This window comes from Bos taurus, chromosome 6, assembly GCF_002263795.3.
Source record: "Bos taurus isolate L1 Dominette 01449 registration number 42190680 breed Hereford chromosome 6, ARS-UCD2.0, whole genome shotgun sequence".
Lineage (NCBI taxonomy): Eukaryota > Metazoa > Chordata > Mammalia > Artiodactyla > Bovidae > Bos > Bos taurus.
The window spans coordinates 35,453,536-35,587,881 of record NC_037333.1 but is presented as its reverse complement, the minus strand read 5'-3'; the positions used below and the strand labels follow the sequence as shown (position 1 = coordinate 35,587,881).

The following is a 134,346-nucleotide window of genomic DNA, read 5'->3' as shown; positions in this document are numbered from 1 at the left end:
ACTCTGTATTTATTAACAGGAAAATGAAATGCTATTCCATTCTTACTAATAACCAAGTCTTAGATCATTATGTGGTACAAATGTTTTAAATTAATTGCTCTTTTTTTGAGTTTGGGATTCAAAGGGTGTTTTAGCCAAATTATCCACGCTGTTTTTCTGTCCCTACAGGGAAGTTGTTGCAAGAGACTTAACTTTCCAATAAACTGCTGAGTATTTTTTCTAATAAACTTTTACCTACTGCATTCTTTTTGTAAATTGAAGTATAGTTGATTTACAATATTGTGTTACCTTTATTATAAAAAATATAAAAATTATTTTTAAAATGCTTTATAAAGCATTCTTTATTATGTACTTTTTGGACATATTTTCATGATGGATATAAAGCTACTAGTTACTGATATTATAACAAGTAAAGTACTCTTTGGTTCTAAATTGTTCTCAAAGATTCATCATCCAATTTTAGTGTGTATGTGTATCAGGGGTGGGGGATGTTTCCTCAAATTACCAAACAATTCTGGTGACCTACAATTCAACTCAATTCTGACACTCTCTACCTGGAGACAGTCCAAGTCCAGGCTGCCACCTGTCTTTCTGACCAACAAGCTATAGGTCAGAGGTTCCAATGTCCACCTCCTTGAGCTTGATTAATTTGCTAGAGCAGCTCACAGAACTCAGAGAAACATTTTACTTACTAGATTACTGGTTTATCATAAAAAGATACAACTCAGGAATAGCCAAATGGAAGAGATACGTAAGGCAAGGCAATGCGGAAGGGCACAAAGCTCCCATGTGCATTCCATTTCACCAATCTCCTTGAAACTTCATATGTTACCAACCTGGAAGCTCTTTGATTCCCATCCTTTCTGGATTTTCTGGAGGCTTCATTACATAGACCAGAGAAGGCAATGGCACCCCACTCCAGTACTCTTGCCTGGAAGATCCCATGGATGGAGGAGCCTGGTAGGCTGCAGTCCATGGGGTCGCTAAGAGTCGGCAACGACTGAGCGACTTCACTTTCACTTTTCACTTTCCTGCATTGGAGAAGGAAATGGCAACCCACTCCAGTGTTCTTGCCTGGAGAATCCCAGGGACAGGGAAGCCTGGTGGGCTGCCGTCTATGGGGTCGCACAGAGTTGGACACGACTGAAGTGACTTAGCAGTAGCAGCATTACATAGACATGATTAAATCACTGGCCGTTGGTGATTGAACTAGCTTCCAGCCCCTCTTCTCTGTTGTTCATTTGCTAAGTCGTGTCTGACTCTTTGCAACCCCATGGACTGCAGCATGCGAGGCTTCCCTGTCCTTCATTATCTCTTTGCTCAAACTCATATCCATTGAGTTGGTTTTGCTATCCAACCATCTTTGTCCTCTGTCACCCACTTCTTCTCCTGCCCTCAATCTTTCCCAGCATCAGGGTCTTTTCTAATGAGTTGGCTCTTCGCATCAGGTGGTCAAAGTATTGGAGCTTCAGCTTCAGCACAAGTCCTTCCAATGAATATTCAGGGTTGATTTCCTTTAGGATTGACTGGTTTGAATTCCTTGCTGTCCATGGGACTCTCATGGGAAGCCTTTCCTTCTCTGTGTGTGCATGCTAAGTTGTCACTTCAGTTGTGTCTGACTCTTAGCTACCTCATGGACTGTAGCCTGGCAGTCTTCTCTGTCCATGGGATTGTCCAGGCAAGAATCCTTCTCTGAGTGAACCTCTAATCACATGATTAGTTTCCCCCGCAACTAGCCCCCATCCTTAGGTTTTGGTCCAAAACCCATCTAAGTTACAGAACAAAAGACACCTTTAAAGCTCTCATCATTTAGGAAATTCCAACAGGGTTAGCTCTGTGCCGGAAACAGGATGAAGATAAAATATTTACTTCTTACAGACTACAGCAACCTAATCAGAAATTTGAGTCCACAATCTCCCTCCTAATTCTGCCAATTCCTACACGAACCTTGGTTTAATTATTCCCACTGATGGATTCATTTGGCAGAAGCAAGTTTATATACTTCCAATTGGATATGAATATATTTAATGCAATTTTCATTTAAGAGGAAACATTTTGTCCATCCTTGTAAGAGAATAAATAAAATTATTTTCCCTACCCTGAGAAGAAGAAGAGAACAGCCATTATATCTCTAAGGACTGGGCCCTTCTTACTCAGATAGAGGGTGTGACAGACTGAAGATTATATGCTCTAAAGATGGTTGCATCAGTCTGTTTATTCAATTTCACATACTTTTCTTACAAGGTGATTGACACTCCTCTCAGTGGGATTTATGTTCTCTTGCTCCCTCTCTCCCTGGAGTCTGGTCCTTGACTAATGGATATCTCAGTAGCAATGGTATGAGATATCCAATGCTAAATCCTAAAAAGGACTGAGTTTCTGCCTCTCCCTCTCATCGTAAAGGAATATAGGATTGTGTGCCCAGATGGAGGGGCATTGAAGGAGGAGTGGGGCTGATAGCTACAAATTCTTAACATTTTTGAGATACCAGTTTCTACTATAGGCAATGATGTGGGCTCAGAGGACTCAGATTTGAATCCTATTCATACTATGGGAGGAGAAACTGAAATCTGCAGACGGAATAGCCAGTAGTGAAAAGAGGAGGTTTGCTTCTCTCTGACCCTTTTACATTAAACTGAGAGAATTTTCATTTTGAAGACTCTCCAATATCCCAAGAGTGGAAGTAGAGACAGAAAGAAAACCCAGGCCACGCTAACCTGCCTTTCTCTGTGATGAAGACAGGCTTCACACATGAGATAAGCATCATGAGGTAGAACTGGGCAACCTCTAACCCTTGAGTTCCAGGCTGGAAAATAACCGTTTCTTTTAACATGGAAGGACATGATAGAGAGTTTTTGATTAATGGCATAATTTCTGATTGACTTCTGTTGCTTCTTGGCATTTCATTTTGAGGTTCATCACAACAGGCAAGATGTGGACAGTGAGGGGCCTGGTGGTCCGAACCGACTTCTTAGAGGCACCAGTGCGGTCTTACCACAGGTGGGCGCCATTACCCTGCGTCCACCTCAAACCCTTACATACCGGACCCTGATGGCTGTGTGAGGCACCCCCCCTCATGCTGTAAGTCCTGGGGGGCAGTCTGAGCACCTCAGGGTGGACTTTATCAGAGGCCCAAGGAGAATACAATGAGCAACTGACATTCTAGTTCTCACCTGTTTTGACCCACATGTCATCTCCACTCAAGAATGCCATGTGACTTACTGTTTTGTGTTAACAAACCCTGGACGCCTTTTTAATCCTACTCTGACATATGGTATTCTTTGTCATGCTCATGTTTCAGAGATCATGAACTCAATAGTGTCAAGGTGAAAGGAAACAATGGCCTCACTTTTTTTTCTATAACAAAGTACACTCTAAAACATTATATTAGGTCATGATGTACTGCCCTCAACTGCTGGTTCCAAACATGATTTAGGGGTTTTGGATAAAGAGGGCTCATTTCTACACATCATACCTCACCACATGTTACCTCATATCTTACTAATACATGTTTTATATAGTAAATATACTATCTGTAAGTGTTCACTCACTCAATTATTTTTCATGGTTCAGTTCAGTTCAGTTCAGTCTCAGTCGTGTCCTACTCTTTGCAACCTCATGAATTGCAGCACGCCAGGCCTCCCTGTCCATCACCAACTCCCGGAATTCACCCAAACTCATGTGCATCGAGTCGGTGATGCCATCCAGCCGTCTCATCCTCCATTGTTCTCCTCCTGTCCCCAACCCTTCCCAGCATCAGAGTCTTTTCCAATGAGTCAACTCTTTGCATGAGGTGGCCAAAGTACTGGAGTTTCAGCTTTAGCATCAGTCCTTCCAAAGAACACCCAGGACTGATCTCCTTCAGAATGGACTGGTTGGATCTCCTTGCAGTCCAAGGGACTCTCAAGAGTCTTCTCCAAGACCACAGTTCAAAAGCATCAATTCTTCGGGGCTCATTTCATGGTACTACCCACTTAAAATGATCACAGCTCACTGATAAATGTGTGAATGTGTGAGAATATACATTAAACTTTACCAGTATTATGATATAATATATCCACTGACAAATAATTTGTGACATTACAAGTTCAGTCATGTCCGACTGTTTGCAACCCCATGGACTATACAGTCCATGGAATTCACCAGGCCAGAATACTGGAATGAATAGCCTTTCCCTTCTCAAGGGGATCTTCCCAACCCAGGGATCGAATCCAGGTCTCCCGCATTGCAGGTGGATTCTTCACCAGCTGAACCACAAGGGAAGCCCATGGTGGCTGAGACAGTAAAGAGTCTGCCTGAAGTGTGGGAGACTTGGGTTCCATCCCTGTGTCAGGAAGGTCCTCTAGAGAAGGAAATGGCAACCCACTCCAGTATTCTGGCCTGGAGAATCCCATGGACATGGGATCACAAAGAGTCGGACACAACTGAGTGACTTCACTTTCATTTTCAGTACAAGTTACTACAACTACACAGGCGTGCAAATGCACAGTGTGACACGCTACGCACTGTGTTCTCCTGTTCCCATCCTCTAACTTCTGGCTTGAACTCCAGAGAGGGAGTCAGAGCTTCACCTTCTGGGCTCCTGTGGTAACTGATAAGAGTTCCACTGCGGCCTTTCTGATACTGCTGTGCTTCGTGGTTTACATATCTGGGAAGCTATTAGAGTGTGGGTAATTCACATTTTCAACACACCTGTTTGTCAATGTCACACATGTGCTTGGTGGAGGTATCTAATTTATGTTTACTGAATGAAACAATGGCTCTTTTGATGTCATTTTGTTTAAGTCTATAATAGGTTCTTGGATTAAGATTCTGGTTGACATTTGACCTACTGTAGAAAAATTCCCCCAGTTAAAGGCAAAACTGGTTATAATGACCTGGAAAGTTCTCAGAAGGAGAAATGATTTGTTTTCACTTTTTAAAGATTGAGAATATTTCTTCCAAGTCATCCAACGCCTTGGGAAAAAAAGAAAGTAAAGTCACTCAGTCATGTCCGACTGTGACCCCATGGACTGTAGCCTACCAGGTTCCTCCACCTATGGGATTTTCCAGGCAAGAGTACTGGAGTGGGTTGCCATTTCCTTCTCCAGAGGATCTTCCCGACCCAGGGATTGAACCTGGGTCTCCTGTATTGTAGGCAGACGCTTTACCATCTGAGCCACCAGGGAAGTTCAAAAGCCTTAGAAGATTAAGTAAAAAAATCTTCTCAAAATGAAATTATTACATCACTTACAAATTCATAATTACTTTAAATGTCTCAGTCCGTACATTTGGCCAATGTTATTAGAATTAGTATCTTTAAATGAGGATTTCACCTTCAAGGGAAAAATGAGGTTGTACTGGGCCTTGTTTTTTTCACAAAGGCAACTATAATTAAAAATTTATACCTTCTAATAATTGTATCAATTATTTTAAAATATGCTCAAGGCTTGTTCATATATTTTGAGTTACATTTCTAAAGTTCATAAAAATTTAACTTAATAATTAATTATTAAAACACTTGTGAGGGTAGAAAGCAATCTCATTTGCTATGAAACAAGAAATAACTTTCAATCAATTTGTGTTAACTGTACTTCAGATTGCACATAAAATAATGACTTCATACACCTGGATCCTTTTTTTTTTCTTTTTCCAGATAAGGGCATGTAATTTTATACAATTTCAGTAAGCATTCTCCTGTTTTTTGCAGTCTTAGCATAGTTACGTGTTGTGATTGTGACTATGAGGTTCACATAGAGTATGAATGGATATTTTGACACCTAAACATGTTTTTTTTTTAATTCCCTCCCATTTCCACACTAATTAGAGGAAATACATTTGAGAAAACTTCATTTTCTCCTAGAAGTAATTGTTCTGTTTTCTTAATACTCCTCCCCTGGTTAGAGAAGGTTTGTTCCTTTGAGAGAGGCATTACATAACACTTTGGAAGCCTGAGTTAATACAACTTTGTAAGGGCCAATAGATAGATCTTGAGAAAACCCCTAGATTTTGTTGAAGTAGTATCTAACATCCTGATATTGCCCCCCCCCTTTTTTTTTGGTCATCAGCATTTTGTGTACAGTAAGGCAGCCTTAGTGAACTCGTGAGATGTAAGTCAATAACACTGCTTGAGTAGGTTTGAATCTTGGTGTCACCATCCACTAGCTATATGCACTGAATCTCTTTGCATTTCATTTCATCTACAAATTTCATTTTATCATTCATATGTACAATGGGCAGGACTATAATATTTCCATCACAGAGTTATTGTGAAGAGTAGTAGGAAATGTCTACTTCTGCTTTATTGACTATGCCAAAGCCTTTGACTGTGTGGATCACAATAAACTCTGGGAAATTCTTCAAGAGATGGGAATACCAGACCACCTGACCTGCCTCTTGAGAAATCTGTATGGAGGTCAGGAAGCAACAGTTAGAACTGGACATGGAACAACAGACTGATTCCAGATAAGGAAAGGAGTACGTCAAGGCTGTATATTGTCACCCTGCTTATTTAACTTATATGCAGAGTACATCATGAGAAATGCTGGGCTGGATAAAGCACAAACTGGAATCAAGATTGCCGGGAGAAATATCAATAACCTCAGATATGCAGATGACATCACCCTTATGGCAGAAAGTGAAGAAGAACTAAAGAGCCTTTTGATGAAAGGGAAACAGGAGAGTGAAAAAGTTGGCTTAAAACTCAACATTCAGAAAACTAAGATCATGGAATCTGGTCCCATCACTTCATGGCAAATAGATGGGAAAACAATGGAAACAGTGAAAGACTTTATTTTTGGGGGCTCCAAAATCACTGGAGATGGTAACTGCAACCATGACATTAAAAGATGCTTGCTCCTTGGAAGGAAAGTTATGACCAACCTAGACAACATATTCAAAAGCAGAGACATTGCCAAGAAAGGTCGGTCTAGTCAAAGCTATGGTTTTTCCAGTAGTCGAGTATGGATGTGGGAGTTGGACTATAAAGAAAGCTGAGCACTGAAGAATTGATGCTTTTGAACTCTGGTGTTGCAGAAGACTCTTGAGAGTCCCTTGGACTGCAAGGAGATCCAACCAGTCCATCCTAAAGGAAATCAGTCCTGAATATTCATTGGAAAGACTGATGCTGAAGGTGAAATGCCAATACTTTGGCCACCTGATGCGAAGAGCTGACTCATTTGAAAAGACCCTGATGCTGGGAAAGATTGAAGGCAGGAGGAGAAGGGGATGACAGAGGATGAGATGGTTGGATGGCGTCAACGACTCAATGGACATGAGTTTGAGTAAACTCCGGGAGTTGGTGATAGACAGGGAGGCCTGGCATGCTGCAGTCCATGGGGTCACAGAGTCAGACACGACTGAGCGACTGAACTGACTGAATAGGAAATGTATCTAAGAAACTTAGAAGACTAGTATGTAGTCAACCGTCAATACACCTTAGTTATTATTATTAATAGCAATAATACGAAAAAAATTACTAAAGTATAATCTTTTATATATGAAATTTAATTTAATTTGTGAGTAGGGGACAAATAATACTAATTGTCCTGTTTTGCAAATGGGGAAGATGAGGCAGATCATTTCATTAAGCTTTTTTTTTTTTTTAATTTTATAAGCTTTTGTCTTAAAAGCCCTGCCACGCACTGGTATCTGAGGCATCTTGTAACACTCTGGTACCTGTTTCACACCAGGAGGCTTCTCCTTTACTGAAAATGACATTTCCTGGTGGCTCAGACTGTAAAGAATCCACCTGCAATATGGAAGACCAGGGTTGGGAAGATCCCCTGGAGGAGGGCATGGCAACCCACTCCAGTATTCTTGCCTGGGGAATCCCCATGGACAGAGGAGCCTGGGGGGCTATAGGCCGGGGTCACAAAGAGTCAGACACAAACTGAGTGACAAAGCATACACATCATACAGTAAAGAAAATCTTATATTCATAGGATCTACATTATTTATACCAACAAATGGTTTTCCAATTTTATGCAGTATTCTAACAGGGAGGTGGGAATAAGAAGATAATAATACTTTAAGGTGAAGGGGCACAGCTGGACATAGCCAGCCAAAAGATACAGAAAGGTATCTTAAGTCCCACATTTTATCATTTAAAAATGGACACTTTGAGTACTCTAACAGTCAAATTCTGTTAAGAAACTGTTGGCATTTTAAAATAGCATAACTGAAGAGAATTCTACAAAGAGATTTATGCAAATATAGGTAGGTTTTAGGGCAATCACTAAATAGTAGTGGAGGACCAGGGGGCTAGTGACTGGGTGGGGGTCCCCAGCACATGAGTCCTAGGCTTGAGAAGTCAAAGGCAGGAGAAGTAACCAGGAGTCACCTAATGGAGAGGTCTGTCGGCAGGGGTTCTGGCTTGGTCAAGCATAACACAACGCATGGGGCCAATCCGGGAAATAAATGTCCCAGCCTTCCTCTCTCTTCTCCCTGCCACCCGTCTGCAGCCAGCACATGGGTGTTGTGGGGAGCAGCATGGCACAGGGGCTGAGGTACCCATCTGTCCAGGTCAGCCTCCAAGTGCACAGAGCAGGATGAGTCAGGGTGAAGAGCACAGGAGAGATAACCAGCACAACTAAAAACATCCAGGATCGCTTCATTGGTAAAGTGACTCAGGTACTTACATTAAAGCTCCCATCAGATGTTTCAGGAAAATGGATACTCCAGAATGGAAGGCTTCCTGTGTCTTGATTTGGGTGGCAAAGATAGAAACAAGTTCTTGACTTAGCAACTGGTCTTTGGCAATTTCAAATCCTTAATTGAGAGTTGTATCAGTTTTCCATTGCTATGTAACAAGTTACCAGAGATTCAGAAACTTAAAACAGTATACACTTGTTATCTTAACAATTTCTGTTGTTGTGCTGGTGCTCGGTCACTCATTCCCGTCTGATTCTTTGCAACCCTACAGGACTGTAGCCCGCCAAGCTCTTCCACCCTTGGAATTTTTCAGGCAAGAATTCTGGAGTGGGGTGCCATTTCCTCCTCCAGGGGATCTTCTTGACCCAGGGATCGAACCAGCATATCTTGCCTCCCTTACATTGGCAGGTGGATTCTTTACCACTGCGCCACTGTCAGAAGTACAGGTCCGGCATGTCTGGAGTCTCTTCCAGGTCCTGCCTGCCTGAAATCAAGGTGTTGGTCTGGGCTGCAATTCACACCTGAGTTTAGGAGTCCTCTGCCAAGCTCATTGGCTGTTGGCAGAATTCATTTCCTTGTGGCTGTAGGGCTGAGTTGCTGTTTTTACTTCTCCTAGTCAGATGGCGAGGAGACCCCCAGCCCCTCGAAGGTGTCCCAATTCCTTGCCACTTGGCCTCCTCTCTACCAGCCAAATGGGATGCTTGTTTTCCCCCAGGCCAGACAGAATGTGTCTCCTTGACTTCTGGTACTAGCTGGAAAAAATACTATCTTTTAAAGGACTCATGTGATTAGGTCTGGCCCACTCAGATAATCTTTCTATTTTAAGGTCAGCTGACCTGGGACTTTAATTACAAAATCACCCCCACAGCTGTGCTTGACTGAATAACTGAGGGAAGATATGTGCTTATTAGAGGCAGGGAATCTCCAGGGCCCTCTTAGAATTCTGCCTACCTCAGTGCATCTGGTGGAGAAGGCAATGGCAACCCACTCCAGTACTCTTGCCTGGAAAATCCCATGGACGGAGGAGCCTGGTGGGCTGCAGTCAATGGGGTCTCGAAGAGTTGGACACGACTGAGCGACTTCACTTTCACTTTTCACTTTCATGCATTGGAGAAGGAAATGGCAACCCACTCCAGTGTTCTTGCCTGGAGAATCCCAGGGATGGGGGAGCCTGGTGGGCTGCCGTCTATGGGGTCGCACAGAGTCGGACAAGACTGAAGCGACTTAGCAGCAGCAGCAGCAGCAGCAGCAGTGGGTCTGGATAAGTGGAAGAGGAATCACCTGGGAATCACCTGCCTCCACAACCCATGCAAAGTTTGATGTGGCCAATTTCTAAAATCAGGGGTAGATTTGGAGCCTCTGGACTAGTGGCAGTTGCAAATGCAATTGTTTTCAGGGGCCAAGCAGGTAGCAGGGCTCAGTCACATGAACTTCCAGTATTTTCTATCCACACAAAGCTTTCCATCAGGTGGCAAGATCATCATTAGTGACATCATCTGTTTCAGCTTTGGGGACCCTCCCCGATTCAGCAGGCACAGTTCATTCAAATTGCAAATGCAGTCTCAACGCAAATTTTAAATGCCCAGTCTCATGGAATAATCATTTTTCTGTTTACAACTGGAAGTTCCTTCCTTATCAGCCTCACAGACCCACACAAAGAAGGGGGTTGTGATTTGGCTTTTTGTTTCTACACCCCTTAAAGATTCTATTTCTGCCAGATAATCTGGATGAAGACCAGGGAGAGGTAGGAACAAAGGGGATCTGGAAAGTTCATACTTTGCTGAGTGTTGCACTCTCTGGCAAGGGCTTATTTGAACCTACGCTGGTGGGCATTCTGCGGATTCTTTTAAGAGTTCTCCCCGTGCCCCTGCCTCCCTTACATGCAAACATGTGCTGTTTCTGGGTGCATGCACGCACACACTGATTCTCTCTCCCTCCCTCTCATGCACACATCTCCAGGGTTCTCCAACTTGCAGGTTTTTTTTTTTTTTTTTAATACAGGTGAAGCACTCTCTTCCTACTCTTGCATGTAAAGCTCCTAACTCAGCCTTTGTAAATCTGGATGGTCTCCTCCAAAAGCATTCAGCTGTGGGGGGTAGAGATTTGTTAGTGGAGTTGAGCATATTTTCACAAGTTCATGATGCTTGCTTGTGCAGTTTGATGAATCTCTGTGTTGTATTCATCTTTTTGTAACTGGTTTGTAGGTGTTCTTCCTATTTTTCTAGATTCCAATATTTTGTCAGTTATATCACCTCTCTTAATTTGCATATGGAATCTTTTTTATCATATCTAAGTTTCAAATATTCATGTAAAGTTACCAATTGTTTTTCCCTTTTGCTCCTTTTTTGAATTGGTAATATTTTAATTAGCATTTAACTTTATATTTTAAAAATCATATTTGATGTGACAAAGTTAAACTAATCAAAATCTTTTACTAATTCTTAAGGATCTGATAACTCTAAACATTGGAATAGTGTTACCCTTATGTTTTGAACAAAAAGGGAAATATACTTAAAGTGACAATTTAGGTATGTCATAGTCATATTTAAACCAGTCTTAGTGCTTTTCTAGATTTATTAAAAAGTTTACTAAATAGAAGAAAGTGGCAAAATGCCAGCCTTTTTATAATCTAATGGTAAAGTTCATGCAAAGAATACAAAACTCAAAGGAGTAGCCAGAGGAACTAACATTTGTTCTCCCTGTGTCATTTAATCCTCATAATATTGCAGAGTAAGTATTGTTATCTCCATTTCACAGGTGAGCTCACTGAAGCTCAAAATGATTAAGTGACTGGGCCAAGAAATTTAGTTTTAAAGCTGAAATTTGAACCCAGGATTCTTTGGTTCTAAACCTGGGTAATTACCATGATATCTTTTTGAACATCCATTTTTTGAACATCCATTTCAAGTATCCAACCCTGAAAAAATGTGCAATTTTATACAATACTTCCCAAGGTGGAGATATATGTAGAAGTGCCCAGAAGAATATTTAGCCCTTGATCATTACTCTTTGTATTGACTTTAGGAAAAAAGAACACAGAAAATAATCAAATACTTTCAGCCTTTTAAGAAGTCTTACCTTGCTTCTAAACACTTAGAATATCTTTGACAGTGACATTCTGTTTAGGTCTTTTTTTTCTTGTTTTGAATGACAGGCCAAGGTCCTTGTGTAGTTTGATTGAGAGGTGTCAAGTGGGAATAAAAAAAAAAAAGGCGTAGGAAAATATCATCCCTGGGAAGCCAGTACTCCCACCAGAAATTTCTTTGAGCACTTGCAGCTTCTATCCTGATAATATGAATTTCTACTATGTTAGTCCTGTATGATATTTTTAGAAAAACTGGCTATAGGACATTAAGATGATTCAAAGAGTCTAAAGAATTTAGAACTCCGTAACTTAGCTTACTGATAGTCTAGAATGGTGTTAAGGGAAATTAAACAATATTGGTATTCATGAGTTCATTAAGAATATATGTTAGACTTAAAGAGTTCCTGTATGGTCTACAAAAGGTGTACTCTTTACAAGAAATAAGTATTTTGAATTCACAGTCAGTCCAGTGAAGCCAGATTATGCTAAGGCTGTTTTGTGTTTACTACTTAACATTAAAGATGTGGGTGTGTGAGAACAGTTGGCTGTAAATGGCACCTAATGATAGGAATGCCTGCTGGTGGCACATAAACAGCTACAGGCACAAGATAAAACATCTCAGCCCTCCTGAGGATCCTTGCACCATCTAACTTCTCCACAAATAGCATTTATATCTTTGGAAATGTATGAAGTTTCATTTGCCAAAATGAATGTCTCAGTGTTCAAGAGTTAGGTAATGGCAGCCCAGGACATCAATTAAGGCTGGAATACTGTGTATTTATACATACAATCATTGGATGGAGAGCAAGGCCCTTGGAAGTTTTGAAACAATCACTGTTTAAGGTTCATGGAAAGTTCACTAAATCATTTTTTAAGATTGAAAGAAAGTGAAAGTGCTAGTTGTGTCTGACACTTTGTGACTCCACGGACTATGGTCTGCCAGGCTCCTCTGTCCATGGGATTCTCCAGGCAAGGATACTGGAGTGGTTGCTATTCCCTTCTCCAGGGGATCTTCCTAACCCAGGGATCAAACCTGGGTCTCCCACATTGCAGGCAGGTTCTTTCCCATCTGAGCCTTAGAGTTCATAAATGTTTTATCTATCCAACTCACCAGTTCTCACAGATTCAAGGAGGCAAAAAGGGATCTAACTATAGTGTTAGTTTTATTCATGGTTAAACTGGATTTAAGGCCATAGCTGGGTTTTCTGTCTCCTTCTGGAAACATAAACTGCAGGATGCTGATTTATTTACCAAGGAGCAGGCAGAAAAGCTGAAACCCCACAGCAACACACCTAGTGGCCATGGGCAGAGGCATGAGACAATATAAGCTTGAATATAGGTTTCTATGCTTCCATAAGAGTAGATGTACCCGGCACCCTACCTCCTCCTATATTTCCATGAACATCAACCTCTCATCACCTCTCACTGAGCAAAAGTTCATACATGGACAGCCACATGGACACGTATACACATACCACTGTGCCGTGCTGAGTAGGAAAAACCACTGTTTCAGATGAGCTGCAGGCATGGGAATTCTATTTTAATGAATGGAATTGATACTTTCAGTGTAAATACTTTCAGCTTCACTGCAGAATTGTGTCACACTGAAAATCAGTTGATTCTAAACATCCTAGGGCTAAGGAACAACTTTGCCAGCAATGGCAGAAACAATAATAACAAAAAACAAAGACTGTATCTCTTAATCTATATTACGTTTATTATGGAAAGTGGAAAAAAGCAACAAAATCATATTTGACATTTTTTAAGGATAAAATTAAGTCATCAGTTGAATTTCATTCATTCATCCATTCAAAACTCAAATCCAAAATGAGGGTGGATGTGTAGGTAATTTCAAAATCTTGATCTATCCTCATGTAAATCATAATATTCCATCTTTTCTCCTAGGTAATGAAATTTTATTGATAGGTCAATTTACAGAGGATGGGAACTTTCTTAAGTAAGCAATTTAATGACCTTTGTCTATAGGGATCATGAAAAGACATAACTTTAGATTCATAAATGGAATTTCACTTTATTACTGTTTCTTCAGTGATTTAACATCATACTACACTTTTGGTCTTTATCCACTGAGTACACACATAAATGATTCTTATATTGATGTCTATAATTTTTCTGGTTGGCACTTAAATTAATACATGACTTCCAAAATAATTACATAAATTTAAATTTATCTTTTAAGCAACAGTAAATATTGACATGAAGATTTCATGTATGCTTTTCTAACATCCATTTTTGGTAGTTAAAAAACACAGCTAGGTGTAGTTGTAATTGTAGTATTTTTATGGTGTTTAACCTTTTTTAATCTAAGATATAAAGATGGCACATTCAGTCTTTAAAATATGAGTACCTATGAAATGGTATAATTGACTTTCTATTGAGAAGTGGTTATATTTGTACTTTGCCATACAGAAGTTTCTGTTGATGGCAATTCTGGTATTTCTTTTCATAACTTCAACCTAATATCCAGCCAATATAATTATTAGTGTCAAAATATCAGGATCAACTCATATTAGGTTTTAAGGACCAGATTAGACTTTTCGATGTCTAACAGAGTACTTCCTTTTGAAGAAATGAGAGAAACTAAAACAACATCGATTCACTGACTGGAACTGTGATAAATTGACTACTGTCCAGTACTGACATGTGCTGGCTAATGACTCTAATCTTGTTATCTAGTCCACACAGTGTCACCAACTGTCAGTAACAATCATTTATTTGAGTCCATTTTAAGGAAATCCCAATTGCTAACATCCTGTTATTCTACCAGTGTCATTTGTAACTTCTAAAAATAAAATCTTTACTCTTTGACTTGTCTTTGGTGTTGCTAAACATTGTTTTGCCAATCTCAAGAGAAGAATGCCTGCAATCATGTTTCACCTTGAGTGATTATATACCCTTTTGAAATCTAGAGATACAGCTCTACAATACAGAGCTTTTCTGAGCCTGTGCACATAAAGACGCCACCGAACGCACAAAAGGAGTCTATGAAGCACAACTGGTTTCCCCCGGTGTTTGTCATTTCCAGATAAAACATTAGGTACTTAAAGAACAGCACTAAACCTTTGCAGCTGCTCAAGTACCTGTCTGTGTCTCAAGTAATATCACCTAGATTTTCGTGACTCGGTGGGGCTGGGCTTTCTTGGCGCTTAGGAAATGTGCTACGAGGGAGTAACACCGTTAAATGAGGAGCATATAATCTGATATCAATCTGCGTGAAACCAAACAGTCATGAAAAGATGCAATTTTCAATTAGTTGTTTTAATTTGTGATCGATTTAAATGTACCAGTATGAATAAAATGCATTTACGTGTGCATACATATGTGGGTAATCTATTTACAGTTATGTTATGTATACATTTTTATGTGTAGAAAACGAAAATTCACATTGATTAGCCTTTTTGAGGCTTTTGAACAACTGTTTCTTCTTCCTGTTTTCCACTGCTTTGAGAATTTAGATAATTCATACAAGGTATGTACACAATCACACCCATAGTATGTACATCCTAATCACACAACACAGAGAAGATGTGTGAGGAATGTAAATCAACCCAGTGGTCAAAGAACTGACCTTACCTGTGACTAATGGCATGGGGAATTAGCCCTGGCATATTTGGTAACAGGCCAATCTACTGATGACTGCATTCAGCCTTTGTGATAATTATGTTATCTACTCTGGGAGATGATTAAGAGAAGAAAACAACAGCCCTTTCTGACCTTCAAAAACGAAAGGACAAATTCTGTCACTTAACACACATGCACACTTCTGTTGGTTTTATTCACTTTCGGCCATGTGCCTACCTGATGACAGAACTTGGCCTTAAAATGGGATGCAGCGTTTTTTTTGTTTTTTGTTTTTTCCTACACATAAAAATAGAAAACCAACTGCTCACAGTCTGTACATACTTACAAAATGTACTGATGTACCACAACCAGCTACAGGGTAATGCACAATATAGTGTTTACATGTTAGTACAGCAGAGATAAATACATTTAGAAGTTTAGTAATTCTTAGTATATTTCCTTCTTGGGTTTACAGGCCCTGAAGACCTTTCTCAAATACCTGGGAAAGGTATTTCCAGATGCCCTTAAAAACAAGACTTAGTCTCTCCAACCCTTTAGGGAATGGGGACTGTGAGAATAATACTGTAATCTTCCAAGTTACCAACATCAGAAATGATGGAAAACATTTTACAAAATGATTTACTCAAAGATGTGGTTAAATAAATGCTACGAAGTCTAAATGGGTAAGCCCCTTCTGCTCATTTCATAGTTTGCTCTATACATAACACAAAAACAATATGAACCATAAAAAAATGTTTAACTTCTCAAAAGTTTTGCTTAAAAATAATTTAATTTTTAAAGGAACAAAGAGTAATGCTAGCAGCAAGGTCAAAAAGCAAGCTATCCTTTTCACTCCAAAATAAACGGATGGCCTCCCATATCTTAAAAGATCGAGAAAGAAGTTAGTGTTTCTTCCCCACTCAATTCTCTTTAACACACTTAAATCATTAGGGTATTTGTCATCACAACTATCATCATGCTGGTTGATCATGAGTACCTTTTTCTAAAGTGTAAAATGCTGCTGCTGCTAAGTCGCTTGAGTCGGAAACACGTGATCTTTACTCCAGCCAGTTGATTTCGAGCTTGAACCCAAAAGAATACTTGGTGAAGAATTAGTATTTAGAAACGCCCATCTACAACATCATATTCACGTTTTAGCTAGTCCTCATTTGAGAACCCATTTATTTCATAGCTAAATCTGGTAATCTCCAGGCAGAGTTAACTGAATTGCTTTCTTATAGGCTAGTATCCAGGGAGAGTAATTACTATACATTTAACCTTCCATTTCAACGGTGTTTCTGGATGAAGCTGTCTTGAATTTTAAGCTAGCAAGACTCTTGGTGATTCCTTTGGTCTTGACTAATGTTAAAACAGAGCTGTTAACCATCAGGTCTAATGGTCACTAGTGTTGTGCCTCTCTATGGAGCTCTTACGTAAGTTTTTCCAGCAAGAAAGCAGAAATTATGCCTTTGCTACTTTTATCCCATGGGTTATGGTCAGTCTTCATGGAGCAAACCATAAATATATAATGGTGTGCCCATAATAGATGCACTTGGTGATATAACTGCCTCTTTTTGGCACATTATTGCTTGACTTTAATTTCATTATCAACAGTCTTTATTCTCAGGATGAGTAGCTGAGATATCTGGGTCTTAGAAAAACACACCAAACTTGGGAATAACACCTTGTTGCACCATTCTGGCCCTCACAGTCATTTCACCAAGGCTTGCCGTTATTCAAATGTCCTTTTGATTATCACCTTGATTTACCTAACAGCCAACAGTAATTTTTCAGGGTTTTTTTGTTTTGTTTGTTTCTATCTACACATATATGCCAATGTACTGGATTTGCTTTGAGAGAGGTTATTTGGTTGTGGCAAGTGAGTAGTTTAGCTGGTGAATGTTCACAGTTAAAAGTAGCTGTAATGAACTCTGGTAGATGTCACTGATTTGTGAGACAGAATTTTTCCACTTCAATCCATCTTCATTTATGTCCTTGGTCATTGCAAATCAAGTTTATTTTATTTCTGTAGCCAAGGAGAATTCATTTTTTTCCAACAGTAGGGTAAAGGTCATGGAAATATGTTTCAGTCTTTCCAAGATTAATTTTTCCCCTTTTGCAAAAAAATGTCTAAAACTTTGTAGATATCCTTCAGCCCATGTGTCTACACAATGACATTTATAAATTACTCAGCTGGCTGCAGAATTTCATTAAGAAGGATAAAGTTACAAAGTTGGACAGGAGATCTGGCACGTTACCTGTTATTTGCCAGGTGGCAGCAGCTGACCCACCTTTGGAGATTCAACCCAAAGGGCCACACATGGAACCAAGAACATTGCTAACAGAAAAGAAAATGCTCAGATGGGAATATAAAACAGCAAGCACTGAGGCAGAGGAGGGCAAGACTTCTGGTTCACTGTGTAGACAGAACAGGGATAGAGACAAGATGGTCAGTTTATTTATCCAAGATACTGCTGAGTTCACTGCATTATTATCACAAAGGGAAGTTCATAGGCTCTGTTTCTCAAATACCGCTTAGAACAAAGCTGGAGAGAGTAAACAGCGTCATCTCCATGGCAGCATTGGAGATGATTAGTAAATCAGACACGTAGAGGCCTACACAAGGCTACAAGTGACATTTGTGATATTCAGTAAACACACACACACATATATATATGCAAACCTTATCCTAATGTATTGTTTTCCTTTATACTGATTCTTAAAAAGTAGACAAGGGCTGTGGTAAATTATGCGGTACTAGAAATGGACAAATTGTTAAACACTTGCACAATATGTAGGAGGAAGAAAAGACAGTTTCTCACATTTTGGAAGCAAAACAGTAACAAAGAGGATACAACAGAGGCCAAACAATTCACATTAACAGCCTATTCATATAGGTCCTCTGTAAACAAATCTTAAAGTCACATCATATCCTAGTCTTCATGTGGTATATACAGATATTTCCCAAATGATAGGAAATCCCAGAGATGAGAGGAAGACTATCAGAATAAGCTAGAACAATAAAAACCTTAATACTCTTAGATACAACCCAAAGCAGTTTTCCTTTTCTGCTTTCTTAAGATGACAAGCTCTTGTTAAGAACTTGGTTCCAAAATTCAACCTCTAGGGTATATGGTACACATGCATATTCAGTCCCATTTATTCCAGTTATGATATTTAACCTATAACATGGAGAACACTGATATCCAAAGTAATAAATATTCGACCATTCTAAAGATTAAAGATCATCAGAAATCAAATTATATTCAATAGAGCTGACTTGTCAAGGTAGGAAAACACAGTAATATTTTTTTATAAATATTTCATTTTGGATGCAAACAAAAAAGGTTTCTGGTCCACTTTGGCCTAACAAAACGTTTAACACGTGCCATGGATCCAAAACACAAAGCTTAATTAGGATTTCAGTGTATGTAAAGTAGTTGGTCTGTGGCATCAAGGGTAATACTCCAAAAAGACATAATTAGAAAATCACTGAAGATAAGTAGATACATGACAGTTGAAATGGTCACATTTTTCTTGTAGTCATAAAATAGAAAAATCGGTATTTAAACGAAAAATTTTCACTGGGTATACATCTTCCCATGTTAAACATATGGATGGCCTAAGTCATCCCTTTTTTCCTGCTGGTTTAAAAAATATCTTATACTGATCTACTTAATAAAGTATTCCCTCCATTTATTTCAACAACTAAAATACATTTAAAAGGACCAAAAGATAACTAAAAGAAATAAGGACAAAAACAGCTTTCAACACTGTGTGTGTCATGCAGGTAACGAATAAGCAGAGCAAGTTCAAAGAGTCTGCCATGAAAATTGTTTTGCAACTTCATTTGCTGGGTGAACCTAAGGAATCACAAATGATGTCCTGAATGTGTATGTGTCATAGATCCAAGTGAAAGAGCGTTTTCAAAACAAGGTTTTATCCTGAGAATCTTTGGGGGATCATAATGCAGAAACACCACTGTTTTGAACAGGCTCCTGTCTTATTTATCTATTTGATGAGCTATGTCTGTGACAATTTTTTTCAGGACTTTTCCTTCTATAAGATTCAGTAAGTGAGAAGAAAGCTTTTGTAACATTTTGTGACAATCTTTAGAGTGTGGTAAAGATTGAAAGTAAAAAATTGAAGATTAAGAAGTAAAGGTTAGTTTCAGTCCCCAGAAAAACCAAAGTGACTCTAGCACACTTTAAGTTTTAATTGATTGAATTTTATTAATTTGCTTCTAATGTGTGACAACAACAATGTCTACAACTCTCTTTGGCCTCTGTTTCCTTTCACTATTTATAAATCACATGGTTACTCCAACCTCATGAAAACTAATATTATTACCAGATGCTAAATTCTTCCTTTTTTCCCATTTTAATGCAGGGACAGCCTGTTCTAGCCAGTTCAGAGCAGAGGGTGACCTGGGCCCACCCATCTGGAGTGGGTACTGTTGACAGCTGCCACTGTGTACAGAGGGTGTTCTCTATGTGTACACAGCACGTGGGAGGGAGACAGCCAGTGAGCGAGACAGGAGGGAGGTTAAACTCTGGCAAAGGCATCTCCTACAGAAGTGACATGAACACTGCAGCCAATGGGTATTTAAGGCCCAAAGAGAGAGTTTTAGACGCAATTCATTATTAATAATTTTGGCTGCTAATTTGATGGTAATTTCTACTTAGATAGCCTTCTTAGTAGAGGCCAACTGGTAAGAAACAAACATGTGCTTTATTTAAAAATTCATTGTAAGTTTCAATTCTAACACCTGTAATTGCCATTCTCTGGCTCTGACTCTGAGAATGGCTCTGTGGTCTGCTTATGTACGCTTCATAGACAGTCCAATTACTTTGAAAGAAATTGATGACTATTGACTAATTTATGTCTGATGTAGCTTGTGGTGTTAAAGTTGAGGTATGATATCCTCCTGCAATATGTTCAGAATCTGCAAAAGAGAATCCAAATTAAAAAAAAAAAAAATAGAAACTTTGCATTGACTACACAAATGGCATTTATGAATCTCTGGAGAGATAGTATACAGCTGGACAATTCTTTCCTGGCTCATCAGGGCAGTGAGTTTAGAGAAAGCAGCCAACGCCCCTTCATCACTAACAGTGATTCTCTAAATGCAAGGTGGAAACCAACAACCTCCAGGGCTCACTCCTCTCTTCCCCACGAGCCCCACTCAAGCCCTGTTGGTCACCCAGCCAGTGCCCTGCACAACACTCATGGGCCCCAAGGACACGCTTCCATTATGGAGACAGGTGAGGGCTCAGCTCAAACAGGTGCCTATATTCTCAAGGACTAAGCTCACCCAAAGCTTAGTTTTAGTAAAGGCAGCTTTACTAAAGCTGTTTTAGTAAATGATGTTTTAGTAAAGGCAGCTTCTTTTAATGGGTTGGAAGGATGAGATATGATGGTATTTCTCTTAAAATTAATAGGCTTGAAGAGATTACCTTTTTACCACAGATTAGTCTTAAGCAATTATTAAGATGATATTAGTCTGCATACAAAAGCAGCGAGGGAGCTCATTTTTTTGACTACATTTTCTATTAGAAGCTACCGAACCAAACCAAAACAAAAATACAAACTGCATCCTGTTCACAGGAGCCACAATTAAACCTGTTGTTTTTGTTACTCAGGAGACTTTCCTTTTTTCAACATAAGAAAAGGAGTGTTGGGTAATTGGCTATTTATAATTCCTTACCAGAACCTTAACATTCTCAGCAGAATGTTATTGGAGACAGCTGAACAACATAAAACTCAGTATTATCAATAATATGATAATTCTCTTCAAGAATTCAGTCACATGTATTTCCTCTTGGGCAAGGAAATATGAATTTAATCTAAGCACAATCACAGAGATGACCCTTGCCCTTAGTGTAGGAAAATGTATATACATAAATTCATGTTTTATGTGGGCAGTATTCAAATGGTTTGCTAACTTTTTTCCTAATATAACTTTCTTATGTTTATTAACAGGTATAACAAGGTTTATAAAAAGGATTATATGCAGATGTTTACAAATATTATTTCATATTTGGCATTTTATGCATGTAAGTACTTTATTTATATCCTCTAGCCGAGGAATGAGTCAAATTTGTTTCCATTTTTTTTCCATGATATTTCTCATCACCTACTTAAATTTTGTGTGGTATCAGCATTCTTATTGCATTGGACTACAAAGTATAACTGTATTTGCTAACAGTGTCTTTGCTACTTTTAATATAAAGCAGGGGTTTTAATGGAAATACCATAGTGTGATAAATTGAGGCAGTAATATAAAATGACACATGTGTAATGAGCATGTTATTCTAAAAACATATTTAAAAAAAGTGTTATTTCCTCTTAATTAAGGTTGTAAGCCTTCAGTGAAGCTTACTTCTTCACTTCCTTTCAAATTGAAACAATATTTTTTATTTATGGAGCCCCAAGCAAAGGACCCAGCAATTCTTAGTAGCAATTTCTGTGAGTTAATGCTTTCTCTTCCTGGTCCCTCAGAAAAAAAATTAAGTAAGCTCTGACATAGACAGATGGACACCTCTGAAGCTTGTAGCAGTATCCAAGGGCTTCTGGACATGTTCCTTTTCAATCTAACACAGAAGAAGGAGCAGGACGAATGCAGCAGGTGGGGCGTCGAAAGTTCTGCAGCATGGACTGGAAAACGCTGTGCTGCCTGCCTTTGAGCTTTTTATTAGAAGAAGTATCTGAGGAGATGGACCTCCGGCTCTGGCCGCTTTGAGCTTTGATTAACTTCTCGTGTTCTCTGATTTGTCTTTGTAAATGGTTCTGTATGGCGATGCCCAGGGACTCCGGGTCCAGGGAAGCGCCATACACCTCCCAGGTCATGCCCTGCTCGTCCCACACCACGTCCCGGACACGCTTGGACTGTTTCAACTGGAGCTTGGAGTCGGCACTCAGCTGCTTCTTCTTCTCTCCTGGAGTGAGTCCCACCTGGGCGGCAGCAGCTGTCACGTTTAACTTCTGCTCCTTGAGGAACTCGCTGACTCGGCTGGCCCGGCGGGGGCTGGCTTTGACGGAGCGAGAAGGGGTCCTTTTGCCAGAGCCAGGACTAGAGTCCCCAATGGCATCCGACGGCAGGCTTAGGCTGGCAGCTGTCTTGGTCTGTCTGTTTTCTTCCCCGGTGCCCTCCTGGCTCCTTCTAACTGGGGAGGGTGTAGGGCTGGCACCTGATGCCACGCCTCCACTTTCTTGAGATTTAGGATTGAGCAGTAGGCTTTTGGCCTCTGCCCTTGCCCTCACCTCCAGGATATCGATGCCAGGAGATTCTTGTTCTTTCATTATCTGAGGAGACGCAAGCTTCTTCTCTCTTGCATCCCCTTGATTCGTGAGATCCAAGCTCCTGGACTGGTCGGCTCTGCTGGCAGGGCCACAGTAGTCGGAGAGTTTGCAGTCGGGGTCTGGTTTGTGGCCACTGGTGGTTGCCACTGCAAACTCAGATGGCTTCGTTTCACATTTCCCTAATCCGTGACCTGTTTCAACTTGACGTCCTGCGCTAAGAGAAGTCTGGTCACTGGGGCTAGCTTTCAGGGAGGTAGAAGTAGTACCCGAAAGCTGTCTAAAGGTAAGCTCTTGCCCCGCTAGGGTCATTCCCGCTGATTTCCCGTCTTGTTTACACGTCTCCTGAGCATCACTGGATGACACGTTGATGGCTGAGGTTTTAAGAACCTCCCCCGGTAGGCTCCCTGACTTATTTTCTCCTTGGAAAGCTGCAGAAACAGCTGTAGCTGTCTGGATGTGCACCGCTGGCATAAGGTCACGGCACTGACCCGCCTCCCTGGGGTCTAGGGTGTTCTCAGACAGCTCCAACGTGTGGTTCGCGCTGCCGTGGCAAATGACACGCAGCTGTTCTTGTTCGAACCGCTCTGGAGCAGGGGTTTCCTTTAAGAATGCAGCGAGGATGCTGGGGCTGGTGGACGCCGATCTGCTCTGGACACTCGCCACTGCCTGCACCTCGGCATCTTGCTGAGCCCTGGGCGGGGTTTTCTTGATCTCATTTTCAGCTTGGCTGGTCATCGTACTTGCTTCTTTAAACCTTGACACTTGAGGCTGTGCTGCCAGCGGCACCTTCTCTGGATCTGGAGGAAACATGGATCCGTTGCTAGGGAGGTGGGATGGTTGAGGAATCACCGAAGTCATGGCCTGGGTGTCTGAGGTGGCGGCAGAGGGTGGTTTGTTCCCCGAACATCCATCTTCTCCTGTTGGAGAGCCACAGGACCTTGTCTGGGAAGTGCAAACAGCTTGCTGCCTTTCTGCTTCGGGTCCACCTACAGTAGCGGAAGTAGGACTGAACGACCTGGCTGCTGTATCTTCAGTTTGCACTATTCCCTGCATTGTTTCTTGAGAAGGAAAATCACAGGGCATTTGATCTTTGCCACAGATGACCACCACCGGACAACTTGACTTCTCAGGTTGCCCTCCATCTGCAGTTCTCTGTGATTTCACCAGGGTATCTTCAGGCCCTGACTGGGGGCTGGCATGGGGCTGGTTGCCTGGGACAACTGGGTGGATGTGCTGATTGGCTGGCATTGTAAATGTTGCAGGTATTAGATCCTTGCCTGCTGCAGAACACAGGGCTGGTGCTGTGGGCTCTCTGCCCCCTGACAGCTGAGTATTGCCAGGAGAGTTGAGTGTGGGAGATGCCTTCCCCACCTCACTGACAATGTCAGGAGAGGACATGGCTGCCTGCGTGGGCACATGCTCACTGGCCTGCATCAGGGCCTTGGCAGCTGTTCTGGGGCTGAGGTCTGGCTCTGCAGGAGTGCTGGAAAGGCCATTGGTGTTCTCACTCAGGACTTCTGGTCGAGGCTGGGGCGAGGCAACCTGCACCTCTCCCAGGCCCTCTTCTTCTCCAGAAGCTGCAATCAGGGATGTTTTGGCTGATCTCAGAGGGTCAGGTACAGTCCCCATGGAATCTCTCTCCGGGAAAAAGCTTGGAGCTTGCACCTGGACAGCACTCCTTTAGGGAAGCAGCCGAAGCTCAAAGTGAAGATGCAATCAGGGGTGATTCCTCTGAAGGACCAATCTGTGAATCAAGGAAACAGTACCATTAATATAGTACAGTATCTGAGGGTTGAAACTATACCAATTTGTCACTTGTATAGGATCTCACAAGCACATGAAATCTTTTCTTTCCACAACTGTTGATATAAATGCAGATCTTGGGAAGAAAGATTATGGGAAAATTATTTTAATTATACAAGTATTATCTTGATATGTTAGTTTCTGCTTCATCCCATTGCTGTCTAGAAAATAGGCTTTTAACATATTAATACTTACATATGCACTTACTAACAACTTCAAGTCATTTGTGTAATCTGATTTACCAGATATCAGAAAATCCTATAAAGCAACTGTAATCAAATGAATAAGTATTAAAATAAGAAATAAGCCCAAACAGATATGTAGACTAGATTATCTTGAAATAGATCCAGATATAAAATGAGGATTTAATATATGACAAAAGAGGCATTTCAATCTAGTGACAAAAGGATGGATTATTTAATATAAGGGGCTGGCAAACTCATTAGTCATCTTAAATAAAAGAAAACTCTCTCTTATACCAAAAATAAATCTTAGATAGACTTAGAGAGATTAAAGGTTAAAATATAAATATTTAAATAAAAAACTCTGTTAAGAAAATATAAGCTCATAAATATATCTAGGAGCATGGTAGATAGGTTTCTTTGGCAAGGCAGAAAATATACCCAGAATTATGAGAGAAAACATCAGCACAGATGACTAAAAAAAATGACAAAACTTTTGCATGGCAAAAGATGACACAAACAGGTACAACAGGTTTAAAAAAGTGTTTTCAACCCTAGAGGACAGGCAAAAATATCTGAAATATAGTAGAAGTTCTTAAAAACTTATAAGGAGACAAAATAATCCATTGGAAAAATGGATATGGAAGCACAGTTTATAAGGTAGGAAATCCAATAGCCAACAACTTGATGAAAAGATGATCAAATTCATTTGTGATCAAAGAAATGCAAATAAAGAAACAATGAGATTTTACTCTATACCAACTGCACTTGCAAAAACTTTTAAAAAATGTTGTAACACCATGGCCTGGGAAGACCTTGTGAAAGGAAGTATTTCTATTAATTGTACGTGCAAATGTGTATTGTTGCAGCTTTCTTAGGGAAGTAGTTTAGCTTTTAAAACTAAAAATACACATGTCCTTCACTCAGTGATCCTATCAATAGAAATAAAATACCAGCATATGTAGATAAATATACAAGTATGTTTATTAAAAATGCTTTCCCTGGTAGCTCAGATGGTAAAGAATCCACCTGCAGTGGAGGAGACCTGGGTTCAATCTCTGGGTTGGGAAGATCCCCTGGACAAGGAAATGGCAACCCACTCTAGTATTCTTCCCTGTAAAATTCTGTGGAGAGAGGAGACTGGTGGGCTACAACCCATGAGATCACAGAGTTAGACACCACTGAGTGACTAACACGTGCACACATGTCTATTGGAGAACTATTTGTAGAGGCAAAAAACTCAAACTGGTTTCCTTAAAAGGCGGAGAGGCAGAATAAATCATGATATAGCTCTACAGTAGAGCATTTTACAACCATTAAAATAAATAGCTAATGAGGTTATAACTTTTCACTTGGGAGAAATTTCACCAAGGTATGGTTGAATGAGAAAAGCAAGGTACATAAAAGAATATATGTTTTCATTTCTGTAAAACAATGACCAAAAACTCTACATACATATGTGTTATGTGTGTGTTTATGTGTAGTTATATAAGTCCCAAAAGGAGTTTTCTGACTTAGAAATAGGGAAAAAGAGATGTAGGTATCCAAAAGTGGGAAAATTTTGGATGTTAACAAGTATATCTGAGTCTTTAAAAGTATATATGAAAATTTATTCATGTGTGTTTATGCATAAACATTTTTTTAGAAAGAATAACCAGACTATGTGATGAAGACACAGCAATGGTTCAGAAATTAGCAGATAACTGTTTTGATATTACTTCTATCACTCACAGGTTCTATGACCTCATGGCAATCACTTAATCTTTCTGCACCCCAAATTAACTCATTGGCAAAATGAATTATATGATTTCTAAGGGCTCTTCCAGCTCCAAATTTCAAAGATTCTACTTTTTGCATGTGATAGATAATAAATCAAACATCACAATCATAACTCCAGCTTTAGCGTCAAAGTAAGGCAAAGGTCAATCTGGTTGGGCCCAGATTTTGAAAATAAATACTTTTGTGTTTTGGTTTAATGGTATTTGATTGCTCAATCATATGGCATTTAACAATAAATCCAATTTATCTTCTTTCCCAAACAGCTCTTCTTCTAACTTCATTATTCATATTGATGGGTTAAAGATTTTCCCTTCCTTGGTCTTGACTGCTTTCTGCTCATTCAAATCACTTCCCCAGGTTTATGTTCCATTTCTTCCTTTCTAGAATTTTCTGTTGCAGTCACTTGTTGTGCCCCAAGCTTATTTTCCCTCTGCCTCTTTGGCATCTGTCTTTATTATACCTTTAGTACTACTATCTGACCTCATCTTCAAAAAGCAGACTCGTTCTTCAAAACCCCACTTAAACCCCATCCTTTCTGAAGGCTCCTAAGGCCTTTTAAGTCATAAAATCTCTCTCTCTTTTCAAAATTCTACAGCTATGGCCATCTGTGTTCTTTGTATTGTGCTTTTCATGTACTGTTTTTGTACTGTTGTTGCTTGTATAAATGTCTCATTTCTCCAGAAGTCCTTCAAGTCCCAGGAGGGAAGGGGACAATCTTATTGATTCTTTTCTGTTCACTCCTCAGGACACAGTGCAGAACCTTGTGCACAAAAAGGTGTTAATTGATCCCATTTCCCTCCAAAATGGCCATTATTAAGCCCTGCCAAATTTCAAAATAATAAGCAAATTTAAGCCATGACATGAAATAGTAATGAAAACACTATTTAAAAGAGTGCTGTTTTTTGGAAATAAAATAGTTGTATCTTATTTATGAGACTTTAAATAATTAAAAACAAGTCCATTGGCCACCTCCTATAAAAAGCTGGAAGGTCAGAACATCTGGTTGGGGGACATCTCCTTGTTATATGGCTAGAGCCAAGAAGCCTGGCTTGCCAGAGAGGACTGTAAACTATGAACACCTCAGAGTCCAGCAACTGAAGGCTGGAAGACTTAGAAAAGATGAGGGACTTCACTGAAATCTCATAAGTCACCGAGTTGATCCCCATTTCCCACAGAGAGCTGATTATACTAGTTTTCATTTAAAAGAACATTTTCTTTTTGTTTGCTTTGTTAGTAGCAGTTAAATTATCCATCATTTCAAGAAGAAAAGCCCAGATTGCTTGGTTAACACACGTAATTTGAAATCTCTTGATTCATGAGTAGATAGGAAATCAACACTACTTGAAACATATTTGCTATTGTAATTGTCACTGCATCTCCACGAGCCCTGGACAGACTGCTTAACCTCAAGAAACAATTCTCCTCCTTTTGCTCCTTTCCTCTCCAACTAAGTAGCAGAAATCTACAGTCTCTAATCGGAGAAGGCAATGGCACCCCACTCCAGTACTCTTGCCTGGAAAATCCCGTGGACGGAGGAGCCTGGTGGGCTGCAGTCCATGGGGTCGCTAACAGTCGGACACGACTGAGTGACTTCATTTTCACTTTTCACTTTCATGCATTGGAGAAGGAAATGGCAACCCACTGCAGTGTTCTTGCCTGGAGAATCCCAGGGATGGGGGAGCCTGGTGGGCTGCTGTCAATGGGGTCGTACAGAGTCGGACACGACTGAAGCGACTTAGCAGTAGCAGCAGCACAGTCTCTAATAGGTTACACAGATAGGTTATTTAAAAAATGTAATGACTTGGTGGTTTAGAGTGAGGAGTAAGTCTTTAAAATCAGTAGGATTACACTGTGATAAGATTTAATAACCTTTAAAATTGAGGTTATTAAATGAGGTGGCCCACAGACTGAATAAATTCCTTCCGCAGGTCTGTCTGTGTGTTTCTTGCGCAACTTTCCCTTCCATTTCCTTTCTCTTCCCCTCTCTCTCCTTTCCCTTTTTCTCTTCTCTTTGTCTATTGAAGATATCATTCATAAAAATCCATATTTCTCTCTTCTCTTTCTCTGCCTTCCCCCGCCCTCCCGCCCACCTCAGAAGACAACACAAGGTGGCGATGTGAAGGTCAGTCTTTCTAGAGGGCAGGGGCATTCCAGACTCCACACAACCCTTCCTCACCTAGCCTGCTTCACTCCTTTGCATAATTTACCCTGGCTCCTATGGACGGGTAAGTTTGAGAGCTTTGTTTTGAGAGCACTGACACAGTAGACTTCCCAACCTAATTTTCAGTCTTCTGAGGACAGGCGGGCATTGTGTTTAAGAACATGAACCCTGGGGCCAGGCCCCCGGGTTCCACCACATATCAGTTCCACCACATAGCTCTAGCTTTGTGTGCTTGGGCAAGTAATTTAACATCTCAGGGCCCCAGTGTAATCCATAAATTGAGGCTAATAATAATAATACAGCCTCACTGAGCTGTTGTGAGGAATAGACTTAGCTCTTAAAACAAGTTATGTCTTGGCTCATGTTAAGCACCAAAGAAGTGTTAGCCTCTTTAAAAAACCTCATATTTATACTTTGATCTGGGGCTTCCCAGGTGGCACTAGTGGTTAGGAACCCGTCTGCCAATGCAGGAGACATAAGAGACACGGGTTCGGGAAGATGCCCTGGAGGAGGGCATGGCAACCCACTCCAATATTCTTGCCCGGAGAATCCCATAGAAAGAGGAGCCTGGTGGGCTACAGTCCATTGGGTCACATAGAGTTGGACACAATGGACACGATGAAGTACGAGTGCAAACTTTGGTCTGTGTTAAAGAGAAATTTATTCTGACACTTGTTAAAATGATAAGAAAGACTTCATTTAGGCTATTGCATTAGGGGTAAAGCCCATGGCAGGAGGAAAGAAAGACTGTGTTCAACTCCAAATACACAAAAATGTGTAGGGATTTATGACCAAGGAGTAGGTTTGTATGTGAATGGGGGTGGGGTGGGGGCAGGTCAGTGTATGGAAAATGATTAAGAAGAGACATCAAGGGTAGGGGGACTGTTGCTGAAGGCAACAATCTTAAAATTCAGCATTCAAAAAACTAAGATCATGGCATCTGGTCCCATTACTTCATGGAAAATAGGTGGGGAAACAACGGAAACAGTGACAGACTTTATTTTCTTGGGCTCCAAAATCAATGTGGACAGTAACTGCAGTCATGAAATTAAAAGACACTTGCTCCTTGGAAGAAAAGCTATGACAGACTTAGACAGCATATAAAAAAGCAGAGACATCACTTTGCTGACAAAGGTCCATATAGTCAAAGCTGTGGTTTTTCCAGTAGTCATGTATGGATGTGAAAGATAGACCATAAAGAAAGCTGATCAGTCCTGAGTGTTCATTGGAAGGGCCGATGTTGAAGCTGAAACTCCAATACTTTGGCCACCTGATGCGAAGAGCTGACTCATTTGAAAAGACCCCAATGCTGGGGAAGATTGAAGGCAGGAGGAGAAGGGGACGACAGAGGATGAGACGGTTGGATGGCATCAATGACTCAATGGACATGAGTTTGAGTAAGCTCCAGGAGTTGGTGATGGACAGGGAGGCCTGGTGTGCTGCAGTCCATGAGGTCGCAAAGAGTCAGACACGACTGAGCGACTGAACTGAACTGAAAGAAAGCTGAGTGCCGAAGAATTGATACTTTTGAACTGTAGTGCTGGCAGACTCTTGAGTGTCCCTTGGATAGCAAGGAAATCAAACCAGTCAATCCTAAAGGAAATCAACTCTGAATATTCATTGGAAGGACTGATGCTGGAGCTAAGCTCCAATACTTAGCCCACCTGATGCACAGAGATGACTCACTGGAAAAGACCCTGATGCTGGGAAAGACTGAGTGTAGGAGGAGAAGGGGGTGACAGAGGATGAGATGGTTGGATGGCATCACCGACTCAATGCACATGAGTCTGAGTGAACTTCCGGGAGATAGTGAAGGACAGGGAAGCCTGGCGTGCTGCAGTTCATAGGGTCCACAAAGAGTCAGACACGACTTAGCAACTGAACAACAACAAATTGAGAACAACCAAGACTGAGATCTAATTAAGAAATGGGCTCACAGGAGCCCAACTTGAGGTGAGTAAAGGAAGGAGTCCTTATCATCTCATCTCATTAGCAGCAGCAAATAAGAATTTTCTTACAAGACTCTCTGGGGCATTATGACTTCTTTCTGAATTGGGCATGAATTCCACAGAAGCTGATGGTATCATTAAGTCAGTTTGTTTTTAAGTCTGTTGGAGAACTGAACTTTTGACAGCAGGTCCCTTTGGCGCTTTTGCCTTTAAAATTGTGAACAAAGGCTTAAGCCTTGTTCCAGCAATGCAGCAAGCCTGCAGGGTAAACACTACTGACTTTTTACAGGGAAGGTAACTGAGGCCCAGAGACTGACTCGAGGCCAATCTAATTCCTGTTATAACTGAATTCTTATGAATGGTAATGCCTGGGCCCCTTCTATGCTGCTTCCTTATTATCTCTAACTCTGGAAAGAAAATGTAAAAAAAGAGGGGAAAGAAAAGTATCTTCAGAGGAGAGGGAAGTTTCTTTCTGTAAGTGGTTTGCAACTTAGCAGCAGCTTGGACGGTACTAACACCGACTACAATGGCATTCATCACTGGTCACATTATGAAAAGCTCGACTTGTTGAAAGCTGACACCGCCACTGCTCATTCTGAAAATAGTGGGTTCCACTACTCAGCCGCGCTGCCTATTTTCATAACAGACACCCACGCTTAATAAGACGGGCAGCAGGGAATTGCAGCCCTTTGTGACTTGCTCCAAAGCTGCTCTGGCGGGAAGAGCATTGCTGCTGCTGCTGCAGATGCAAACAAAGAATGGGGAGAGGCTTGGCAGTCCTGGGCCAGCAAGATACCAATATGCTGCAGATCATGGTGACAATCCTGTGGTAGCAATGACCTTTGCCTACTTAACGACGTCTGCGCTGCTAGAACAAGGGCTCCAGGATGTCATCAGATCTCTTTAGTGACATTAGGAAAGCGTTACAGGGACCCTGGTGTCCCTGCTTACACTCATCTGACTGCAGCCATCATTTGGATGTTCACAAAGACCCTTGGAGAACAGTGGGGTGAGAGATAAGAGACTGTTAATCCTCAAAATAAGGATAAAGAAAAAATATCATCTGGTTTCCTATTCAATCCGATTTGATTTGCTCCCTTTACTTGGAACCTTTGCCTAGATCATTTGCATTCTGAACCCAGCAGATCCTGCCAATGCACAGCTTTAGGGGGAGGTGATTCAGTCCCAGGAAAACACCCACAGGCTAGGAAAAGCAGTTGCTGCTTCTTTCTTTAAAAAATCATACCCTCACACTAATAGCTGCCTCAAATGCACTCTTCAAAGATATCAGCTGAAAAACTGGTTCTTCCCTTCGAACTGCATCTAAAGTCAATCAGAAGGCTCAAGAGACAGGCAGTCTCTGCTGTGCGCCAAGACTTTTGTGTCCCAGACTTTTGGTTATAATGGTCATTTTAATAAAGGCACATGAGACACAGGCTGCATCCCTTCCCCATTCAGCTTTTCTTTTGTTCCACAGTTTTTCAGAAAAACAAATGCATGGCTTGTGAGCTCATTGAATTCCATGGTAAGCAGGGCTGGACAAAAACAAAGATGTAAAAATGAGCTTTGAAAAGCATGAAGACCACAAATATATCCTTCCTTTTTGTCAAATATGATTTGAAAAGATGACTTCTAAGTTCACAACTGATTAGAAGCACACAGTACAGCAAGCACTCCCTTACTGTTCTCTATATTCCAAACATTGTTCTTTATGTGAATTTATTTGACTCAGAACAACTCCAGGTGGATGGTCCTACTCTGAGTTCCATGTTGCAGAACTGAAAGCTGAGGCAAGGTCATGCAAGCGAGCAGTAAGAGAGAACAGATTTAAATCCAGACCATATGGCTCCAGAGTCCAAGTTGTTAACGAATTTTACACAGGAGAGAGATGGGCATTTCTTCTAGAGGCAAGCTCAATGACCTGGGCAAGAAAGAAGCGTAGCCCGACAATGAAAGAAACAAGAGAAAACTCAGAAAACATAGCCTTGAAACCATTTACTAGCTCAGGCTAATAGAGGTAGACGAGGCAACACAGAAATTCCTGCTCTTCATGATGATTTATCCAATTTGAATGCATTAAGGGTCACAGAGTTTTCTCAGAAGCTGATGAAAACTATGTACTCTTTCTAGAAAAACATATGTGTACACATACATACATGTATGTACATAATTTTAGGAAATTCATGTCTGGAAAACTTTCTAAGACTGCACATGAATATTCTTTTGTCTGAAGCCTTGGAAGAATGTTACAAAATGGAATTTACCTGCCCCAGGGTTGTTATAGAGCTTAAATAAGTTAAACACTCTGCTGGTTCTTGGAAAATAACAGACACAATCAGAAATTATTATCATTTAAAAATATTATTTTGGAGTCATTTACCTAAGAAGGTAGAAACCATGCAATCTATTTCTAGAAAGCCAACTTAAACGTCCCAATACTTAAATAAGTTTACAATATGTTCTCCCAAACCCCTGACCAAACACCATCATTTGAAGAGGAAAGTTTTAGCTAACTTAAAAATAAACACAACAGTGAGCTCTATTCTTTTTAGATCATGTAGGAAATGTGACCTTTTCGGGTTTTTTCTCAGCAAAGTCAAGACTCAAGCTTTAGTAACCTTCAAAAATTAACCCCTCAGTAGCTCAACTGTCCTACCTGTGAAGATAACTATCTAAAGTTACCTAAGATCATTTCTATAAATATCCAAGATACTTAAGTATCTAAGGTATCAAATATCAAAGTTGCTGTTTCAAAACCGTCTTAAAAATATTTAAACTTGAACTATTCCAGGGAAGAGTGACTAAACATTTGTTTTGCTTTTTTTTTTTTAACCTTTTCCTAATCAAGCTGTCTCGTATCATTTACTCGGCTTTTGCTTTCTAGATATTTGAATCTGAATGTTTTCTCCCGCAACTCAGCTTTGAAGATCTTCAGCTGCAAGCTTGTCTTAATTGGAAAGAAGGCAACAGGATCTCAGGGCTAAAGGTAGATAAACAACAAGCGGTTGAAATAAACCCAGCAGTCAATATTTGCATATTTTTTTTGCATTTGCATTTTAAACTGCTGTGATAGACAGGATCAAAGCTGCCCTCAGCCCAGTTTTCTCCAAGATCCATTAGCGCCAGGGAGAGTTACAAACCAGGATTCTCGTCTTTGCTTCGTTTGACCTTGCAGGCCTGTTGCCACCCTTCCCCCACCCACACTGGTGCGTCTCATTAAAACCTGGCCTCTGGCTCCACCCACTTCCCTTCTGGCCACGTGCCTCCCCACGTGTGGCAGCCCTGGAGGGGGCTGCTGGGCGGAGACCGCAGCTAGCAGCCAGCGGTAGGAAAGCTTACTAGTGATTTTGGCCATTTAGTTCAAGTCACACTGGTGCCTTGAATCGGACAATGAAGTGTCTGATGGCAGGATTTGTGGTGACCAGACACACATGTGAAAAGAGAGCTCTTCCCCAACTGTCAGTCAGGGCTCTTCTTAAGGCCAGTGGATTTGAGGTTCCTGCTTATCTGGGAAAGAATTCTGAGAGGAACTTATAGGTACGAAGTGGATTTATTTATCCGCCCACACACATGCGGAGTGTGGGCCTCAGAAGGCCCACTTCAGAAGGAGAGAGAATGCGAGAGTGTGCGAGAGTGCAAGAGAAGGACAGAGAGAGAGAGACAGAGAAAGAGAGAAATTAAAAATATAGCGTGGTTAGTTTTTATGGGCTGAGTAATTTCCTAGGCTAAGAAGTGGGAGGACTGTACTAATTATTTTGGGGAAGGGGCAGGGATTTCTAGGAACTGGGCCACCGCCCACTTCTTGGCCTTTTCTCTTCCGCCTCAGAACTGTCATGGCGCTGGTGGGTATGGCATTTACATGCTAATATATTACAGTGAGCCTGTCATGAAACTCAAGGTTTACTGCAAGTTGAATCTTGGACCTAGTTGGTTCTAACCTGTCTTTGTCATGTCTCTATGGCCATGTCATTCTTTCAAAGGTCATGCCCTGCTCCCTTTCCTCTTGTTTCATCCTCTCCTAGAGAACAAGGTGGGGAGGAGGGAGAAAGCCAAGTGAGGAAGCTGATGGATCCCTCGCAGCACAGACCTTCTGCTGTTGACCTGCATGTCTGGGACAGTCTGGGATACTCTGCTCTTTTTTTTTTTCTTCAAATGGTTAGTCTTTATTTATTTTTGGCTGCACTGCACTGCAAGGTCTTAGTTCCCTAACCAAGGACGGAACCTGTGCCCCCTTCAGTGGAAGCATGGAGCCCTAACCACAGGACTTCAAGAGAATTCCCATGGGTGTTCTGCTTTTGAGAAGGAGTAGTTTCCTTGTTGGGAGAAGGCAATGGCAACCCACTCCAGTACTCTTGCCTGGCAAATCCCATGGACAGAGGAGCCTGGTAGGCTGCAGTCTATGGAGTCTCTAGGAGTCGGACACGACTGAGCAACTTCACTTTCACTTTCATGCATTGGAGAAGGAAATGGCAACCTACTCCAGTGTTCTTGCCTGGAGAATCCCAGGGACGGGGAAGCCTGGTGGGATGCCATCTCTGGGGTCGAACAGAGTCAGACATGACTGAAGCGACTTAGCAGTAGCAGCAGCAGCAGTTTCCTTGTTGAGTTCAGAATCTGCTTTGGGTGAAGTCTGAGTTGTGATTAGCGAAAAAGATGAACCAACCTGTCACTCTCCTGCGTTATAGTCTGTAAAGTCCTAAGTCAGGCCTCACTGAGGTCCTTAAAATTTTTGATTTTGCCCTTCAGAAGATTTCAGTCCATTTGAGGAGACAAGACAAATTCAATCCAGAGCTATAAATGAGCAAGCTAGTCTATAATTAAGTGATTAATGATATAGTAATAAACCAGAGTTTATAGAAGTTTAAGTCAGGGGAGGGGCCCATACTTCTTCAGCTGACACTTCCTGGTACAATTCCTCTGTCTGCTAGAAAAAATTACTTGTGTAAGTCTGAAGAAAACAAAGTAAGAGAAAGTGAGCAAGTAAGAGTAAAAAAATAAATATATAAAATAAGTCACACTTTAAGTCACAATGAGACAACTAGAAAGTATTTTTATATCCATTCACTCATTTAATAAGCTGAGTACCTTCTTGATGCTGGATATTCAGATATAAATAAGATACATTGATCTTTTTTGAGGAGCTCACAGTTCCTGTAAATCGTTAATTTCAATACAACATAAATGTTGGGGAAAAAACAAAAGCAAATGTACTGTGAAAGCACAGAGGTCTCATTATTTCATTTGGTTACAGAGTCGAGGAGCTGCAGTTTTGTAAGATATATTTAATACAATCAGGAGGATGTAGACATTGATCTATGGTAGGTGTTCTTACTTTGCACTACTGATGTTTTGGACCAGATAACCCTTTGTGGGGAGGGACAGAGGAATGACGGTCCTGTGCCTGTACCCTAATGGCACCTCCACCTCCTTTTAGTGATAATAAAAAATGTCTCCAGACATTGCCAAATGTCTCCTGGGAGGCAAAACTGTCCCCAGTTGAGAACCTCTGATCTAGGAGACAAATGTATCCACTTGGATAGAAAGCAGCATCTTCAGAATGAATACCATGAGTAGATGTGACAGCCTTTGAATTTACTCCAGGTACATATGAATTAATGATAGAGTTTTCTGCTTTCAGGTCAAACATAGTGTTCTTCATATTCTACCTGTGAGAATGCAAATTTTTTTGAGAATGCAAATTAATACAACATTTTTGGCACTATTTATCAAAGATACAAGGTCAAATACACTTTGACTCAACAATTTCACCTTAGGTACTTATGAGTAAAATACATGTACTAATTGATACATGTACAAGGTTATTCACTGCATGAAATAACAAAAGATTAGAAGCAATCTAAATATCCATTAATAGGGAGCAGGTTAGTTACAAAATTTATGGCACGTCCATCTAAGTTCAACTAGGTGAAAGTTGCTCAGTTGTGTCTGACTCTTTGTGACCCCATGGACTATATAGTCCATGGATTTCTCCAGGCCAGAATACTGGAGTGGGTGGCCTTTCCCTTCTCCAGAGAATCTTCCCAACCCAGGGATCGAACTGAGGTCTCCCGCACTGCGGAAGGATTCTTTACTAGCTGAGCCACAAGGGAAACCCAAGAATACTGGAGTGGGTAGCCTATCCCTTCTCCAGAGGATCTTCCAACGTAGGAATCGAATTGGGGTCTCCTGCATTGCAGGCAGATTCTTTGCTATATAAGCAGTCAGATTTAATAATGAGGAAACTTTTATATATTGATATGGAATGCTGCTGCTGCTAAGTCGCTTCAGTTGTGTCTGACTCTGTGCGATCCCATAGATGGCAGCCCACCAGGCTCCCCCGTCTCTGGGATTCTCCAGGCAAGAACACTGGAGTGGGTTGCCACTTCCTTCTCCAATGCATGAAAGTGAAAAGTGAAAGTGAAGTCGCTCAGTAGTGTCCGACTCTTATCGACCCCATGGACTGCAGCCTACCAGGCTCCACCGTCCATGGGATTTTCCAGGCAAGAGTACTGGAGTAGGGTGCCATTGCCTTCTCCAATGATATGGAATAGTCCAAAACATATTGTTAGGAAAAACAACAAGTAAGACAAAAACATAATGATAGTTAAAAAAAAAAATCCCTAAGATACAGAGCAGTATGTTTCCAATGCTACTAACTATATTAGAAAGGGAAAAATGAGTAGCTTTTGCTTGTGTATACATAAAATATTTCTGCAAGGATAAATAAGAAATTGTTTTCAGAGGAGGGGAACTGGGTGTCTAGGGGAATAGGATGGGTGGAAGACTTCATTCATATTCTTTGGTACTTTTAAAATTTTAAGTTATATGAATGTACACATATTAAAAAATAATTAAAAATTTAAAAGCTCGTGCTCCCCTCCTAGGCAAAACTGAGAAAAATCTGCACCCTGAATCTTTTCTATCAGTGTTGATGGATTTGTGCTGATCTATCCTTTCACACTCTTTCCATCTACTCTTTGTTCTGTAAGGAGATCAGTCTGGAATGCAACCAGTTAAAAAGAAGCCATAATTTCCGTATCCATCTTGGTTATCTACAAGCTCCAAGCTAGGCGATATAATTATTTTTCAAAGTCAACAGCTGAGAAATGCTTTTTAAAGCGATGTCTGTTGGGCCACAAAATAAAGTTTACTTAAGATTCTTTTCCCAGACTCTCTGACTCCTGTTTATCAGTTGATTTCCTTTTTTTCCCTCCCTCCTTTCCTATTCCTGGTAGCTTGAGCAGTTGGTCCTCAAGTCATATATACTTCAAACAATAAATCCAAGAATGGCCTAAAGCCAGACTCTGGGAAACTGGGTCAAAACATCAATGAGAATGATTAAAAAAAATTATTTTGTTTATATTTTGAGAATTGACTAAATATTAAGATATACAGTTTAGAAAACATATTTTAATTGCCAGTTATCAAATCCACCTCTTGTGTCTCTACCAGGCTTAACTGAATTTATCATGTCTCACAACAGTGCAGTACCATACTACTTGGTCTCATTTAGCCAATTCTGAAAACGTACTCTCCACTTGCTGCCCGTGTTATCTTCCTAAAACAAACATACACTATGTCACTTCTCTGTTCAAAACAATTTTAATGGTTCTCCATTGCCTATAAAATAAGATACATGCTCCTTAACACAGTTTAAAAAATGTCCTTCACTATCTGATCCGGTTGTCTTTTAATAGTGACATCCTCTCTCATCATCTGTCAGACCTTGTATGTTGCTTACTCTTCTTTCAACAAGCTTCAGAGAGGGTTATTATCTTTATTTTACAGATGAGAAAACTGGCTCAGAGAAATCCAGCTCACCAAAGTTGCAAATTCAGTAAGTGGCATAGTTGGAATTCTAATCCTGGTGAGTCTGAACCCACACTCTAGGGCTTCCAAAAGCACAAAATGAGGTAAAAATGAATTCATGATGTATGCATATTAAAGACAGCAAGAAGGGTAAATATGCATAGCTTTTTGGAATTATAATGTCTCCCTGGGACCTTTTCTGATTGTCCTGTCTCTCATCTCCTGTAGTTAACTGTTGTACCAATGGCACTTCTTACCTCACCCTTTTGCTCCAGGCAGAGGGCACAACTAGTACAAAGGTGGGAACTTGCGGGTAAGGGTGAAGAGCTCAGCGTGGCAGCTGGAGCTGAACAGGAGGGCAAGGGAGTGAAAGCAGGTGAAGGGACAGCACAGGGCTTCTGAATGCCTTTGCTCAGGTATTGGCTTCCCAATGAGGTCCTCCAGACCAGCCCATTATTAAATCGCCAATCTCTGGTTTCCACTCTCTGTTACTTCTGAAGTCCTACTAAGCTTATGTATAATTCTACTTCTGAGAAGTGAGCCTAAAGAAGTAAACAAAACAACGTGCAAGTGTTGGTGAACAATGACATTCATTGGAGGGTTACACAGCAGGAGCCCTCTAAATAACCTCCATCCAGCTAAAGAGCTTTCCATTCTCTATGTAGGCTTTACTGGTGAGAATCGTGACTCACGGAACCTTCACAGAAGGTAGCCCCTTCTCTGGTGGTCCTGCCCAATCCTGTTTCTATCACTTACATTGTATCAAAACCAAGAGTCAGGGGCTCTTCCTAAACTTGCTCATGTCAATTGCTTGTGTTTTCACCACCACATCATTTGACTACTGTATTGCATAAAAAAGGATAAAACTTGATGACAAAAGTGTTTTTGCTTCTTGGAAACCAAGGTGAATGCTTTGGTAAGACTTGACAAAGGTAGGTCACTAAAAAAAAAAAAAAAAAAAGGAGCGATCAAATTAGGAATGGGTAAGATGGCTATAAAAGGGGAAAATAACAACATTTAGTATTAGTATTCTTATTCTTAATTAGAAATTCTTTGCTTTACTCTAATAAAACTGAAGTAGAAAAGTATCAGAGTCCATTATGAGTTTATATAAGAAAAAGGATACAAAACTCCAACTAGTGGTTCCATCTGCCCTGTGTCAAACGGCTAGTGAATGATGAAAATTGAAATGTTTTATGTTGGAAGGAAAATAATAAGAATATACATATCATTTCATAATTTCTTATGTTCTCTAGTTTTGATCAATTATATCAGTAAGCTGTGATGCTATAGGCTATAAGAAATTTATATCTAATGTAATATGTAGAGAAAACACATACAGAAAAAATATAGAAGGAAATATAGAAAATGTTAGTGTGTGATATATGGTAGTTTTATGGATGACTTAAAAAATTTTATTCTTTTGTACTTTTAAAACCTTGTAGTCTTATTTCCACTGTGTAAAACTTCGTAAAAAATGTAAAGAATGGAAAAATATTATTACTGCCAAATCAAACTCCAGAACCCTGAGGTTTCCTATTTTATAACCCAGGTGAAAACTCTGGGTTCCCCATTGCTAAAAGTATCAGTAAGAAGGATGTTTTTTCTAACATTGCACTTTCAGATCTTATTTTCTCTCGATTCACTTTGGATTTTCAGATGTTACACCAGCTCTTTACTTTGTCTAACTAAATCAGTTCTGCCCTGTAGTCCTAAGTATACAATGAGACTCCACTGGATACCTGAGAAGAAATCTGGGGTTAAACCTGCCTCATTGAGGTAGTTGCTGCCTTAAAGGTTTACAATCACCCTGATGTTTCTGGTTCAACAGCATTAACATGCCTTTTCTAGGAGTTATCACTGCTCCTCATCAGCCCTTGGCATTCTTTCCATTCTGGCCTGCAGTCAGTCTGTAGCTTCTGGTTTAAGCCATTGAAAAGGCACAGCCATTTCTCTCTCTTACTGCTTGTTTTAAGACATATTACATATCCTCTTTTTGTTTGTTAATATCTTTAAGTTCTACATGAATTTGACTCTGCCCTTGAATGATAAGAGAAGATTTCAACTGTAGTGGGGAGGAATTCAGAAGAATCCACAAAAAGAAGACATAGACATGGGGAAAATATACTAGTTGTTCAAGGAAGAGTAGGTTGTCCTGAAAATTCAAATATAGTGTACTCATAAACAGGAGTATCACTAAACATGTTTACCAGTTAATACATGCCTACGTGTGCCTGACTTATCGGATGCAAGGCTATGTATAAAACAACCAATACTGGTATGTAGTTACATAAAAATGGCTATGGGGAGCCAAAAGCTGATACCATATATCAGGTGAGACTGGAAAGCCTTTATTGGCTTTGTTAACAAATTTGGGTTTCTTCAGTGGGCAGTAGAAAGCTACTAGAGCTTTTCCAACAGGCCAGTGAGACAATTAGAAAGTTTACAAATGAAGCGGATTTCAAATTACACTGACTAGTAGAAAAGAATCCAGTGAGGGAGATCAGTTACAAGGCTACTGCCACCTAAAAAGATAGGGAGAGTCCATCAATGTTGTTAATATAAAGAATATAAAAAGAAAAGAGATAAGAAAACTAGGGCAGAGGTGCCATGTGGGAGGGAAGCAAGGCTAGGGAGGAATCAAAGATGATTCCAAGATTTCAAATCAGAGTGACTGGGAGGATGTTGGGAAGGTTGACAAGATGATTAAAGAACAGGGAAGCACATGTACACATAGCTATATTTAAAATGGATAACCAACAAGAACCTACTGTATAACACAGGGAACTCCGCTCAGTATTATGTAACAACCTAAATGCGAAAAGAATTGGAAAAAGAATAGATACATGTAAATGTATAACTGAGTCACTTTGCTGTACATCTGAAACCATGACAGCACTGTTAATCAACTACATTCCAGTATAAAATAAAAACTTTTTAAAAAATAAAGAAGCTCTAACCTTAAGAAAAAAAAAGAAACTGAACAAGGACCAAAGCTGGACTGGAAGACTTTTAATGGGTGTCTGTGTGAAAGCTGGCAAATGGCATGAATGGGGTTACTCCTCTTCGCTGCTCTTCCACTGCTCTCTCTGTCTGTGCCTCTTAACTCCAAATAAACATATAACCCAATAAAAACAGTGCACTTAATATGCAGCTTCTCTTTCCAATGACATTGGTCCTGTGTATTCCTTTTTATATAGAAATTATGGAGCCACTACTAAGATACCTAAGTGATGAATGATGGGAATAGCAGGCCTACAAGCAGTGCTGGGCTGGATCTCCATAATCAGCAGCTCTATCAGTAACATCATGTAGCTTGAAACTGGCCATGGTGGGAGTATTTACAGAATACTGTAATACTGGCAACACAGAAACTGCCAAACTATAAACGAAGGGCTGTTTTTCTCCTAGAGAGCCAGTTATTAAATATGTATACCTGTCTTGAGAAATTGGCTATGAAAGCAAGAAAAATAGTGAAATTTTATATATGCTCTTGAATGATTTTAAGGCAACATTTAAGAATATCAGTTGGAGAAAAGGGAGAAGCATATAGTGTTGAGGTATGCTTGATATACCTGCTATCAAGGTTCAGGCAAGGTGGGATGGCAGAATTTATTCCCACTTAGAAGGAATTTCTAAATATTTCTAAGTTAGCTATTGTTTCCTTGAAGGAAAAACTTTTGATTTTTAAGACAATATTTAATACTCTGGCATAAATATATTTTTCAAAGATGACCACTGTAGGCAATTCCTGCTTCTTATCCTTCCTGTAGCAGTTATCCTGCTGGATTTCCTCTACAAGTCTGGTGAATTATTCAACTGTGCAATAATGACTTTTCTTCAGCAGGCTAGCATGCTTAATATGTGAGTGTTAGTCACTCAGTCATGTCTGATTCTTTGTGACCCCATGGAATATAGCCTGCTGGGCGCCTCTGTCCATAGAATTCTCCAGGCAAGAATTGGTAGCCATTTCCTTCTCCAGGGGATCTTCCTGACCCAGGGATTGAACCTGAGTTTCCTGCATTACAGGCAGATTCTTTACTGTCTGAGCCACCAGGGAAGCCCAATATGTAAAACAGTTATTTAAAAAGATAGTAATTTATCTCAAAGGTATATTACTAAACTCTTTTAGAGCACCTTTCTGGAACTAGGTCTGTGTTAAAACATCTACCCCATCCCTCTACAACCCCATCTGCTTGGTCTTTCTCCTCCCTCCTACAAAAAGCTAATGTAGTTTGTATTCACTCATTTCATAATTATTTCTAAGGCTTAATCCCTCAACTGTGAAATTTATTACAGAAATTATTAACCAGAGCAGACAGGATACAATAGGTTATTATGCCTAAATGACATTTTGTTTGGATTAAGGTTAAGATCTATGGTCCATGGCTGCTGCTGTTGCTGCTAAGTCGCTTCAGTCGTGTCCGACTCTGTGTGACCCCATAGATGGCAGCCCACCAGGCTTCCCTGTCCCTGGGATTCTCCAGGCAAGAACACTGGAGTGGGTTGCCATTTCCTTCTCCAATGCATGAAAGTGAAAAGTGAAAGTGAAGTTACTCAGTCGTGGTCCATGGTTAAGATCCCCATTATTTAGAACCATATTTTCCCATACAGGACAAAATACAGTTCTTCAAGCCTCCATAAGTATTAGAAAAAACTATAGATTGAGTGACAGAGATTCCCATGTAATTTTCAAGACAATGATGGCTGTGCTGTGCTGTGCTTAGTCACTCAGCCATGTTTGACTCTTTGCGACCCTATGGACTGTAGCCCACCAGGGCTTCTGTCCATGGGATTCTCCAGGCAAGAATACTAGAGTGGGTTGCCATGCCCTCCCCCAGGGGATCTTCCCAAACCAGGAATCGAACCTAGGACTCCTGTATTACAGGTGGATTCTTTACCATCTGAGCCACCAGGGAAGCCCAAGAATACTGGAGTGGGTAGCCTGTCCCTTCTCCAGGGGATCTTCCCGACCTAGGAATTGAAACGGGGGCTCCTGCATTGCAGGCGGATTCTTTACCAGCTGAGCTACCTGGGAAGCCCTAAGGAAATGATTAGGCATTATCAAAGAATCCAATCTCTTGTTCTGTGGTTTAATACATAATTGGTGCTCAAAAATATTTGTGGAGTGACAGGAGTATTTTTCTGTAGCAGTAGAGTTCTCATTGCACTAAGTTTTAAATCAAATATTTGAGGAACTTAGGCAATACATGTCCCTTTCATTTAAAATTCTATTTTATAACTGTCAGCCTAATTTAACCAACTAATACCATGTAAAGCTTGAGTATTTATTCTTAGCTTGAGTATTTTTACTTCTCTGGGGGGAAAATATTATGAGACCTATTGATTAATTACTATTTTAAAATTACCAAAGCAGAATACATAGTGACATGAAAAAGTATAAAGGAAGTGAGGAAAGGGATGTGGTAAATTGATGTACAAAAGGACAACAGGAGTGGGGAAAAAAGAGAGATAAAAGGCTTCACTTTATCTGCTGGTCTTAGTATAGTTTCTCAGGGGTGAAGACAGTGGCTTCACATTGATACCCTCTGGGGCCTATATCAAATCTGGTGACTAAGTCATTCTCCCTGCAATTTGCTTTGATACTGAGAAAACAAAGTTCAGTTAACTAGAATCAAATTAGCTTATCAAAGTTGCCAGACAAATGTAGACCCCACTGTGTTTGGAAATACAAATGGTTCATCTATTTGTTACTCTTTCAAACATATTTTTTCTTATATGTAATTCATCATATCTGGCATTTTAACCTTTTCATTTGCTATGGCACCTCTCCTATAAATCTCATGCTTAGAGATACACATAGAAGAAACAATACCTCATCACACATATTGCTAAAAGCCAAACGATGGCAGAAAACAAGGTGTAAAATGATGCAGAAGTTGGAATGTGGCACAGCAGAGAAGGATTAGAGTGCATGGGAAAGGCAGCAATTGAGGGAGAAGGCAAACATCTCAGGCTGCCATGTTCAAGGACAGCTACAGTGGCAAGTCTGTGAATCAGGAGGATTTGATAATACAAATTCAGCATGTCACACTAAGGGAAGATGAGTATTGTTTGGAAGCATGTACACTCCATCATATAGGTTAGCGATGTGTTACGATATGGAAACGTATTTATTGAGCACGTACTATGCTCCAGGTGTTCTCGTGTCCTAAAGACTTCATAAGCTTTATCTCATTTAAAACCCACAGTAACCCTTTTTGTTGTTATTTAGTGGCTAAGTTATGTCCGACTGTTTGTGACCCCATGGACTGTAGCCTGTCAGGCTCCTCTGTCCATGGGATTCTTCAGGCGAGAATACTGGAGTGGTTTGCCATTTCCTACTCGAGAGGATCTTCCCTATCCAGAGATTATTAAACCCCTGACTCTTGAGTCTCCTGCATTGGCAGACGGATTATTTACCACTGCACCACCTGGGAAGCAAGGCAATGGACAGGTGGTTAAAACAGCAGTCTGGACTAATAGTGAGAAGGGGAGTGGAAAGACGAAGGACATGGATGTGATACACCTTTTCAAGGAGGAATGACCAGGACTTGAATTCTAACTGGTTAGAGAGAATAATGGAAAAACTGGAAACTGGGCCTACATGTTGGTGAGAAGGCTGTAAAAATTAGGTTTTTAATATAAGACTGCAGGGAGTGGATAGAGAGGGGAAGGCAATAGAGTCACAAAATGGGACTGCTGATGTTGAGTACTGAGACAGGTCACACTGTACCACACCACACAGTTCAGTTCTGTTCAGTCGCTCAGTCGTGTCCAACTCTTTGCGACCCCATGAATCAAAACACGCCAGGCCTCCCTGTCCATCACCAATTCCTGAAGTTCACCCAGATTCACGTCCATTGAGTCAGTGATGCCATCCAGCCATCTCATCCTCTGTCATCCCCTTCTCCTCCTGCCCCCAATCCCTTCCAGCATCAGAGTCTTTTCTAATGAGTCAACTCTTTGCATGAGGTGGCCAAAGTAATGGAGTTTCAGCTTTAGCATCATTCCTTCCAAAGAAATCCCAGGGCTGATCTCCTTCAGAATGGACTGGTTGGATCTCCTTGCAGTCCAAGGGACTCTAAAGAGTCTTCTCCAACACCACAGTTCAAAGGCATCAATTCTTCGGCGCTCAGCCTTCTTCACGGTCCAACTCTCATATCCATACATGACCACAGGAAAAACCATAGCCTTGACTAGACGGACCTTTGTTGCCAAAGTAATGTCTCTGCTTTTGAATATGCTATCTAGGTTGGTCATAACTTTCCTTCCAAGGAGTAAGCGTCTTTTAATTTCATGGCTGCAGTCACCATCTGCAGTGATTTTGGAGCCCCAAAAAAATAAAGTCTGACACTGTTTCCACTGTTTCCCCATCTATTTCCCATGAAGTGATGGGACCAGATGCCATGATCTTCGTTTTCTGAATGTTGAGCTTTAAGCCAACTTTTTCACTCTCCTCTTTCACTTTCATCAAGAGGCTTTTTAGTTCCTTTTCACTTTCTGCCATAAGGGTGGTGTCATCTGCATATCTGAGGTTATTGATATTTCTCCCGGCAATCTTGATTCCAGCTTGTGTTTCTTCCAGTCCAGCGTTTCTCATGATGTACTCTGCATATAAGTTAAACACATGTATACCTGTGGTGGGTTCATTTTGATATTTGGCAAAACTAATACAATTATGTAAAGTTTAAAAAAATAATAATAAGCAGGGTGACAATATACAGCCTTGATGAACTCCTTTTCCTATTTGGAACCAGTCTGTTGTTCTATGTCCAGTTCTAACTGTTGCTTCCTGACCTGCATACAGATGTCTCAAGAGGCAGATCAGGTGGTCTGGTATTCCCATCTCTTTCAGAATTTTCCAGTTTATTGTGATCCACACAGTCAAAGGCTTTGGCATAGTCAATAAAGCAGAAATAGATGTTTTTCTGGAACTCTCTTGCTTTTTCCATGATCCAGTGGATGTTGGCAATTTGATCTCTGGTTCCTCTGCCTTTTCTAAAACCAGCTTGAACATCAGGAAGTTCACGGTTCACATATTGCTGAAGCTTAGCTTGGAGAATTTTGAGCATTACTTTACTAGTGTGTGAGATGAGTGCAATTGTGCGGTAGTTTGAACATTCTTTGGCATTGCCTTTCTTTGGGATTGGAATGAAAACTGACCTTTTCCAGTCCTGTGGCCACTGCTGAGTTTTCCAAATTTGCTGGCATATTGAGTGCAGCACTTTCACAGCATCATCTTTCAGGATTTGAAATAGCTCCACTGGAATTCCATCATCTCCACTAGCTTTGTTTGTAGTGATGCTTTCTAAGGCCCACTTGACTTCACATTCCAGGATGTCTGGCTCTAGGTCAGTGATCACACACACCATCCGGATTATCTGGGTCATGAAGATCTTTTTTGTACAGTTCTTCTGTGTATTCTTGCCATCTCTTCTTAATATCGTCTGCTTCTGTTAGGTCCATACCATTTCTGTCCTTTATCGTGCCCATCTTTGCATGAAATGTTCCCTTGGTATCTCTGATTTTCTTGAAGAGATCTCTAGTCTTTCCCATTCTGTTGTTTCCCTCCTTTTCTTTGCATTGATCATTGAAGAAGGCTTTCTTATCTCTTCTTGCTATTCTTTGGAACTCTGCATTCAGATGCTTATATCTTTCCTTTTCTCCTTTGCTTTTCGCTTCTCTTCTTTTCATAGCTATTTGTAAGGCCTCCCCAGATAGCCATTTTGCTTTTTTGCATTTCTTTTCCACGGGAATGGTCTTGATCCCTGTCTCCTGTACAGTGTCACAAACCTCATTCCATAGTTCATCAGGCACTCTATCAGATCTAGGCCCTTAAATCTATTTCTCACTTCCACTGTATAATCATAAGGGATTTGATTTAGGTCATACCTGTATGGTCTAGTGGTTTTCCCTACTTTCTTCAATTTCAGTCTGAATTTGGCAATAAGGAGTTCATGATCTGAGCCACAGTCAGCTCCTGGTCTTGTTTTTGCTGACTGTATAGAGCTTCTCCATCTTTGGTTGCAAAGAATATAATCAATCTGATTTCGGTGTTGACCATCTGGTGATGTCCATGTGTAGAGTCTTCTCTTATGTTGTTGGAAGAGGGTGTTTATTATGATCAATGCATTTTCTTGACTCTGCTAATTCCATAAGGAATCTCCTTTCAGAGCTTTATGGTGGGTCATATCACTATGGCAGTGATATCTTAGCACTTACTATTTTATGATTTATAAAAATATTTTCTTTTCTTTTCATGTTTTTAATCACTCTTTGGCCATTCAATTCAAACTTTCATTCCCACTGATTTCCTGATGGCATGTTTCCAACTGTTTGAAAACAACTGCAATTAATGGGATTTTTGCTTCAATGGAATACTTAGGCTATCACAAATTTTTCTGTCAATATATTAGCTATACTAGTGGATTTCGAGCTTTTTTTTTTTTTGACACAATGTATCTTTAAAAAATTACCTCACAATCCAGTACACACATTTTTATACAATTGTTTAGCCCACTAAAATAAAATGGTACTAAAAACAATACTTCTGATATTTCAATTCCATCCCATTTAAAAATGCTGACTAGATGCAGACTTACATATAGATTGGATAAACAAGAAGAACATACTGTATAGCACAGGAACTATTTCAATATCCTATAATAAACCATAATGGAAAAGGATATGAAAAAGAATATGTGTGTGTGTGTGTGTGTGTATTCTTATATTGTTGTTGTTCAGTTGCTAAGTTGTGTCCAACTCTGCGACTCCGTGAACTGCAGCACACCAGGCAGGCTTCTCTGTCCATCACTATCTCCTGGAGTTTCCTCAAACCCATGTCCATTGAATGGGTGATGTCATCCAACTATCTCATCCTCTGTTGCCCTCTTCTCTTCTTGCCCTCAATTTTTTCCAGCATCAGGGTCTTTTCCAATGAGTCAACTCTTCTCATCAGGTGGCCAAAGTATTGGAGCTTCAGCTTCACATCAATCCTTCCAATGAATATTCAGGGTTGATTTCCTTTAGGGTTGACTGGTTTGATCTTGCTGTCCAAGGGACTCTCAAGAGTCTTCTCCAACATCACAGTGTGAAAGTGTCAGTTCTTTGGTGCTCAGCCTTCTTTATGGTGCAACTCTCACATCCATACATGACTACTGAAAAAAATATAGCTTTTACTATATGGATCTTTGTTGGTAAAGTGATGTCTCTGCTTTTTAAAACACCGTCTAGGTTTGACATAGCTATTCTTCCAAGGGGCAAGCATCTTTTACTTTTGTGGCTGTAGTCACCATTTGCATTGATTTTGGAGCTCAGGAAAATGAAATCTGACACTGTTTCCACATTTTCCCCATCTATTTTCCATGAAGTGATAGGACTGGATGCCATGATCTTAGTTTTTTGAATATTTAATTTTAAGCCAATATATATATATTATTCGGAGAAGGCAATGGCACTCCACTCTGGTACTTTTGCCTGGAAAATCCCATGGATGGAGGAGCCTGGTGGGCTGCAGTCCATGGGGTTGCTAAGAATCGGACACAACTGAGTGACTTTGCTTTCACTTTTCACTTTCATGCATTGGAGAAGGAAATGGCAACCCACTCCAGTGTTCCTGCCTGGAGAGTCCCAGGGACGGGGGAGCCTGGTGGGCTGCCGTCTCTGGGGTCGCACAGAGTCGGACACGACTGAAACGACTTAGGATAGCATAGCATAGCATATATATTATTATATATATATATGAAGTATTATATACATAAAACTAAATCATACACCAAAAACACAATGTTGTAAAGCAACTATGTGTCAATAAAATACATTTTTAAAAAGTGTTGACTAAAATCCATCAAATTTATATCTATAGTGACCCAAAGATTGAAAAACAGACAGCTTAACTGAGAGCTTCAAATAACAGGTAACCAGGTGGTCATCTTGGGCCTCTGGTGCCCACACAGAATCTAACATGTAAAGCTTTAGAAATGTTGCAAATAGGAAAGAGGGAAGGAATCACATCTTTTGGGTAGATCCTCCATTTTTCTTAAAAAAGATTTGGTAAATTCATTGCATGACTATCTCGGTTTATGCCATCTGTAAACTTAGTAAATTTGTCCCCAAGTCCCAGACAATCCCAACTGTAGCATTAAATCCAACAGCCACAACAAATAGGAGTTTAAAATCATCTGAACTTCATGGACAGGCAATAGGAGCTATAGATGTAGCCAGAGGAGCTTCAGTTGCTATGGCAAGCACTGTGTCATGGTGACTTCTACATTTTCCAGGATGGGGACAGGCAACCTCTGTGTATGTATGTATGTATGTGTGTGTGTGTGTGTGTGCACGCTCAGTGTGTACAATCACACATGGGTATGGGGGGGATGGAAGCAACTTTAGAGTAAAGCAGTGCCTTTGTCTGAGAAGAGAACTCAAATAGAAGACAGGTTTGGCCCTGTGACTTGAATAATAGAACAAATGCTGGATCTCTAATTTTAAAGCTTTACCAAGGATGTCTACATTTTATTATTCAAGATATTCTAATCAATAATAAAATAGTAGCATCCTGCCTAGAGCCAGCAGCCACTCAATGCCAGGCTGAGTCAGCACATTCTTGATCCTGATTGTATTTGAGTAATTTTGGTATCAGGAAAAAAGGAATCAAATCAGAGATAAAAGACAATAGGATAGCTTTCTTATTCCTTCTTGAGAACAGATTTGGATTCCCCGACAGTTGTACTAGATCTGCTCTGGCAGTCCTGTGCTCCTGCTGACATTTGAGAACTGTGTCCATCCTTGGAGGAGGAGCAGAAAGTAGCCCTCCTTCCTCCTCACTCATTTCCTGCCAGCCCTGCAAAGAGCTCTAGGAAAAGTAATTGTGCAATCCCTTACTCGGCTGTTTATTTCTTCCTTAGTGAAATAGACCTTTGTCTGTCTCCCTGTCCACGTCAACAGGAATAACAAACTGTAATGTTGTCACCGTAATGCAATCTGGGTCCTAATCAGACTAGTTAATATTTGCCAACACATTTCATTAAAAAAAAAAAGGGAAAATCAAAACCCCAACCTGCTTAACTGATCTTAACAGTGGGTCAGTTTCATGTGGAGCTCTCAGTTCCATAATGTCTACAATTAACCTAGGCCAGGCAGACTTAATTTTAAGGGAAGGTTCTCTGAGCCTTACCTGTCTCAAGGGGCTTGAATCCAGGAAATTCTTGCTTAAAAAAAGAATTACCTGTCTCAGAGCTCAGAGCTATTTTATCCCTCTGCCATATAGCAAATAATAGAGTATTTTTGATACTAACAATGAATTTAGTAACCATTCTCTCATATTTATTGATCACCTACTATATATTAGGTACAATCATGTATAATTATACTTTAAACAATTCTTACGCCTTGTATTTATTCTACCGTCTATGTACTGATTTTTTAAAAATTGATTTAAAACATTTTATTCAAGTGTGATTGACTTACAACATTTTATTAGATTCAAGTATATGATATAGTGATTCAATTATTTTTATAGCTTATACACCATACAATGTTATTGTGATATTACTGACTATATCTCCCGTGCAGTACATTACATCCCCATGACTTTTTTATTTTAGAACTGGTAGTTTGTACCTCTTAATTCCCTTCGCCTATTTTGCCCATCCTCTGAACCCCTTAGCCTCAGAGAGCAACCCATCAGTTTGTTCTATTTGTCTGTTTCCGTTTTCTTACATTTGTTTAATCTTTTAGATTCCACATATAAATTAAAATATACAGTGATCTTTAGGTTCCTTTCAGAATATTTATTTTAATTAAATTATTATAGGTTTGCTAATGATATTCTGGAGAAGGCAATGGCAACCCACTCCAGTACTCTTGCCTGGAAAATCCCATGGATGGAGGGGCCTGGTGGGCTGCAGTCCCTGGGGTCGCTAAGTCGGACACAACTGAGCAACTTCACTTTCACTTTTCACTTTCATGCATTGGAGAAGGAAATGGCAACCCACTCCAGTGTTCTTGCCTGGAGAATCCCAGGGACGGGGGAGCCTGGTGGGCTGTCGTCTATGGGGTCGCACAGAGTCGGACACGACTGAAGCGACTTAGCAGCAGCAGCAGCAATGATATTCTAATTCACATTTTAATGCAACCTGTCCTGCCCTGTCTTAATTAGAGATTCATTTCATTAATTACTGTTGCACTTACATTTCTGTTATTGCTTAGAATTTGGATTTTCCTTTTCCTAATTATTTATACATGAAGAAAGACTAGCTGAAAACGATACCCTTAGTAGGTAGTTTCTTTTTAAAAAACTTTATGCAATAGAAAGAGATATATTGATATAATATCCTTCTTATAAAAACATGTAAAAATGGCATGATGGGCTATGGGTGAATGATGAGGAAAAGGATAGAAGTGGGGTAAAAGGAAAAAGAGAAATTAATTATTTGATTAACTAACAAGACAGAGTCCTTTAAAGACCAATGCTCATAAATTAAAATGAGTTGAGAGCTAAGATTAATTCAACTATCACTAATAACTGTAACTAAATTTTAGAATATATAATATTTAAAGGATAAATTTTTCTAATCTTCAGAAATACTATTAAAATTTTTAAAATTCAGATTTTATTTTTTTAGAGTAGTTTAAGGTTTATAGCAGACTGAGAAGAAGATATAGAGATTTGTTTTATATACCTCTGTCCCCATGCATTCGTAAAGTCCCCCACCATCAACATTCCCCGACAGAGTGGAGTGGCATGTTTGTTATAATCAGTGAACCTTCATGTGCATATCATCCAATGTCTCTAGTTTACATTAGGGCTCATTCTTGGTGTTGTATATTCTGTGGGTTTGTACAAATGTATAATGACATGTTTCTATCATAAGGGGAACCACACAGAGTTGTTTCAGTGTTCTGTTTCACTCTGTGCTCCATCTATTCATTCCTCCCTTCCCAGCCCTTCTTTTTTAGTATATGTGCTGCAGAAGCAAGCACCCTCCCTGTCCTTCTAACCCCTGGAAAACACTCATCTTTTTATTGTCTCCACAGTTTTGCCTTTTCCAGAATGTCATATAGTTGGAATTTTAAAGTATGTAGACTTTTCAGATTGGCTTCTTTCATTTAGCAATATGTATTTAAGGTTCTTCCAAGTATTTTCATTTCTTCTTAGCACTGAATAATATTCCATTGTCCAGATAAACCATTACATTCACCTACTGAAAGATGTGCTGGTTGCTTCCAAGTTTGGGTAATTATGAATAAAGCTGCTATAAGCATCCATGTGGAGGTGTGTTTTCAACTTATTTGAGTAAATACCAAAGAGTGCAACTGCTGGATTGTATGTTAGGAGTATGTTTAATTTTGTTAAGAAATTGCCCAAACTATCTTCCAAAGTGGTTGTACCTTTTTGCATTCCACCAACAACTGAGTGACTTCCCTTTCACTTTTCACTTTCATGCATTGGAGAAGGAAATGGCAACCCACTCCAGTGTTCTTGCCTGGAGAATCCCAGGGGCAGGGGAGAGTGGTGGGCTGCCATCTATGGAGTCACACAGAGTTGGACATGATTGAAGTGACTTAGCAGCAGCAGTGGCAGCAGCAATGAATGAGAGTTCTTATTCTACATCCTCACCAGCCAAGTGTGTTATTTTGATTTTTTGGATTTTAGTAATTCTAAATGATGTGTAATGGCATCTGGTTGTTGTTTTAATTTGCTTTTCTCTAATGAAGTATGATGTGGAGCAGCTTCTCATACGCTTATCTGCTCTTTGTATATTTTCTTTGGTGAAGTGTCTCTTAAAGATTTTTGGCCCATTTTAAAATCAGATTGTTTGTTTCCTCATTGAATTTTAAGAGTTCTTTGTATATTTTGAGTTAACAGTCATTTTCCAGATATGTCTTTTAAAAATATTTTCTCCCAGTCTATAGTTGGTCTTCTCATTCTCTTGGCATCATCTTTCGTAGAGCATAAGTTTTTAATTTAAATGAAGTTCAGTTTATCAATTCTTTCTTTCATGGATTGTGCCTGTAGTGTCGTATCTAAAAGGTCATCACCATACCCAAGGTCATCTGAGTTTTCTCCTCTGTGATTTTCTAGTTTAATAGTTTCACATTTTGCATTTAGGTTTAGGATCCACCATTTTGAATTAGTTTTTGTGAAGGGTGCAAGGTCTGTTTCTGGACTAATTTTTTGCTTCAGTTCAGTTCAGTTCAGTCGCTCAGTCATGTCTGACTCTTTGTGACCCATGAATCGCAGCACGCCAGGCCTCCCTGTCCATCACCAATTCCCGGAGTTCACCCAGACTCATGTCCATCGAGTCAGTGATGCCATCCAGCCATCTCATCTTCTGTCGTCCCCATCTTCTCCTGTCCCAATCCCTCCCGGCATCAGAGTCTTTTCCAATGAGTCAACTCTTCGAATGAGGTGGCCAAAGTAATGGAGTTTCAGCTTTAGCATCATTCCTTCCAAAGAAATCCCAGGGCTGATCTCCTTCAGAATGGACTGGTTGGATCTCCTTGCAGTCCAAGGGACTCTCAAGAGTCTTCTCCAACACCACAGTTCAAAAGCATCAATTCTTCGGCACTCAGCCTTCTTCACAGTCCAACTCTCACATCCATATATGACCACTGGAAAAACCGTAGCCTTGACTAGACAGACCTTTGTTGGCAAAGTACTGTCTCTGCTTTTGAATATGCTATCTAGGTTGGTCATAACTTTCCTTCCAAGGAGTAAGCGTCTTTTAATTTCATGGCTGCAGTCACCATCTGCAGTGATTTTGGATTACCTTTGCTCTTTTCTTGATGATCAGTTGACTATATTTATATGGGCCAAAATCTGAACTCTGATGACATTTTATTACTCTATTGATTTATTTGTCTGTTCTTTAACCAAGATCAGACTGCCTTGATTATTGTACCTTTATAGGAAGCCATGAAGTTTGGTAGCATCAGTCCTTCAATTTTGTTCTTCTTTAATATTGTGTTGGCTATTCTAGGTATTTTGCCTCTCCACATAAACTTTAGAATCAGTTTGGCAAGATCACAAAATAACTTGCTGAGATTTCAATTGGTGTTGCATTAAATTTATAAATCAAGTTGGGAAGAACTCGCATTTTGCCATTTTTGAATCTTCCTATCCTAGAACATGGAAATATCTCTTCATTTGATTTCATTCACCAGAGTCTTATAGCTTTCCTCATAAAGTTTCTACCTATTTTGTTAAATTTATACTCAAGTATTTCATTTGGGGGAGGCTAATATAAATGGTGGTTAGTTTCCTTTGATAAACTAGACATTGCTGTTATGTTTCTCTATAGAAATAACAAGTAATCTGGTACACATGAGAAGTACATCCTCCCCTCACTCACCCCAAAGCCTCTGAAAGTAAAAGAGAAGAAACATAAATGTACTAGAAAATAATGTGAATTCTTCATAATATGCAAAGAAATGGGGAAAGACCAGTCACAGATTATTATTATTATTGTTGTCAGGCGAATTGTCATTGTTTCCTAGCCTCTTCTCTGCGATCCCTATGATAGGAAGTCAAAGGGATCTTTGATGGATCATTTCTCCCACCTTCATTTGTCGAGTGGATATGTTAGCTGGGAGATGCTCTGCCTGCCAAGAATCCAGCAGCAGGAGTTGTGCTCCTGCAACTTCAGTTTGAACATATACTTAATATTCCCATAATGGGTAGAGGGAAGATATACTCTTAAAATGATAGCATATAAGAATACATGTCAAAAGTAAGGCTGGATATGATAATGTAAGACCAGATACTATAAATCTCCTAGACAAAACATAGGCAGAACATTTTTTGATATAAACTGCAGCAACATTTTTGGATTCATCTCCTAGAGTAATAGAAATAAAAGCAAAAATAAACAAATATGACCTAATCAAATGTAAAAGCTTTTGAACAGCAAAGGAAACCATAAACAAAACAGGGCAACCTACAGAATGGGAAAAATATCTGTATTGGTGTGATTGACAAGGGATTCATTTCCAAAATATACAAACAACTCATATAGCCCCATATCAAGAAAACAAACAACCCAATCAAAAAAATGGGAAGATTTCAACAGACATTTCTCCAAAGAAGACATAGATGTCAAATAGTCACATGAAAAGGTTCTCAACATTGCTGATTATTAGAGCAACACAAATCAAAACTACATGAGATATCACTTCACACCACTCAGAACGGTCATTATCAAAAAATCGACAAATAATAAATGCTGGAGAGGGTGTGGAGAAAGGGGAACCATCCTACACTGTTGGTGGGAATGCAAACTGGTGCTACTACTATGGAGGACAGTCTGGAGCTTCCTTAAGAAGCTAAAAATAGAGTTGCCATATAATCCAGGAATCCCACTCCTGGGCATATATCAAAAAAAAAAAGAACTAATTCAAAAAGATACATGTACTCAAGTGTTCATAGCAGCACTATTTACAATAGTCAACACATAGAAGCAACCTGTGTTCATCAACAGATAAATGGACAAAGAAGATACATGGTGTATATACATATATAGAGATGTGATATACATATATATCACACTGTTTTTTTTTTTTTCCTGAGAAAAACCCAAACAAACCTCCTGGCCAACTTGCAATATGTACCAAAGTGCAATATATGCCACTTGCAACAATATGGATGGACTCAGAGGTTATCATACTAAGTGCAGTAAATCAGACAGAGAAAGACAAATATATGATCTCACTTACATGTGAAATTTAAAAAGATGATACAAACAAACTTATTTACAGAATAGAAATAGACTCACAGACACAGAAAACAAACTTATAGTTACTAAAGAAAAAAGGGGGGCAGGGAGGGATAAATTAGGAGTTTGGGATTGACAGATACAGACTGTTATACATAAAGTAGATAAACAAGAAGGATACTGTATCGCACAGGGAAATATATTCAATATCATGTAATCTATAATGGAAAGAAATCTAAAAAAGAATACATATATGTGTATATGTATAACTGAATCATTTTTTTAAAAAGAAAAAAAAGTATGTGTCAAATATGCTTGTTTAGAGGCTTCCCTGGTAGCTCAGCTGGTAAAGAATCCACTTGCAATGCAGGAGCTGCTGCTGCTGCTAAGTCACTTCAGTCACATCCGACTCTGTGCGATCCCATAGACGGCAGCCCACCAGGCTCCTCTGTCCCTGGGATTCTCCAGGCAAGAATACTGGAGTGGGTTGCCATTTCCTTATCCAGTACATGAAAGTGAAAGTGAAGTCACTCAGTCGTGTCTGACTCTTCGAGACTTGGATTTTCCAGGCAGGCGTACTGGAGTGGGTTGCCATTTCCTTCTCCAGCAATGCAGGAGGCCCTGGTTCAACTCCTGGGTCAGGAAGATCCCCTGGAGAAGGGATAGGCTACTCACTCCAGTATTCTAGTGCTTCCTTGGTGGCTCAGACGGTAAAGAATCCACCTGCAATGCTGGAGACCTGAGTTGGATCCCTGGGTTGGGAAGATCTCCTGGAGAAGGGCATGACATCCCACTCCATGAACTGAGAAGCCTGGCGGGCTGTTGTCCATGGGGTCACAGAGAGCTGGACATGACTGAGTGACTAAGCACACACACATGCTTGTTTGGGCAGACCTAAACATAACACTTTTTAAATATCTTTTTTCCTTTTCAACAGTTCATTCTGATTCATAAGCTTCTCACACATTTTGGGAAGGGCCTTCAGCCAAACAAAGAATTTTTCTCCCAGAACCTTTAAAGTTGGAGAGTGTTTTGACCTCAGAAGTGTCCATTCTCCATCACAGTGGCTTTTGAGATCACAGCTGAATTCTCAAAATGTTTTAGGAATTTTAGATTCCAGCCTAAATGGTGAAGAAAGTGGCCACTGTTCCCTCTTTTTGTGGGCTAACCTCTCAGGAGAAGTGGCAGATTCTGCCCTTCTGTGTCTAGGTGGGAGGCAAGATGATCTCAGGGAAAGGCAGGAGAGACCTGCAAAAGCAGAACACCTGTCCCCAAGGGACAGTGTGCAGTCTACACACTGTGCATTCCAGGAGAGAGGCGAGGAGCCCCAGGGAGCACAGGCTGAACTCTTCTGCTTCGGAACCACTGTGCTTCCTCGTGCAGATACTGTTCTGTGCGGCTGCCTGCCCTTCACTGCTCCACCTGTCAGATCTTCGACTTGGCTTTTCCCCTTTTGTCATGGGACCTTGGAGAGTCAGTCCACAATGGTGACCTTCTGGTTACTTGTCTGCGGTAATCAGACAAGAAAAAATTGTCATGTTTGTTTGCTGGGCCATCTGCTGGGCCTTAGTCATTTCAAACTCCCTTTTTCCATCCTCTGTCCTTGGGTTCTGAGGCTCCTGGATATATAATATTTTCTTGTCACTAGTTGCTCATGATTGACTCATAAGCCTTCATCCCTGCATTCCACCCAGCCTCATGCTGTCATCACTGGTGACCCTGACATATGCGAATCCAAAACACTTTCTGGCTTCATCTTAGTTTACCTCTTAGCCAGGTTCAACACATGAAGGTTTCTTCTTTGAGATGTGTGTCTCTTTTAGCCTCTATGACCCACAGTTTATTTGGTTTTCTTCTGTGTTTTGGTCCAGACTGCCTTGGGTAGCTTTTTTTCCTTAGTTCTAACTGCCAGAGTTTGTTAGATTTATTCCTTGGCTTTTTTCACTATCCCCTATTTTCCTTTAAAGGAGATCTTAATCCCATCGCTTTATCAGCCTCCTTATCTTTGCTGCAATATTGCTGTTTAACAAACTACCCTAGAATTCAGTGTCAGATAGCCATGAGCATTTTCTGCCTGAGGAAACTGAGACTCAGAAATACTATCTTCTTATAGGGGACATGAGTGACATAAGCCTCCAAATCTGATGCTCCGGCCACTGCATTTTCTATGTATTATGAACTTAGAAAGGAACTATCATATCCATCTCATTTCTATCAATAGACAATGTGGAGTTATCACATTTCAGAATAATTTTTAAAAATTCACCCATATTTGTTCTCTAAAATTCTGTACAAATATGCCATTAGTGTCTCTTGCTAACCTCCTGTATCTGATACTTAAATGAGAACTTTCACCTCTCTCTAAACCATGGTAGTGGTCAATCCCTATGAAAGTATTAATTACATGAGATATTCAAGTTTAGTATACTATCATATAATGTTACTCACTTGGAATAAAGGAGGTATCCATAAAGATTCCTTGGTGGCACACAGAAACAGATGATCCGGACTAGCTTACAGAGAAGGGGAATTTATCAGAAAAGTAATAACAAACACCTAGAGCATCTGCTTTGAGTAGAGACCATTCTAAGCATTAAAATCATCAATTCCTAGAGAACCCTATATATAGGCATCATCACTAGTCTCACAGATGTGGAAACCAAGGCACAGAGAAGTTAAATGGTAACATGCTCCAAATCACACAGTTAGAGTGTGGCTAGTCTGGATTTGAACCCAGGCCATGTGGTTCCCAGAGTTTGGCACTATAGCCTATCAAAAGACACAGGGTTGTCGTAGAATGGAAGAGAAAGCTACAGAAGCAGGGTAGAAGAGGAAGAAACCAGGGTATGGTAAAAAACTGTCACTGGGATAAGTTATTTCTAATCACCCCCACTGCCATCTCCCAAACCCCTGCCTGCATCAATTAAATGCTCCAGATGCAAAGCCCAAGGAGAGAGGCATAACTGACCTTGCCTGGAGGAGGATAGGTCCCCTCATGTGATAGTTCTAAGGTTTGGGAAAGGTAGCCAGCAAAACATGCCCATTTCATGGAGAATGAAAGATTTTTATTCATATAGCACAATGACCACATAGCAGCTCTCCGAGAGAGCCCAGAACTGCCTTAAGAACATGCCCTCATAGACTTCTTTATTTGGGAGAGATGTCCCTACTCATTTCCCACCTTCCACCTCTGCCCCAAGGCCACTCCGTAGACCTCATATTCTCCCATTTGAATTGAATCACAGCTTGTTTAAATCTCCAGCAGGGGAAAACTCTTCCCTAACCCCATGGAGCTACTGATTCCACCAGAGCTCTGATTCCTCACAATCCACCATCTTGAAATGACAGTCCACGATCCCGACATACCTCCCTTCCTGTAGAGTCACTTCCAGATCACCATGGTCTTTTTTCTTCCTCTGTCATTCCTGTCATTCCACCAACACTGCCCTTGCTAAAACCACCAATGATTGTATTTTGCCAAAACAAACACTTTTCTCTCCTTATCTTTGTAGACTTCTCAGCAGCACTGACATTCTGAACACCTTGTCCTTCTGGAAGCTCTCTTATCTCACAGATATGAGAGTTTTTTCCTCTTTTCTATAGAAGTCTCCTTCATAATGCAGTCTTTGACTTTTTTTTTTTTTTTTCTCAGTTAATTTCCTAAATGTTGGCATTTCCCAGAACTTCTGCTCGTCTCACTTTTTACTTTCAACTTGAGGGGCACCATTGCTTATATGTTCATGAATCTCAAATCTCAAGCCAGAATTGTCAGTCAGTCTCCAAAACAGCAGCCCTCCACTTAGAAGTGTTATTACCTCAAGTAGGTTCAAATGCTAACACACCTTGATCTCTAATCATGTTCCTTCTTCTCAATTAGCTAAGCGAATGTCACCTCCATCTCCTCACATAGAGCCAGAAACTTCAAAGCCACTCTTGTCTCTCTGTTCTTCTCCCTCACACTCAACTAGCCACCATGTCTTAGAGATTCTTCTTTTTAAATATCTCCTTTATCGACCACTTTCTCTTGAGTCTCCCTACTGCTGATGTGATGTAGGCACTTATCACTTCTTGCCAGAATTATTTCAAGGACTTCCTATATAATCTCTCTATCTCCAATCTGTACCTTCTTCTATTCTCCACACTGCTGCCAGAAAGATTTTTCTAAAATGCAAATATAATCATGTAACTTCCAGAATTAAAATCCTTCTGTGACACCCACACATTCCATGAGGAAATTCAAATTCCTAAGCTTGGCACACAAAACTCTTTGTGATGAAGCTCCTGTTGCCTCTAAGCCTCATAACTTGTTAGGATCTCCAGAACCTTTTAATCCAACTGTAAACAAGCATCCATGATGCTTCCTGTTTCTTGAATGCCCTCTATACTCTCAATACTGTCGCCAAAATTCAGATCCACCCATAACCTGTGAATGTAAGCTTAACCCACAACTAGTGTCTTTGTAGAAGGCAATGGCACCCCACTCCAGTACTCTTGCCTGGAAAATCCCATGGATGGAGGAGCCTGGTAGGCTGCAGTCCATGGGGTCTCGAAGAGTCAGACAGGACTGAGCGACTTCACTTTCACATTTCACTTTCCTGCACTGGAGAAGGAAATGGCAACCCACTCCAGTGTTCTTGCCTGGAGAATCCCCGGGATGGTGGAGCCTGGTGGGCTGCCGTCTCTGGGGTCGCACAGAGTCGGACACGACTGACGTGACTTAGCAGCAGCAGCAGCAGCACGAGGTCACATTGGGTTAGGTTAAGTCCTAAATCCAATATGACTAGTTCATTAAGAAGAGGGGAAAATGGACCTAGACACAAATACTGGGGAGAAGCTCCTGTGAAGAGACAGGAGCAGAGCCTGGAGTGATGTGTTTACAATCTGAGCACTGTGGGCAACCACCAGAAGCTAGGAGAGGGACATGGAACAGATTCTTAGAGCCACCAGAAGGAACCAACTCTGCCCACACCTTGGTCTCGGGTTCTAGCCCGCAGAACAGCGAGAGAACAAATCCCTGTTGTTTCAAGCCACCCAGTTTGTGGCATTTTTCTGTGACAGATCTAGGAAACTAATACACTCCTCCTAACTCTTTATTCCCTTGTGAACCTCAGTTCAGCTCAGCATCTCCTCCTCTGGGTAACTTCTTTAGACCTCTCCCACCCTAGGAGTTTCCCAACCCCTGATTTAGATACCTCCCCTCTGTTCTCATTGCATCGGTGCAGGGGCATGGACCCTTTATAAGGTATTGCTTTGCTGTCAAACATTGAGTTTTGTTCCTTTGTTTTTATTTGTTAAGCAGTAAGGTCTAAGAGTGTAAAGAGAGTGCCTATCTGGCAGGCTTGGTATCCTCCCTGGCACTGGCAAGAAAAAAAAAAAAAAAAACGCGTGCAGTTAACCCTGGTAAAAGTTTAACATGCCTCAAAAGAAGTGTGCTCTTATTTCCTTCAAATAGAAAGTTATAAATCATCAAGTAGAGTGGACATAAGTTAATGGGAAAATAAGATCTCACATTAGACCAATAATGTGCAATGTATTGCCAACAAAATCACTTTAACATAAAGGAAGAGCTGTTTCTATTATTGAAGTTTTTATTCACTAGCTATGATGAGAATCATGTCCATGCCATCGCAACTCATGAATTGTTTGCTCTGCATTTTTATTCACTGCTTTGTCTAGCAGTTTTTAACAAAAATAAATATTCTATATCCTTTTTAAACAATAAAATAAATGGAATCCAGGCAAGTTTACATCATGCCTTGTCAGCCTGACCACGAGCAGCTGTGTTCTCTCTCTTGCTTCAGCAGTGCACATTCTTTATTGGGATAAACCCACAGGTTTAGAAGAATTAATTAAGAAAGGATCAATCCAAAATGTGTAGGCGCTACCCTGAGAACTTACTTTGCAGATGTGTTGGTGCTTTTCATTAAAAATGACCTCTTCATAGCCTGAAGTGGCTTAGTGGGCTATTCCCACTTGATTATCATGGGGATTATGAATTTATGTCAGAAATCTCACAAATCTGTGGAAATTCACCTAAAATAGTTATAATGAGCTGGATTTGTTTGCTTTTAAGAATTCATTAATATAATAATTTGTCATACATGCAATTATATTACTCTCAGATGGTAATGGAGGCTATTTTTTTCTAAAAGTGATAAGAACATCACCCACATCTGCTCAGGCCTAAGAAGACCACATGTTATTAAGATTAACCAAGCTTGCCAAGGGCCTCAGCATGTAGCTTTGTAAAACCTCTTGCTTAACTGAAGCCTATAAGATGAGATGAAGGTAGGGCCTTCACAGTAATTATTTTTGTATCCACTCAACTCTTATACAGCTAAATAAAGGGCCTGAAGTACTAAATATGAAACATACTACTACTTTTTTTTAGCTATTCAAAATTTTTTAACATACACTAGTGCTGGGCCTGGGGTAGGTACTAGAGAGACACAGAAATGAGCAAAACTTCATTCCGGCCTATAGGGGTTGGCATCTGCTGGGGACAGAGGCAATTTAAGTGCCAGAGATTTCAACAGGAACACAAGAGGAAAAGGACTCATTCCAATCTGTGCAGTCAGTGGAAGTAACCACAAAGATCATGGTACATGCAAAGTGGACTTCGGGAACAGCTCCAAGTTTAATGAGGAGTAAGGGGGAAGGAGAAATGGTAAGGCAGCAGGCACAAAAGGTGGAAATAATGTTATTTATATGTATTTATATATGTGACATTTAAACATGTATATTAACTCATTAATTCATTCATCAAACATTATCTAGCTTTTGCTACATCCCAGGCACTGACAGTATCATGATAAATATACCAGTTCTCACCTGCAGGAAGTTCCTCCCTAGGGGGGAAGGAAGAAACAAAAAGGGTTGATTGGAATATAATATAATGAGCTTCATGAAGGAATGAGATACAGGGCATTAGGAGATCACACTGTTGGTGAAACTGAGAGAGGGCCTACCTAGGGAATCTGAGAGTAAGTGACAGCAAGGCTGCCTTGAAAGTCAAGCAGGAATCCTCAACAGCATATTAACAAATCTAATCCAACAATATATAAAAGAGATCATGCTAAGTCGCTTCAGTCGTGTCCGACTCTGTGTGACCCCATAGACAGCAGCCCACCAGGCTCCTCTGTCCATGGGATTCTCCAGGCAAGAACACTGGAGTGGGTTGCCATTTCCTTCTCCAATGCATGAAACTGAAAAGTCAAAGTGAAGTCGCTCAGTCGTGTCCGACTCTTAGTGACCCCATGGACTGCAGCCTACCAGGCTCCTCCGTCCATGGGATTTTCCAGGCAAGAGTACTGGAGTGGGGTGCTATTGCCTTCTCCAAAAGAGATCATACATGGTGATTAAGGTGGACTTTTGCCAGAGACACAAGGATGGTTCAGTATGTGCAAATCTATGATACACCATATTAATAAAGGGAAGGATAAAAATCACACAAGCATCTCAGTAGACACAGAAAAGGCATCTGACAAAATTCAGGATAAAGACTCTCATCAAAGTGAATATAGAGGGAACATATGTCAACATGACCACACCAGTCAGAATGGCTGTCATTAAAAAGACTACAAATAATAAATACCAGTGAGGATGTAGAGAAAAGGGAACTTGTGTACACCTTGGGTGGGAATATAAATTGGTGCAGCCACTATGGAAACTGGTATGCAGTTTCCTCAAAAAACTAAAAATAGAACTATCATACGATCCTGCAATTCCACTTTGGGTATATCCAGAAAAAGAAAAAAACACTAATTAGAAAAGATACATCCACCTCAATGTTCAGAGCACACTATTTACAATAGGTAAGATATGGAAGCAACTCAAATGTCCATCAACAGATGAATAAAGAAGATGTGGTAAAAATAGATAATGGAATATTATTCAGTCATAAAAAAATGAAATAATGTCACTTGGAGCAATATGATGGACCTAGAGAATATTATGACTCGTGAAATAAGTCAGAGAAGTACAAATACTACATGATATTACTTAGATATAGAATCTAAAAAATAAAACAAATGTAAATACCAAAACAGAAAAGACTCATGGATACAGAAAGCAAACTAGTGGTTACCGATGGGGAGAGGGGAGGGAGTACAAATCATGGGCATGAGATGAACAGATACAAACTACTAAGTATAAAATAGATTATATTTTAGGGAATTGTCACCACTGTCTTATAATAATTTATAATAACTCTAATGGAGATAATCTGTAAAAATACTGAATCACTATGCTGTATATCTGAGACTACCATAATACTGTAAATCAACTATATCTCAATTAAAAAAAAAAGAAAGTTGAGCAGGAGTTGTCAGCGAAGGGGAGAGGGCATTTCATGTGCACATTGAGAACAACTCATGGACAGATGTTAGAAGAGACAGACAGCTTGTTGGCAGGAGTGGTCGAGGGTGGGGTGGGGTTGGAACGATGTATTGTTGAGCATTGCTGGAGCTCCATCCAGATGAGGGCTGATAGTGCAAAGCAGCCATCTATCAAGAGATGAGACTAAAGGGAGCAACAAACTGAGACTGCGCTGGGCTTTCCCCTTGCCAACAGGCAAGTCACTGCGGGCCTGACGGGGCAGGTGTGTGGAGACTGGAGGGAAAAGGACCTTTCAGAAGGTGACTGCAGGAGGTACTGAGAGAACCAAGGTATGGTCACAGGAACAGAGAGGAAGGGATGGATCTAGAAATACTGAAGCTATGAAACCTCCTGTGCACCATGACTGACTGGATGCGAGGGATGAGTTAGCTGGGCTATCCAAGATGTCAAGATGAGGCAGTACAGTAACAGGTAAGTGCTGTGATGAAGGCGCTCATAAGACACCATATAAGTCTGTGAGGGAAGGGACCCCACCACCTTCAGGAGGGTTCTGGAAAGCTTTGCTGAGCAGGATGACCCCTGAACTGAGACCTGAAGGGTGAAGAGTTAGCCACGTGAAGGAAAGGGTGGAAGGGAGGAGGTCACTCAAGGCAAAGAAAACAGCATGAGCAGGGGCAGGAGACTGAACACAAGGCATTAGAGAACTACTAGCAGTTTAGAGTTACTGTGGACCTTATCTTTGAGAAACATTTCTCTGTGGGAGAGGCTCCATTAGCAAGACTGTTAAGAATTTTCTAGAATCTGATGATTTGGATTCACACCCAGCTTGCCACTTAGGAACTGTGTGGCCTTGGGTAAATGACTTAACTCCTCGGCGCCTAGAGCTTATAACAGAGGGATGGAAGTCGCATCTACCTCATGGGGTTGTTGTGAGCTCTTGGAAGAAGGCTTTGCACAGTGTTGGCTAGCAGCAGCAGCAGCAGCAGCATATGTGGTGTTAGTCGCAGTACAACCACTTGCAGGTTCTTACTAATCAACTTACTGCCAGGTAACCTTCCAAGTCCACTGCCCTTCCGCACCTCCCTTCCCTTACTCCATCCACTCCATAATCACAGAACCACCAAAGGTCATGGTCCATAACTTGACATTTTAATTCTGAAAATATTTTGGAACCTTAGGCTGCACTGAAAAGATCTCAGTTCTCGACTCTGTCCTCCAATGCACTTCTTTTTGCTTTTCTCAAATCTTACTATGTCCTTTCTGCATAATTATTTCCAAAAGAAATGATCAAGATTCACCTTTTATACAAAATGGAATTGACACAGATTGGGGAAAAGGCACATAAAGTAATTCAGCGTCCAAGAACTGGCAGAGAAACTGGGTGTTTGGGAAGGAATCACTATGAGCAAGGAGCTCATTAGAACATCCACTCTTTGCCTAAATCTCTAACTCTGCTACTCCAGCTGCTTAATCTATCCTCAGTGGACAAGAAGTCATACACTAGTTTTCCACTTAGATACATCATTTCCTAGCTTGACTTCATCAGTTGCTTATCTTTTCAACTTTTTCCCTTTTTCTTTTGCAAAATATCTATATATCTTTTTCTTTAACTGATAGACATTTTCCTTTTCATAGAGGTTGCTCAATCACACTCACCCCTTTTTTTTAATAGAAGGAATATATTTTCCTCATGTAATTACACATAAAGATTAAGAGGACACAATACTTAAGTAGTTGTCATGTTCTCTGAATGTTTTAACAAAAGTGATAAAAGGAATTGTCAATAAAAGTCAAGGATACTGATTTGCAAAACACAAAAATGTTCATTTCAAAAGCTGAACTGCTTCAACAAAATTGTGGTTTTTTGCTGATCATCTTGTTAAAGTTATATAGATAACAGTATCAGGTGGGTGATGCTCATTATAACCATTCTATCATGATGACCCAGAAATCTTGTCCTCAGCTTTTTGATTCTTCATACTCTGGCTGGGACTGACTTCAGACCAGCTTTGATATTTCTCTTCCAGCAAAATTCACCTTTCATTGGTGCTTTCCTGTATTCTGTCTTTATCACATCAGATAAAGACATCAGATAAAGGTTCTTTTCATCTGAGAATCTACCTCATAATTGGAAAGCTTACTTTAAAAAAATACTATAGATCCTTTGTCCTTTTTTTCATTTAAAAAATGTGACTCCAGCTTCAATGTATTTGCATTTTCTATATACATCTCCTCTTATACATTATAAATACATTCCTATCTATTTTATCTCTTATCATTGGTTCCAGGAGTTTTTTGACTTTCAGAATGAGTAGAAAACAAAAACCTCAAGGAAGAAAAGTCACCAAGTACTGACTGAGAAATATATGCTTTATTTCATTACATTAAAGATGCTTTAAATATGATAAATATCTTAGATACAATACAGCCACTTAAAAAAAACAACTGTTAATTTTATAAGGATTTAGAAGTACCACGAAAATACTTATAAAGCAAATTATTATTATTTTTTACTCTACTATGCTAGTCTCAAATTCCTGAAGAATTTCAACACTGAACTCAATGGAAAACTGAACTAAGTAAACATTTATTGAGGAGTGCTATGCTTAAGGCATTATGTTAAGTTTGGGGGGTGGGCTATGCCAGAAAAGCTGGCTGATAGGCTCCAGAACTGAACATTTTAAGGAAGATATACCTCTAAGAACAACTACCGTACTAGGCTTACTAAGGAAAGCGCTAGGAGAGTACAGGAGGGCAAATGTTCAATGACACTAGAGTAAAATTCAAAGGCTTTTTGCAAGTGCTGGTAAAGATTTTAAGAAACACATATAAGGTTATTTCCTTAAGCCTTGACATTTTGGGGTTATATGTTATTAGAAATTAGTCTACTGTGGCTTACACAGTTGAACTGACTAAACTGGACGGTGTGCTATTTCATAGCACATGGTAAGGGTGTTAGTTGAGGTTTTAAAGTTGAGCTTTGGGAGTGAGGAGACAGCCTAAGGAAAGATTCAAACATGGGAAATTATAGACTTACTGTGGTCCATTGTGCCTGGAACTTAAGAGTATATAAAGGAGGAGAGCTGGGAGTTGTGTGAAAATGGGGTATGGTTTGGGATATTCATTGGGAAATATGGCTCTTGGCCCAAGTCTATTATGAATAGACTTCAGTGCCAAGTTAAGAAATTGAATTTTATTCTAGAAATTATTTCAAAGGCCTATACGTTGAAATAAGTAAAGAATAAATCACTAACTAAAATGTAGAATGAAAGTACAGAAAGAAATGTGTACATTTAGAAATGTTTCTGAAAATTCAGCAAATCACAATAAATCCTAAAGAAAGATTGATGATCTTAATTTATCTACTTAAAAATAATTGTAATATATAGTGGGACTATATGTAACTTCGTTCTGTATTTTCCAAGTCTCTTGTAAATGTGTTATCATACTTTCATAATTTACAAAATAAAAAAGAGAAAAGAGAAATATTGATGAGCTGGTTCCATGATAAGATTCATTTTTACTGATTGCTATATAGAAGAAAATGTGCCTGATTTCAGTGTTGGGGCAGCAACTCATATCAAATGATGACAAAATGTGTTATCAATTTCTTTGGGAGGTCCCATAGTTTTTTTTAATTGACATATAGTTGACCTACAATATTATGTTAGTTTTAGAATTATACTACACAGTGATTCAACATTTGCATATACCATACAATGATCACCACAAGTTAGTAACCATCTGTCACTATACAAAGTCATTACAATATTATTGACCATCTTTGTTATGCTGTATAACATCCCAGTGGCTTATTTATAACTGGAGATTTGTACCTTTTCATCTCCTTAATCTATTTTGCCCCCTGCATCCCTTCCCTCTAGCAATCACTCATTTGTTTTCTATTTGTCTAGTTTCATTTCATTTTGTTTGTTTCATTTTTTAGATTCCCACATATAAGCAAGATCATACAGTATTTGCTTTTTTATTGACTTTTTTCACAGTAATCTCTAGATCCATCAACGTGGTAAAAAATAACAAGCTTTCGTTTTTATGGCTGACTAATATTCCATTGTGTATTCAGTTGACTCTTGAACAGTGTGGTTTTGAGCTGCTCAGGTCCACCTATATGCAGATTTTTTTCATTATAAATAAAGTGCTACACAGTCTTTTGGGGGTTGGCATGGCCTACTGGTGGGCAAGGCTGTGTCCCTAACACTAATAGGTTATAGAGACAATTCCAAAATAGTGATTGCCAACGCTGATGTTATTGTGGTAGAATGAGTTCCCAAAGAAGGCTCCCAGGGGGAGTCCCAGTTGCCTCCTGTTTTTCCAGGAGGCTCTCCAAGATCATCAAGTAGGTTTGACCCTGGCTTCTTTCAAACTGCTGCCTGTGCCAGGACTCAGAGAGAAGCTGATAAGGGGCTATTATGCTCTGATCTTTCAAGATCCTCATGGCTCTGAAATTCAATGGCACATTACTTCATGTGTTTCAATGATTAATCAAAACTTGTAGAGGGAAAGTGGCCAAGATGGCAGAGTAGGAAGACTCTGAGCTCACCTCCTCCCACAGACACACCAGACTTACAGAGCAACTATCCATGAGAACAACCTGGAGACGTGCAGAAAAGATTTCCACAACTAAAGACACAAAGGAGAAATCACAGCAATATGAGGAGGAGGAGCAGATACACAGTGTAGTCAGGACTCATCCCCCTGGACTGTGAGCCATGAATGGAAGGAATGTCCCAGTCACAGGTCCTCCCCAAGGAGCAAAGGGTCCAAGCCTACAAAGGGCTGAGCTTGGGGTCCTACACCAGGAAAACAAGCCCAGAACATCTGGCTTTGAAAACCAAGGGACTTATATTCAATGTGCCAGTGAATTTCAGAGCCCTGAGGATCTTAAAAGATACAGTATCCTGCTCCTTGCCTTGGATAGTGTTCCCCAGAGTAACTGCCAACGTCCCCAAGCCTTTTGTGCTTTCTCACTGTTTCTTTAATAGCGTACATTTTCAAGGTGGCTGGTTTGAGATGAGACACAAGATGTGATCCTGGAAGATTTTTTTCCACTGTTTTAAAGGAAACTGGTTTTTACCTGAATCAAAGCAGAGATGCTCAGTTTTTTAGATAAAAATCTAAAAAATAATCAGCATGGTACAAATAGATTTTATGATTATTCTATGCTGTCTGGTCACTTATTCATAAGACAGTGTAAAAGTGTACATATAAAACTGATATTCTTTTAATTTTTCTCCCCTCCGCTAGTGATTTTCTGAGTTAACTAAGTTTACATTTCCACCTTCAGGATTGAAATATAGCATTAATTCCATATAAATCATACATTTCACATTAGGGAAGCAGCAGGAAACAGACAGGCAAGTTCTTAACCTGTGTATCTTTGCTTTAACTTTGGCAGGGATAGAAGACATTTTTTTCAAGCAGGACACCTTCATGAATCACTGAAAAATAGTATGCTCTTGTCAGGACAGTATGGAGCTCTTCTTAAATGATGGTGGAGCTCGGTTTTATGCTTTAAAGGTTGGTAGATGTTAATTATGCTGCAAATTTAGCCTATGATTTATGTTTTATAAAGGAACACGACACACACAAAACTCACAAGGCCTGGGTAATTACATTTTTTTTTAATTCCTAAAAGATATTGAAAATGAGACTTCATTTCTAATAGCAATAGAAATGCTATAATAACAGCTCCTATTTTAAGACTATTATGTATAAGATATTGCTCTAAGTCTTATTTATTTTCCACAATAAGCCAGCAAGGAAAGTATTACTTTATTAATTTTAAAATAAGGAAACTGAATTTTATTACTCATCTGCCGAGAACTCCAGGCATGGTTTTCAGCACTGAACCCTTCTGACATTCTTCCTAGTTGACTTTCATTTCCACTTTTGGACAGTCCCTTTGTAGCCTTAGATGAAACTGTTTCCTTTTCTGACCCTTAAACATGGGTTTTATCAGGAATTTTTCTCTTTAGTCCTCTTCTTTCCTGTCCTTGGAAATCTCTTTCACACTTAGAGTATCTAATGGTGCTGATCTAATAGCTGTAACTTCTTTACAGGCACCACTTTTCCCCACTTTCCCATCTTCCTACATTTTACAACTGTGGACCTGCATGTTATGCCAGTATCCCAAACTCAACATGGTACAGCGACTGGATGGTGAATTTGGCTATCCCATATTCGACATCATTCTGCCAAAATGAACTTTCCCTCTTGACATCTCTGTTCCTATTAATAGCACCAGTGGTCACCCAGCCAGGTCTGGCTTAAAATCCTGGAATGGTTTTGACAGCTTCAGATCCCTCATCCCCTATAATCATGCAGTCCCCAACTCCTGTCACAGCTCTGCCAGAAATATTTGCAACTTTCCTGCCTATAACCAAGACTCAAATAACAATACTTCTCACATTTATATAGCTCTTTTGAATATACAAAGCTCCCACAGATATTCTTTCTTATAATTTCCACATTAACCTTACAGATTAAAAAGAGTAAGGCTTCAGGAACTTCTGTGATTTATACCATAGCTCAGAAGCAGAGTTAGGACTTGATCCCAGGGCTTCTGACTCTTGTTTTCCAGTTTCAATCTTCCAACCCTTGAGCTCTCCAAGTCATGCTTGAGCTGGTATAGGTGCCTAAGGTATGGTTTTTTTGCTTTGCTTCAATACAGCTTATATAATCAGTAATAGTCACTGTCTTATAATCACTGTCAAATGACATTATCTTAAAAGACTGATCACTTCACTTTCAGCTTAGAATCCTTCAGAGGCTTCCTATACTGAAACATGTTCATATTATTTAACATTCACTGAAGAATACCTCCAGTTTGATTTCAACACCATTTTGATTTCACCACATTGGTTTCCACAAGCCCCCTAATACTCCAGCCAGACAGAACAACTCTCAGTTTCTCAAACATGCATCTCTCAAGCATTTGCCTGAATTTCTGTGCTCAGCCCATGTCCCCCTGGTGTGTGCTCTCCACCTCTGTCTTTTATTTCATTTATTAATTTTAAAACATTGATGTATCAATAAAACATAGTGTATCAGGGACTGGATGAAATATGGAAGAAACTAGTAAATAAGATAGAAAAGACCCATTTCTCAAAGACCTTAGGAACTAAGAATCTCAAAGTTCAGGACAAACACCATCGTCTCCTCAAAGTAAACCTTTCTGATACTCCTGGCAGGAAGTGGTGACTTCCGTCTCTCAACAGCCACAGTCCAGTGAGAAGACCTTTATTACAGGATTTATCATGTCTTATCTCTCACCCTAGGTCGTAAGCTCCATTTTTGATATAGACTCTAAGTAGCTCGGTATTAGTGCTCACAGCATGTAGTTTAGCACTTCCTTTATAAGACCTTAATAAATTAGATTGGAGTGAACAGTCACCTTCAGGGTCTGTGAATGTGAGATTGGTGAGAGAAGGGGTCATAGCCCATTCACACACAGCCAGTAGAAGACACAGCAAGTGCACAATACCCTCACCTACATCCACCATATGGTTAACGTAACAGCATTTTTGGCAACAGAATTCTTAGCTGATATTCAGGGCCCCATGATCCCTGCCTCCATCCATTTAAAGAGAGTTTTGAGATCTAAACTAACCCAAGATTTCTGGACATCAGAGCACAAATCTGTTCAGTCTGCACATTTTTCTATGTCAATAAACAGAGAATAGGATTAGCATCTTCTCCATATGGCCTGATTTTCTGATCTCAGAACAAAGAGGATGCTAAACTCTGGACCATGATTCAAAGCTGAATTTATTTTTTTAAGAATTAAAAAAAATATGTACAGTAATATTTACTTTTGGGGGGTACAATTCTATGTGTTTTGATAAATGCTGTATAACCACCACCACAGTCAAGATACAAAACTATCCTGTCATTCCCCAAAGAAAGTCCTTGACTGTTGACCATTCATTTGGAGTCAAATTCTCCCCCACTCTTAAGCACTCATTTGTTTTCTATTTCTGACTTTGCTTTTTCCAGATTGTCATGTAACAGTAAAAGTACAGAGCTATTTCAGACTGCCTTCTTTATTTGGCATAATATATTTGAAATTCATCTGTGCTGTTGGTTGTATTGATAATTTCTTCCTTTTCACTGCTGGATAGTATTCCATTGCACAAGTGTGCCACTGATTGGTTATACATTCTCTAGTTGAGCTATATTTTCAGTATGTCTTGTTATGGCAATTATGAATAAAGCCACTAGAAATAGATCTTTGGGTTACTGTAGGTTTTAATTTCACTTAAGTTAATAGGAGTGGAGGTGCCAGATCATGGGGTAACTGAATGTTTAACTCTATAAGCAACTGCCAAAATACGTTCCATAGTCCCTGTATCATTTTGTATTCCTATTGGTGACATGTGAGAGTTCCAGTTATACCACATCTTTGCCAACACTTGGTATTGTCAAGTTTTTGTTTTGTCCTTGTCATTCTAGATGCATAGTGTGGGACAGTATTTTAACACTTCATCTTTTTAGAACCAGAATATTTCTATTTCCATATTAGGGCCACATTAAACACTTGCTCCTCTCCCTCACTTGAATCTCAGTATTATCTCTCCCACTAGATTACAGATTTATTCTTGGTAAGAAGTAAATCTTGGGCTTCCCCAGTGGCTCAGCAGTAAAGAATCTGCCTGCAATGCAGAAGATGCAGGAGACGTAGGTTTGACCCCCGGGTTGTGAAGATCCTCTGGAGGAGGGCATGGCAACTCACTCTAGTATTCTTGCCTGGAGACTCTCATGGACAGAGGAGCCTGGCATGCTACAGTTCACAGGGTCTCAAAGAGTCAGACGTGACTGAAGTGACTGAGCACGCACATGGAGTAAATCTTAGCCACCTTTGTATGTATAGCGCTGCTGCTGCTAAGTCGCTTCAGTCATGTCCAACCCTGTGCGACCCCATAGACGGCAGCCCACCAGGCTCCCCCGTCCCTGGGATTCTCCAGGCAAGAACACTGGAGTGGGTTGCCATTTCCTTCTCCAATGCATGAAAGTGAAAAGTGAAAGGGAAGTCACTCAGTCGTGTCCGACTCTTAGCGACTCCATGGACTGCAGCCCACCAGGCTCCTCCGTCCATGGGATTTTCCAGGCAAGAGTGCTGGAGTGGGGTGCCAGCGCACTGTCACCCTAACCCAAGTGCAGAGATTTGCAGCAATAGGCAAATGACACATGCTGCATTGGGCTTCCCTGGTGATTCAGATGGTAATCTGCCTGCAATGCAGGAGACCCAGGTTTGATCCCTGGGTCGGGAAGATCCCCTGGAGAAGGGAATGGCAACCCACTCCAGTATTCTTGCCTGGAGAATCCCATGACAGAAGAGCCAGGTGGGCTACAGTCCATGGGGTTGCAAAGAGGTGGAGAAGGCAGCTTATCTCTAAATGAACCTTTTCTTTTCTGTAACATTATATTATATGAACCTTCTGCAGCACCTACGGAAATCTAAAAATGGAGTTTGGAATCTATTGTGGCAGAAAATATGTTCATCATTACATCATTCAGCCATGTGCTGAGTTAATTTCATTAACTCCTGTATTGCAAGATGATATATATTTTGAAGTGATGAGCTCAGTGGCTTAAATGACATGAACCCAGGAACTTTTTTTTTTAATAGATACTACTTTTGAAGCTTTAGTCTTTGAGTGTAAGTAAACCAACAACTCATAGTTGCACACAGAAGAAAATTTGTATAAATAGAAGAAAACATCTTAAACATAATCCATGAGCAGACTGGAACCTGAGTCCTTCAGTTTAAAGGATTCTCACAGAACTCAAAAACAAGGGGCTGTCTGACCGTAGACATTTCTCTTTCTATTTATTGACTAGTTTCCGTGATGGTTTTGTACCAGTTGCCAATTTAGTTTAGATGGAAACCCATTTCCAGAATTCTCTTCTCTAAATGTTTCTTCATTACACTTGGCTACAAGGAAAATCTAGGTGAGCTCTGGAAGGCAGAAGTGAAGCAGTAGTGTTACAACTCTCAGAAGGGCCATGTGGTGCAACAGGTGCTGGCACAGATCTTCCAGCTCACCTTGGTGAAGTCAAGTAGCAGCCAGGTTGTGGTTCTTTGCCTCCCACCAAATCCACATCCCATGAAGAAGAACGGCAACCCGCTCCAGTATTCTTGCCTGGAAAATCCCATGGGTAGAGGAGCCTGGCAGACTACAGTCCATGGGGTCACAAAGAATTGGACATGACTGAGCACACAGATCCCCATCTTCACCTTCTGGGCCAGGCGCACAAACAGCTTTGCAATGCAGAGTGCCAGCTCCTTCTACAGTTCTCCTAGATCACTGGGACTGGATGGGACAGTTGTCCGACATAGCTTCCAGTGTGCCTTTGCCCATCCTCACTTAACATCCAGCTTTTTTTCCCACTACCAGCTCTGTTAGGGCTTCCCTAGTAGCTCAGATGGCAAAGCATCCGCCTGCAATTCAGGAGACACGGATTCCATCCCTGGATCAGGAATATCCCCTGGAGAAGGAAATGGCTACCCACTCCAGTATTCTTGCCTGGAGAATTCTGTGGACAGAGGAGCCTGGCGGGCTACAATCCACAGGGTCACAAAGAGTCAGACATGACTGACTAACACACACACAACACACACCAGCTCTGTTAACCTATGATGACTTCAGACCCAATACCAGATGTAAAAGCAACTACTTTTCATAAACTTTTCTATAAGCTCCCACAATTGTGCAAGGTCTAAAATTTATAATAAACCCATTATTCCATATCACCATAGTGGTGAGTCAGTTCAGTTGCTCACTCAGGTCCGACTCTTTGCGATCCCAGGGACTGCAGCACGCCAGGCCTCCCTGTCCATCACCAACTCCTGGAGTTTACTCAAACTCATGTCCATTGAGTCGGTGATGCCATCCAACCATCTCATCCTCTGTCATCCCCTTCTCCTCCTGCCTTCAATCTTGTCCAGCATCAGGGTCTTTTTCGAATGAGTCAGTTTTTTGCATCAGGGAGCCAAAGTATTGGAGTTTCAGCTTCAGCATCAGTGCTTCCAGTGAACACCCAGGACTGATTTCCTTTCGGATAGATTGGCTGGATCTCCTTGCAGTCCAAGGGACTCTCGAGTCTTTTCCAACACAACAGTTCAAAAGCATCAATTCTTCGGTGTGCTCAGTGCCATACAGTACTGCTTTCCTAACTGATACAGTTTCCATTAAATCATTTTTATTCAGAATATATGTGTATGCACACTCAGTCGCTCAGTCGTGTCTGACTGTTTGTGACCCCATGGACTGTAGCCCACCAGGCTTCTCTGTCCATGGGATTCTCCAGGCAAGAATACTGCAGTGGGTTGCCATGCCCTCCTCCAGGCGATCTTCCCAACCCAGGGATCAAACCCACATTTCCTGCCTCTCCTGCATTGGAGGGCGGATTCTTTACCACTGAGCCACCTGGAAAGCCCCATTCAGAATATATACTTGGTTACAAATGTTCTTTTTGTGCATGGCTTTCTTTCTTTTTAAATGTATAATAGTGTTAAGTGTAATCATACTGATTTATTAAATCTAAGTACATCATTTTACTTTGTCTTTGAGAAAAGGACTTGGACTATGCTCTTCTGCCCAATTCCCCTCAAAATTACTGGGCTAGGAAATCAAGATTTTGGGCTATCACTAGAGAATACAGAACTAAGAAACTATTATAATTTGAACTTTGGTGTAATTACTAGCATTAAAAATCACCTGTTTAGCTGTTTCTTCAAAATATGTTTCAGTGTGACACTTGGAATCTTATATATGCTAAGATAAAACATAAACGTTAAACTTTTGAGAACAATTTCACAGTTTTTAATCACAATGTATGTACATCAACCTCTTTACTTTTTCTTAATATTAAGAGTTTATGGTCTTTAAAGGCATTTTTCATCTTTATATCCTCTTTTACAGGAGGACATGGATAAGTCCTTATTAAACATAATTGAACTGAGTAAACTTCAACTTCCTGTTTTTTTGCAAAAAAGAAAAGAACAGCAGTGCATGAACGACCACAACGAACTGATCCTCTGATGCTTTTCTCACTATTATATAGAAACCCCAGCAGGAAACCACAGCTATATCCTTTTTACCAGTACAGGAAAATCTTATGAATTGCTGGCAAGCATAAAAGAACTCTACTGACATCACACAGATGTTTGTGACAATTTCTACTCACCACACTCAGGTGCTTTACAATACTTTCTCAAACGTTTCTCAAGGACAAATTCCCAAAGAAAACTAGTGATAATAATAGTTACACCATAACTATGTGTTTGGGCTTCCCAGGTGGCTCAGTGGTGAAGAATCCGCCCACCAATGCAGGAGACGCAGGTTCAATCCCTGGGTTGAAAAGAGCCCCTAGAGTAGAAGTGGCAACCCACTCCAGTATTCTTGCCTGGAAAATTCCATGGACAGAGCAGCATGGAGGGTTACAGTCCATGGGGTCGCAGAGTCAGACACGATAAGCGACTAAGTATCATGTGTTTGCAGGTAAATTATACAGAAAAACAGTAAACACTGCTGAAACTCAATTCCTCCCTCAGTGTCACTGAATTAAAAAACACCTGATGTGTTAAAATTCCTCATTTCACTCAGACCTGTAAAAATGTCTAGACAACCAACTGTATTACCCTTTACAGACAGAGTACTGTATTTTTCCCTTCGTGTTCAAAATGGCCCAAGCATTAGACCGTTCTAGCTATGAAATATAGAAAGTCCTTTTTGTCTATTCTCATATATAATCCTACTCAGGATTTATACAGCACATGTTTTAAATTTGTAATATGAGCCTTGATAATGTGCTTTTATCAATGAAGGGACTTTCCATTGAGGATCTCTTAGTCATTCAGGAAGTACAAAGAAAAGATTATGACGTAAGTCCAGCGTTTCTGAGGGTTTTAACTTTAGTGGGAACCACAGACATGTATACTCATTTAAGAATGAAGTCAAGGGTATAGAATTGCGCAGCTTTCTTGTTTGCCCACATTACCTAGGATGTACGTTCTCCATAGAATATTTGTTTCAGGAGTACCCGGCATAAATGAATGAATGCATGAGTGCTTGGTGCTGACAGAGGAGGGGGGCAGTTAAGAAGGGTGTCTTTAAGATCTGGAAAAGGCTGAAAGACTTAAAATTCAGTAAATGGGCCCAAGGATAAAGAAAAAAATGCAAGCCTGTTAAAAATAATTGGGCTTTAGAGCTAGAGTTGATCTTAGGGATTTCTGGACCAGCCTTCTCATTCCTAGAGAGAATCTGAGATGCCTAGGGCAATGACATTTGCCCTAGGGCACTTCGTAGGGCAATGGTTTCATATACCACCTGCACAGATTGCGACATTTGTGTACCTCTCTCATGATTTCTGGTTTATGTACTTCTTATCTAAATGATTTTTCACTTAATATTTTCATTTACAAAATATTTTACTTAATAGTTTTCTTTGTGACCCCATGGAATTCTTCAGGCCAGAATACTGGAGTGGGTAGCCTTTCTGTTCTCCAGGGGATCTTCCCAACTCAGGGATCGAACCCGGGTCTCCCACACCGCAGGCAGATTCTTTACCAGCTGAGCCACAAGGGAAGCCCAAGAAAACTGGAATAGGTAGCCTATCCCTTCTACAGCACATCTTCCCAACCCAGGAATCAAACCAGGGTCTTCTGCATTGCAGGTGGATTCTTTACCAACTGAGCTACCAGGGAAGCCCTCTTATCTAAATGATTTTTTACTTAATATTTTTCATTCAATTGAATGTAACTGGTGCACTAGTTAAAAATACTAGCCCAGCCTTAGGAAATGGTACCTGTAAAGTCACAGGTTTGTTGTATCAGTGATATATTTTTCATATAGCATATTTAAAATTATATACTTTACAATTTACTCTTTTTTCTTTCAAGATAAATTTGTAACTATTCAATACAAAGTAAATATGTATACTACCTAAGCTCATCTCACAGGTCACTGGTAGAAACCTCTCACACTTTAGAAAGCAGTGCATTCTACTGTGCCACACTCTGGAACAAAGACTTTGGGTTTTGAAACAACACCAAGTGGTAAAGACATTCCAGATTGAAGCTAAGAGTCCAGCAATAAGCCTAGTGCCTGCAGGGGACTTCTGTTTTGTTTTTATTTTTAACTAGAAAAAAAATCAATTGCTTATTATTAATATTAAAAAAATTAAAGCAGCAATCATGACTTTAAACCAATGAGTGAATTTTCATGTTCAAAACAGACAAATCTATGTATACTCATCCTCCTGTCACGTACCATTAGTTTATTAGAAATAGAGTTTTAAGAAGAAACTTGTCTCAAATGGGCCTCCTGTGCATAGATTACCTTTTGTTCATCTTTCAGTCTGCAACTAGAACACTTAGCGGCAAGCTATAATAAGGAATTGCTCACTTTCATAAGTAAATGACTGTCTGTGATTAAAACCTCAATCACGGAAACACTAGTTCTATAAATAGTTTCTAGGTCCAAAGTCCAGAGGTGAAGCTAAACACAGACTTGCCCGGTTTTCTTTCTTGTTATATGTGTGTATGCGCACATGTGTAAACCTGTGACTGCGTAGAATATATTTGGTTTTTCTTTCAAGAAACAAAGACGTTGTTTGTACGACATATGTGTCACCTGGATATTCTGATAAGACATTTTGTTCTGCAATTTTTCTGCCTATACTATGACTTATGAAGTTTTAACTTAAAATGTTTGTCCTTGAGCTCACCCTGTTTGCTAAAAGAATGACTTATCACTGATCTAGAAGCTTTCACATTTTCTTTTTAAATAACACAGAATGAAATCTGAGATAGGAAAAAGCAGACTGTAAGATCCTGTCCATTCCTAATATTTTGACCCACAGTATTAATAACGTTCATAGTAAAATATTGCAAGGTATATAGCATAGTGGTAAAGGGTGTAGCCTTTAAAGTTAGACAACTCTGGATTCTCAGCTCCATCACTTAGTATCTGAGGGACTTTGGGGATGTTTTTTAATCTGTTTCCTCCTCTCCAAAATGGGGGAGATAATAGTATTATACAAACCTATGTTGTTGTGTAGTCGCCCAGTCATGTCCAGCTCTTTGCGAACCCATGAACTGTAACCTGCCAGGCTCTTTGTCTGTGGGATTTCCCAGGCAAGAATACTGGAATGGTTGGCATTTCCTTCTACAGAGGATTCCTGACCCGAGGAATGAACTCATATCTCCTGCAAGGGCAGGTGGATTCTTTACCACTGACCCACCAGGAAAGTCCAAACCTCATAGATTTGTTTAAATGAGAAATGAGTTTAGCAGATGTTATTGGCAGACGAGCCTAAAGAATGAAGTTTTGAAAGAGCTGGAGGTCATTAATTATACCAACCTATAAACTTCCCTGGTGGCTCAGACAGTAAAGAATCCACCTGCCACGTGGGAGTTTTGGGTTCGATCCCTGGGTTGGGACAATTCCCTGGAGGAGGGCATGGTAACTCACTCCAGTATTCTTGCCTGGAGAATCCCCATAGACAGATGAGTCTGGCAGGCTACAGTCCATGGGGACGTGAAGAGTAGGACACAACTGAGAGACTAAGCACAGTATAATCTGCTCATGTTTAGTTTCCTTACAGTGGAAAGCAAATAGATAAAAAGAAATGTAGTCCATTCTCTCATGCGCCGGAACCAAGATGACAAAGTGGCCAGAGTGGGTCCTTTGGTCTCTTGCTCTTATTTATCCCACTTAAATTCCTCTTCTCTCTTGTGTCCGGCTGGCCTTTTGTTCTCTCCACTCATCATCATTAGTTCTGTAATCCAGGTACCGTCCCCCTTCTCCCTGCACTACTGCCTTCTAGGCAACAAGGCTAGGAAGTTCTGTAAGTAGGGGCAAGCACACAGAGATGGGCTCATTCACCAGGGCTTTGCAGAGACGTGGATTACCATTGGGACTTCCAGGGTCCTAACTCCGAGGAGGAAAAACAGGGGAAAGTGATGAGCACCACCTTAGAAACAAAAGACAGCATGAGGGTATGAGGCATTTTGCCAGGCAACTATGAAAACAGCCAGGTATTTTCAGTGCCCTGAAGTGGGTACACGACCCAGTAATGATCTAACTCAAAGTCATCCCCCCAGGGTGGACGTGAACCCTGAGAATCTAAGCAATACTCTAAAACCATGACCTTTAAACCATCTAATAATTCACTAGTGTATCACAAACAGTTTATGACCAAAGATAAAGTATCAATGACAGTAAATGATTTCTTAAAAGAATAATTAAAGCAGTTCTTTCTAATGTCAACCATGCTGATCTCGATAATAAAGTCACTTCTATAATAATGTTACTCTTATTCACCTCACTTGCATTTGTAGATATTTTCCTGAATAGAGAAAAGAGAAGGGGATGGAGTTACACAGAGTTTCTTATATACTCATGGGGAAGAAACTCCCTACAGTATTCAGACTAGCCACCAGCAGAAACTCAGAAGATTTCTTGATCTTCTCTCTACCCTATCTTGGTCACTCTTGTGATCTTCTGTTTCTTAGTTGTTTTTAGCAGGATAAAGTTGAAAATACATGTGTCTACATTTTTATTTTCAAATTCATGAAGGAAGTATAGTGGGGGGGAAAGACTTCCAGTTTCCATGCTGGCCTGGCTGGGGAAAAAAGGAACCCAGGTGTGATGAACAGGTAGTGAAGCTGTGAAGATGGATGGAAAGTGATCTGAATCACTAGGGCCTAAGTAAGGAAGAGGGAGGCACGGGGGTGTGTGTGGTTGGGACTGAGAAAGGAGCCTGGTTGTTAGGCGACTAGGGGAATTCCTGGAGATCCTGACAGGAAAAGAGCTCACTGTCACTTTGCTGAGCCACATTGATCAATAAATTTATCTAACCCAGTAGTCTGGGAATTATTTGAGAATTCAGACTACGTTTTATCCAACTATGAATCCCTAGCACATAGCATAGGGTCTTACTTATGAAGTACTCAATATCCAACTTACCAAATGAACCAAACATCCGTCTTCCTTAAATCAGGGCCTTCTGCCAATCCCTTCTCACATTCTGTACTTCAGCTCCTAACTCAATTCCTATTTCCAGTTTGAGGAATGTTTTTATTTGATTTACCAAACGGAAGTGCTGATGTACCCTCAACCCAGTCCAATTCAGATTACTAACTTTTATCATCCCTCCTGAGACCTGGACCCAGCACTCAAAAGCCACAAACCCCAGAGGGATGATCTTTAAAAGCCCATCGCTGCAATTTTAAACGTCAAAATAACCACCAGGGGAAAAGGAGGATAGTTTCATAAGAGAACATAAAAGTTTTAGTGTAAGCCAATTTAAGTCACTGGACACCTCTGGTTTTATATATATTATCAATATACTTCAGGGGATATGATGCCTATTACTTAAAGACAGACAATATTCTAGAAGGAAATGCACTCTTGTCCCAAGGAAGCATACAGTTGATGTGGCACCGTGTCCTCTGTTGGCCTCCATTGATACTATTCTCAGCATTGTCTTCTTGGAGTGAAGCTGCCGAAGCACCGACACTTTGGGATTAATAATTAGGTGCGAGGATGTTTTTAGAAGTAAAGTGGGAGGCACGATGTGGGGGTGGCAGGCATGAAGTATGCACGAGGAAGGAGAGTGGCAGCTGAAGTTGAGAAAGTAGCAGAGATTTCAGAGAGCTGGGAAGAGCTTTGTCTACTTCAGGGCTCTGCCTGCGTTTTCTGCCTGTTGTCTCCAAAGGGCATTTGCTTTTATTTGCAGCATGAATAAATCAACACTGACAGGGTCACTTCATTTTCAGCCATATTAACAGAGCAGTTCCACACAGTGTAGTGGTCAGACTGCACAGGGATTCGGGCCGCTGTGGCCACGGGTTGGAATCGTTACCAGCGACCGTCATTAGATGACCCTTCCTCAGTTGCACAGACACAGTCACAAACTGGGACACAAGTCAATACCACCCCTGACAGTTTACTCTCAACTGCCCAGTCTACCAAACACCATCCACTGAAAGCTTGAGATATGCTTTGCGCTTTCAGGAGGCTACACATGTGTAGAGTCTACAGAAAGAGTTGTGAATAAAACAAAGATATGGTGCATTAAAAATATATGAAGCTAACCAACAAGGACCTACCATAGAGTACAGGGAATTATACTGAATATTTTGTAATAACCCAGAAGGAAAAAGAATCTGAAAAGGAATACACACACATACACATAACTAAATCACTTTACTGTATACCTTAAACTAACACAATATTATAATTCAACTGTACTTCAATACATAAAGCAACCCAATGTAAAACTGATAACTGATCAAACTTTTTGCTTCTTTGTTTTATATTTTCCAATGTGGTACCATAAAAAGCATGCAAGCAAACAAAAATTTCCACTAGTCTGTTCTTAACAGACCAGGTCAACTCAGTTTGCATTCATTACCCTTTCACAGAATTTACATATTTTGATGATGAGAACTGTTTAGATTCTCATGAGAGTGTATAGGAATTAACTACACACTGCACAATAATCTCTCTACTCTGTAGAGGCCCATCAATTTCATGAACACACTCAGAGCACTGGAGAGCTCAGTGGTACTCAGAAAACATCTAGTTCAGGCTTTGAGAACCCAGTACCTATAGCTCGCACAATTAAGCGAAGCTGTTGAGTACAAGGGATTATACGCAGTTTCAGTGTCAGGGAGACAATAGGGAGCAGTGGGGTCTGAAGTGTAATAAAGACTGAAGTGTAATATAGTCTGAGGTGTAATAAAGGCACATACTGTAGTCAACTCTGGCTTAGAGAGTGTGGGTTAGTGTTTCATTTTTATAATAGATCTTCTTATTTTTAAATATTGGCTTAATTAAAAAGAAATACCTGCAGATCAGATAGAACATGATCTTCCTGTTGGCCAGTTTTCAATTTCTGATCTAGTACTTACATTCTCAGGCTTCCTGGGTGGCTCAGCGCTAAAGAATCCGACTGAAGTAACTTAGCACACACATACATCCTCAAACCTGTCTGAGAGGTTTAAGTGAAGCACACCAGGCCCCTCAGATGCTAATGACAAAGGACTCTCCTGCTCTGTGAATCTACATATGCAGACAAGAAATCACCCCCCCAAGTGAAAGGAAAGGCAGAGGTATTTTCACTCAGTCGGAGCTTAGCCCCTGACCCTGACACTGACAGATTTCTTTCTGTTCTCAGACTGATTTCAGAACTTGTTCAACACGAAAACAAGGCCAGTCCTCTACACCCATCTGTCATAAGCAATTTTTACTCATTCAAGGATGCAGGGGGAAATGTACATCGATTTATTAACCTTAGCTCTGATTTAAAAATCTCATTAGCATAAAAATTCTAGTCACTTCATTTTTTGCTTGCCTATTTCAAGGAGAAATCATTTATAGGATTCAAAGTAAGGCATGCTTAGAGAATAACACAAGTAAGGATAAATTACAAATTCATGTATAAAATAGTACTTAGAAACAGGTCTAAAGAAGCATGGAGAGTTTGCTGAATTAAATGAGCTTTAAACCATGTTTTGAGGGGATTGAGAAACTAATTTCAGATGAAGTAAGCGTTCCAAAATGATGTAACGGCAAAAGCAAAGATCAAAGTCCAACAAAGTAACACCCACAATGAATCAAATATCTTTTGCATTTTTGAACAACAACAAAAGTTTTTAAAGTACATCATGAGAAAACACACATCAGAATGAATAAAAAACAGTTCAAAAATCCTATGTTATATTCAGCAGCCCTGTCCTACACAGATATAATTCAGAATAAAAACCCAGAGGCGATACAAAATTCTGAATCCTGATAATATTTGCCATATTGTCCTTATTAAGGCAGACATACAAGCATAGGGTATTAGATTTCAGAAAAAATTTCAACAAGAATTCAAACAAAAAGATGCTCTTATTACTCAGAAAATACGCTGAACAGTTAACTCCCTCAAGCATTTCATTGACTCCAAGCTTTATGTTATAAAGAAAGAGTCTCCCATAGACACAATCTGGTTAGCTTAATTTGAGTCTATTTAGAAGTCAATATTCTGAAAAAACAAAATCAAGAAGCTATCCCCATAAACCATCTTGATTAATACCCCTAAACTAGGTCTCTTACTTTGTTGGGCCGTATGCAATTCAGGCTTAAAAAAAAAAAGGTATTCTAACTCCTTTCCCTCCAGAAAATTAGTAGATGCAAATGTGATTTTTTAAGGAGCTCTGAGGTCTCTGTCCAGCTTTCCATTACTGAATTAGCAGCAGTCCTGAGGTCCTTCAAGGTGCTTGTGACTTTATAGATTTTCACTCTCTAGTCTTAAGTTTTTTCAGGATTTGCTTGGTTCTGCTAGTGTCACAGGCTGTGACTACTGATTAAAGCAATCTTCCTAGGGATAGCTTGGGGATCTACGAGGTTTAGGACCCAAGAATTAACATTTTAAAATGGAATCTGATTTGTGAGGCCAAGAAAGTGGCCTGGTCTCAGATCACACAGTAGATCCTCAAAATTTTTCTGCCTCATTAGACCCTTGAGACAGAGATCACTGTACTGACTCACAATCCAGGAAGAAAGAGGCAGGAGTAATTGGATTTCCCTCCCCCTACCACTCAGGAGCCCCTCAGACCCTCACTTCAGGTCCTGCTCCTCCTCTCCTTTGCAGAGAATCAGTGAACTAGAAAGCGGAGGTCTAGGTTGTTTTGCCTCAGTGGTTTCGGACAATTTATTAACTTCTCTGGGACTCATCTGTAATCTTTCCTCTTCCTTATAAGTAAAGGCTGGACACTAAACAGGAGTGTCCACAACTGGCGATTAAAATCCTTTGTTAACTATTATAGAATATAGATTTCTAAGCCCTACCTACAGATTCAGATTCCATAGGTCACAGCAGCTAAGGGTGAGTTATTACTGACTGGAATTAATAATTCAGGCCCTCAGTTATGCTGCTAGCTTCAAAATAAAGCTGTCAGTCTAATTACAGGCATGTAAAATTAGAAAGCTGCTATTGTATTGCCAACTGTAACATGCCCAGATCAAAAGCTGTGAAAATTTTTCTCACTGGCATTCAAGACAGTACTTTGAATTGTAACAGTATTATATATATGTATGTATGTCTTCCTCCATGAAATTTAACAAATGCCTTTTCAACTCAAATGCAGCCCCTACATGTTTTTATTACCCAGACTTGACTCATGCAAAAAAGTTAGATTATCACGAATGTAAACATTCTGAAGTGGAGAAAGATGAAAGAGAAGTCCGAGACATATTTATAAAAAGTGAATTTCCATATTGATTGCCTTCCAAATCAACTAATTGAAGCACATGAGGCTCTATTTTTAACTGGCAATGGTTCTTTTGGTTAAAGGTTTATTCAAGAGGATATCAAATTCCTAAGATTGTTTTATTGCTTAGGAAAGACAGCAAGAGCTAACAGAAGCCCACCAAAAGTTTTCAGAAATACACATAACGCACTTTCTTCTCTGATTTTATCTTCTTAAAATAACTGTTTAGCTACAGTAGATGTTAATTTCTCAAAATGCATACAGATATATTTACAGATTTAATTAAAATGATGGACAAGTCACAGAGCAACTGTAAAAGAAATTCTGGCAGAATCCCTTCCTTTTGGGATTCTGAGTATCAGGTGGTCTGATTCATCCTCACAGAGCTGCCAGTATCGAGCATGGGAGCCTACACCTATAAGGCACTCAGGAAAGAAGCCTGTTGAGAACAGAAGCAAGGTTTGCTCCATGTAAGACAATCACTTGATCACCCTTGCTGCTCTGTGCCAAAGACTATATTTGTGTTCCGAGAAATGAAATAATCATGCTATATTGTGGTATGTCATATAATTTCAGTAGTTCAACTATTAAATTCATTTGAAGCAAGGCTTAGCCAGTAAATTATTCCAAAAGAAATAAAAAATATGGCAGAAAATAACAGATAAGTGACTGACGTTATGGCCTTTCTGTCTAGCATTCTTAAAGTAGTAGGACTGAGAAAAGAAACCTTAGATAGAAAATAAATAACAATTTTCGAGTCGTATTTTAGTTTAAACAGAAATTCTGCTGTTATTTTCTCCCCCCACCTTGATACTCATTTTTTTTTTTTTTTATCTTTCTCAAGACAAGTTTGCTATTCAGTGGTTTAGTCACTAAGCTGGGTCTGACTCTTGAAATCCCACAGACTGTTGTCCACCAGGCTCCTCTGTCCATGGGATTCTCCAGGCAACAATACCAGAGTAGGTTGCCATTTCCTTCTCTAGAGGATCTACCCAACCCAGGGATCAAACCCAGGGCTCCTGCATTGCAGGCAGATTCTTTACTGACTGAGCTACAAGGGAAGCCCTATATTCTGATTGCTATTCAGAATATGGTGTAAATGCTTGTGTAGTAGATCTCTAGGTGACTTGCAAACTGGAAGTATCTCTTCTTTGTATCACTTAAAGCAGTAGATTTCAGACTTTTTAAAACGATGCATGATATGATATCCATTTTACCGTAGTCCAATGTGTGGAGTCATCTGGGACAATTAAATGCTTGGCGTATGCAGTATTTTCCATTCTTTTGCCCTGAGTACTGCTGGTCAAAAGATAAGATTCCCTGAATTTCTGTAAAACTGAAATCTCCATTCCCTCATTCTCTTTTATTTTCACAATATGCACGGTAGGTGGTAGACATTTCATGGATGAAGAAATTTAGGCACAGAGAATTCTGACTTTCTCAATGACATATCTCCCTTTTAATCAGGCTATTATAAATTCAGGTAAATATGGTTACTAGACATTTAAAAGAGATAAACTTGGGTAATGTGAACAACACAGAGCCTCAGTATGAATGTATTTACCTAACTCGTCTGGATCAAATGAGTTAACAGCTCTTCTGAACTTCAGTTTGAAGATGGATCCACTTCCTTCTCTATCCCCATCTTTGCATCTTCATCGCCTCAGTTTTTCAGCCACCTAGAACTACTTGTTCTTCTTCGGCCTCTGGATATTTTGGTCTCTATACAAGGAATGCCCTTCTTTGTCCTCTTTACCAGGCTAGTTCCTCATCCTTCACATCCCTGGGAACTGTCCTTACTCCTCTCCTCTCCCACAATGTGACTTTCATAGCACCCTGTGCTCTTCCTCCCTCCCTCCCGAGATTTATAGGCTGAGACTTCTATTCTACAATCTAGGGCCATGTTGAATTCAGGATAAAAATATGGAGAAGGCATAAATGAATCAACAAGTGACCTCATAAAGAATGGCCACTGAAAAAGCTTGAATGTGATCTGGGATTGGAATTGTGTGTCTTGACCCTCCAAGGCCAGTCATTCATGACTTTATGATTCTATGACCATGATTTTAGTGTTTCCCTCAAGGGTGCAGATTTTGTGACTGGAAATTCATATAGTGAAGGACAGCTGTGTCTAATACATTCTTTCAATTTTATTTAGGGCACAAACAAGGGTGTTTTGAAGGGACAAATAAAGTAGTATATTGGGCAAGTGTACTGAGGCAATTTTAAAAAATTACTCAGATTTTAAAACTGCTGGAGCCTATTATACAGAGTGAAGCAAGCCAGAAAGAAAAACACCAATACAGTATACTAATGCATATATATGGAATTTAGAAAGATGGTAACGATAACCCTGTATGAGAGACAGCAAAAGAGACACAGAAGTTTAGAACAGTCTTTTGGACTCTGTGGGAGAGGGTGAGGGTGGGATGGTTTGGGAGACTGGCACTGAAACATGTATAATATCATATGTGAAATGGGTTGCCAGTCCAGGTTTGATGCATGATACAGGGTGCTCGGGGCTGGTGCCCTGGGATGACCCAGAGGGATGGGAGGGGGAGGGAGGTGGGAGGAGGGTTCAGGATGGGCAACACATGTACACCCGTGGTGGATTCATGTTAATGTATGGCAAAACCAATACAATATTGTAAAGTAATTAGCCTCCAAAAAATAATTAATTAAAAAAAAAAAACAACACAAAACTGCTGGTTGGAACCCACCCTGACCTCCAGTTAGGGGTTCTGACCATGCCTCAGATCTCCATTTCCCACATGAAGCTATGCACTTGCGATTTTGTCCTCATCATTTTCATTAGTCTAGTTAGTGATTAGGTGAAGTCTCACACACACATTCTGCATGGATTTTCATAAGTTCCTTTGCACTATTTCCAGAATAAATTCCAGTCATATAACATCTAGGCTTGCCATGGCAATTACTACTTTTTTTATGTTTATGAATCAACAACCAACCCCCCACCCTGCCAATAAACTAAAAGCAGCAAAACTCTTGAAAGATGTTCTTTGTGATCCTATTTGAAAAGAATATTCCCTAATACAAACTCCTGCCATTCCCAGATAGCAACAGAGAAGATTTTCTTCTTTATACTGTGACTCATTGTATCTTTATTCCCACAGCTGCTACTCAGGGCAGGCCAGTGGTGAACACAATGGAAAAGAAAGAAGAGTTTATAACTGGAAAATAAGCACATTCAGAAGAAGTACACTCAAAGCATTATCAAAGTAAAATGTGCAGCATTACCAACAAGAGCAAACAAAAGCCCACGCAAGAGATGTGTAAATATTTCATGAAGCTAAAGCCTTAATCAACTCTCTCCAAATCTTGCTGGTGTTGTAAACACTTCAGTTTCCTCCAGTCCCACCATGACCCAGATTCTTTGCAAAAACAAAATGAAAACACGATCCAATGGATCTTTAACAAATGTGGTGTGAAAAATATTTATTAACAGATAGAGCATATCCAAGGTATTGCCTTAACAGGAAGAAGAGTATACCTTAATAAAGGTGGTTGCTTCTTGATGACTTTCAGAGCTTCCTTTCTCCCCTTCCCCTCCAAACCATTGCCTTTTCCCCACTGCCTATGCTACTCTCAGGACATTTACATCATCTTAACCTTGAACTACCTACACCCCAAGCCAAGGCCCCTCTAAAAAGCACTTTAAACCTGACCAGACTTTGCTGCCTTCCTACCAGCCAAAATCACTTTCGAGTGTCTAAATTCTTCCCCCTTCTTCCCTCCCCCCCACCCCCCCCCCCGACTCTTTCACTGCCCATTGTTGCGTCTGAAATTTTGCCTGTATCTTTTGGATCTGCCTGGATGGCGTAGGGATCTTTTGTGTGTATTGGTTGACTGTTTTTCAGTGATTTCTTTTCTAAAATCCATCTCCAAAGAACTGTTTATAGCCTCTAGTCTACCCTGATTTAATGTGGTTCCAAAGTTCACCTCTAGATATTGAACAGGTCTCTACAATGATTTCCCTTTATCAACCTCTGCCTGCCCTTCTCTCTCTGCCTATCTCAAGAAAAACTATGTATGTAATGTGTGTATACACACGCATACAAAAGCATGTATATTATATAGAACGATAGTATGCGGACCTTAAACGGAGTAAGTGTAGAAAAATGAGAAAAATGTGTAGTATTGCCACACACACACACACACATACACACACGCACCCCTATTTGGATATTCACAGTATGCAGACCTGATTGCAAATCCCCCTCTCTCAAGAACAAGAACAACAGGCGTCTTCGCCGGTTTACCTTCAAAGCCAGAGCCTAAAGGAGCAATGACCTTGCCGAGAAATTTATCACCTGCGCGAAAGGCTGCCCCTCCTGGAGCTCAGGACGGGATGGGAACGAGAGCAACAGGCAAAAAGGATCACCTGGCAAAATGTGGGACCGAATCCATCTCCCATCAGTACCGAGCACATCGCAAAGCTGTGGTCTCCCAGGGTTGCAAGATGGGCAGAGGTGGCGCGGGGGGCGTCTCCTCCCGCGGCCGCCGGTCACCTACCTGCTGTTGCCCGGCTGTCTCCGGCGTGGCGGGGCCGCTGCCTGCGCTTTGGCAAGGGCTTCCCGTCGCATATCACACGCAGGGGCTCCCGGCGCCACACCGATGCCTCAGCGGGCTCGGGAGCGGCGGTCCTTTTCAGACCTGTTCCGGTAGGGAGCCGGGTGCTAGCGGGAACTGAAATTACTATGCAAAGAGCAGAGGCGGCGCGCAGGAGCCGGGCGGAGACCGCGGGGGCCACCCCACACTCCGGGACTGCAGCCGCCGCCGCCCGGCACTGAGCCAAACTGGAGGTGGGAGTTCACGTCCCCGACTGCTCGTCCGTCAGGCCCGGGCTGCGCCCATCTGTCCTCGCCAGACAGTGTTGCCCTGCCTGAGTATCCGAGGAAGGGGCGGCAGGAGCGCAGAGAGCGGCGGCCGAAGCACCGGCAGCACCGGCGGCGGCGGCGGCGGCGGCGGCAGCAGCAGCAGCAGCAGCAGCAGCAGGACGCCGAGCTCCGCCTCCGCCGCGCCCCCGCCCAGCCTTCCGTCCCGCGGGAAGGGGTTGCGGCGGCGGCTGCTGCGGGCCAGGGGGCATCCGGGCCCCCGCTGGCGGGTTGCGGTGTTGCTGCAAGGAGACCAGCAGCAGGTGGAAAGTTCAGAAGGAGATTAAGATAGAGGGCCGGGGCCCAGAGCAGCTCCGCAGGAATTCTGGCCCTCGCTCCACCCGCAGGTCGCCAGACTCCATGGCTGTGTCTTGACTCCAGCACACGGGTTCCAGTAGAGCCAAGTGCAGAGATCTGAAACCAAGGAGACCATCCGAGGTTTCCTCAGTGTTGCAAAAAGTATGATGCCCCGCGTATTTGGAGAATGCATTGCTGACAGTGTTCCTGCCCCCTGCCCCCTACCGCCCCAACTCCCCTCTCCTGGGCATGGATGGTTTTGGAAAGCGTCCACTGAAAGTGGCTCCAGCAACACTGGATGGATGTGTAGTATGGTTAGCAGCTGCAGATGGTGCAAATGAAACTGAAAAGAGGTAATGCTCACCGACTATTTGTTGGCAGGCACTGTGCAAAATGCCTTATATGCAGTCTCTATAATTCTCTTAAGGACCCAATGAAGTGAGTGATATTCTCCACTTTACTGATGAGAAAACTAAAGCTTCAATGATTTAGACACTTTGCTTCAGATCACACAGTAGTAACTGCATAACTGGAATTCAAAACACTGCAAAAGAGATCCTCTCATTCATGGGGATCACCTGGAGATCTTGTTAAAATGTAGGTTCTGACTCAGTAGGCCTTGGGTGGACCTGTGGATCTGTGGTTACTAACAAGTTCACAGCGGGTGTTTGTGTTGCTGGCCAAGGGACCAAACTTTCTAAACCACTAAGTCAGGGATTTTAATAAATTTCTTCTTTTATGCCAGCTCTAGATGATTGATTGCAACTTCCTAAAGGTAGGTTAAGAAGGATTCTAAGGCTGTGTCTTGGCTCTTGCACAAAGAATGTTGCACTCCATTGTGTGTGTGTGTTAGTTGCTCAGTTGTATCTGACTCTTTGTGACCCCACGGACTGTAGCCTGTTGGGCTCCTCCATGGAGTTCTCCAGGCAAGAATAGTGGAGTGGGTAGCCATTCCTTTCTCCAGGGGATCTTCCTAACCCAGGGATCAAACCCAGGTCCCCTGCATTGCAGGCAGATTCTTTACCATCTGAGCCACCAGGGAAGCCCATTCGCCATGTCCAGTTTGGTTAATAGAGGGAAGTTTGTGACAAGTGTGCTGGGTGGCCATCCCGGCAGTAGGCTATTTCTACCACTTTTAAAATAACATGTTGATTATTGAGAATTATTATAATGCAACATATAAGGATGGGTGTCTTCATTCCATACCCAACCCTTGTTAAGAAAAAAAAAAAAAGAAAGCCTTAACTTAAAGTTTTACACTTCACGTTTACATAACACAAAATACTTTACAAAATGCTCGTATGAATGATTTCATCTGTCTTCATAATGACTCTGTAAGGCAGGTATAATTTTACTTTACAGGAAAGGAAACTGAGGTAGAGCAATTTTCCTGATATTACACAACTAAAAACGTGATAGGGGCTAGATTGTGACAGATCCCTAGCTCAGGCTTTTTTTTTAAAAAAATTATTAAACTACTCTATTAGTTTCCTGTTAGTCACTTAGTCATGTCTGACTCTTTGTGACCCCATGGACTGTAGCCTGCCAGGGTCCTCTGTCCATAGATTCTCCAGGCAAGAATACTGGAGTGGGTTCCTGTTCCCTTCTCCAAGGGGTTTTCCCAATCCAGGGATCAAACCCAGGTCTCCTGCAGTAGTTTTCTCCTGTTGCTATAACAGATTGCCACAAATTTAGTGGCTTAATACAACACAAATTTATTATTTTATAGTTTTTGAGGTACAAAGCCTGAAAATTGGTTTTATGGGGCTAAAATCAAAGGTTCATCAGGGCTATGTATTCCTTCTGAAAGCTCTACGGGGAGAATCTGTTCCTGACTGTTCTTTGCTCAGTTTCTAGAGGCACCTGCCTTTCTTGGCTTGTGACCACATCACTCAGACCTCTTTTATCCTCTACCCTGACTCTGACTCTCCTGCATCCCTCTTTTATAAAGTCTCTTGTGATTATTTTGGGTTAATCCAGATAACCCAGAATGATATCCCCATCTCAAAATCCTTAATTTATCATATCTGCAAAGGCCCTTTTGTGATTCAAGGTAAGATAGAGGTTCCAGGGATTAGCTGTTTTGGTAGGATCATTATGTCTTCCAAAGCTTCACTTAGTACTTATCCTATAGTTTCTACTATATTTTACTCATCCATCTCTTCTGCTTGATTTCTCAGACTGCTGGGAAGTTCTTTCAATGCAAAAAATCACTTGAAAGTCATTCAAGAGACAATAACAAATGTATACCAGCAAGAGAAATCCCAAGGCCATGAAAAAGCCAAGAGGATGGCTAGGACTGTGGTCATGAAGTGGACGCAGAGGATTAGGAGGTGCTTATTGGTCTGAGTGAACTGACGTAATCCTTAAGGCAAGTCCTAACCACAGTTATAGGCTCATTTTAGCAATACAGAATTTTTAAAAAAAAATTCTGCTTCTCAAGGGTACGTTGTTCCATGATGAATAAAGCAATTCAAAACCCATACAAAATTGAGTATAACACCAAATTCCAAAACATAATAACTATCAGAGTGATGATAAATAGTATATCAGTACATGAAGCAAAGCCAAATCATATTATTGAATACCTTAAGGAATTTATAGAAAGACTGACATACACAAGTTTAAAATATCATTAGGAACACAGGGTTTGTGGGAAATGAAAATAATAAAGGATTTGAACAGAAGAAACAATAGGAGAAGCAATGTGAGTCGGTACATGATTAATTGCCAAGTGAATTAAAGTGAAAATTTTATTTGCAAGTTAGGTTTATGCAGGGGAGTGGAGATAAAGCTGAAAAGGTAGATTAGAAAATTGTTTTGTAAAGCATCTTAATTGTCAAGTTATGGAGTTTAGACTTAACCTGAAATTATAATGACAATAACAATACGTTATGTCCACATAATGCCCAGTAATTTACCAAGCACTTTTTACATATTTTCAGTTATTTGACTTCTTCTCTGACCCTGGAGAAGCAGGGCAATGTGTTCACAGACACATGAACACAGATACACTTCACGCCACAAGGAAAAGGAAATACAGCCTTCCTATCAAAGATGTGTTCTCATCCATTCTATATGCAATAGCAGCTCCCTCCCCCTTTACCTGTCATTCTTCCTGTCCTCCCTAGCCTGCTTTATGTGTTTCTAGCAGACTTCCTACTGCATTCTGATAGAGTATATATTTGTTTATTGTCTCTCTACTGTTTTTGAGGGCAGGGGCTATGTCTCTTTTTTTGCTGCTAAATCTCTGTCACCTAAAGCTACACTATTAAGGGCTCAGCAAATTAAATGAATCATTACTCTAATTTATAAATCAGGAATCAAAATGCCAGATATTTAAATAAACTTTGTGATGTCCCACAGCTGTTCAGAGCCTTTACCAAGACTAAAGCCCAGGGTCCAGCCCAATGCTTTTTTGATAGTCTGTTTCCTTTCTTAGTGAAAGGTCTTCAGTTCAGTTCATTTCAGTTCAGTTCAGTCGCTCAGAGCTCAGTCGTGTCTGACTTTTTGCGACCCCATGAATTGCAGCACGCCAGGACTCCCTGTCCATCACCAAATCCTGGCGTTTACCCAAACTCATCTGCATCCAGTTGGTGATGCCATTCAGCCATCTCATCCTCCATCATCCCCTTCTCCTCCTGCCCCCAATCCCTCCCAGCATCAGGGTCTTTTCCAGTGAGTCAACTCTTCGCATGAGGTGGCCAAAGTATTGGAGTTTCAGCTTCAGCATCAGTCCTTTCAATGAACACCCAAGGCTGATCTCCTTTAGCATGGACTGGTTGGATCTCCTTGCACTCCAAGGGACTCTCAAGAGTCTTCTCCAACACCACAGTTCAAAAGCATCAGTTCTTCAGTGCTCAGTTTTCTTCACAGTCCAACTCTCACATCCATAAATGACCACTGGAAAAAACAAAGTCTTGACTAGACGGACCTTTGTTGGCAAAGTAATGTCTCTGCTTTTGAATATGCTATCTAGGTTGGTCATAACTTTCCTTCCAAGGGGTAAGCGTCTTTTAATTTCATGGCTACAATCACCATCTGCAGTGATTTTGGAGCCCCCCAAAATAAAGTCTGACCCTGTTTCCACTGTTTCTGCATCTATTTCTCATGAAGTGATGGGACCAGATGCCATGGTCTTAGTTTTCTGAATGTTGAGCTTTAAGCCAACCTTTTCACTCTCCACTTTCACTTTCATCAAGAGGCTTTTGAGTTCCTCTTCACTTTCTGCCATAAGGGTGGTGTCATCTGCATATCTGAGGTTATTGATATTTCTCCTGGCAATCTTGATTCCAACTTGTGCTTCTTCCAGCCCAGCGTTTCTCATGATATACTCTGCATATAAGTTAAATAAGCAGGGTGACAATATATAGCCTTGACGTACTCCTTTTCCTATTTGGAAGCAGTCTGTTGTTCCATGTCCAGTTCTAACTGAAAGGTCTTAGGGGCATTTAAACAGGGGCAGTACTGTATTTTAAAAGGATAAGAATTTGAGATGAGAATCTTCTCTAAATGTTACATCTTGCCTAAAAACTTCATCATTTTAGCTGGATTGGCAAGAAGTATCGATAGAAGGCAATCAAGATTGTGGGGAGAAATATCAATAACCTCAGATATGCAGATGACACCACCCTTATGGCAGAAAGTGAAGAGGAACTCAAAAGCCTCTTGATGAAAGTGAAAGTGGAGAGTGAAAAAGTTGGCTTAAAGCTCAACATTCAGAAAACGAAGATCATGGCATCCGGACCCACCAATTCATGGGAAATAGATGGGGAAACAGTGGAAACAGTGTCAGACTTTATTTTGGGGGGCTCCAAAATCACTGCAGATGGTGATTGTAGCCATGAAATTAAAAGACGCTTACTCCTTGGAAGGAAAGTTATGACCAACCTAGATAGCATATTAAAAAGCAGAGACATTAATTTGCCAACAAAGGTTCGTCTAGTTAAGGCTATGGTTTTTCCTGTGGTCATGTATGGATGTGAGAGTTGGACTGTGAAAAAGGATGAGCGTGGAAGAATTGATGCTTTTGAACTGTGGTGTTGGAGAAGACTCTTGAGAGTCCCTTGGACTGCAAGGAGATCCAACCAGTCCATCCTGAAGGAGATCAGCCCTGGGATTTCTTTGGAAGGAATGATGCTCAAGCTGAAACTCTAGGACTTTGGCCACCTCATGCGAAGAGTTGACTCATTGGAAAAGACCCTGATGCTGGGAAGGAGTGGGGGCAGGAGGAGAAGGGGACGACAGAGGATGAGATGGCTGGATGGCATCACTGACTCGATGGATGTGAGTCTGGGTGAACTCCGGGAGTTGGTGATGGACAGGGAGGCCTGGCGTGCTGCAATTCATGGGGTCTCAAAGAGTTGGACATGACTGAGCGACTGATCTGATCTGATCTGATCGACAGGAGGAAGTTAGCAACCATCAATTCTTGAGGACTCCCATCAGTGCTGCATGCTGAGTCATACTGTAAGTTATTTTGTAATTGTTTTCTGGTTAATTCGTATGTGTGTATCTTGACACTTTGTATTACACTTTTTGGCTCAGGGACTATATAACTTTTTTTTATATATATCCATGCATTCTGCCCAGTTGTTATTCTTTAGTTGCTAAATTGTGTCCAGTTCTTTTGCAACCCCATGGATTGTAGCTCAACAGACTCCTCTGTCCATGAGATTTCCTGGGCAAGAATACTGGAGTGGGTTGCCATTTCCTCCTCCAGGAGATCTTCCTGATCCAAGGATCAAACCCATGTCTCCTGTGTTGGCAGGTGGATTCTTTACCACTGACCCACTAGGGAAGCCCATTCTGCCCAGTACTGGACTCTAAATAGATTTTATCACTGTGTGGTTACAAAATGGCTGCCATTGCCTTAAAAACCATATCCTTACAAACCACATTCAAGACAGTGTAGGGGATTCAAATATGCCATGGCAAAATATGCCGCTTAGGCATGAGGATTATTTTGAACCAGAGGAAAATGAGAACCAACAGTTGCAGAAAGAAGCCTTCTTAGGGTTTCCCTTATATGACTAAAAGCAGAAACTTCTGAGAAGTGAGGATTACCGTACATCCCCTGTCCTGGGATACTGTAAGGCCATGAAGAGGATAGGAACCCTGCACCATGGTAAGTCTGCAAACAAATCATATTAAAGGAATTCTTCCCTTTCCTTAGGTTTCCCCTAATATTTGCCTTCCCACAGTTTGCTGCCTCTAAAAGCCTAAACCCCCTTTTCCTTTGTCTTGTCATTTCTATACAAGCTTATTGTTCTTGTGAAAATGTTCTCTAAGCCCAATTTCTAACTGCCCCTTTGAGTTACTTATCACTGAGTTTCTTCTGCATCTATGCCTGATACGTATTAATAAACTCTAATTCTTTTTCTCTTATTAATATGTATTTTCACTGTCTAATATGCAAGGACCCAGTTAGAGACCCTAGGAGGATAGAGGGAAAAAAGCCTTTTCTCTCCTCTATAATAGAAAGAAAAGGATTCCATTGGAAAAGGGAACATATTCTTTTTATGGAGGAAAAAATATTTTCCAGAACCCACTCTCCTATTTCCAAGTCATTGACCAGAATACAGTCACCAGATCACCCAAGGAGTTTGTGAGAGTGAGCATGTAGCCAGGAAGAACAGGCTTGCTTTGGTTTTCCTAGGCTAGATGTCCTGGTGCCCCAATTGAAACCGAGGTTCTCTTATTGAGAGAGAAGGAAGGTAGGCTGTAGAATCAGGCCTTAGCAGTTCTTTCACAGAGAAATCAGGATGGAAATGCTGAAGACTCACTACAAGGTCCATTTTGATGTTTCCTGACTGCCTTTCGAGTTCTGGCAAGTCATGTTAAGTCAGGCTCCTACCTAGTTTCCTCCCTTTCTCCTTCTCTCTCTCTCTTGCCCGCTTCCTTCCTCTCCCCTTTGTCATTCTTCTTTACTTTTCCTTCCTTTCTCCTTCACTCCTTCCCTCCCTCCTTCCTTCCTTCAGTTCCTCCTTCCTTCAATCCTTCCTTCCTTCTCCCTTTCTCCTTCCTTCTCCCCTCCTCTAATACTAAATGGCTTTCCACAGCATCGTTTTTGGTCGTACTTAGTATTCTACTGTTGGAGAAAGCAATGGCAACCCACTCCAGTGCTCTTGCCTGGAGAATCCCAGGGAGGGGGGGAGCCTGGTGGGCTGCCATCTCTTGGGTCACACAGAGTCGGACACGACTGAAGCAACTTAGCAGCAGCAGCAGCAGCAGTATTCTACTGTACATTTAATCAGTGCCCTGCTATCAAATGTTTAGATTCTCACCATCAGAAATATTCTCACAATAGGCTTGTTCAACTGATTGGCTAAGAGACACTCAAGTAACTGCTAGTCGTACCAGTGTCATGTTTTACTGCTCCCTAAACTCATATTTTCCATTCCTGCCCTAGTAGTTTGCAAACACAAGCATACTGTTCCACAGCACCATGACTTTGTTTTGATCTGTGCCCCCCTTAACCCACCTCCAGAGTGCCCTTTGCTCAGAGCCACTTACCAAATCTATCTGGCAAAATCTAGTTTAGCGATCACCTCCTCCTGGAATCCTTGCCCAGACCACCCATTCCCATATTTAATTACTTCTTCCTCTGTAAACACACCTAGTACCAGTTTTTGTTGTAGTTAAAAATTGTACTATAATTTTATATTTTTATTTGTTTTTCTCCGCTAATAGACTCTGAATTCCAGAAGGATTAAATCTTGGCATATTATTTCTGTTGTCAAACTTGACACATTGCCTATTGATTGTTAACAACTTTTGAATTCCAGGCCAACTCAATTTTTAAAGGGTCTTACTATGCTTTAGTTGTTGTGCTAGACAATTTAAAGTTTATTAGTCTATTTAAAGTCAGAGATGATGAATGATCCTTTTATAACAAGAAGCATGCAGTTAACTTTAAGATGAGCGAGAAGTCCTAAATTACTTTAGGCTCTGAACACTGGTTGTGCCGTTGTGCCTACGCTGTCTTCATAGGTATGCAGTGTGGCAGTGTTTGGTTTACACTTGGCTAATTTAGCCATATGTGCTGAAGGGTAATAATCATCACTTCTATTTACAAATTGCATGTCATACATGTAAAAATCTATTTTATACAGGACCATTTTTCAAATGATTATTTTTCTTCCAGGAATTTTCAGGCTATGAGGAGCAAACAATAAAAAAAAAAAAAAAAAAACACAAATAACCCCACAAAAATGTGCTGAGTTGACATCAGCTACTGCAAACTTGTTTGAAAGATACAAGGAGGGAAGGACACACAAGGACAATTTATGGAAGGGAACTGCTGTTTCTGTCTTCTGAGCTTCCATTTACCCCTTGCTGATCAATTTTCCACTGAGGAACCACACTTCAGTCCATGTGAGTAGGTGGGTCTGACCTTGATCTAAGGTGAACATAAGACCTAGGATAGAGCAATAGAAGGTTCACCTGTCCCTGGCCACAGTGGTCAGTTCACAGATAGGTGCAAGACCCAAGCTATTGCTGGAACTCTTGGGAGAATGGGGTCTCCTGGCTAGTAAAATGTAAAACTGAGGCTACTAGTGGGGGCCACTTGGAGAACGTTTGCATGCTGCTGCTGCTGCTAAGTCACGTCAGTCGTGTCCGACTCTGTGCGACCCCATAGACGGCAGCCCACCAGGCTCCCCCATCCCTGGGATTCTCCAGGCAAGAACACTGGAGTGGGTTGCCGTTTCCTTCTCCAATGCATGAAAGTGAAAAGTGAGAGTGAAGTCGCTTAGTCGTGTCCGACTCTTAGCGACCCCATGGACTGCAGCCTACCAGGCTCCTCCATCCATGGGATTTTCCAGGCAAGAGTACTGGAATGGGGTGCCATTGCCTTCTCCACTTGCATGAGGGAAACATAAAGACAACGGAAAGCAAAGCAGGGCTGGCAGATGAAGAGGAAGAGATGAGTTGTTTCTGGTGATATCATTTAAACCACTACATTCAGCCATCCCCAGATTCAAGTTCTACTATTGAAATTTTCATTGCTCAGTCATTTCCGAGATGGGTTTGTTTCCTGCAAGGAAAGAGTTCTTGTAGGCTCTTACAACAGATGCACAGAGACTTTGTCTGTCCCTCAGAATAGAGCAGCACACCTGGTGTTTGGCGATGACGCTTGTGGTCCAGTAAGAAGGTCTCTGGTGACTTGGTCAAGCTATTCTTTTAGAAGCAGCCATCTGCTATTGCTTCTTTTTCTGAAGCCTGCAAATGACCTTGTAACTGTGTTTCTCTGCTTACACCACTATTCTTTGAATTCTTTTTCTCTGCACAACCTGCATTCAAACTTCCCAAGAAAGAGAATCTGATTGGCTATTTGATACAGTCCCTTAAATATATGAAGTGCTTTTTTACAGGTTGTTCCCTTTGGCATGTTTTCTTGCGCCAGGGTCCCCCCCACCTCTTTTTGGCTGATGCCTATGCATCTTTCAAGTCTCAGGGAAAGCCATTTCCTCTACAAAAGCTATCTGAGACTCTGGAATTGGGTTAAGTATTTCTTTGTGTTTCTAAAGCATCTACCTGTTCATTACTTGGCATTTCATTGTCTATTTGTTCACCTCTTCACTACCACTCCTGGACTATGATTTCTTTGAGGACAGGATTTTTTTCTTGACTTATATCAAGCACAATACAGATAAAAAATAATTTTGGTTAACTATTGAATAAAATAATTAACAGTGAGATTAGGGTGTATCCCAAGTCTCTATCAGAAATACCATTGACCAAAACAGCAAGGGGTCTCCAGAGTTAGTTCACTCAATATATTCAAGGTGTAACATCTGGAAAAGGACTGAAATACAGCTTATATAAAGAAAACTGTAGAGTGAGTTGAAAGTTTATATGCACATTTAACTTATGTAAATATAAATATATAGTATTGGGAAGGGATGGTAAAAGAAATATAGCAATAATAATTTACATGGGATTTGGGCAGGACATTCTACCATTTAGCATCTGACCAGGGATTAGCATGTGATAAGAGACAAAAACCTGCTATTCCCTCAGTAAGGCTCTCATAGTAGCTTCTTCTTAACAGGCTGGGGATGATTTTGATGTTTAAAGGTCCATTCGCCCCCACCCCCCCACCCCATCTTAAAATGTGGCATAAACAGTATCTACCACTTGCTTTGGTATTAGACCAAAGGGTCCGAAATCTGTTCCAGTGCTGAAAGAAAGGGTTCAAAAGAGGAGTTACCACTTTCTTCTAATGAAAAGAATTGATGGATGATTGATAGATTGATAGATAGATGAACTAGTGTTGATTGTATCTTTTGATTACAGAGGCTTGGAAGTCACTGCTTTTCTCTCGTTCTACGTTGCTATTAATATAGGCTTTTTACCGTGTATGCTCAAGACTTCAGATCCAAAGCCAAGTCTGACCAAGACAGGTAGTGGACTTTCACCCTCTAGCTGGTAAAATATAGAAATAATATCACTAAATTTCTGCACTGAACATAAAATGACTGAGGTGGGCTCTGGGCTACTGTCCCTACAATGATGATCCCCCTTCATCTCTGTTCTCTACCATTTTTTCCTGGTTCATGTGGTCCCACTTCTGCCTGATTTCTCAGTAATGCTCCATTTGCTGGCATTTCAGCTTGCTTGCTGAAGACCCTGACCCTTCTTTTTCCTGCCAATCCTTTTTCTCCAAGGGCAATGGGCTAATTGTACCTTGGTGCTGTTTCTCCAGTAACTTAATTCTCCAGTAATTAAAGTTTCAGCTTTAAATTAGATGGACCTTCTGGAAGATCCCCTGGAGGAAGGCATGGCCACCTACTCCAGTATTCTTGTTGGAAAAACGCCATGGACCGATGAGTCTGGCAGGCTATAGGCCATGGGTTCTCAATGAGCTGGACATGACTGAAGCAACTAAGCATGCACACAGCTAGAAAGAGAGTGCACTAATACATGGCTTCAAGTATAACTGCTATCTAGAGGCTGGCTGCCTTGCCTAAGATGGCTTCACCTTCTTAGGGGAGCAGAGACTAAGACTGCTTCACCTTCCCCCTACTTTAAATATGTTAGCTGTATATTATAAAATTATTATTATAAAAATAATAAAATTGTATATTATAAAATTATAAAATATTATAAAATTATAAATTTATAATTTATAAAATTATAATATAAAATTATATTATAAAATTTGTATATTATAAAATTTATATTATAAAATATTATAAAATTTTCTGGGTTCTTTCAGGCACTATTACTTCTTTCAGCAGTTAGGCCCATAAACCAAATTAATTTCTATAGTACACACTTCCCTGGGTCTCCATCCTGCTGACATCACCAACATTCTCCATAGAAATACAAACATTATTCCATAATATCTGTCAACTGATAAATGGATACATAAAATGTGGTACATCTGTACAATATAACATTGCTTGTCAATAAAACAAATGAAATGTTAATACATGCTCCAATTAAAAAGTGGATGAAAGATCTGAATAGCTATTTCTCCAAAGTTCAGTTCAGTTCAGTTGCTCAGTCGTGTTCCACTCTTTATGACCCCACGAACCACAGCATGCCAGGCTTCCCTGTCCACCACCAACTTCTGGAGTCCACCCAAACCCATGTCCATCGAGTAGGTGATGCCATCCAACCATCTCATCCTCTGTCGTCCCCTTCTCCTGCCCTCAATCTTTCCCAGCATCAGGGTCTTTTCAAATGAGTCAGCTCTTCACATCAGGTGGCCATAGTATTAGAGTTTCAGCTTCAACATCAGTCCTTCCAATGAACACCCAGGACTGATCTCCTTTAGGATGGACTGGTTGCAGTCCAAGGGACTCTCAAGAGTCTTCTCCAACACCACAGTTCAAAAGCATCAATTCTTTGGTGCTCAGCTTTCTTCACAGTCCAACTCTCACATCCATACATGACTACTGGAAAAACCATAGCCTTGACTAGATGGACCTTTGTTGGCAAAGTAATGTCTCTGCCTTTCAATATGGTATCTACGTTGGTCATAACTTTCCTTCCAAGGAATAAGTGTCTTTTAATATCATGGCTGCAATCACCATCTGCAGTGATTTTGGAACCCAGAAAAATAAAGTCAGCCACTGTTTCCACTGTTTCCCCATCTGTTTGCCATGAAGTGATGGGACCGGATGTCATGATCTTAGTTAGAGAAATGCAAATCAAAACCACAATGAGATACTACCCCATACCCATTAGGATGTCTACTAACAAACAATAGAAAATAACAAGTGCTGGTGAGGATGTGGAGAAAATTGGAATGCTTATAATTGCTGATGGGAATTAAGTATGGTACAACTCCTTTGAAGAAGAGTTTGGTAGGTCTCCCCCAAATTTAAGCACAAAGTTAACCTGTGCTGTGCTGTGCTTAGTCGCTCAGTCATGTCTGACTCTTTGTGACCACATGGACTATAGCCTGCCAGGCTCCTCTGTCCATGGGGATTCTCTAGGTAAGAATACTGGATTGGTTTGCCATGGCTTCTCCAGAGGAACTTCCCTACCCAAGAATCAAACTGGGATTTCCTGCATTTCAGCCAGATTCTTTACCATCTGATCTACCAGGAAAGCCCAGAGTTATCCTATGAAATACCCAAGAGAAATTAAAACATATGTTCACCCAAAAACTTGTATGTGAGTGTTCATAGCAGCATTGTTCATGGTGGCCCCAAATTAGTATTAACCCAAATATACATCAGCCATGAAGAGATAAATAAAATTTAGTATATTCATAAAATATGATTTTATTCAGAAATAAAAAGTAACAAAGTATTGATATATGATACACCATAGGAAAACCAAGAAAACATGCTAAGTGAATAAGCCAGTCACAAAGAAACACATATTGTAGGATGCCACTGATATAAAATGTCCAGGATACACAAATCAATAGAAAAGAAAGTAGATTAGTTGTTGCCTCAAGGTGTAGGGCTGAGGGCAAGAGGGAATGAATGGGTAATGACTGGTAACGGGTATAGGATTTCTTTCTGAGGTGCTGGAAATGTTCTAAAATTAGAGGTGAATACAATAAAAATATTCAGTTGTACACTTTAAAAGGATGAATTGTATGACATGTGAATTATATCTCAGTAAGTGATAGTAAAAGTCACTCAGTCTTGTCCGACTCTTTGCAACCCCATGGACTATACATTCTGGACTCTCCAGGCCAGAATACTGGAGTGGGTAGCCCATCCCTTCTCCAGGGCTTCTTCCCAACTCAGGAATCGAACCAGGGTCTCCTACATTAAAGGTGGATTCTTTACCAACTGAACTATTAGGGAAGCCTGTATCTCAGTAAAGCTGTTTAAAAATATTATTTTAACAATTAATTTAGCTGGATGGACCACTTTTTGAGAATCCTTAACTTGCATAATTCTAAGGCTGAGCATGCGAGCAACTGTTTTTCATCTCTAATTCAGTTTCCTTAGTGCATTACCCTGATCAATGATGCTTACTCTGCCAAGTACATCAACCATGCAAATAAATTGATACTCTGGTTTGCATGCCCATCTCTTGTGGTTTTTCCAGTCCAAATAATTCCCCCAGAGTTTGATCACACTTGAGATGAGCTGATGGAATTGATTTTAGCAAACTGCAAAGCTAAATGTCTGGCCTATATTAACCACATACAGATACTGAATCCCCAAGAGACCCTGCCTAAAATTATTAGTCAGTCAGCAGGTTGGCCTCTTGCCCTTTCTTCTTGACAGGTCTAAGCTACATTAAATTAGATGGAATGTTATTTTTTGATGCAAAACTATAAAGACTCCTGTTGGAAATGTGGAGTATCACATCACAGAAGAAAAATAAACCAAATATAAATGAAAATAATATATAGTTACTGATCTTGTCTTCTGTAGTAGATGTGAAACCATGGCAAGAATGAACAGTGATTTGGCCTTCAGCATCACTACTACATCAGTAATCAGTAAGAACTGAACTAATGAATGAATAAACTTATATCCTAAGCATATTGTTTGTAGACTGATGAATGTATCTCATTTGCCCCAGATGGATTGTTTATCTAATTATCATGAAATTGCACAACTCAACTTGTATTCTATATACATGGTGTTTTCCAAATTTGAACAAAATAGAACCTGATTTATTTGATAGAATGGTGGGAAAACCCGGCACCTCAAAGAAAAATTGTTTCTTTATATCCTATCTTTCCTCTTCCTTCACCCAAACGTAGAATTGTACCAGGTATCTCACTTTACTTTCTGAAACCTGAAGTCACTACAGCACTCATTATTGATGAGTCAATGGGATTGATGCCTACCCAAGATCCCAGAGAAATTTAAGCTATATTTGGTTTTAGTGATCTTATAGACTCATATGCATTGATATCTGTGTTAATATTGATATCCAGTTGGCTCAGTTTTCTCTGGTGGACTTCACCATGAGGTGGTGGCTGAGACATTATTGATTTTTAGATAAAGATCCAAATAGAAATTGAACAAATGCATTTTGTAAACTCACATCTGGTTTGGCTACTGTGTCTTAAGCCTGTTCTTTTGGCATGGGTGAAGACAGAACCAAACATCTAATCAGTTCATGAAATGTAAGTAACATAGTGGAATAGGATTTCTAAAAGTCATGATTGCTTACCCTGGGAGGCATGGTTATTAACCATACTAAATATATATACATATATATATATATGTATACATACATGTACACATATATGTGTATATATATAGAGAGAGAGAGAGAAAGAAGATGTCTTATGCATATAGACACATAAATATATGTCTGTATCACAGAATATATACATGTACAAGGGGATACACAAAGTCTAGATACACAGATAATATGTTTTATTTTTTACAGATTGAAGGTGTCTGTCTCTGACAGGAGTTACATTTGTCCAATTGTTACCATATTTTCTAGAAACCTTTTATACACATGGAAAATGAATGCAATAAAGACTTCTCTAGTTAAGAAAAAATACTTGATTTTACTAATCACCTCATGGGTTATTATAACTACTTGTGTGTGTGTGCTCAGTCATGTATGACTCTTTGCAACCCCATGGAATGGGGCCCACCAACCTCCTCTGTCCATAGGATTTTCGTGGCAAGAATACTGAAGTGGTTTGCAATTTCCTTCTCCAGGGGAGGTTCCAGACCCAGGGATCAAACCCATGTCTCCTGCATCTCCTGCATTGGCAAGTGGGTTCTTTCCCACTTAGCCACCTGGGAAGGAAGCTCTCTACTTGTTAGTTCCAGGATTAACTTGTCTCTCCAATTATCCATTTCCTATAAGGAATCTCCACATTTCTTTATAAGACATTGCTGCAAGTTACACCATTAAGGATATCAATGTGAAATGGATCTTTTTTTCATTTAGCAATAATGTTACCATTAGGCCTGGCTTCTCTGATCATGAATTCAACAGCAAAATGATCCAAAGTTAAAAACTAACAAATACTAAAATCTCTACAGTCATTTAAAATAAGATTATGTTCTAAATTTTATAAAATGACATAAAGAGGATGTGTGCATCAATTATTCATGGATCTCAATGTACAAATTACATCTATAACACTAAACTGTTACCACTTTACTGCATCATAATGACATATTTAAAACAAATAATCCAGCTCTAATAACCATTGCATTAATTATATATGATTCAAGGAACAATTTTTGTATTCTTACAATTTGGAAGGAGCTGGGAGGAATCATGTTTTGCCAAATTCTTATTAAATCTGCTTAGGGAAGTCTAAGTGGTTGGTTTTTTTTTTTTCTCTTGATAAGTTTTTCTGCAGCAAGAAGTCTTCAAACTTATTGAACAGTTCTGATGAACAGATATTTGTTAAGATTCTACCATATGTCAGATATTATACTAGGCAATAAGGACACAAAGTTAAGGAATACACAGCCCTGCCCAGGAGGAATTAATTGTACTGTGGGGGAGACAGACACATCATCAGTTGACTTCCATACAGGAAGGAGTTATGTGTGAAGCACTATGGAGCACAGAGCAGCTGGAGTTTTGGGAAAAGAGAGGATCCTTGAGATGAGTTAAATTCAAGATGGATAGGAGTTAGTGGGATGAAGTGGAATGAATAAGAGATATTTGTGAAAGAGGGTAACCTGGGCTGTGCTCAAAATGGGTCATTAGAAAATAGAGTCATTGCAGTATTTATATATGTGAAGTCTTTATTAAGAAACATCTTTCATTCAATAAAATTCTTCCTGAGTGTTTTATCATATATGGGGCAATGTTCTAGGTGCTGCAAATGCAGCAATTATGAGACCATACTAAGTTTCTGACATTTAGGAGTCTACATTCTAGTGAGAAAAACATAAAAATGGAATGAACAAATAAATAGATGTTATAATGTCAGATCATGGCATCTGGTCCCATCACTTCATGGGAAATAGATGGGAAACAGTGGAAACAGTGTCAGACTTTATTTTTTTGGGCTCCCAAATCACTGCAGATGGTGACTGCAGCCATGAAATTAAAAGACGCTTACTCCTTGGAAGGAAAGTTATGACCAACCTAGATAGCATATTCAAAAGCAGAGACATTACTTTGGCAACAAAAGTCCGTCTAGTCAAGGCTATGGTTTTTCCTGTGGTCATGTATGGATGTGAGAGTTGGACTGTGAAGAAGGCTGAGCACCGAAGAATTGATGCTTTTGAACTGTGGTGTTGGAGAAGACTCTTGAGAGTCCCTTGGACTGCAAGGAGATCCAACCAGTCCATGCTAAGGGAGATCAGTCCTGGGATTTCTTTGGAGGGAATGATGCTAAAGCTGAAACTCCAGTACTTTGGCCGCCTCATGCAAAGAGTTGACTCATTGGAAAAGACTCTGATGCTGGGAGGGATTGGGGGCAGGAGGAGAAGGGGACAACAGAAGATGAGATGGCTGGATGGCATCACTGACTTGATGGATGTGAGTCTGGGTGAACTCCGGGAGTTGGTGATGGACAGGGAGGCTTGGCGTGCTGTGATTCATGGAGTCGCAAAGAGTTGGACACGACTGAGTGACTGAACTGAACTGATAATGTCAGATGGTCTTCCCAGATGGTGCAGTGGTAAAGAATCTGCTTGGCAATGTGAGAGATGCAAGAGACATGGGTTTGATCCCTGGATTGGGAAGATCCCTTGGAATAGGAAATGGCAACCCACTCCAGTATTCTTTCATGGAAAATTCCATGGACCAAGGAGCCTGGGGAGCTACGGTCCATGGGGTCACACACACAGCTGAGCACACATGCATGCATAATATCAAATAGTGATGAATTACATAAAGGAAAACAAAAAATCAGAGTGAGGGACTAGAGAGCGACAGGGTACTGTTTTTAGATGGAGGTGGGGGTCAGGGAATTCCTCTTTGAAGAAGTGGTTTTAAGCAGAATGAAATTAGAGGGAAAGTAATGTGAATATCTAATGGGAACAGCATTTAGGTTGTTAGGAACAGTCTGTACAAAGATTCTGAGATAGGACTTTGGTTTAATAGGTTTAAAAATAAACAAAGAGGCCAAAATGGCTGGAACACAGTAAATGAGGGGAAGAACAGTAGGAAATGAGTCGAATACTTATCTTTACCCAAGTTGTTTTCTCTGCTTCTTAGTTTTGAAGCCATACTGTATTGCCTAGAATTCTTTGCAGGTGGGAGTGTGTAGCCATATAAAAGAGTTCTGACCCCTCAGTTCAATTCACTCAGTCGTGTCTGACTATTTGCAACCCCATGGACTGCAGCATGCCAGGCTTCCCTGTCCATCACCAATTCCTGGAGCTTGCTCAAACTCATGTCCATCAAGTCAGTGATGCCATCCAACCATCTCATCCTTCACTGTCCCCTCCTCCTCCTGCCTTCAATCTTCAATCTTTCCCAGCATCAGGGTTTTTTCCAGTGAGTCAGTTCTTCATGTCAGGTGGCCAAAGTATTGGAGTTTCAGCTTCAGCATCAGTCCTTTAAATGAATATTCAGGACTGATTTCCTTTAGGATGGACTGGTTGGATCTCCTTGCAGTCCAAGGGACTCTCAAGAGTCTTCTCCAACACCACAGTTCAAAAATATCAATTCTTTGGCACTCAGCTTTCTTTATGGTCCAACCTTCACATCCATACATGACCACTGGAAAAACCATAGCCTTGACTAGACGGACCTTTGTTGGCAAAGTAATGTCTCTGCTTTTTAATATGCTGTCTAGGTTGGTCATAGCTTTTCTTCCAAGGAGCAAGCGTCTTTTAATTTCATGGCTGCAGTCACCATCTGCAGTGATCTTGGAGCCCCCAAAAATAAAGTGTCTCACTGTTTCCATTGTTTCCCCATCTCTTTGCCATGAAGTGATGGGATCTGACCCCTGGAATGTGGTATAAGTGCTGTATATTACTCACAGTCTTACTCATGTAAATGTTCTGTGTAATTCTTTCATTTCCTTGATTTCCCATCTCATGGAGGATTCAGACCTTGGGCAGTCCTGGTCTCTAACTAAGCACATTCCTGTTTACTGACTAGGAATATTTGCTTTAACAAAATACAATCAACTATGTTAAGCCACAGGATTTAGAATTCTTCTCTCCCATCCTCTTCTCTCTTGTCCTTGGACATCTTTCACACTTATAATATCTATTTAATGATGCTGCCTCTCATGGCTGTAATTCCAGGTATCATCAGCAATCACTGACCCTAACTATGAAAGCTTTTAGTAGGTGGGACTTGAAAAGAGGCATCTATCGAGTTTGGTACTTCAGTTCTTTTTTTTTTCTTAATCCTTTACCCGAAACATCACCGCATCAGCTTCCCTTGGGAGGGAAAACCTAATATAAGCAAAGTGGCCATAGAAGATCAATTTGAAGCCTTTTGTTTTAAAGAGAATGGGGATAGTCATCTTTTGTTTTAGTCATGCTGTGAGGTATGGACATGAACTTCATTGTTTGTAGGAGTCATAAGCTTCAGCCTCCTCCCCACAGCAACCTCTAAATGATTCATTATTCCTTAATTCATTCCCTGCCGAGTTCCAAGAAGAATAGCAGGAGTGATCAGAAGTGAGGAAAAAGAAAAATATAGTCATTTGCTAAGCAGATTGAGTTTGGACCACCTCATTCATAAATAACAAAAGATTATATGAAGAAAAGACTAGTGTATTAGAGAATTTGGCTGAATAATCAATCAATTCACCTTAACATTTATTTAATAATTCTCTTGTATTTGCATCTTTGGGGTGTAAACACATGACAAAGATAAAGTTGTCTTTATACTCTATATCTATTAATATATATAGCATTTTAAAACTTTTTTTTTCTCCCTGTAGGAATGTGCCTCTAGGTTCACTTTTAATTCTCCTATATTTGTAAAATCTCATGGTACCACAATGAACATTCATTGCTTCATTGTGTATTTTATTGGGCATATACTCTGTTTTTTGCACTGTTTTAGGTGCTAGGATATAAAACTCCCTGCTCTCATGGAGCTCAGAAAAAAAAAAATGAAATTTGATTATAAATAACTTGGTTTTACTTTTGATATTGGTTTCTAGTTTCCATGGTAAGAAAGTTCCACAAATTTAGTGGCTTGAAACTATAGAAATTCATCCTCTTCAAGTTCTGCAGGTCAGTTCAGTTCAGTTCAGTCGCTCAGTCGTGTCCGACTCTTTGAGACCCCATGAATCACAGCACGCCAGGCCTCCCTGTCCATCACCAACTCCCGGAGTTCACTCAGACTCACGTCCATCGAGTCAGTGATGCCATCCAGCCATCTCATGCTCTGTTGTCCCCTTCTCCTCCTGCCCCCAATCCCTCCCAGCATCAGAGTCTTTTCCAATGAGTCAACTCTTCATATGAGGTGGCCAAAGTACTGGAGTTTCAGCTTTAGCATCATTCCTTCCAAAGAAATCCCAGGACTGATCTCTCTTAGCATGGACTGGTTGGATCTCCTTGCAGTCCAAGGGACTCTCAAGAGTCTTCTCCAACACCACAGTTCAAAAGCAGAGGTCTGCAAAAAGACTGCACAGGGCTAAAAGCAAGATTTGGCAGGCTTGGTTCTCTCTGGAAGCTCTAGGGGAGAATCTGTCTTCTTGTCTCTTCCAGCTTTTAGGGGTTGCTGGCATTCCTTGGCTTGTGGTCAAATCACTCCACCCTCTGCTTCGATCATCACAGTCTTTTCCTTTGTCTGACCTGCCCATGTTCTTTATTAGAACACTTACGATTTTATTGGGCCTATAAGCATTATCCATCATAATCTCACCATCACCAGATCATTTATGTAATCATATCTGCAAAGTTCCTTTTGCCATGTAAGGTACCATATTCACAGGTTCTGGGGACTAGGGTGTGAATATCTTCAGGGGTGGGAGGGGGTCAAGTGGGGAGCACGTTTTCACCTAAAACACTTTTTCAATATTTAAGAACAAAGAATTTATTTCTCTTTGGGGAATGCTTCCATTGGGTTTTCGTAGAAGTTGTTTTTATAAAAGAATGATTTCGTTTACTTTCTCCTAGTTTGCAAGTAGAAGGCTGCAACAAGGCACATGTGAGTTCCATTTCACTAGTAAGCCGGGTGTTCACAAACAGTTCTGCCACTTTCTCGCTTGTGATGTTGGGCAAATTCCTTAGCTGCTGTGATCCTTATTCCTTTGTCTCTGTAAAATGGTGATAATATTAACAGGACCTTTGTCAACTGTTGTTCTCTTTGTCTGTGGATCACCTGAGATAAACATGAAAAGTGTCTGGCTTACTGTAGGCAGTGTTTCTCAAATTCTGGTTCACAGGCTTGCAGAGGCTCCACAGATAGGATTCAGTAGATCTTTGATCCTCTGGATTTACAAGATTTTGTTTCTATGTATAAATACACTTTTTGTGTGTGTGGGAAATCTTATATCTATTTTTCATTACATTTTCTAAGGGTCTATAAACTTGTCAAATACTAAAAATCATTGTACTGGATAATCAAAATGGTATTCCCCTTTTTTCTTTCAATTTCTCCAGGAGTGGGATTGGTTCATTCTTTTCCCCCATCATAACCACAAACTTGACCTATAGGCAAATCTTCTGAGTGAATACTCACAGTGTGTGGTAACATCAGAGATGCATATTTTATCTTTTTATAATGGTAGTTTCTGGTACATAGAGCACATCCAGTTTAAAGTAGTTGATATGCTTACCTATCACAAGTCAGTATCTTTATGATATCAATATTTTATCACTTCTATTTCAACTTCCACTATTCTTCTTAAAGGAACAAGCATGACTTCAGCTGCCAGTAACAATTTAGCCTTTGTCTGTCTGAAGTTTTAAATTTCATTTCCATCCACTTGATTCAAATGTCATCAAATGTCCTGTCTTTACTAGCACTCACTGGCAGCTTCTTCAACTTGCCCATTTTAGCCCAGTTTACTGTGCCACGAGCGTGTTTTGGAGACTAAAGTAATTTGAATGGAGGGCCTTTATTGAGCCCATGTGCATGGCTTGCTTATTTCAGGACACAGAAAGCTGTGGCTCCATGATATGATCTTATCACATTGTATGATTATTTTTGTTCATTTCTTTTACCCCTTATACCCAATACCTTAATGTATGCTCAGTTGTGTCCAACTCTCTGCAACTCTGTAGACTGTAGCCCTCCAGCATACTCTGTCCATGGAATTTTCCAGGCAAGAATACTGGAGTGGGTAGCCATTTACTACTCTAATACCTAATACCATATCTAGAATATAGTAAGTGCTCAGGAAATATTTGTCATATTCAATCAAATGTTTATTAATGCCAATCTCATATTTTTTTCCTCATGTAATCTACTTTCCCTTCTATTTCCTTGTCTATTAATGATACCAACTTGAAACTGTGATTATTTATATCAGGGGTCAGCAAACTATGGCCCTAAGGCAAAGTCTGGCTGCCGCCTGTTTTTGTAAATTGAAGGTTTAACAGGAACATGGCAGAGTTAAGTAGCTGTGAAAGACTGTGTGGACCATGAAGTTTGATATATTTGCCATCTTGGCCTTTGCAGTGTTTGCCAACTGCTGACTTAGGTGAAGATGCCCCAGCCAAGTTCTCTCTTGGGATGGAAAAGATTTCTGTTCACATTGCTTTCTTACATATGGACTTTGCTCCCTGATTTTCCCACAGCTCATTCTTAATCTCCACTTACACTGAGGTCTACCTTGTTGAACTCTTTGTAAATTGAGAATAATCGATGTGACCTCTGGAGGGCAGGAATTGCACCACATTTTTCCTGCATCCTTAATTGAACTCAGTAACTATTGCTTATGTGAGTGTGTTCTTCTCCAAATATCTGAGCAAATATCTTACTGTTTATGATCATCTCTAGACTTTGTTGTAGGTATATTATGTAGAGCATAAGGTTTTTTTTGAAAGATATTTACCTGTATCTTAACTGCAGCTTCTGCGCAAGTAGATGCTTCAGAGCTAATTAAAGGAGAATCTTCAGAGTGGGCAAAAAGCCCAGAAATGGCATCATGGGAAACACAGAGAAGTATGCAAAGAGATTAAGAATAAAATACCCACTGATTTTCTACAGCACTTTTAATGATTTTAGAGTATATTGTCTATCCAGAAAATAATCAATAATAAGAAAAGGAAGATCTACATAGCATGAAGTGGCACTTTATGTTCCATCTTTTATCTAAAATATTAAAAATATATAAACCACTAATACAGAAGTGGGTACAAAACAACTTTACTTAGTAATGGTGAGAAATACATGTCTTACTCTGGATTGGCTGAGTGACATTACTGACTCATAGAGTTTGAGATGTGAGATGGATGAGAACAAATATTTAAGAATGTTTCTTTTTAGGAGTCTCCCCAGATTCTAGCCATGGGAAGGATCGGATACCCAACCTCTAGAATGTCGTTGGAGGAATACTTAAAATTGATTAACCTATTTCCTCAGATACTCCACTCATCTCATGACAGAGAAATCTGAGCTTTCATAGGCCTTCCTGAAGTGTAAAGGGAATTATTTGATGTTAAATTTCAGAACTTTATGCATACACATGGGCTTCCCTGGTAGCTCAGCTGGTAAAGAATCTGCCTGCAATGTAGGAGACCTGGGTTCAATTCCTGGGTCGGGAAGATCCTCTGGAGAAGGGATAGGCTACCCACTCTAGTATTCTTGAGCTTTCCTTGTGGCTCAGATGGTAAAGAATCCACCTGCAATGTGGGAGACCTGGGTTCGATCCCTGGGTTAGGAATATCCCCTGGAGGAGGGCGTGGCAACCCACTCCAGTATTCTCGCCTAGAGAATCCCATGGACAGGGGAACTTGGCGGGCTACAGTCCATGGGGTCGCAAAGAGTCAGACACGACTGAATGACAAAGCACACATACACAGAAACATATACCTGGGGACATGTGGCACACCTTTCTGTCACTTAGTGGCTGAAAAATAGCATAAAAAAACTCTCAGGTACATTGAGATAAATGGATTCACCCCAAACCTGAGCTCCCCACCTCATAAAGAGGTGAAAAGACAATGAAGTTTACCCTAGGGTAGGGATGGTCTCTGGGAAAGGAAGGCTGTGGGGCAAGGGTATTTGTTTTCTTTCTTTTTGTATCTTTTTCTCTGGTTGTGGCACCACAGGCTAATTCTGTAATTTATAACATATTCTAATGACAAGAAACTCAAAGTCCACAAAGGCATATTTGAGTTTAGTAAGAGGATGAGATGGCTGGATGGCATCACCGACTCGATGGACGTGAGTTTGAGTGAACTCCGGGAGTTGGTGATGGACAGGGAGGCCTGGCGTGCGGCAATTCATGGGGTTGCAAAGAATCAGACACGACTGAGTGACTGAACTGAACTGAATGTGCATTTAAAAATTCTGAATTCTAGAAATATTTCAATTAACCAAATTTGATCAAAATAATTAAGTATACACACATCACATGGAGACACAGACATATGCATTTCTATGTCTCTATCGATCTTTTTGCCTACCTACCTACCTCTATCTATTGCTTCATAGCAACATCTATTGCTCAGACAAGTTGTTGGCAATATAACTAACTACAGTAGCAATAAGACCTGTATAAATTAGGGTGAATAGTAATGATTTCCTCTTTTATATGTTGCTTAATAGCTGAGTCCTAGGAAACAGAGATAATACATTTTTTACTTATGGATTACAGTCATGTACTATCTACCTTTACTCGTTTGTGGTCCGCTACTGCCTTTGAGAATAAAAATGCCACTCCTACTAGGGTACAGGAAGAAGTAGATGGCAACCCACTCCAGTATTCTTGCCTGGAGAATCCCATGGACAGAGGAGCCTGGTGGGCTCCAGTCCATGGGATCGCAAGAGTTGGACATGACTTAGTGACTAAGCCACCACTAAGGTACAGATGAGTGACTCATTTATCACTAGGATAGGAGAAAGCTTCTGGATTCAGGAAAATTAGTTTTGCACAAATTTAATATACAAACCAACTCAATCATTAGTCTTACTGAAAACATAAAGCCTAAGTCCTCTTGGGCCATATCTAGATGTTACAAGATTATTGAATAACCCTGGACAAGATTTAACTTCTATGTGAAGGGTAGGTCAATTTTTATTGCTGGTGAAGTCAACATAATTATGTAATATTTTACAAAAGTTTCAAGACAGTAATAAACCTCTGATCCTTCATGTCTTTGTATATACCTTGTTCTAACCTAGAAACTACTCCCCTGACAGCTCACGTTTCAATCTTATTAGGTATACACTGAAAATTATGCCAAAACTCCACCCCTGCCAACCACACTATCACCCTCATCACCTCCTACATTCCCTCTATCGTACTTAGTATTTCTAAGACGTTTTTAATCTTATTGTTTCCTTCTCCCACTCTATACCATAGTTAGTACTTATTTTTGCTCCACTTCTTGGATTTGAATATTATTCTGATTAAGAAGTGTCAAGCTTCAATCTCCAAATTTTCCTTTGCTCAAACATCTCCTTAAACCCACTCAAATCTTACCTCACCAGGGTCCCCGAGTGCCCCGCTGAGTTAGAGTCTAGTAATGTGGATTTCACTGTTCTTCCTGTTGAAAATGTAGACTATAGGTTAAATAAAAATCAAAACTAAAACCAGCAGTCTTATTTTGAGCTTCCTCAGTTCTTCTTTGTTATTGAGACCCTAACAATGGAAGGCAAGCCAGCCAGAGCAAGGGCAGTTTCTCCAAGGCTGGGCATCATTTTTAACCCTTCAGTTTAGCTAGAAGCATGAGGACTGTAAACCAGAATTATGTTAGAGGAGAAGACAAATCTGTAAAGAACACCTGAATCAGTTGAGACACAAGTGGGAATAATCTCTATCCTTAACTTACCTGTGGGGCAAATTCTGGACTTCTCAGACGTATCATCTATAAAAGGAGCTTCATAAGGTCTAGCAGTTTATCATGAGAATGAGCATCATGTATCTAAAGCACAGTACCTACACATAAGAGGAACTCATTTAATGGCAGCTTTTGTTACTGGTCTTTCCTTCAGGGAGAGTAGGACTTGTAAATAAATTAAGAATGAGTCGAGATTTTCAGAGCCATGGTGGCAAACATATCCTTATCCTGGAATATCAGATAAACGTGAGAGGGAATCAAAAGGACTTGACTGTTACAAGATTTGTCTTCACTCATTTAGAAGCCATCGCTCATAAACCCAGTCAGCGCTTCCCTCACCAGGGTCCCCAGTGACTTGCCAAGTCTGAGGGTCTAGTAAGGTAGATTTCACTGTTCTTCCTATTGAAAATGTAGGCTATAGGTATCTTAATTTGGGCTGTTGTAACAAAAATACAGCCTGTCCCTGACTTAAAATAGTTCAAATTAGAATTTTTTGACTTTATGATGGTGTGAAAGCAATATGAATTCATCAGAAACTATTCTCTGAATGATGAATGTTGATCTTTCCCGGGCTAGCATTATGCAGCATGATACTCGCATGATGCTTGGCAGTGGCAGCGAGCCACAGCTCTCAGCCAGTCACGAGGTTATGAGGGTGAACAACCAATACACTTACAACCATTCTGTTCTTCGTTTTTCAGCATAGAATGCAAGAAATTGCATGAGATGTTCAACAGCTTATTATAAAATAGGCTTTGTATTAGATTATTTCACTCCAAAGTAGGCTCATTCATGTAAGTGTTCTGAGCCCATTTTAGGTAGGCTCAGCTAAGCTATGGTGTTCTGTACACTAAGTGTATTAAATTCACTTTTGAATTGTGATATTTTCAACTCCATCATAAGTAGAAGAAGGTTTGTACCATATCTAAGACTTCCATAGACAACAAGCCTTTCTTTCTCATTGTTCTGAGGCTGGGAAGTCCAAGATTAAGGACTACAGCAGATTTGATGTCTAGTGAGACCCTGCTTCCTGGTTCACAGACAGTCATCTTTATTGTATCTTCACATGATGGAAAGGGGGCAAGAGAGTTCTCTGGGGTCCCTTGTATATCCCATTCGTGAGGATCTACCCCCAAGACCCAAATATTTTCTCTTTTTTTCCCATTGTTTTTTATTTTTAATTGGAGGATAATTGCTTTACAACGATGTGTTAGTTTCTACCATCAGCATGAATTAGCCATAGGTATACTTAATGGCCCCTCCGTCTTGAACTCCCCGCCCCCCAACTCCATCCCACCCCTCTAGATTGTCACAGAGCACTAGGTTGAGCTCCCTGAGTCATACAGCAAATTTGCATTGGCTTTCTGTTTTACATATAGTAATGTGTATGTTTCAACCAAATAGTTTCTAAAGGCACCATTTCTTAACACCATGACGTTGTGGGTTAGGATTTCAGCATATGCATCATGAGGGGAAACAAATATTCAGAGCATTGAGATAGGTTAAGTAAAAAGTACAGTTAAAAGCAATAGTTTTCCTCCAATCCGTTAACCACCACCCCTCCCCTAAGACATGTTTTCTCTTTAAGCTAAAAAGTGACATATTGGATATATGCTCCAATGGCACCTGGGAACTTCCATTTTCTATTGGAGTGTTTAGAATGTAACTGTGATGTTCAGCTCCAAATTAGGGCAGAAGATGGCTCTGTTCTTGATGTATAACAAGATGAGAGGAGGCGAGTTAACCTGCTTCCTTTCGAAGGCCAGTTGTATGACATCATTAACCCAAGAAATTTAAGAATGTCTTGAAGATCTTCATCATTTTGGCCTCCAAAGTAGTTTTATGTGCTCAATTCAGAGAAAGTCACCTGTACAGGACTTATCTATGAGAAACAAAGACATGAAAGAGCTATCAAATTCCAGGAATTGGCCTCTCTTTTCCAGGTCCCACTACAAGGAACTTGTTGATTTCTGATGGTAATGGGGGCCATGCAGCAACATCATTGGGTTCTGCTTTTCCTCTGACAAAGCATATGACCTCAGACAAATTATAATCTATCTGGGTCTTGTATTTTTTATCTAGAAAATATGGGAATTGGACTAGATGACTACATTCCTTTAGCTCTAATATCATATCAACATCATTATTTTGATTACTGTTCTGAATTTTCACATCCTCCAGGGACCCAGGATGCAGGAAATAAAAGTTGGACAGGAAATTAGGAGCCCTGCTCCCTTAATGACTGGTGGAGTGAGAACAGTCTCCACTCTCTGGACCTCAACTTCGTCTTCTGTAATGGGGTCCAGTGAAGAACAAACCAGGCATGTTTCTTGCCCAGAGACCAGAGTTGTGGGTGTGGGAAAGAGAACATGGAGCAGGTGAGGTCAAGGGTCTTTCCACCTCTTAGATTCATCTTAGACACTTTATCCACCATTACTCAAGCAAAGCTGAAATTAGAGGATTCATGAAATCTAAATTCCTGGGTTTTGTTATGTTAGTTTTCTTTTTTTTGGCAGGTAGAAAGACTGACGAGTAAGGAGAAGAAAGCAATTCTTAAAAATAATTTTAAAATTCAGTCTCCTGATACATAGAAGGACTTCTCATAAACCCAGGGACAAAAAAATTTTTAGAAAAACAGAAGTTCACAAACCTGTTTTTTGTTTGTGTTAAGAGCATGAGTTAATGAGTGATAATTAATTAATATTAAACTCTTGCCCTTATTTGTTAAGAAAAACAAGGGGCAGAAAAATCTACATTGTGCCATTCTATATTATTAACCTTACAGATTGCCATTTCTGAGAATTACAAAGAACAATTAATCTTAATGATCAAAGAAAGGCGGTGCATTGCTCTTCACCACTGGTGAACTTCTAAGATGGCAATTAACTGCCCTTCCCAACTCTGAGATTTCTTGAGGTTAGAAAGGACATGCCATTATTTACTGCTCAGCAGTTGTAGATTGGTAAACCAGAAATCAGATTATTTTATGTTTACATTTCAATTAAGCAACAAGAAAGATAAACAAATAAAACTAAATATAGTGCTGCAGGAAAAACTCTTTCTGGTTGTCTTCTTTAAAAATTCCCAAGCTCAGATGACTATAAGAAATATGAACTAGAACCTTTTCTTCCGGATTGTGTATGTTGAGAAGTCTGTGACCCCCATTTTACAGATCAGCTAGGATCAAAATGTCAGGCGAGTGTATGCTCCTCGGTTCTGTCTCGTCACAACAAAGATTTGAAGTGACGGACATTAAAGCCCTCAGCGCGTCACAGCTCTCGGGTCTTGGACAGACTGTGTTATAGCTCTCAGGTCTCAAACAGACCGTGTCATAGCTCTTAGACAAATCAGTGTTACAGCTCTATTTTATTCGAGGGCTTTTCCCTTCCTTGTCTTTTAGCCACTGTCATTCTGGTCCCTATTCTAACTACCTAACAAAAAAATTGTCATTAATGAATAAGGCTTTGTAGCTATGTATGAGTGAGGAAGTAGAATACATAAATGAAACTTCTAGCTGCAACTTTAAAAAATATAGTTTTTAGTCCTTGATTCCTCAATACAAAGTAAGCATAGACCCTAATGAATTCTTGCTATTACTATTCTTTCCTTGGTTCTTTATTTCTTGACCAATGTACTGTCAAATATCCAAAGAGCTAAAGGTGTGTTTAAATAATGCTTGGGCATTTTTGAAAAATTAAATAATTAAAATATTTAGTTTTTTTTTAATATAGGCAAATTTTTTAATATGACATAACATTGTATTTTTAAGAGTATAATTCTAGTGCCACAAAAAAGAGAGAAAATAAAATAGTGATTTATGAAAGAGAAAAAGCTGGCTTTGATGCTTTAGTTATAAATACTACTTTCCTTGACTGGAGAAAAGAATATGTTACTTAAGATCTTCACTTTCTAAGCTTTCTTTCTTTATTTTTTTCCTCTTGAGTACTATCTCCAGAGATTTATGACTAAGGAGCTCTCTGATTAATTCCCTTCAGAAGACATCAGGAGGCAGGTAAACTGGAAAGTGGAAAAATCATCCTGCTTTAAGCGCCTAGGCCTTCTCTTCATTGTGTCACATCAGCTCAAGAGACTCATAAGTCTGGAAACTCTGTGCTTTGCCACAGTGGTGCAAAGTCACTACAAAAACAGACTAGTGAACCTTGGATGGCGACCTTGAGAGAGGCTCCAGGGCATCATCCCAAAGGCAGCACCATTCTTGAAAAAGCAGTCATAAGCTCATTTAGAATATTCTGAGAAAGTTTTGAAATATACACTTGTGAGCACGGTAACCCATGTGATGCCAGACTGTGGGGCCCTGGGGTCACTGAGGTTTTGTACAATAATTGCAGTTGTGTTTCCTTGATTTCCCTCCCCCATCCCCAGAATTCTCATGGGAACCCCCACCCTTGCTTGCCTTTCCTCTCTCACCTCCAGGGTTCTGGGGACTTCATATTCCTTCTCAGTGGCTGCTGCAGCTTTGCTGCTGCCACGGCCTGGATCATGCCAACCCTGTCAGTGTTGCTGCTGTTGCTACTCCCATTCAATACTCTTGTTGCTTTCTCTTCCTAATTTTACTTTCCCTTGTCAAAACTTCTGACATCGGTCCTAACAATGATGGAGAAAAGTTTCTTTATCACTGGTAGGTGCTTTCTAGTCTTCCAAGGCTCCACCTGGCTGCTTTTTACTTACTAATACCCTGTTAGGAATTTTGGATATGATTACCAAAGCCCTAGGTTAGCACAGCAAATTTATTTCTCCTCAGTGATTGCTGAGTAACACAAACTGAGGCACACATTTTATCAGCCTAAGATTTCTGCCTTCTCTTGTGTTGTTTCTGAGGCCTCTCCTCCTACTCCTCTTCTTTGTGTGGCTGTGCTAAGATTAGGCCCAAAGTTTCTTCCCCTCAAACCCAGGAAATTCTGCTCATAGAACTCTTAGTGTTATGGTCTGATTTCCCAGACTCTCCAAGGCAAATACAGTGAACAGAATCTGTATTAGTTTTCTACTCCTGCTGGAGCAAGTGACCACAAATGTGGTGACTTAAAGCAATACGGATTTCTTATATTATAGTTTGTAGGTCAGAAGCCTGGTGTGTGTCCATCAAACTAAAATTAAGGTGCCTGCAGGCTGTGGGGAGATTACATTTCCCACTTATTTAGGTTGTTGGCAAAATTCAGTTCCTTATAATTGTAGGACTGAGGTTCTTGTTTTCTTGCTGCCTCCAGAGGGTCATTTCCAGCTTCTAGAGGACACCCCATTCTTTTGCTCGTGGCCTGCTTCCTCCAACTTCCAAGCTAAGAATGGCAGGAGGAGCCCCTCTTTTTTTTTAGATTCTTTCCTTATTCTTCTTCCACCTCATTTCTTGACCTTTTCTTCTGCTTCCCAGATCTGCTTTTAAACTTACATGATTAGATTGGGCCATCTAATCTCAAGGTCCTTATCCTTAATCACATCTGTAAAGAAATTTTTCCTTGTAAGATAATATCCTGGGGATTAGGGTGTGCATATCCTTGGGGGGGGGTGGCTATCATTATTTTGCATACCAAAGAAACTGCTCATTAATTCTTGGTGTATTAGTATTTCCAAAATACATGACTAGCATTTAATGGAAAGTCACAAACTGAAATCATGCTCTGCATTAGATGACTTTGATTGAAGTAAGAAATCAATATGGGGGGGGGTGGGAGTTATTCATTACAATATTAAATGGAGAAGTTCAGGCAGTTTCAGGCACAGATTGATCCAGGAATTTGCCTTTCTTCCTCACATGCCACTCCACTTCTCTGTGCTCATTTCAAATTCAGGCAGGTTGCTTCTTTGTATCTAGATTTTTGCCTTATTGTTCTAGCAACACCAAAGGAAAGGTTTTATTTTTCAAGAACTCCAACAAATGTTTGGCAGACAATTCTCATTTATCCTGTTTTGTCATATTCACCTTAAAAGCAAACACCCTGTAGTTAGGGTAATTTGGTGCTTTGATTGTCTAGAGATGACTCACATGCCTAGCTCTGGAGCCAGGTGATGGGGTCAGGCCCATGAAATCACATGGATTGAAAGTGGATAGAGGTACTATTATTTGAAGGGGTGTGAATACTAAGTAAAAGCAACATATGTCTACCATTATTTCTCAGAATTTTAGGAAAATACTACCTAGAGATTTAAGTAAAAATATAAGGTGCAAGAGTAAGAGAAAACAGAAATAGGTGGCCTTTCTATAATGTACAATACAAAATATGTGAGTAAATCAAAATGACTTTTATCTTTCACGTACATGTTGTACATTTATGTGCATTCTACATATATTGTCTGTGTGATTTTAAGCACATTACTTAATCTCAATTTTCTCATATACAAAAGTAATAGTCCTTACTTTTCCAAGTTGTTGCAGGAACTAGAGAGAATACCAGAATTCCCAGGTTGTGCTAGTGGTAAAGAACCTGCCTGCTAATGCAGAAGATGCAAGAGATGCCGGTTCAGTCCCTGGGTCAGGAAGATTCCCTGGAGAAGTGCAAGGTAACCCACTTCAGTGTTCTTGCCTGTAGAATTCCTTGGACAGAGGAACTTGGAGGGCTACAGTCCATAGGTTGCAAAGAGTCGGACACGACTGAAGCGACTTAGCATACACGCAGATATAATACATGTGGAGGACCTACCACCATGTCTGGTAGGTGGGTGATGCTTAATGGATGAGAGATATTGTCATCATCATCCTTATCGTTATTTCAATAAATTCGAGCTTTCTCACTGTTTGAAGAACAGTTTAAATTATAGCACTTCTATATCTAAGTTTTCCTTGAGGGCAAATAAGCTGCTTGTAATGTTCTACTTTAAATGTCAGGCTTGAAATGAAATTTTGATCAATTTGTTCTAAAGCCATTAGGCCTCTTTATCGATTCAGCTCTAAGGAAAACTCCAATAGTTTAAAATATATCAATGCTGTTTGAAGTTAACTTTAACATAAACCAAAGGCAAAGTGCGGTCAGACTAGCAACACTGCCAACATGAAATTTGCATCCTTCCAAGATGTTCTTTCCTTGCTATTCATCCTTAAATCAAGTTTCATTTAATTAGCCCAAATGGATATGCTTTTGAACCTATATATCTCTCTTCTCAATCCCCTTTTTCTTATAGAGGGCTAACTACTACTGATAAGTAGGATTCTCTGCAAGCTCCATGATGGCAAGGGATGTTTCTTATTCACTGTTTTATCTGTCCAATAACCCTGTACTGAGTCTACAACTAGATGCCCACTAAGAATTTCTTGGTTGATACTTGTTTACGAGAAATCAAGATGCAGAGTATGTGTGCATTCATTTGCATGTGGTCTAGTAACTTGCTGGAGGTCTATAGCTAGCGAACAGCAGGGTGGATGTGAGCCCCGACAGAAGGCCTCCGCTGCCCATCTCATCACCACTATATGACCTACTTCACTATCCACCTTGCCCTAGTCCAGCCCTTTCCTATAGTCAGCTAGAAAGGATAAACATCCAAAGTCACAGCTCCTCTTGTGCCCCAGATGAAGGAAAACCAGCACTGAAGATAAATGGGAACCTTGTTCTCTCTTGTCAATGAAGTCTGAAAAAGTTTGCTGCTCCCCTAACCTCCTTCCCCACCCAAGTCTCACTGGAGAAACTTAGTTACCTGATTCCCAGGTAGGGCCATGGCTTCACTCTGCTCCAGGTCCTATTGGGGATGGGGGTGGCCTTTGTGGTGTTTCTCCTTCTGCCTTTTTGTTTTTTTTTTTGCATCTCTGAGATTGGAGCCCTGTCCTGAACTCCACTCTCTTTACCTGGGTCCCTAAAATTCTCACCCCCTCCCCACTTGGCTTTTTAAAGCCTCCTTCCCTTAGAAAGTGGTGCTGCTGACAGGCTTTACTTGTAGCTTGAAAACACATTGCCCAAGACCTCACTGCATTGCTGGCCAGAAGTCTTTGTAGGTGTTCTGAGTCAGATTGCCTGGGCTCAAGCCCCAGCTGCGTAACATTTGTCAAAGTAATGATGTTTGCGAATTCTTGGTTTTCTCATTTGTAAAATGAGGGTAATAAAATACCTCCTCATAGGCACTGCCATCAGGATTAAATAAGATAATGCGTGTGAAGTCCACGGCACAAACCGGGGAAATGTTAGCTATTATTTATGTCCTTCTGGTAGTCTAAATCTTAAGAAGTTGCTCTCAGACTTGTGGCTTAGGATGTTGATTTCTTTTATAAAAAGGTTTTGCTTCTCTGTTCTGCTTTGCCGAGACCCTGGTCTGTGTCAGTGTGGGTCCCTTATTCCCAGTGCAGCTGGATTTACACCAATTATGAATAGCCGTGGTTCTGAAACTCTGAGGCCTTAGTCAACATAGGACCAGTGAGGGTCCAGATAGGAGCTCAGTATCCAAAAGAAGTCCACACAGAATGGGGAAGAAGGAGTGGACAGGAAGTAATGTGGATTCAAGGGCTATGAAACCACCACCTAGCTCCCGAGTCAGTTGTTTGTTGGGTCAAATTGAGGGCAAGATTTATTTCATGCTCCAATGGAGAGTGGAACTTAGAGTTTTGATACCTTTCCTGGCCTTCTCATGAGGTTTTCAGGACCAGGAAAGGCCTGGACTTATAGGGTACACTGCGGTATACAGTGAGTATTGCTGCTGCTGCTGCTAAGTCACTTCAGTCGTGTCCAACTCTGTGCGACCCCATAGACGGCAGCTTAGCTTCCCATAACTGCTATAACAGATTGCCACAAGTTTAGTGGCTTCAAACATCACAGATTTGTCATCTGAAAGTTCAGGAGGTCAGAAATCTAAAATGGTCAGCAGGACTGCGTTCCTTCTGGAGGCTCTAGGGAAAATCCACTTCCATGCCTTTTCCAGCTGTGTTCTTTGGCTACTGGCCCTTTCCTCCACCTTCACAGTCAGCAGTGTAGCCTTTCCGAATCTCTCTCTGTGTTTAGATGATGACTTGCTACTGGAAAAGGAGACTTCATTTACACAAAAACTTGCAAAATATTTAAAAAATGAGTAAACTCTTTTCCCAGTATTTGGTGTGTAAAACACGTGTGTGTGTGTGTGTGTGTGTTAGTTGCTCAGTCATGTCTGACTCTATGCGAACCCATGGACTGTAGCCCGCCAGGCTCCTCTATCTATGGGATTCTCCAGGCAAGAATACTGGAGTGGGTTGCCATTCCCTTCTCCAGGGGATCTTCCTGAACCAGGGGTCAAACTTGGGTCTCCTGCACTGCAGGCAGATTCTTTACTGTTTGAGCCACCAGGGCAGCATGAAACATGTGCATATCCTCAAAACCTGACAACTCTTTTTTGGCACTAAAATCAAGTGTTGATAGTTTATATAGCAAACAGATACACACACAGAGAGATATTTTTTACAAAATAATAGAGGAAAAACCCATATCAAATGTAGACTTAGCAATTTAGTTCAAAGATAAAAATATTAAATTCCCAGAGAAATATTCAATTGCCAGATAAAGGAAGAGAAATCACAGGGAAAGAATAATTTTTACACAGAAATTGCCATGAGTCCCCAGGATCCACAATGTATGCTTAAGATACTCAACAGAGGTCTTAAGGGGTGAAACATTAATTTTAATATATTTCCCCTTAAAAAAGCCTCTTCAGTGCCCAGAAGGAATTGGCATATATAGGAGAAAATTCATAGAGGTGGTAGATATAGGTGTGAAGCTATTAAAAAAATGTTTTCATGACTGTCATGTTCATTTATGAGCATAAAAGGAACCTTCCACCCCATCAAGACTCCAATTTGAGTTGTATTAGTTTGCAAAGGCTGCCATAACAATGTAACACAGACAAGGTGACTGAATCAACAGAACTTTATTCCCTCACATTTCTGGAGGCTGGAAGTCCCAAATCAAAGTATTGGCAGTGTTGGTTTCTCCTGAGGCCTTTTTCCTTGGTTTCCTGTGTCTTCACATGTTCCTCCCTCTGTCTATATTGTCTATGTCCTTCTCGCCTAAGGACACCAGTTATATTACATTAGGGCCCACCCATATCATTTCAACCTCTTTAAAGGCTCTGTCTTCAAATGCAGTCACATTATAAGGTTCTGGCAGTGGGTCTTCAACTTGTGAACTTGGGGGATACAATTCAGTTTATAACAAGGCTAACTAAATTTATTTTTTACATTGTCTTTTGATGGAGTAGTTTATTCCAGCTGTATCTATTACTCTTTTTGGTGAGAGAAGGGTTAAAAGAGCAGTAAACTTTATTGCCAGTCACCCCCTGGTATTTCCAAACGTGGCTGAATAACCAGTGTTGAATTTGGTTTGAATAACGTTCAGACCAAAGCAAGAGAAACCTATTCTGGGTCCAGTTCTCTGTCAAAATCATCCAGAACCGTGGGGATTTAGAGGTTACCACAGAAAGCTATTTAAAGCTATCCAAACTGTTATCTGTACCTTTTTTTTAGCCTTTCACATTAACTCACAATCTTTTGAGGACAGAGGGTTAAATTCCTTGACTTTTGTGTTTCAGTCATTTTGTTTTCATATGTAGTGGGGTTTATATTTCAAGTCACCCTTTAGATGTGCAGAGATGTAATTTATTTTCTATAACTGAACTCAACTGGCCCATGAGACCCCCAAATCTGGTCAGGAATGGGGAAGAACTATAAATGGCTCATTCAAGTTTTCTTAGTCACTTTCAGTTTAAAACTCTTATTTTCCAGAGTAAGTCAAGCCCCCAGGGTAAGCCCTAGGTCTCCGGGAGAGGCCATTGGTCCTTGCTGTATCATCCTGTCCTCCTTGGTCTTGCCTGAAGTATCTCATACCTGGAGTTGAAGGTACTGTACTGTTAATGAAGCTTAAACTTCAGGGCTTTTTCTGAATCCTTGGAAGGGGCCCAGGGATGGGTTCATATAGTCATAGATTTTATAACTTTTACAGAAATTAAATAGTTTAATAGCAACTGATTAAGAACACTGTTGTTTGCCACTTGACTTTCACTCCACCAAAACTTCACCTTTTATAAAATAGCTTTGGGATAGCTGTAAGAATTTTGGGGATCTGATTATGGGGAAGTTGAGATGGGGTACATTCAGTTTGTATTTAGTGTGATAGATTCATGTGGTTTACAGTCACTTCCGTGAATAGTTAAGTTATGGACTGGTCAATCTTGGTTAGAAATGGCTTGTCTAATAGAAATACTCCCGTCATCTGCTGTGCCAATTCAAAAGCATGGAAGGCTGGGGTCATATGGGGATATAGCGCCTACGATGCCTGGCATTAGAAGTATGTGGGCGAATGGAGGAGAAAAAACTTGGGAAAAAGCCTATGGAAGATTCTTGCAGTTACCAGAGGGGTAACATCGTAAGCAGAAAATTTAGTTCTCATTGACAGCTTGACATAGAGATTTTTCTTTTTAGGCCAGGAATACATTCAATAATGCAGCATATGCAATTATAAATGTTACATCTATTTTTTTTCCGACAGAAATTATGCAAAGTAGAACTTAGAATTCCTGTGTTTGTGAGGTACTGGCACAGACAGCAGGTGCATCCACGTGTGAGGCCACAGGATTTATGCCTTCCAACTACCAGTTATAAAAAATGTCAGTGATCCTTGAGAAAGCCTCAATTATCTACCTTTTTATTATTCTCTCTGTAGAAACTATTACAAAATAGTTATCATATGAATAAGTGATCAAAAAGTATGCAGCCACAAATGTATGAAAAATGTTTTATAGAGAATTTATAATTTAATTATAATTAAATTATAATTATAAATTTATAAAACCATTTTTATTATCTAGATTTTATGATATATCTGTTAGCTTTTATATATTTGTTTTTTTCTTTTCTCAAATATTTAAAGAAACATTTACCTTCATTCTTAACATTATATTTATCACGTTATATTCTTTTTTCCTCACAGGGATCCCCAAAGCTTATAGGCAAACTTCATGCACCATGAACCCTATTCAGCTTTCCTTGTGTCCTTTGAGCAGTAAACATTGCTGTGTGAGGGGTCTTGGATTCCGGCCCCTATGCAGTGACTCTGTGTTCTCGTTGTCCAGATCGCAGCTGTCTTCCAGGCCTGTGTTTCCTGAGCATGCTCATTTCAGCCCACCTCACCCCATTTCTGAGTTCTAGGAGCACTTAATGCCCCAGTGACATTTGGGGTACCCCACTGGCATTTGGGGTACCCCGCTGGCATGCAGGGACATGTAGGACTTGTGAAGCAGAAGACATACTACTGCAAGTCCTGTTTCTGAACAAATGCTCCATGCCAGTGTACCTACTGCTCCAGGATCGGTGTGTGTGGCAGGGGTGGGGGGTGGAGATGGGGCACGGGACCCTCTGTGAGGTTATCTTTACACAGCCTGCTTTGTTTCTGAATTTTGAAACATAACTGGAGATTTTTAAAATCTGCTTCCTCCAAGTGTTTGGATTTCAGATTTGTTTTACCAGTAATCTCCAAGCACCGTCTCCCAAGCCCAGGATCTGCTTTTATAGCACCATGGCGCCATAGTAAAGAGTATAGCCAGATTGCACAGGATCAAATACTAGAGCCATCCGTTGCAAGCTGTGTCAGCTTGGATAAGTTACTTAACCTCTCTGAGCATCAATTTCCTTATCTGTACAGGAGGTTGTCATGAGGATGAGTGAATTAATGTGTCTGAAGTACTTGGAATACAAAATGCATGTGGTTCAGCTATTAAAATCTCCTTTTGCTATAGTGTACGCACTTGTGCCACATCTTTCTGGTCTGTGGCTTACAGGACATTACGCGATGAGGGTCAGGTTTGTTCCCTGATATTTAATGATAAGACTTTGGGACGTAAAACACTTTTTTTTCCTTAAATCACAAAGGCCCAAAAGTTATAATCAAAAGCCTGGATTTTAGGACTGTTGTTTCAAAGACGGGTTTCTAGTGCTTATTTTGGCAGTCTAGAAATGAATAAAAATATTTTGGTTATGTTTCCATCCCAGCTGTAAAGATACTAAATTTCTCTGAGGCAATGAAACTTCTGGCTTAAAAAGATACACTTATAAAAAAAGATTTTAAAAAGTACAAATATTAAAGCAATAACATATTTCAAAATGCTACATAAATAACAATAAAGAAGAACCAACACTTTTAATTTCCTTTAAGGGTGCCAATTTCAGGCCATGAAATTTACATTGTTTAATCTTTCCTGTAGCCTCATATAGATAGTTTTATTTCCATTTTACTGGTAGGTAAACGGAGGTTTGCAGAATTTCAAGTTACTTGCCCAAACTGTTTAGTGCAATAAGAGGTAGGCCATGATTCAAGCTGACATTTTGCTTCCAAAAGACATTCTTTTCCCATTTATTGCTTTTGACAGTTCACCCCTTATTCCCTGAAATTTAATTCTCTGAAAGAAAAGCATCTGACTGGGAAAGAGCATTTTTCTGTAAAGAAGAGGTTTCCATCATCAGCTGAAGGCTTGTCAATTGTTGGGGGCATGCTCCTGAATCTATCTACAAAATAATCTAGGATACAGGTTCCATGTGCACTGTGACATCTATTATGAAAGTATATCTCCGTGTGATTATCTAGTCAATTCTAACCAACACTTCTCTTCCAGTAAATTCCGCCAATACATTGATTCTATTTAAAAAATTGAAACTGTCCTTGTGGAAAAACCTCATTGCATCTTTGTCAATTATTTGTTGCTTTGACTCTAAACCTCATCTTTATTCTCATCACAAATTCTTTAGAAAAACTGTTCCTCCCATTCCCATAATGAATTAAATAGATCATGCTTAAGGCAGTGACAATGAAATTTTGTTCTGAATTCAAAATAAGAATACAGAATAAATACATGAACTCATTGCTCTAGCTAACATTGAAAGTTAGCACCATATAAGGTGTTGTATGTGTTTTCAAGCTTGATCCTAAGTAAAATTATGAGAATGATAAAATTTCCTTTATATGGTCCTCTCCTTTCTTACCAATTGCCACCTTGCATTTACATCCACCTCATAACACTATATCTAACAATCTTATTTATTCTTTTTTTTAATATCAGAAAGCTATCTTCTGGATTTTATTTCTTACTTTCATGTTTTTAATTGAAGTATAGTTGACTTCAGTTCAGTTCAGTCGCTCAGTCAAGTCCGATTCTTTGCAACCCCATGAATCACAGCACGCCAGGCCTCCCTGTCCATCACCAACTCTTGGAATTCACTCAGACTCATGTCCATCGAGTCAGTATGCCATCCAGCCATCTCATCCTCTGTCGTCCCCTTCTCCTCCTGCCCCCAATCCCTCCAGCATCAGAGTCTTTTCCAATGAGTCAACTCTTTGCATGAGGTGGCCAAAGTACTGGAGTTTCAGCTTTAGCATCATTCCTTCCAAAGAAATCCCAGGGCTGATCTCCTTCAGAATGGACTGGTTGGATCTCCCTGCAGTCCAAGGGACTCTCAAGAGTCTTCTCCAACACCACAGTTCAAAAGCATCAATTCTTCGGCGCTCAGCCTTCTTCACAGTCCAACTCTCACAGGAAAAACCATAGCCTTGACCGGACGGACCTTTGTTGGCAAAGTAATGTCTCTGCTTTTCAATATGCTATCTAGGTTGGTCATAACTTTCCTTCCAATGAGTAAGTGTCTTTTAATTTCATGGCTGCAATCACCATCTGCAGTGATTTTGGAGCCCCCAAAAATAAAGTCTGACACTGTTTCCACTGTTTCCCCATCTATTTCCCATGAAGTGATGGGACCAGATGCCATGATCTTCGTTTTCTGAATGTTGAGTTTTAAGCCAACTTTTTCACTCTCCTCTTTCACCTTCATCAAGAGGCTTTTTAGTTCCTCTTCACTTTCTGCCATAAGGGTGGTGTCATCTGCATATCTGAGGTTATTGATATTTCTCCCGGCAATCTTGATTCCAGCTTGTGTTTCTTCCAGTCCAGCGTTTCTCATGATGTACTCTGCATAGAAGTTAAATAAGCACTTTGACTTAAAATATTACATTAGTTTCAGGTGTGCAACAATGATTTGCTATTTTTATGGGTTATGTGCTTAGTCACTTAGTTGCGTCCAACTCTTTGTGACCCCATGAACAGTAGCCCACCAGGCTCCTCTGTTCATGGGATTCTCCAGGCAAGAATATTGGAGTGGGTTGCCATTTCCTTCTCCATTATAGGTTATGTATATTGTAAATAATGTTTCCAGGAATGCAGGGGTGCCTGTAACTTTCTGAATTGGTGTTTTTCACTTTCTTTGGATATATACCCAGGAGTGCAATGGCTGGATCACATGATAGCTCTGTTTTTAATTATTTGAAGACCCTCCATACTGTTTTTCATAGTTGTCAATTAATGTTTCCCTCAACCATATGCAACAGTTACTTTTTCTCTGTATCCTCACCAACACTTGTTATGTATTGTTTTTTTGATAGTAGCCATTCTAACAGGTGATATCTCAGTGAGGCGCTATCTTGCGGTTTTGATTTGCATTTCTCTAAATCATAGTGATGCTGAGCATCTTTTCATGTGCCTGTTGGCCTCCTGCATTTCTTCTTTGGAAAAACATCTATTCATGTCCTCTGCCTAGTTTTTAATCAGTTTGGTTTTTGATATTGAGTTATATGAGTTCTTTGCATATTTTGGATATTAATCCATTATCAGACATATAATTTGCAAGTATCTTTGCTCATTCAGTTATTTGCCTTTTTGTTGATGATTTCCTTTATTGTGCAAAATCTTTTTAGTTTGATATATTCCTGTTTATTTTTGCTTTTTTTGCCCTTGCCTGAGGAGACAGATCCAGAAAATATTGCTAAGATGATGTCAAAGAGTTTACTGCCAATATTTTCTTCTAGGAGTTTTATGGTTTTAAGTCTTACATTTAGTCTTTAATATTTTGAGTTTATTTTTGTACATGGTGTAAGAAAATAGCCTAGTTTCATTCTTGCTATATGTAGTTGTTCAGTTTTCCCAATACTGCTTGTTACAGAAGCTTTATTTCCCTTTTTATTCTTGCTTTCTTTTCCCTTGATTAAGTAACTATATTTGTATAAATTTATTTCTAAATTCTCTATTTTTCCATTGACCAATATTTTGGGTTTATGGCTGTACTGTACTCTTCTGATTACTATAACTTTGTAGTATAGTTTGTAGGGAGCATGATACCATCTACTTTGTTTTTCCTTCTTAAGATTGCTTTGTCTTTGTGGTTCTGTAAAAATTTTAGAATTATTTGTTCTAATTCTGTGAAAAATGCCATCAGTGTTTTGATAGAGATTATATTGAATATGTAGATTTCTTTGGGTAGTATGTAAATTTTAATAATATTAATTCTTCCAGTTCATGAGCATGGTATATATTTTCATTTATTTGTGTTGTCTTCAATTCTTCCATCAAATTTAAAAGAAATTTTCAAAGTATAGTTCTTTCACCTTGGTTAAGTTTATTTTTAGGTATTTAATTCTTTTTGGTGTGACTATAAATGGGATTTTAAAAAATTTCCCTCTGATAGTGCATTATTAATACATAGAAATACAACAGATTTTATCTTGTGAATTTAATGATTCATTTATTCGTTCTAATATTTTTTTTTGGTGTAATCTTTTTTTGGTGAATATTTTCTACATAAAATATCATGTCATCTGTAATAATGACAGCTTCACCTCTCCCTTTCCAATTTGGATTCTTTTATTTATTTATGATTATCTGCTGCAGCTGGGACTACTAACACTATGATGAGTAAAAGTGACAAGAGTGGACATCCCTGTCTTGTTCCTGACCTCAGAGGAAGAGCTTTAAGTTTTTCATCATTCAGTATGATGTTAGCTGTGGGTCTGTCATAAATGGCTTTATTATGTTTAGGTATGTTCCTGCTATACCCAGTTTGTTCAGAATTTTTATCATGAATGGATGTGGAATTTTTCAAATACTTTTTCTATATCAATATATTAAGATGATCATGTGATTTTTATCCTTTGCTTTATTAATTTGGTGTATCACATTGATTGGCAGATACTGAATCATTTTGCATCCTTGGAATAAATCCCACTTGATCATGATGGATAGTCTTTTTAATGTATTGTTGAATTAGGTTTGTTAATATATTATTGATAATGTTTGTGTCTATGTTTATCCTGGATGTTGGCCTATAATTTTCTTTCTTTTTTTTTTTTAATTTTATTTTATTTTTAAACTTTACATAATTGTATTAGTTTTGCCAAATATCAAAATGAATCTGCCACAGGCATACATGTGTTCCCCATCCTGAACCCTCCTCCCTCCTCCCTCCCCACACCATCCCTCTGGGTCGTCCCAGTGCACCAGCCCCAAGCATCCAGTATCGCGCATCGAACCTGGACTGGCAACTCGTTTCTTACATGATATTCTACATGTTTCAATGTCACTCTCCCAAATCTCCCCACCCTCTCCCTCTCCCACAGAGTCCATAAGACTGTTCTATACATCAGTGTCTCTTTTGCTGTCTCGTACACCAGGTTATTGTTACCATCTTTCTAAATTCCATATATACGCATTAGTATACTGTATTGGTGATTTTCCTTCTGGCTTACTTCACTCTGTATAATATATAATTTTCTTTTTTTTGTGGTATCTATATCTGGTTTTGGTATCAGGGTGATGTTCACCTTATAGAATGAATTGGATATATTCCTTTATCTTCAACTTTTTGGAGTAGTTTGACCTGGATAGATATTACATCTTCTTTAAAAGTTTGATGAATTTCACTTGTGATTCCATCTGATCCTGGACTTTTGTTTATTGGAGTTTTTCATATTCATGATTAAATTTCCTTACTAATAATTAGTCTATTTATATTTTCTATTTTTCTTTGATTTAGCCTTAGAACATTGAATATTTCTGGAAAAGTATTCATTTCTTCTAGATTGTCCAGTTTGTTGTCATGTAATTGTTTGCAGTATTCTCTTATGATTGTTTGTATTTCTGTCATATAGGTTGTAACTTATCTTTTATTTCTAATTTTATTTGGCTCTTTCCTTTTCTTTCTTAATGATTGTGTAAAAGTTTATTAATTTTGCTTATCTTTTCAAGGAACCAGCTCTTAGTTTCATTGATCTTTTCTTTTTCTTTTTTCTTTCTTTTTTGCAATCTCTTTTATTTTCACTCTCATTTTTATTATGTCATTCTTCTACTAATTATGGGCTTTGTTTGTTCTTTTCCTAATTTCCTTAGGTATAAATTTAGTTTGTTTACTTGAGACTTTTCCTGTTTCTAGAGGTAGGCCTGTAATATTATGAATTTCTCTCTTA

General features: G+C 40.1%; 1 protein-coding gene across 1 annotated transcript; it reads right to left on the bottom strand.

Annotated features, from left to right (window-relative positions):
• Positions 1-13,413: 13,413 nt before the first annotated feature.
• Positions 13,414-90,250, bottom strand: GPRIN3 (GPRIN family member 3). Its single transcript, XM_005207815.5, has 2 exons — positions 90,160-90,250; positions 13,414-24,344 (listed from the first exon to the last, which is right to left on the bottom strand). Exon 2 carries the CDS (start codon positions 24,227-24,229, stop codon positions 21,887-21,889), a length of 2,343 nt encoding a protein of 780 aa, XP_005207872.1. The 5' UTR covers positions 24,230-24,344; positions 90,160-90,250; the 3' UTR covers positions 13,414-21,886.
• Positions 90,251-134,346: the final 44,096 nt, after the last annotated feature.

Bases quoted from the DNA above. Each gene is read 5' to 3' on its own strand.
- GPRIN3 (XM_005207815.5), bottom strand. From the start codon at position 24,229: ATGGGGACTGTACCTGACCCTCTGAGATCAGCCAAAACATCCCTGATT.